Genomic DNA, 144,179 nt, shown 5'->3' with positions numbered 1-144,179 from the left:
GTAGCTGTATGTTAACATTAGTTACTAAGAAAAAATCATTTGCTGGCTAGATAATGAGCTAACAAAGACAAAAACACACTTTTTAGGTTAAATGAGCTCAATATGCTGTCATGCTGTGATATGGGAGATAATGGGGTAAATATAGGCTTTTTGGACTCACAATGAAAACGTTTGATTACAAAACACTTTGATTACGCTGCACGAGCTGTTTAGGCATAAAATGTTCATCAAATTTATCTAATTTGGCCACCTCATAAACCCAACCACTCAAAGAGATACTTCTCTTCTTTGTAGGATTTTTACATAAAAACATGAAGTCCATGAAACATTCCACTATCCATCTCTGTCCCAGATGCTGATGATAGAGGTCTAAGGTTTCCTCCTTCCCACCACCTATGCATCCCTCCCACACCATCCATTCTTCTCTCACCCTGCAGACAGACATCTGATTGGTGGTCAGCGTGCCGGTCTTGTCAGAGCAGATGACAGAGGTGCAACCAAGAGTCTCCACAGAGGGCAAACTGCGGACGATGGCATTCTTCTTGGCCATGCGGCGCGTTCCCAAGGCCAGGCAGGTGGTGATGACTGCAGGCAGACCTGTAGAGAAACCGAGGAAAAGAGGGAGAGAAAGATAGATATAGGGGGAGAAGGAGAAAGATGGTGAAAAGAAATCCACAACAACAATCCCCACTTTTCCATCTATAATAATGAACTCCACTGACAAAACTACTATCCTTTGTAGAAGTCCCTATATCTATCTTGAAATATCCTTACGATGAGAAAGTCAATACTGCAGGATTTTTCAACCAACTTTTCTTGGGGTTTGAATGCATTAGAGCAGCAAAAATGTAAAGCATGTGGCTACACTTGTACAGCTCTCCAGCTTACCCTCAGGGATAGCAGCTACTGCCAGAGCCACTGCGATCTTGAAGTAGTAGACAGCCCCGCGAATCCAGGAGCCTCCGTGGACAGGATCATTGAAATGGCCAATGTTGATGATCCACACAGCGATGCAGATCAGTGAAATAACCTTGAATTAGATAACATTTTATTATAATATTAATAGCACTCAAGTAATGATAATTGAAATCAACATTTAAAGCACTTTGTTATAAATGAAAATAGCTGACAGGCAAGAAAAGCAGGGGACAAATGTATGACAGAGTATAATGTCACTTTAGATAGATTAAAATTCATTCATACCTAAGGGGAAACTGCATTTTCATGGCAGCACAGTCAAAAAAAAAAAGTGTCACCTTGGATAGTTGTTCTCCAAACTCATCCAGCTTCTGCTGCAGCGGTGTGCGCTCCTGCTCTGTTGCTGCCATCTCATCTCGGATCTTGCCAATCTCTGTGTTGACGCCTGTGGCCACCACCACACCAACAGCCTTGCCAGCTGCAATGTTGGTGCCCTGTGGTACAGAAGTGGAGGGCAGACGGTAGAATACAGGACATCTATGCATTAAGCTTCTGGATATAGGGGTAAAACTACTTAAGCAGCTATTTTCAGGGCTGTGTCAAGAGCACACAGAGAGGAGAATCAACATGCAATAAGAGGCAACACATCACCTGTATCATTTCTAAACAAATTTAGGAAACAATGGAAACAGACACAGCATTAACATTCACTGTCACTGTTAAAATCTAATTTCCCATATTCGGCTGGTAGGCTGGAAGACTAGTGGCACAGAAGATGTAATTTCTTATGTAATCAAAATGAGCACAAATGCACTTGCAACAAATGAAATTACCAAATTGATAACAGAATGCTGAGGATATTTTCAGCTGTGAAAAGTGTCTCCAATTTTTGTTTACCCTCCACAAAGGTATGCACTTTTATTGCATGTTTTATTGCATGCTGGAGAGAGAGATAAATATTAAAAGGCGGTATGACTCTAAAATAGAAAAGGGGATGGGAAGAGAAGTGGGATGACAGAAGAAGAGACATTAAGAAGAGGATGACATAGCAGAACACTGTGGCCTTTACAGTCAGACACTCAGAAACGATGAGAAGAGGCAGGGATAACAAGGGAAGAATAATATTGAATCGCCTCAAATGGTCCTCTGAGTCACTCACAGAGAAGAGCATGTTCTTCTTGTCCTGGTTGACGGCACGGGGGTCAGGCACTGGGTCAGTGTGTTTGATCACAGAGACCGACTCTCCTGCAGAAATAAGAAAGAAAAAAAGATAACATATGAGAGAGGGAAACAGTAGGAGAGGCGTCCTTACTCTGTCTTTACATAAGAGTGGTAGTGGTCATGGTTGGTTGACACTTAGGGCAGATGTGTGTGAAAAAGACTTTGCAGCTGACCGAGCAAGCCTGCCAATTACCAAATACTGCACCGCCGCTGACTTTCAAACCCCATGGCCGATGGTGTGCCTGCACTGCGTGTGTGTGTGTGTGTGTCTGTGTGTGTGTAATCAGCTGTGCGAGGTCTCCACTGGTCTGATGGAGTAAGGCAGGCAGTCTTTGACAGACTGTATGGCCATGAATGGGGAAGAGAAGAGAGGAGAAAAACAGCTGAAACACTAAAATATCCCTTGGAATTTGCTACCAATTAAGGCAGTGGAGCAAGACGAGATTTAAGGACTAGATTCACATAAACCACTTCTTTCTGCATTATCCACCCTTCGAAAACTCTCTCCCTCCTAATCTTCTATCCCTCAATCTACCTCTCTGCCTAATTATCCATCCATCCATCCATCTCTCCTTCCATCCATCTCACTCTCTGTTCTTTTTGTTTTTGTATTGACTGAACAGTAATGACTACTGTGTATAATGAGGGATTGTGCATCAAACAGAGCCAGGGAAATTATCTGCTTATTCTCATCCTACGGTGTCAGGGTCGATCAAAAGAGGCAAGTCGGCCCTAGAGCTATTAATTGGCACGATGCAAACACAGGCGGGTTGAGAAACAATGTAAGAGTAATATGTCTCTGTAGATGTAGAAATGTATAATGTAATGCGTGTAAGGAAGGTATTGTATAAACATACAAAATATAAAATCAGGTATAATGGGTGGAGGCACAGACGGACAAGACAGAAACATGGACACAGGCAAACATAGGCAGACAAACAGGCTCTAAACAAACCAGAAATGGTTTTACCTGTAAGAATTGATTGGTCTACCCTTAGTGTGGTTGACTTGATAGACGACAACCGGATGTCTGCGGGCACTTTATCACCAACTGTGGACAAAAACAACACAACGGAGGAGACACTTAAGTACCTTTTGAACACTGAAAAAAAGTTTGTAAATTGAACAGATTACAGATGGGTGAATACCTTCTATAATTGGTTAGACCTACCATGAAGATTTACAAAACACAAGTGACTATGGGTAAAAGTGGTAATACTCAAATTTGATGAGATATGCAGGCATGTAAATGTTCAAGATTCAATACTTTATTGCTATACCAACTTAAGCTAGTTGTTAGGAATTTGTCTCAGTGTGCTCATAATAGAACAAAATTAACAACAAGGACCTCAAGCATAATATAACATAAAAGACACATGATAAAATACATGACAAAAACACATTAACCCCTCCCACCCCACAAATAAATTTTAAAAAGAGTTAAATGTCAGATCTATGTCAAAAAATACAGTTCTCAAAATTGTAGCATCCTATCACGAAATGAGTAAACACTGTAAGATAAGGCATGCGCAAGAAGTCACCACACACACACACACACACACACACCCTTACTTACCACTTGCAACCAGAAACAGTTGCAATGTTAATCCAACTCATGCTTCTTCAGAGTAATAAAATAATCAAACTCAACGTATTTGTTGGAGAGCAGCTGAACACGAGCCATGCATCAAAAAATTATGAATGTTCCACTCAGCTCCTGCACAGGACGGAAATAGATTGCTGCTCATTCTTTCCACTAACTAAGAAGGCTTTAGTAATGTCCAGTAAAACAAATGTACAATGTAAATATCCCCCACATTTCCAAACAAGTCTTTGCTGTGCAGAAAACAAAAAAGCACGAAGGCCTATTAAAGCCACTGACATTTATTAGCTTAGTTAGAGAGGGTATCAAACTGTAGGCTTCCTTTCACATGCAGTTTGAGGCCAGTCTGGGAAGATAGAAAGAACTGATAACAAGCTTTCAGCTGAGAAGATTGATTGGAAAAAATGAAGTATTTTAGAGCTAGGCCTAGCTCTGCTTTCAGATGATATTTTACCTTTTCAGTTTTCATTATGTATACCACTATGGGACAGGACGGGAAACACAAACAAACAAAATCTCAACAACAGGAATCAAAAAAATATTATCCCCTTATTTACAGTCTTACGAATGAATTTAAGTCTCAAAATTGTTTTAGAAATTATATTAAGAAATTGGCCCAACTATGGGTCCCCAGAGCAGCCAAATTTGGTGGCTGACTTTTCATGAACTGCTATAGAGGAAGACGCAATGGAAAATGCAAATCTTGTGCCAAAGTGAAATATTACTTTCAGCTTACAGCAGCAGACGTCACACAGCTTGAAAGGGTGAAGGTAAAAGCAATATAAAGCAATGAACCGGAGGCTCTGAAGAGATCCCTCTGTGGAGAGGGGAGAGTGGTGACAGACATGTAAACCAACCCTTAGGCCTCTGCAGTGCCCTTCTGAGTGGAGAGGAAGAGGGGGGAAGGAGGAGAGGAGAGAAGGGGAAGAGGGATTAGATGAGACCTGCGAAACGCAAGTCCAAAAATGGGAAAACTATTTTGATCAGTTGTACAACATGAGCTGCCGGATTGTGTGGGGGGTGGTGGTGTTAAAAACTTCAGTTTCAAGGCAGGAGAATCCCCACCACGTCACATGGATTGGAAACAGAGTATGCGTCCTTGTCGTAATCACTGTTCATTCATTCCCACCATTCTCATGAGTTTATAATTATAATGGCTTGCAGCCATTACCGCAGAGGCCGAAGTGAGGAAATTCCACTTGAGAAATGGGTAATCAAAACCACTACCAATCACTGCACTGCTTCACAACTTGCTTACATCTAAACTATACCAATAAGACAGTTCAATGTTATTACAGTAAGTAACACGTGGTAATGCTGATAGGCAGGGTTCATGTTAAGTGATAATGCTCCTGGAGTGTACCAGCTGCAATACCAAATTTGGTCCTCTACTTGACTAGAGGCTGTCAAAACCACTTTATCATCACCTGCCTGCCTTCAAACTATTTCAACCTTAACAGACAGGAGACAGTTAAGAAGATGAACAAGGATGAGGCAGGACACAAAGGAAGAGAGGAAGAACAGAAAAAGAGAAAAGTCACCGGTCCGGACATATTAAAGATTCAAAGCCCGATGGGAATCAACCTATAAAAAGCCACTGTGAAAAGAAAAAATCTAACCCTCAAGTAATAGTGGAACATATTCCCAGTATACACCTAGGGGTGGTAAAGAGGGTCACAGAGAGTAGACTAACCTACTTTCACTGACAATGAGAGCAGGGTGGCAATAAGAACAGACTCATTAGGAGAGCTACTCATCATTAAGGCCAGGTTCATCATAAAGGAGCGACCATTAACTTGTATAAAACACCTACTCTCAAATAAAACCTGCTTCACTTTGTAGCAGAGAAATGCCTTTCAATTTATTTCCTGATCAAAAACAAGCTCAGGTATGTTGAATCTTCATTTCCACTGGCAAATCGTGTTTATTGTCATGACAAACCCACTTCTCCTGTGGATGAAGAACCTATTAGGTTTCAAAGACGGGAATCCAGCATCGGCCAAGAATAACTCAGTAGATACAGACGTTCCCTATCCCAGTAAAGTAGGTGGTCATTAGTGATACTGCTGTCACACAACTCCACCTTTGATGCTGCTCTGGCTTTGATAGCCCTCACTGTCTCTTTCCACTGTAGAGAAAGGCCTGCCATCAGCCTATTAAAAGTGAAGAGGAGTGAGATTAACGCTATCGGCCTATTTTATAATGCAATAACACAGTGCCTGTGAAACTTGTACTGTCGCTACAAACCACTATTTTGCAGGCAAAGAAAACATTTACTTTGCAATTACCTAGAGCAGTATGCTGCAGTTACTCAAAATTTGCAGCTGTTTGAGCTCATAGTGACATTATCTTCTTTTCCATCAGACATTCTCTTTTTAGCTCTCCGTCATCTTTCTGGGAAAGATTGAACAGCCTCCAGGATAAGGACCTTTTCTTCTCCCTTGTGAACAAAGGATTTTATCTTCGTTATCCGTTCCCTTGAGTGAGGGACAAATGTCAGGCTGCGTACATTTGAGTGATAACTCTCCATCAGCTTGTAAAGGCCAAGCCGTACCCTTTACGCACCCTATCCAGGGTCTGTTTCCCCACCCCACACCCCCTTACCTAACCAGGATATGAATCCCCACCCCACCCAATATCCACTTCATTGCCAACATCTGCGTAATTCATTGTACAAGTCTCAACTCTATTACTTTGTGATGAATCTCATGAAATGCAAATTGCAGAAGACAACTTGACCTCTATAACAAAGCTTGAGCATCACAACATGAAGCAGCACACACTGCATGTTAAAGTTAGGACCCGGGCAAAAGTACAGATAGTCCTACACAGCACCCATCTATTCTACATGGGGGGTCCAATGAAACTTCAGAGGCCTAAGGGGAGATGTTTATTTTCTCTCCCAGGGACTCCCTGGTGTGCTAGCACGTAGGCTTACACCCCCCTGGGTCCTTTCACGCAGTCCTCCAGTCCTCAAGGGACTCTCCCACTGTTCTCATGAATGGAAAGATCACAGAACCAAACCACAGCTTACACAAACACACTGTGTACTCCATATCATTTCTGTGTGTAGTGGAACAATCCCTTATGCTTTTAATGTGAAAAACTGGGTGAACAGGGTTTTAAAAAACAAATAAATAAATAAATAAATAAATAAATAGATAAATAAATAAAAGGAGGAACAAGTGTGAGAAAAGATGTGATTGAGAGGCGGAGGAAAAAGAGTGAGAAACAAGGACAAGAGGAGAAGACAGGCAGCAGAACATAGGCAGAGACGGATGGCTTGGGTGAGGACAAAAGACAGACTATCCTACACTCTTTAAACAGAAGAGAGGAAAGAGCGGCCATCTGGAGCACAAATTATTTATCGGATTGAATCTGTACCCTTTCTAAACGTTACATCCTGTCTTGCACTCTCCTCCCCTAGGACACCACAAAATGAACAGTGAACATTTGCCCTCATACTGTAGTAAAGATAAAGCCACAAGCCAGGAGGGGTTGAAGTGGTCAGCCGCACACACATTACACAACCGGGCTACATACATCCAGCAAGAGTGAACCAGAGGGAGAGAAGGCAAGTGAGAAAGAAAGGCCATGCTTGTTTATTTGATTCTTTATGCACAGGATGTTGTTGCTACAAGGGTCAAGGCCATCACTGTGGCAACAGAGAAAGTAACTCTTGCCCAGCAAGGAGCTGCAAGCTAAAACAAAGGAGAGGAGGGAGGGAGGGAGGGAGGGAGAGAGAGAGAGAGAGAGAGAGAGAGAGAGAGAGAGAGAGAGAGAGAGAGAGAGAGAGAGAGAGAGAGAGAGAGAGAGAGAGAGAGAGAGAGAGAGAGAGAGAGAGAGAGAGAGAGAGAGAGAGAGAGAGAGAGAGAGAGAGAGAGAGAGAGAGAGAGAGTGCATTGAATGTGTAAGGAGTGAGAGAGCAGAGGATGGTCACTGCTGCCTTATGCCGCTTTTCCACCGCATGGTACCGGCTCAAGTCGACTCTACTCGCCTTTTTTGGTTTTCCATTGGGCAAGTACCAGGTACCAGGTACCATATTACCTGGTACCTGGTAGACTATCTGCAGTGGAAAACCGTGGTACTACCAAAAGCGAGTAGAGTCGAGGCGAGGCGAGTTGAGCCGGTACCATGCGGTGGAAAAGCGGCTTTACCAGAGAGCTGGCAGGAGATAAAAGCTCTACGTTTTCTGAAATCTCACAAACTCTTGTTTGTGTGTGAATGGCTCAACTGAGGGACAATGAGTGACTGAGGGAGTACAAAATTAAGTCAGAAATTGAGTGTGTAATGAGAGAAAACCAGGGAAAATAAGAAACCTACCAATGAAATGGTGATGTGCCAAAAACAAAGTGCAATTTATCTAAAACTGAAAAATGACATCCTTGGCTTCACAGTGCCTGGAGGCCGTCCCTGACTTCACAAGCTGCTCATTTAGTGCTCTAGGGCAAACCAGTGGGTTTGGGAATTGTTTGGATTTTATCGATTTCAATTTATTGATTAGATTTTTTTTTTTTCCTATAAAGTTTTTAACAGTAGGCTATATTGTAGATTAGTAGGCTTGCAACAGAAATACCTGTAACTATTGGGCAAATACAGTGGATAATACTGATGATAATTCATGATACGTAAAATAAATAAATAATGCAATGATTACATAATAAATATGATGTCAATACTGCAATCTGCCTAATTTATAAAGGGGACTTAACTATGGAGAAGCAATGTTGACCCATAACAAAACGTGGTGACAGTAGTCACTGACATTTTCACATTTCTAGGTGAACTAAATGAGTTTATACATCCTGCGGGGGATGTGGAGGAGGAAGAGCCTGTAAATTGTAGCTGCTCAGCTATCTGGTAAAAATATATAGTGGTAGAATATATTCAGTCAAAGTTATTTACTTGCAAGCAGGAGGAGAAAAGGTACAGGATTTTTCACTCTGAGCTTCTTGTAAAGGCTGTCACATGAAGTTAAGCACATTCAGTACACAGTGTTGGGACTGAGAGACCATAAAATTAAAAACATTCTCTCACATTACATGCTGAAACAAATACTCCATCATGTTTGATGTGTTATCTCCCTAGCAGAAAATTGTTTTCCTACACTGCAGCGTTTCTCCTCACCCTCAAAAAGTTAAGTGAATTTCATTCCATGTAGCTTTGAAAAAACAGAAACGCATTAATCTAAGATACCTTATCATCACTTTCTACACAATGCAAGTGATGATGCAACTCAAGTTAAGCAATACAATCCCAGGTTAGAGAGCTACAATAATGCAACTAAACCCCGCCTGATGAAGCCATACGATTGTTTGAATTAATACCAAGAACAAAGTGAATTATTGTAAAATCTATCCAGTGGTTTCAAGCAATTTCTGAATGCTCTCTAGGGTTTCTGGCCCTTGGTGTAGACAGTATCATTCCACTTTATATCAAAGAGTTCACCACCACTCAAGTGTTTATAGCGCCCCAGAGGGTCACTAAGCAGCACTCACAGCTCCACTTTCCTTGCTCCTTATTCTACCGGTCATCAAACTGACCCTGAGGTCAAAGTCTGACGGAGGCTCTGAGATAGGACAATGTTTCCCCCCCATTTTTAAGGTGGAAGAATCTCTGAAACAGCATGTGGACCATGCAACATTTAAACTCTATAATAACATCAATACAAATCAGGGGTTGAAAAACAGGTCAATTTTCCACTGGCAATCTGGGCCAAAGGTTTTTCAAAGTTACCGGCCCGAACACTGACACTACTGACCTGTTGGTGTATCAGTATGTTCTGCGGCCGCCGCTTTCAGACAAGTCTAAACTGTAATTCAGACCTATCAAAAACAACTGAATAATGACAACACTACTGTTATGATTATGAAGATTATTGTTAAAGAGTTTTGGGCACTGCTGTTTTGCTGTGGGTCAAACCCTGTACATCTATCCAACTACTGTCTCTTAAACAGAGGTGCCTCGCTAGGAAATCATGAGTAAAGACTGCTATTCATGATAGCAGCACACTATTAGCCTATCAAATGCACGTATTTAAAGCTGAGTGCATGTTCATCATTGATAACTATTACAGTTCACTGAAAAGTTCCATATAAATCAGCTTTATATGACACTAATATTATGCATAATCAATACCTTGGGTTCAAAAAGGAAGTAATTTCTGTCTTAAAATGCACACAATCATAACAGATTCATAAAATCTATATGCGAGCCAATTTTGTTACATAAGACTTGACAGAATTCATCAATGAACTCTCACTTCACCCTATGCTGTTCTACTCAGTCACCTGCATATACAGGAAATTGCCTACATAAATACCTCGTCTTTCGCAACATCGTGCCCTCACCATGGCCATCGTTGTGGGTGTGAGACTGAAACTTTCTCTGTCTGTTCCTTTCCTATTCTCTGTTCTCTCTCACCTCTTCCTCCCATGTCTCTCATTGCTTTGTTCCCCTGGCACCTGGCTGAAGCTGCTTGTCTGTATGGAGCCATTGTAAACATGTTCACAGAACGATGCATCATTAATGTTAGTATGTTGTGCAAACGGTCGTCAGCATTCTACATGCTTGATCACAAAGAGGAAAGTGTTTCCCTGATGTCATTCTGTCATATCATTTCAAAAACCAACAACAAAATATAATTTTTATTTATAAATTTTTGTTTACTGGCCATCAGGCCACTATCAATACTTACTGACCTGGAGCTTTGAGAAAACACTGCCGGGCAATGTGAAGCCCTGCAAACGAAATTCTTTAAGGTAGGGCGCAGCTCACTAAGCTGGGTGGCCCATCCTGTCTATTCAATAGTGGCAGGAAAAACTGAGGCAGGGTACTCTGGCAAAGTGTAAAGCACAATGTACTAACACTGTAACACAAAAGTGCATTATTTATAAGCCATAACCTTTGAGGAAATTGTGTATGGGACAGAAAATGTGCACCAATTGAACAAAAAAGTTGGTAAATGTCTTAGATCGATGCAGGTTGTACCCTTGTCTCACTTTCTCTTTTCTCTCTTCCACCTGTCACTATGACATCTGTCCTGAGGCCAACTACTTCTTTGAATTCACTTAAGCACCCGTCAAGGCCACTGATTAGAGCTCTCAAATTGTACCGGCAGCTACTTTTTGGGCGAAAAAAAGTTTAAAAGCATTAGCCAAATTTTTCAACATACCATACTGATACTGCATTGTCAGTTGTGCCTATTTGTGAATATTCTTGCTATTGCCTCACTTCCTTGCGCATGTGCACCATCAAAGTCGCTTCATTCCCCTCAAAGAACTCAATGCATTGGCTGTGTATGCGCTAATCAATGGTCTACAGCTAAACAGTAAAGTTAGCAAAAAACTGCTGGCTTGAAAGCCCATATGCTAGAAAAGCAAAACAATCCATTGGCTATCAAGGCAGACGGGTCCAAGCAGGTCAGTTTGTCCTCGAGTCGTGCTGAAATGAAGTATTGGGTGACTGAGCTTGTTTGATGAGAGGGTGTGCTGGTTTGGTTGAGCTTGTTGATGAGAGAGTGTGCTGGTTTGGTTGAGCTTGTTGATGAGAGGGTGTGCTGGTTTGGTTTGGTTTAGCTAAATTGCGTAACACCTGACAAGTGAAGTCTGCATCACATTTTTCTGTTTGCTATAGAGCTGTGCGTGTTATTCAGGGAGGGAGGGAGAGAGAGTGAGAGACAGAGGGAGACAGAGAGTGAATGTAAATACAGAGACTGTGTGTCTAACAAGAGAGATAAGAGACACAGAAGGGCAGAGAGCTATAAAATGAAGGAGTGGAGTGTGTGTTCTAAGATAGATGAGATGGGTTCTATATAGTACCAGTGCACAAAATACACGAATGACAGTCAGCTTATCTTCAGCTCATAACAGGTATGGAACAGGTATCCATAGATTAAACAGTAATGTGTACCTATGTTTCTTTTCCTTCTTCAAAACTGAGTAGCCTACATGAATCCATAAATGGTCTCATTTGTCTGATCTCATTTTAAGTATACAGCTGTGAAACTGCAAACGTTGAGAAAAAGGGCATAATGAGAAAATTGCTTGGTGTATTTCTAAGTTCATTACCTAACACTTGTGAGGATCAGGTAGACTGGCTATGTTTATCATCTCTGTATCTGTATATAATAGAACAGTCCAAAACTAAGAACTCTGACATTAATCTGTTTTGACTGATAGTGTCTTATTTGAATAGTACAACAGATGTCTATGTCATGTGCTCCCTTACCACAAACCCTTTGCCTACAGAAAGCGGCAGTGTGGCAGCTACATACAACAGGCCTTCGAATTAAGATTCAATATAGTAGAGCATCAGAATGTGCCCACGTCCACCAAATCAACCTCTCGTGACAAAAAAAAATTATCTGAGAGAGCATTCCCCAGAAAAACTCCACTTGCCACTGATGCAAAAGGAGGCAGGTGTGTCACTTGGGACTCTGACTGGCAAGACCGACAAAAACAAAACGTGGTCGAAATAGGCTGCAGCGAAACACAGTGTTCAAGTAACGCAGCCAAAACACAGCATGAGCTGTGACAAGTAAACAAACAGTCTAGGGAAAATGATGCTTCATGAAAGCATCCTTGTAAGCCTATGAGAGAGGAGGGGTGGGTGTCTTCAGGAGAGTTTCAGACAGCAGTTCTTAGGTCTGACTCACTCCTCACAGGGGAGGAAGGTATGCGCATGTGGTGGTGGTGGTGGGGAGGCATGCTAAATCACACTGTATACACAAAGAGAGGAATGAAACATGCATATCATCAACACAGAGGCAGACACACACACAGACCCATATTAATGCACACACCCCGCACACAGAGCTCCACTAACCACTTGACAAGGATTCCTCTGCAGGAGCATCTGAGCTTATGATGGCAACATTATCACAGCTCTAAATCTAAAAGTACTCTGAGGACGTAAACCAGATGCCTGCTGCGACATGACACTTCACAACTTCGCATTACACTCATACATCATCGACCCTCTTCATGCTTCAACTTTGCACTGCTGGTATATTGGTGGGTTTCTCCACCTGTGCGTACACACTCATGAATTTGCATGCATGCACGAGCACACACAAACTCCAACGCAAATAGCTCTTCGGGTGAGTAAACTTAATTTACTATGGCAGCTCTTGTAGATTCTGTTCAATTCATTTGATGACAGATCTGTGCAACTTAAACCCATACATCAACTCTATCTCCACTATTTATGTGCATACAGTGGCCAGTACTGCAGACAATGAATCACGTGGCTGTGATTCAGTATATAAAGCATGCAGACAGGCTCAATAGGTTCAGTTACTGTTCAACTGAAATGTTCCAATGGGCTTGATAGTTGGTGCCAGACGTAACTGCATCACAAAAACAGTTGCTCTCTTAGGATTATTGCACACTACAGCGTCTTTATCACAAATGGCAAAATAAGACAGTGATGAGAGGGGTCAGAAGAGAATAGCAAGACTAACATGCGGACCACAAGTATGCAAATAAATGCTCACTATAACAGTGATGTGCAGAGAGGCATCTGAGAACACAGAACTGGTCAAACATTGAAGCGGATGGGCTACAGAAGCAGAAGATCATGCCGAGATCCACTCCTGTCAGATGAGAACAAGAAGATGAGGCTACAGCGGGCACGTGGTCACCAAGACTGGACAACTGCGGAGTGAAAAACGCCTTCAATCATCTCAAGATGGTGTCAGAAACATGTCAGAGACTTTAGTTTACCCCAATGTCCTACACAGGACCTAGATCTCAACCCTATGGAGAATCTTTGGGATGAGGTGGAACACAAAGGTTTCAGCATGAATGAGCCTGCAGGAACTGAGTGATGCCATCGAGTCAGCATGGACCAAGACCTCTGTGGAACATTTCCAGCACCTCGCGGAATAAATGCCTTGAACAATTCAGGCTGTTCTGGAGGCAAAAGGGGCTCCAACCCATTACCAGGTGAACCTAATAAATTGGCCGCTGAGCGCAATACTCTGGAAGGCTTTAGAACCAGAGAGACCGGGATTAATCCACAACCCTTTCTTTTAGCTTCCGACATGGGTATAAATAGAGACTAAGAACCCTGTTTTGTGACCCTACTCCTCTGACCTTGCCTTTGGGAAGAACTAAGTCTTTTCTGGGAAGCTGGATAATTAAGACAGGGTGAAAGAAAGAATGAGTGAAAGAGAGAAACAAAGCGTGAAAGAAAAGAGTGAAAGAAGGAAAGAATGAAAGAAAGAGTGAAAAGGAGAAAGAGTTAAGAAAAAGTAGAGTAAAGAGTAAATGAAAGAATGAAGAGACCCACGGAGAAAGACAAAGACAGAGAGATAAGAAAACACTGAGGCTAGACGGATAAGAGGAGTGAAGAGCAGTGACGCAAAAGGCAAAACATATGTGGCCAATTCAAATTGAGGTTACCAGAGAAGGGGAGATGTGCAGGAACACAGCGGGTAATTCAGGAATTCTCTGCTGATATTTGGGGCCACTGAACTCTTGTTTCATTTTCCAATTCTGTGTCAGACCTTTACCCTATAATATCAACAACTAGACCTACCCATTTTCACCCACACCTATCTCACTCAGGGACTTTATCAGGAACACAAAAAAGCGAGAAAGCTGTGTGTCCAAAATAAACTGATGTCCTAAAAAAAAAAACACAAAAAAAAACTGCATCCCTGCTCACCATCAGCATCACTCAGACAACAGATATATTATATCTAGCAGCCCTCTTGATTCACATCTCCCTCTCCCCTAGCCTGGCGTAATGGCTTCACTCACTTGGTACTGACATTATTGTAGATTAGACAGGAGGGATGAGCGGCACTGGGTTCAGGTGTGTGTGTGTGTGTGTGTGTGTGTGTGTGTGTGTGTGTGTGTGTGTGTAGGGACTGTGTAAAGAGTACATCACGATAACCGCTGATGACTGTGTTTACGGAAATGATGACCAATGTTAGCAGTGCATTCTGAGTACGTCTATTACCGAAAGCACCTGTCCCACTCAACAGGCAGGTGTGTTTGACAACAGCTCCGTCCTGGCTCGAGTCCAACAACCTCAGCTTGTTGTGCCACCTAACCTCATGCTTACAGAAACTATTACAGTCACTTCTGCACTGAAACAAAGAAAGACTGGAGCAGGGATGCACAATGCAAGTAAAAAATATTCAATACATGCATAAATATTAATCCAATCATATGTCTACAACTAGTCTCAAGTGAAAGGTATTTTGTGGTGTCTGCTGTCCACTACAATACAATTATTAAAAATCTACAATTCTCTCCCATCACTGTAAAAAATGAATGTGACTTCAACCTTGCTAGGACTTGTGTCATCTTGTTTTTCAACACCAACACTACCGCCATTCAACAATGTCACTTTCACTGTTACTTTATCAAAACTGAAGTCACTCCAATAAATACTCCCACTTCACATGAACACAGCAAAAATTACAGCCACATTCACAAAGGGAGCGGAGCCAGTCATAGTACAGTGTGACATGGGAGGAGAAAACACTAACAGACAATTCAATCTTCATGATTTTGACTGTCAAATCGGTAATGTATGTTTCAATCGAGACCGCCAAATCTTGCACAGCTGGCCAGGTCTCCCCGATTCCAATCAGATAATCATTACCACTCCCGGTTGTTATGATAGCCACTACAGAATGAGACACGAGTGACAAAATGTAATGGGGAAAGAGAATGGGGAGAGACAGTGAGAGAAAATGAAGAGAAAGGAAGAAAGAGGAGAGAAGGGAAAGGGGCACAGAGAGAGCAAAAATAGAGCACTTCACCGGAGTCAACATATGCAGTTGGTAAAGATGATAAGATCATCTGACTCGCCATCTTTTTTCCAAATCAGTTGGTTGAATAACACGTAGTCCAATAACATCTCAATAACATATTCCCCAATTTTGTTTCGGTTATAATTTTTTGAGAGATTGTAATTACTATTTGCTTATCATGAATTTAGACAACATAGTTACAGTGGAGAGAGACAGAAAGGACAAGGCAGGGAGAGGGGATGACATGCAGCGAAGGGAACGGGCCGATTCGACCCATGTTGCTGTGATAAGGACTTAGCCATAATGGTACGCGCTCTACTGGTTGATCCACCGGAGAACCGCCACACACAGACATTTAACCCATGTCTAATTCTTAGCCTAGGGCTAATGATTCACACAGCATTCTTCTTAGCCCAGGGCTTACATATCTGAAGGTACATGCAACCTGTTTGCATGAACGGCATGCGACTGGGTTACCGCTATGTGCCCCTCCACAGCCTACTAACTTGCAACAATTATTTTACCACCATTGTGGCGTTATGCAAAAACTATTGAAGGATATTGGTTAGAGAGAGAAACAGAGAGCATAGATTTTGAAAATTAAACGGAGGCTTATTTATCTTTTCAACCAGAGGCAAGCCTCCGAGATGCTGTTGTTTGTGTCTCTGATTACACTTTTTTATTGCGACAGGTCCCGTCCAGTCTAGGACGCCCGTGTTGGATTTTTCCATCCATACACAATCCATACAGTCCATACATGTCCATACATACATAACTCCATCTCTGCCTGCAACCAGTTAGGTCTCTTTGAGAGGTTTTATTTTCATTTCTTTTTTTTTTTTCCTTCCTTCTTTTTGCTTTTGACTGCTGTCACAATAGTATAATGTTCCATGGTAATAAAAACCATGATAAAAACACTTGAGCCCAGGAATGCCACGAAGCATTGCTTAGCAACATTGTGAAGAAGTTATTTGATTGGACAACACACAAGTGACACAAAGTCTTCTAACCCTTTTCAAACAGCCAACAGATAACCCTGTTTTTAAACGATTTTCTGGGGATAACCCTGAAAGTCGGAGATAACCTTGCTCCAGAGCAGGGTCAGCTGCCCGGGGCTAAAGTCGGGGTTATCCCACTTTGCAATTTGCCTGTGTGAAACGTTTGTTAGCCCAGGGCTAAAAGACAAGTTAGCCCGGGGCTAAGGAAGCCCTAGGCCCTGTGAAAAGCCCCAAGGAGCCAACAGGAACAAACCAAACCAAAACTCTGCTTGGTATAGGCTTAGATGGCACTGTGTTAAACAAGAAACTTTTCCATCTAAATAGAAAAAATAATATCAATGCAAACCTGTATGCAGATTATCTGAAGCATGGAAGCTTTGAACTCCTTTACATTTTTTAAATACAAAGTTCAAGGAAAGTGGCAAGGAAGGTAAAGAGTCCAGACAGTTGTCTAAAAAGTATGAGTTTTCTTCCCTTTGAGCTTCTTTTGAATGGGACTTCTACCTTTGAATTTATTGTCTGAGGGCACCCCTAACATTTTTCAATCAGGCATCTTACCAGCCACCTCCACGATGTCCCCAGGCACAATGTCCCTGGCCTTGATCCTCTGGACACTCTTCCTATCCTGGCGGTACACCTTCCCCATCTCTGGCTCGTACTCCTTAAGTGCTTCAATGGCATTTTCTGCATTTCGCTCCTGAACAGTAGAAATAAGATAAAAGGTTAAAAACAAGTACATCCCAAAGAAATGTCAAACCTTAAGCAGGGCTGGCTGAAAAGGAAGATAGAAACAAAGCGCATAGTGCCTACACTGACATGCTCTTGCAGTTACAGCAGTTACAGTAATTCAAACTAGACTGATGGAGTTAACATTGCCTGAACTTTACATATACATAGTGGGGAATAAAGAGGTTGGCTAAGTGCACATGACCAATAGTTAGACAGTTGACAGTTGAAAAGGATACCTCTGCACTGGGGCACGTTGTAAATGGCTAAGAAAAACCCTGAGAAAATGGGGGGAAAAAAGCTTTTCCCTTGGTAACATGGTTTCCATGTCAGATGTGACGAAACAATAGACGTCAGGGTCATTCTACCCTGGGACTTTTCTTTACCCTCAGCATGACATCTGAATGTGCCATCAGATAAGACCAAAATGGCATTTTTCTTTCCCTCTCTCCAAACTTTCCTCCTCTCCTTGCCTTTTCATTTCCACCCCAATCATCCTCCACTTGCACTTTACTGTATTACAGCTGACTTTTCCTAGTCTGATTGATTGTCCTCAGAAGGAACAAGGCACAACCCCGGGACAGCGTGACCTTTTAGAACGGATGGCAACATGGACACAAAGGCATTAAAAATGGCTGCCAGGCAAGGTGAGAGTTACAAGGTTGGAGGAAGGTAGCAAAGGCTTGTAAAACCTTCAGTTGCCTTGAATTCAGAAGGCAATTCTAATTTAAATAAAAAATTGGTTGGCCTATATCAAGAAAGAGGCAGCAGCTAGAGCCTCCTCCACCTCTACACCATCCACACAGGCTTTGTTTGCATAAACAATGGCAAACAGCCTGCCAGTGAACAGCTCCCCATTTACACAAACCTCAGCAGGGCCTAGAGTGAGCATAAAATTTACAAGACAATCCAGCAGAGCCGTAAAGCATTTCACAGAACAACGCACTGTACCAACTAGAGGCATTTTCTCTGACAAAGTCAACTGTGTGAAAGATTGTTCACAAAATTAGAGCTGTGAATGTGGTTGGTGTGAATTACAATGATGGGGATTCCTTTTCAATGGGGGTTTATTAGACATTTACCCTTAGGAACACTTGCACATGCAGAAAAACACTTAAAACCATAGCTAGAAAAATAGCCTTACTCAAGACCTAAAGCCCCAGCCATGACCTTTCAAGCCCCATCCCCAGGGAGGAATTATTTCATCTGCAGATGTTAACCAGAAATCATGTTTCATTGGTTTCCCGCTTGTTTCATACATATTTTGAAATTTGTTCAGGACAAGTAAGTGGGAACACATGTATAATTAGCAAATGCACAAGTGTGGCACAAGCAAGAAACCGGTTAAACATAATTTCTGATAAGGGATGCACATTTAAATTATTTTCTTTATTTACTTTGACTTACATAAACTATAAAAAAAATAAAAAAAACACACTCACGCAAATAGGCGGGAGACAACCAACAGAAAAGATATAACAATATATGAATATAAAATACCTAGAGTAGTAGGGCCACCCTTTGCCTTTAGAAAAGCTTAAACTCTCCTGGAAATGCTGTCGTACAAGTCCTGAACTGCCTCATGTTGCTTTAAAAACCTCAGTTAAAAAGTGGTGATTTTCAGATCTCTTGTAAAGCTGACATACAGTGTTAATGGGGATTCAACTTCATATGACTCGCCTGGGTAGTTGCCTTTGAAATTGTGCTTTTGTTACTTCAAAGTTGGGTGTCCCTTTTCATGTTGGGTTCCATGTGTACATACATCTTGTCACATGCCTCTTCAGGCATTTCCTTTTGCCTTATTCAGTTACTTCCTCTGTGCAGGTATTTTTAACCAGTCCAGACATGTGAAAAAGTAATGGCTCCCTCTTGGGAGCAATTTAAACACAGCAACCTTCCCCCAAAAAGATCAGCGTTACTTGAGGGATGCGTTGATGAGTTCAGTTATACAAAAAGCCTGATCATTTGTTGATTAGCTTGATGAAGTTAAGCGTTAACCTAACATTCATTTTATCACAAATCTAAATATTTATTCCAAATCAACAACTTTGGCGACTCCTTTCCCTTTACCTCTAAAGTAAACGACAATCGAGCAAAATGCTAAAGGATCATCAAAGGATCGACAGTCTCATATCTGACACAAAGACAAAATATTACCATGAGGATCTGGTACAGAGGGGTTCTCCAAAGCTATGAAGTCTCCAAGACAAACACAGACATGTCCATCAAACTCAGCTATGGGGTGGCAGAGGTATCCCCCTTGGAATAGAAAACTTGTAGTAGTCTCAGCCAAGAAATTTTATTTGTAAAAGATTCCAACCATGTTAATTATTCCCACTAAGCTTTATTGGTTGCTATGCCAACTCTTATGAAAACCAGGGTGCTTGTTTTCTTCTTCTTTTCCTGTGTTTTTTAGTCTTATTTATACTACTTTGGTGAAAACTTTTCAGGCAGCACACATTCGTTGGTAACCAATAATTAGAAGCCATGTCCCTTGAGGACATTTTTCACTGAGATTATTGGTACTTCAATGCTGCCGATTTCAGTGCTGCTGATTTGTACCAGGCCAAATCACCACCGTACCCATAATCACAGTAAAGCACTCAACTCACAATATCTATTTTTGACATAATACATTGACATTGCAATAAATGTACTGGGTCTATCCAGCCAACTGGCTTTTAAGTGCAGTCCATAATATTGTAAAACTTAAGAAAGCTCCTCCTGAAGCCCCATCACTACTCTCTCCATCATTTCTGTGCAGCTACTGCTATAGCCAAATATGTTGCTATGAGACAGTTCAACACTATTTACTGAACTGCTTTGTTGGGCTCATAAATCTAGCACTGTCATCCACAAGGCCGGTGTAAGGAGTCACTATGCCCAGCTATCATGACCCACTCCAGGGTAACCTGCTCCTTCCCAGATTGTTCTGAAAATGATTTGAAAGGATGCCAGGCAGAAAAGATGGTAATTAGTTTCCAAGACTGTTCCTGCCTGCCTATAATTAAGGTGTACAATGACAAATCAATAACACTTCTCAAAGGAACTGACACATGAAACCCTCAGGGCAAGCCAGGACTCGGCAGACACTCTGAAGCATAAAGGCATAGAAAACACCTCTACACCAACGCGATTTCAGAAAATTGCATTTGTTTTCCCCTTTTTCACCTGAAGGACCATGGAGGGAGTCCTGCTCAGTGAAAAAGGTGAAAGTTAGGGTTTCCCAGGCCAGCTAGGCTAATGAATGGAGACCAAAATATACCCAGGGAGGAGAAAGTGGAGCAGGCAAGGGTTCCACTGTGACTGAGAAAAGGAAGACAGGAATATATGAGATTGGTCTCTCTCTGCCCTGAGGGTCCAATGGGATATGTGATCTATCCTTAGCCTGGATGGGGAATGCTATGTAGAACTTGCGTCTTTCATAATAAAATCTATAAATATAAGCCTTTCTATCCATTTTTTCTTTCCTCGGCATGACTCAATTTTCACAAACCATCTCGTAAATTTACTAACACGCAACTGGTGCAAACTCTGAAACTGGAAAGAAAAACTCTGCAGAGAAACCAATATTATTTTCTCTCTATAATAGTTTCTAGTATAATCTAAAAAAAAAAAAATCTTGAGCTGCTCCTTCAGGTTGTTTCTGTCCCTGTTATTGATGAATAAGTCTGTTATGAGGAACAGCTGGGGAGGGCTGGGTCAGGTACCTAAGCTCCAAAGCTCATTATCCATTCAGCATCAAAGTGACACACCTGCCCTGATACAGCTGTCCATCTACTGCTACTCCAAGTCTGTTTAGTAGATTTGGACTGAGCCTCCCAAGTAGCTCTATGACGAGCAGTTTAACAGAGAAAAGAAAATAAACTGTACTAAATCACCAAAGCTGTAACCTCAGAGTACAAAGACTAAAATGGAAAAGGCCAAAGTCCAAGATGGAATTTAGATAAGACTTTGCTTCACTCCTAACAAACAGCTATCTAATGGAGCACTTGCACGTAAATCACAAGTCAGTTGTGTTGAGTACTTTAAAGACAATGTAAACACTCGTGTCCAACTCCTGGTTATTCCACTGACCTATATTGCTGGAAAATTACACAGCCTATTACTTAGTCACAGTAAGCCATGACAAAGCAATTATCCAGTCATTTCATTTGTCCAGTAAATAATTAAGATAGAGACAATTCCCATTGTACCATAAAAAGAATGTGGAAGAGAATAAATTGGCAGAGTTCTAAGCTTGGACCTATTTTTGGCTGTCTTTTTGTTTGTGGCATTTCTCTTCATTTTCTCTTCTCAGAACGTCTGTGGATCTGCTAGGGCAGGCAAACATTTCACTGGCAAAGTTGTCATGGGGATTCCTCCCAAGCCCCCTTTCTTGCATCCAATCCCTGCCTATTTACGTCAGGGGAACTAGTTCAGTGTCCAATCATAAGCCAGTATTCGTCAATGACTTGATTGACCCAGAAATAACCTACACTACACTACTGTGAGAGTAGCTCCACTGCCAGGTGTCAATTTTAAATTGGCAAATTTAACCATTTGTCTCCATTTGCAAGAAAAATGTTTATGCTGAGTATTCAGGAACAAGTATATGAACATTTGTTTCAAGAAAAAGCCTGATATTAACTAAAGATAGTATGTAGGTAGAGGTTAGAAAGAAGTGAGTGTTTACCTGCCAGACTCCTACAATGGCATTTGCTATGAGAATAAGTAGGATAACAAAAGGCTCCACAAAGGCCGTGACGGTTTCCTCTCCCTCCTCAAACCAGGCCAGCACCTACACGCAAAAGGGAAAAAAGAAATTAACAATAATCAAAAGCATTGGAAATAACAATTAATACTTCTTTGTGAGATAAGGCTCAGTGAAGTCCTGGGATCAAGCCAAAGAACAACCCCAATATGTATTCATCTTCTGTTCTTTTAACAGTTAGGCTTGGCTTTACAGGCTTGTCTTGTCTCGTCTTTGAAATTGCGCTGCTCGATTTCCATGGAACCGGTCATTCTAGCTACTGAACTAGGAGGCACCGGCTTTAACAACCACAGTTAAAAATCCACTGCATTATGTAATAAGATAATATCAATTTGGTGTAGCCAACCATTTAAAGCCATCATGATCATGACGCATGGAGCAAATGGGAGGTTGAAATGTCAAAGACTATTTTAAGATGCTTGTCCATTTACTGGCATCGGACAACTAGTTCTGCAAGTGTGGAGTTTGCCTCCATCTCCAAAGGTTCAATGAAACTCAATGAATTGATTAACTGTACTTATTACTCCACTGGCAAATGTAGTTCCTTAAGTTTCTCTGTCATGCTAGTGTTAGGGTACAAGTTTCTGATAACTCTGTATTTGAGATAAAGTGTGACAGAATGCAAGCAATTGCAAATTTTTTAAAAAGTAATTTAATCCCGCACACTGTCTACACTTGCATCAGGTAAATCTTTGCCTGATGATGGTTCTGTGACCAAAACGTCGTAATAAAGCATCATGCAAGTGTAGACAGTGTGCAGGATTATATTTATTTTTCAGTAGCTGTCTCTTGGGTTTTTGTCCTACGCACCTGTCACTAAAAGACTTAGATATGCAAAAGTTCTTTTTTTCTTTAAACTCAGATTTTTGCGGGTTAGGGTTAGGAAGTGAGGAAGTGTCACTGACATTTTGGCACTCAGTGGAATGCATCTCGGCCAATCATATTACTTGTTTGGCACTACCTGTTGTATAGCCTAATGCAACATAATTCCTGTTTTTTCCCCCAGGTGATATTCAGGTTGTTCTTTGGCATGACAATAGCTAAAAAGCCAGGTGAAACTGGGATGTATGATTTGGTTATCTGGCCATCACCACACAAACAAAATGTTCAACCTCAACCAATGCTTAATAAATAGGGTGTGATATACAGAAGCATAACCTGTTATAGAATCAAAATATGTTGCATAATTCTTGAGGTTTGAGGTTAAATTACCTCAAAGGCTTTGTTTCATGGTAAATAATCATTTTTGATCAAAAATGAGCAATATCACAGTTGCCACTGTGACTCCAAAACAGAAAATGAAGAGTTGTAAAATAAACGCCTCTCCCTTAATTTGACAGACAGAGCTCTCAAAATAAGAACAGACAGTATGTGACAGCTAAGGAGGAGATTGACACTTCTCTTCCTCCTACAGGCAGGCATCAGCATCATTCACTTTCAGTCCTGGTCAGTACTTTGTGTGGCTTTAATGAAATATGGCAGATGATATTACATGACAGTTATTTGAGCTTTGAGAAGGCCTGAATGACAGCTCGTCAATCCTAATGTTGTTTAATGGGCATAACAATTACAAGAATCTGAGAACAGTTTAATAATTCATATTAAAATCAAGCCCACTTCAGCCAATATTACAGTGACTGAGCCAACTGTTTTAGAAAATAGTGTCAGAGAGACTGAGAGTAGTAGCCGCTTTCTACTCATTTGGACTCTATGCCAGAAGGAGTGAAGTGTGTCAAACCAAATGCCAAATGCCCCCCCCCCCCCCCCCCCCCCCCCCCTCCTCCTCCTCCTCCTCCTCCTCCTCCTCGACCCATTTACGCCTGGCCAATCCAATTGTAAATGTATATCAAACAATGTTGCTCACATTGCAGTTCTGGAGCAGACTGAATATAAAGTCTGACATTTACAAATGTTTGCACTTTAAGTTGTAGTCACAATGTTGTTAGTTTAAGTTGTCAATAATGTAATGAAAATGTGTGCTTGTGCGATTGAGAGCGCTCTGCGTTCTACAACTACTGATTACAAGTACTCTAAGCTTTGTAACCATAGCCGGCTGTCATCACTATGCCCTGGTTACTGGTGATATTCTCAGCCAATGGGCCAACAGCCAAAGCCAGAGGAGTGGAAATAGGGTCGTAGAATGGTGAACTCGACACTCTTGTCATCACCAGTCTGCCACCTCCACTGACGCTGGTCACTCAGTGATGACATGAACGCAGGCATCACAAATTATGTCTTGGTGTTGTCGGAATCACACACACGAATGGGACTCCGAAATGTCCTGAGATGAGCATGTGAATACTGGACATCAATGTAGGGGTAAGGAGACTCTAACGGCTGACTAATAGTGACATGTTAACACCGTGAAATTCAATCATCAGAGAGACATATGGCCTTCTCAGATGTCTGTCAGTTTCACTTTTTACTAGACAAACACAGAGCATGCTGCTCATTCCAATAGCATACCGTGGGATCATCAAACATGTAAAAGTGACATCATTATTTCTTCCTGGATTAACTGCATGTCCGTGTTATTTTTAATCACTACAGACTTCATGACTACTGGTCTGTTAACATCGTCTACATGAAACAACGCAGACTCAAAGAGGCTGCAATGACTTACGTTTTGCTTCAAGAGTGAAAGCACGTATGCACTGACATCAAATAAAACCTCAAGACAGAATCATAAGAAAATGTTCCATTTCAGATATCATCTGGGTTGTGTCACCAGACAGATTCTGGGCGTCTTTCTTCTCCTCTTTGAACAGCATTTGTGATCAGCTGTGATCTGCACTGGATCAATCAGAGAAGGTACTATATACACTTTCTAGGCCGACAGAGCTATACTGAGAAAATAGAAGGCCTAATGAACTCATCACTGAGGGGGTGAAATGAAATGTGGTGGTGGAGATGTACACAGTCCATGTTCAACTGGCAGAAAGCCAAGTTTTATTGGTTTTTTTCACCAACAGTGAGTATTCCTCCTCTGACGAAATGGTCTACAGACAAGTAGGCTCTTATATTTGTGATGTCTGTGTGGATTACTCTGTCTGTCTACTCTAGCTGTAAAATATCCAATCTTCACTTGAACATTTGGACTATTGAACGCACCACCTTATACGAGGTGAACAACTGTTCACTAAGCTTTAATAATGATAATATAATAAAGGAAGTATTGCACTTGATGCACACAAACGTTACATAAAAGTCAAACAAGGGTTAGGCTACCTGGAGAAGAAATTAGGTAAGAGATATTCTATTTGTTTCACTAAGTCCGCAGTATCTGGTACATATCTCTTGAATGAACACTGAATAATCCACCTGTGCAGCTAAAAAAGGAGTTGCATTATACTTACAAAAGATATGCAGGCAGCGAGTAAAAGGATCCTCACAAGCAAATCTTCAAACTGTTCGATCACCAGTTCCCAAAGAGATTTACCTTAAAAACAAAGAGTTTCATTAAAAACACGAGCATGTCCATGATTCATTTAATGGTGACCTCTAAATTTATACAGGTGACTTATTCATTGAGGAGGGAGGCATTCATCCACTTACCCTCCTCAGCTGGCAATTCTGCAGTTCATCCCAAAGGCACCACAGACAAAGGAGAGATGGACAGGCTGTTAGATGTCAAAATTTGATATACAATATCATGCTGTTGTAACTTAGATAAAGCAATATTACAAAGGTATATGGGATACGAAACGTTGATCTTGCCGTTTACCAATTGATTCACAGTTTACAGAAGTGACACTTGAAAGTATTTCGACATATAGATCGTGACGTCAAAAACCTTTTTTTTTTAGTAAATCAGCATGTCGCCCGTTTCACAGACAAGAAGCCATGGCCCATGAATGACGTTGAGAATATGCTCATTTAACACAATTATGTCGTTTCTTACCGTTAGGTCCATATCTTTCCCGTTGTTTCTTCACTTGGTCTAAACCCAGACCTGTACTTTCATTTACGTTAAAAAAGCTGTAAACTTCTTCAACCGTCTTTGTGTGTGCGTTGTCCATGGTGAAGGGCCACTTGAGGAGGACACCACTTCTTTTCGTCCTAACGTTACTCTTCCAACCTTAACCTGTCACGGTTCTTTCTTCCTTTGGCTTCACTCTGGGATAATAGCTTAGAAATTTTACAAGAACCGGACACACTTTTCTGGCTGTTACCGGCTAACACTGAATGGCACGGCGGACAGGTGACTGGCAAGAGCGGATGATTTAGCGGCTTGTAAGCTAACAGCTAGCTAACGAGCTAACTAAATGCAAGCTAGCTAACTGTGGGGATAACTCGTCGCTTTGGCTCCGCTCGAATTCGCCGGTTGCGCTCCGCTAGCTTTCCCACGAAACCTTCAGCGAATAATTCATACCACCATCGCAGTCACAGGTGTTTTCTTCTCAAACAGCGAAATCCTGAGGAAAATGATCCGAGTAGATTATTTAAACATGTGGTTAAGTTGCAGCTCGGCTCCCTTCGCCCGCTCTGCCTGTGTGTGTTGCGGAATCACCAGTGTCTTCATCAGCACCAATCGCATTTGTCCGCTGCACCTCTCGCGTGCGTCGAATGCGGTGCTCGGTGTCCGCATGTGGAATCCGCTCATTGGTTGGAAAGTCCGGAAATACTATTCTCTCCTCGACTGGTCTCCGGTCCTGTGTGTCATCATCGTATATCTATGATCTTTACAGTGAACATTAACATTTTAGGCATTAGCTGATGCGCCGTCAACAGCGACTTATAATGACTGCAATTGACTGCAGAAGAATAAGATTACATTTCTCGATCACCACAATTACAAGCGTCGTGATCAGCTCTCATGCTGCCTACCCTGTGCTACCTCATATTGACACAATAGCCTACGTGTATAATGTGCACACACTACATAGCCTACAGAACATTGTTTTGTTTCACATTATAGTCTAGTGGAGTCTAATCTAGTGTATTTCATGGTGTCCTGTTGGTAGAAGATATATATATATATAGTTTTCTATTCTGTTGTTTATTCCTACACCTATTCATTTCTACTTCGTGCAGTGTCACTCTCAGATATGCCATTCACTGTGAATGCAGTAAGTGTTTTCGTTCACAAATCAGGTTTTATTTGAGGTGCGCCCGTCCTTGCCTATGCTCAAGATGGATAGGCTGCATGTTATTGTGATAAACCCCCTTGAATGTATAGAGATCAGCAAAAGACAAATGATAAATCAATAATAGGCCTAATATCGGTGCCATTCTGGTGTCACCTGACAATGGATTAACTGCAATCTAGTTGTAGGACTAGTCGATTGGGGTCTATCTATTTAGACATACTGTATTTGTTAAATTTTGTGTAAATTGCCAGTGTTGGGTTGATTTGCTTAAGGGTGCTGGTGTAGTACTAATACAGGCTTCAGGGGAACTTTATCAAAAGTGCCACTTGGTACCTTTGTATTCATGAGCTATAGGACATCTCAGACTCTTAAGTAAACCATTTTTGGTGAGTGAAAAAGTCCCAACAGTAAATAATGTTAGGTTACTTCCACTTAACCTTGACTCTGTAGTTGAGGGGGATACAATTTTAGATTTGTATTAACAAATCCCTTCCATCCCCTAATAAATTCTTCCGGCCTAGTGTCTAGCAATTATCATGTACATAATCTACATCAGTTTTAATACAGAGCTGATATACAGTGTTTTCCGGTGTTATTGGAGTTGTCAGCGAAGAACCCCATGCCCTGTTAGACTGACAGAGTGACGGTGCTAGTGATATAACACAGCTGACCTTATCACCCATTCTCTGGCCTTTTATCATTGTCTCAGAAAACATTTATCTGCTAAAGTAGTCTGAATGATTAGAGTCAGGTTGTGTAGGCTACTGCCCAGTGTCGCTTATGAGGCCAGAGACATTTAAAGTACACAAGAAAAAGGTTGCTTCTACACATAGGAAGTAGTCAAAAATATTTTATTGATTGGGGCAGAGGTTTGAGTTTAGGCTATAATTCTCGATCACCTCCAGGGGAACAAAGAGAATGACCTTAACCAGTAAAACTCCACTACAGAAGGTGGGCCAGCTACTGTATGGGATGGCTCCTGTCCTTTGCAGCCTATCCATTGTCTATCAGAAAGACAGAAGTTATTTTCAGAGACTTTGATTAATGTGTGCTGCCATACTCAGACACTCTGGCTCAGTGATAAGGGAAGAGAAAAGTCTGTACAGCTATTAGTGACTGTCCGGGACCACTATTGGGAAAGCCTGAGAGAAACCTTTGTCTGCAACTATTTAAACACACACAACACTGTGAGATAAGACTGAAGAAGTGTAATGGCCTAGAGTGTCTGTGCTAAATGTACCAATCTGCTGTACATCTTGGAAAATTGCTTCAAAAGATTTTTCACTGAGGCTAAATAATAAACTTCTTATCAGTGCTGGGGAAACTACTCTGAAACTGTAACAAACTGTATCAAACTATACTGTCTATACTGTAATATAACATGTTATATTACAGTTGCATACTGTAAAAATAAGGTAGTTTGTCAAAATAACACTACAAAGTTCAACAACATCCAGAGATGGGCAAAGATATATCAAAATGTATCTTGTTACAAAATACAAAATACCCCTCAAATAAATGTATCAAAATAAAATACAAAATACTGGAGCCAGGAAACACAACTTCACAGAAGATGAACTTGATTACGGAAATACTGTGAGTAGTGTGGGCTTACAAAATCAGTGTGTGTGAGTGTGGTTGTGTTCGGAACCGCATACTAACGTACTGCCTACTACATACTCAATGAGTATGTACTGCATACTGCCTACTAAATGATTGAAATTATGAAATTAAGTATGCCATTACCAGCAGACTGTTCATACTGAAGTATACAGCCAAGTATCCCAGAATGCATTTTGCACCAGCCGGCAGCAATAGCGGGGATTTTAAAGCAGGTTAAAAGCTGTTGTAATTTTGACTCTACGACTGTTAATACGGTATGTCACTTTATTAAGTTTTAATATTTTTTCAGGCGAGAAAGTAACCATGTAGATTTCCAATATGTGGTCAGTTTATCCAAATAACGCCTGTTTGTAAATCTGCTGCGACGTTTTCGGAGATTTGGGACCAAGACCGTTTGCCTCGCAGTCCGCCATTCCGCAGTCTGAAGAGACGCAATGCATTTTGGGGCGGTTGAGTATGTCCAGTAAGCTCACGCCGCATACTCAGAAATTCTTGCTATTCTAGTATACATCCGGGCATTTCTCGCGTACACAAAATTCACATACTATGCAGTTGGAACGCACTACATACTCAATTTCACGTCATACTTAGTATGAATAGTACGTTAGTATGCGGTTCCGAACACACCATTGTATTGTTCTTCATTTTAAGATGTATTTACATGATTTTTTAAAATGTTTTATGAATCATGGAGAAAGTATTTTGAGTATTTTGAAAATACAAAATTACTCCACTCTAAAGTATCTTGTTACAAATTACATTTGATTTTTTTCAGCCCTGTCAAATACCAATTACAAAATACTCAAAAGTAATTGAAATACGTATTTCAAATACAAGTAACAGAAATACTGCCCATCTCTGACAACATCCATACTTCAATGTGAAAAATTTGGATTAGTAATGCCATATAATTATAATACAAATACTTGTAACTATAAGAACATACCACCCTAGAGTTACACTGTATATATCTATGTATGCTGTGGCTACTGTTATAGGTTGGAAACCAAACTCATAGCACAAAAAGACCACATGACTGGTTGCACATACCCAACAGACTGCATGCATTGAATCTGAGACTTATGTCAGTTGTTATGCTGCAATAAATAAGAAACATGCAAAAAATAAATTAAGATATTAGCAACTTCTAAATATAAGCATATATAAAATTGTTTTGGCAAATTTTGAGCAACCTGAAGTGCTTGTTGTTTCAATAGCAAGTGGAAGTGTGTCAGTGTCTGGCTTTATTGTGCATGTTTTCTTTGTAATTGCCTGAGAGCCTTTTGTACAATTCAGTTGCTGTGCGCCTACACCCAAATGTCTGGGCTATTTGAAGAAGAGAACTCAAGAAAACCCATCCCCTGAAATGTCAGTGATATACAGTGAAAATGCATGAACAAAACACCACACAATATCCATTTTAACAAGGCTAGCATACATGACAGAGGCAATTGAGTTGCACATACAGGGAATTAGTCTGTAAGTTGAGTGGAGAAGATGAGGCAAGATGCAAGGTAGAGACAGAAGAGAGGCAATATCAAAGCTGTATTGATAAATTGATGCACAGATTTCGTTCCAACATTTATTGCAACGTAAACATAAGCAAACATGTCACAGTTACAAAAATACATATGTAACTTATATTAAGCCGTGTTACTGGATTTTTGGTAACACTTAAATGAAAATGTTGCTTGTAGTTAACTTAAATTACATGGCGAAAAGTTGATTGAAGTTTAGTTAAACTGCCACTGGTGCAAAATGTATCTTAACTACAGGGTTTTTTTTTTCTGTGGTCTACTCTTTTACCACTATTTATTATTTTTTCTTTTTTATTTCATGATGTGTACCTTTTAAACTCAATATTAGTGTGATGCTCATGTATTTCAGATGACTTGTCAGCTGCCATGTGAGTAGGCATACTTAATAAACTTAAACGTACTCCAACACTGTCCATGATACATAGGATCTTTCCTATCCACTGTAATTCTATGGACATTCCCTGATGTAAATGCAGCGTGATCAATTTCCAAAATAAGTAGTACTGCATAAGTACTGCATAAAATGACAACAGACGGATCCATTTTTGAGAACAAAATGGTATTTGACTCTTTCAGGCTGAATAGACACTTTACAGTCCATTCTCATTTCACGCAGTGCTGAAAGCTGCACTCAATATCTCAGTTAGCAGAAGATGAGACAGTTTTCACTAGGCAGATTCACTGTGCAGCCACACTTCCTACACAGGTTAAACTCAATTGGTTTTTCCCTTGAAACCCTGCAAAACTTTTTAAATTCTACAAATTCTGAGGCTCAGTGGTTCGCACTGTCGCCACTGTCACAGCAAGAAGGTCCTGGGTTTGAATCTCGGCCCTGGTCCTTTCTGTGTGGAGTTTGCATGTTCTCTCTGTGTTTGTGTGGGTTTCCTCTGGGGGCTCTGGTTTCCTCCCACACAAACCATGCAGGTCAGGTGAACTGTATGATGTAATATGTATATATGATGTAATATATGATGTATGTAGTATGTTACGGATGTAGTATGTTGTATAAATGTAGTATATGATGTAATATGATGTATATGTAGTGTGTATTTATAATGTATGGTACATAGTGAGGTATGTTAAGCCCTTTGAGACATGCTTGTAATAAAGGACTATATAAATAAACATGACTAGACTAGACCTGAATTCAATCATTATCCCGTGATGAAGAATTCTTGGTTGATAGACCCAGATAATACCTAATCATGCTTGTTTTTAAGAGTAGCTGCCATTATATACACAGTAGCAATGGAATTCATGGTTGCATATGCTATTGTTGATAGTTTTGTTTTGAGTCTGGGACCTTGGTGGAGATATTAAGAGCGGTATTACCCCCTGAGAGGCAGTGGGAAAAGACCTCCTCTCCTTAAGCTCTTTTGTCATAGCTCCATCTATGCTGGAGAGACAAGAGAACAAAGGTTAAACAGGAATATTTTCTCCTTTTCAATTTCCTTCATACATCTCTCCTTTGATTAATATTATTATCACTACATTGTTCCTCCATTCATTTTTTTCACAGTTGGCAAAAATATGTAATGTTTGTTTTATCCACATCAACAACTTGTACAACTCAACCCAGTGGGGCAACAGCTTCAACAGCCGTGGGTTTCTTTGCAGACAATGAGGAATTTGAATTTGAATGAATACGTTTTGGCAGATGTGGAGGCTAGAGGATTCACCGGTGCAGAGGCAGGAAGTTTCAATCTGGTCTGATCCGGGTTCTGCTGTGGCTGTTTGCTTATAAGCAAACTCTGTGGTCAGCTCATACCATGTAGGATCCAGCAGGTTACAAGTGGGTGTCAAGTTTTACAGTGAGGTTTGGATCTGTTTTAATAGCCTCTTTAGTGGCACACTCAGAGTCCGATTGCAGTCAGATTGGCGGTGTCCATTTTCTTAAAAAAGAGAACAGAAAGCTGCACACTCGTCACCTGCTCCAATGATGCCATTTATTTTAAACCAGTGTTTCGGTATGCGGTGTATTGGGTGTGTATTGGGTGTGCGCCCTGCTACTTCACAAACATGCTCATTTTCTCTCTATCAGAGGCTGAAATGAGACACCTCAGGGCATTGAGGATAATCATAACGCTGCCTCTCTGTACCACTGACTCCTGGGAGAAGATTAACTTTTCTGCTGGTTTAGACTGCAGACTGGGTTAGGCTTATCTTTACGTAATGAAGACAGGATTAACATGTTACGTAAGGTTTTCTTCTAGTCATCATCATAATATATAACTTAAGAGAAAATAAGTAATTTCCTTCCACTGAGTTAAGGGTCTTTTTTACTATTAGAAGTTCCAGTGATTTGTTCCTTATTCTCTGGGCTTCTTCTTGGACACCTGAGCAGAACAACATTTAAAACTAAACCTATTCAATGTGGAAGAAACCAGCAGTGTCTTTATACAGTATCTGACATACAATTTACAAGTACCACTGGATGGATGGCAGGGAGAGTTCACCCAGAGCAATCTTTATTATAGTTCAGCTATCATAAATGAACAAACACTTCTGCCCTTTTATACACAGCTCAGATAACATCTCTGGGACCACTTCTGTCTTCGCTCTCACGTGGGCTCTGGTCCCATTCCCCAGGCTTCACCACTTACTGAAGAGACAAGGGACATACATAGGAGTGTTAATGTCAATCAGGTGCTATGAAATGTTTTTTTCACCAGAGTAAATTTCTCTCTTGAAGCTGTTTTCTTCAAGAACTACCATGCTCTTATGCGTACTATTTCATTCCGCAGTCTCAGTCTAAAGTCTAACGAGTCAAATTCAGACTGACCGCTATCGTAACTTTGCTATGAAAACCATTTGCATTTATTGTAAAAATGAGCACATCCCTTGTGTGATATATGATTGTGGCAACTGGAGCCCTTTTCCCATAGTATGTCTATGTTTGGCATTGGGTTCTCAGCAGAGAAATAGCTGACCACCTTATAAGGTGCTATGAAAAAGTGGAGGAGTGAATTTGAGACCATCCCAGGATGAGAAAGTCAAAGGTCTGACCCCCCGGCAACCAGTATCCCTGCTTATTGTAGTGTCCTTGAGCAAGACATAAACACTTAGAGCTGAACCTCTTTGCCACTGTGCTCTGACTCTGGTGTGTAAGTGCCTACATGCATGAGTTACATGAATGTTTGTGTCTCACAAGGAAATGCAAAGTAATAAATCCATCATTACATTGTGTGCAATATGGTGATTGGTTGCTGTATATTACGAATATAGGAGGATTCCATTATATGGTATAAAAATGATACAGAAAAACCTATGCTGGGCCCCATGTCTTTGATTTCTATACCTCACACCCATGTTTACGGTCATGTCTGCCTGCCTATACTGTAAACAGTACAGATAAAGTCTGGAGCATGGTGATTTGAGCAAGGCTGAGGGCAAGTATACACCAAGGCTAAAGACAGTGGCGGGTCATTGTTTATTGAGTAATAGACTGGCTATTACATGCTGTATATTATAGCCTACCCTATATGGAAATTATAAAGTCTGAAAGGCACATTGACTTTTGGCCCTGGCTCTATTTACAGTCTTGAAGCAGGGAATATCAGGGAAAATGTGACAACTAGTTGTGTTCACACGTGGGAAAAATCTCATTCATGCTCCCACTGACAAATAGACCTATAAAATATTTTCTCCTGAATAATTAGGCTAACTGAATGAACTTTACCAGGACAGGAAGGTCATTTTAGATGAAAACATACAGTATAACCTAAACTTGCTGCCATTAAAGCTTGTAAAAACACAATTTTGTAGAAGTCCAGTTTTATCTCGTTGAGTTTTGAACACACACCAAACAGTGACAGGATGACTTTCCTTCTCTATTGATGTGCTTTTGCTGCCCTCGAGTGGACAAAATATGCAGGTTGTTCTTATTAACTGTAATGTAAATTCTCTGTAAACTAATTCCTTTGTTATAATTTGTGTATTTGCAAAGCAACACACCTTTTCCTCATATTTCTGGAGTTTATTCTTCTTCCACCCAAACAATAGGCTAATTACTTTGTAGACAGAGATGCAGTGGAGGGTAAACCCGCCTAAACTCAATTTACACGCCTTTGTATTTGCAGAATGGGGTTTACACTCCTTTTTAGTCTCTTTAGGACTTTTTAGGTTATATGAGGATTGGATCTTTTAAGGAGGGAAAACATAAATGAATGCTTTTCCGACAATATAATTGATTTTTGTTTTAGTGGTTGTTTGCTGTATGATTATCAATGACTGGAAATCATAATTTACACACTTTTTAATTTACCAATACATCAGTGTTCATAGATTAAGATATCAACTTAATTTAGTAACAGCCAAAACAACAGGAATACAATCAGGTATCTTAAAAATATCTTTGGTGTCCTGTAACTCTTTTTATTTTTTGTAATTTTTTTGTATTGTCTTTTTTTTTTTTTTTGCCTATCATGTAGAATGTTCTGTGGGGGAGGGTTTAGGGGGCACAGCTGACCAATCCCAGCGTTACTAATATGACGTAGGCGGAAAAGCCCAACCGAACGAGTCGCGCGATATTTGCATCATGGGGTCAGAGTTGAGCGTGGCCATGTGTATGTATGTTGCCTCAAGTGCAACCTCTTTAGCTTTACAGAGAGAGATATTTTGTTACGTGGGGATTTGTGAATAGACTAACTGAGAAATTGGATAAAAACACCGGCTTTGCGTGTTTAGTAGATTTTGTGTTTTATTCCTGAAAGTCGTTGGAGGCTTCTGTTTTTTTTCTAGTTTGAAGTGAACAGTCTGTGCTGGTTCGTGTTAGCCGTACTAGTTCAGCTGAGCAGCCAGACAGTTTGCATCTTTCAGTGGAAGATCTTCCTGTGTCGGGATGAAGTGTTGCACCATGATGTCTTAGCGAGAAATGCTCAAAATCCGCCCGCTGCTGAGTGCCTTAGCTAACCCGCGACTGTTGAGTTTGGAAAGAAACGGTAAGCGAACTGGACACGGAAGGAGAATTATTGTTGATAAATATGACTGATTGAATCTGTCTGGTTGAGTCTGCCTTCCTTCCTGCGCCGCCTTGTATCCAGATTTCTAATTAGGCTACATCTTGTTTATTACTTGCACATTGTTGACAAGAAGTGGCTCCCCTGCAGCCCTCTAATCATAATGAGCTGTTCAGATAATGAAACAATAATGAAATAATTCAAAATGTATTGAAAACATTTGTCAAAGTCATATTTAAGCGTACTCTAATTAGGGGAGCAAGGGCATAATAATACGAATGATAATAATGATAATATTTAAGTTTATTTGTTAGAGTTACAAAGTTAGAGTTACAAAGTGCTTCACATAAAACTGAAAAAGAAGAATAGTAAATATAAAATCAGTAGACAGAATAAAACATGAGAAAACAAAGCTTGACATGAATTAAATATAAGTGCAATGAGAAATAAACCAATTGGGGAATAAAACACAATCAAGAAAAAACTGTGACTGTCCAGCTAACAAATAAAGGGTGGATCAGGGCAGAAGGCAATGAGTTGGCATAATTATCACTGAATGTTTTGTGTGCTTTTCAGGTTGGCTTTGTAAGCCTCTTTGCACGATGAGCGAAGGCTCTGGAGAAATGCAGACAACCAAGCTGCCGAAAAGAGTCAACGAGGAAAACTTAGACTCGTCTGAGAGGCCGCAGGTCACGAAAAGACTAAAATCAGATGGAGAACACACTGAAGATGAAAAGAAATATCCCAAAAAGAAGGTGGTCCTCCTCATGGCATACTCTGGAAAGGGATACTATGGTATGCAGGTATGTAGCCAGTTTTCATCTTTCAGAATGAATGCACCTCCTCTTCCCGGCTAATTTTGACTGTAATAAAGTGTTTTCTGTGTTTCAGAGAAATCCTGGAACCTCTCAGTTTAGAACCATTGAAGATGAGCTCGTCACTGCACTTATTAAATCTGGTTGCATCCCTGAAAATCACGGAGATGATATGAAGAAGATGTCGTTCCAAAGATGTGCCAGAACAGATAAGGTATGCATTTGCACAGTTAATACAAAAGAAATTCACTTATTCCACCATATTCTTGGTCAGTGAGCGCCTGTGGAAGAATGAAAAAAACTGAAATGTTTGCAATTCCAGAAATTTGGCACAATCACATTGCATTGGCACATTTTTGCTTGTATTTGTTAGACTAGTCAGTTTAGATGTTTAATGTGTAGCTTAATTATTGCATATTGTTAATTTCTTGTGTAACAACTGTAATGTAATACTGTCTATGTTATCTGTTGTCATATCTCAATATGACACACTGTCTTGCTGTGTGTTTTAAACATGTTCTGTATTTTTTTATGTGGTTAGGGTGTGTCTGCAGCCGGCCAAGTGGTGTCTCTAAAGCTGTGGTTGATTGACAACATCATTGAAAAGATCAATGAGCAAATGCCACCACAGATCAGAGTGCTTGGTGAGACATTTCTTCCAGATATTTTGCAGAATTTGCTGAATAATACTTTCAACCCTGAGATTTTTTGGGGGGTGGGATGCATGTTAGAAGACAGAATTTAGCCTAAACCCCCAGTTTCCTTAATGTGGGGTTTTAGATGTCGATGCTTCCACAAAAAAACTGTTTTTTCTTTTGTCCTGCCAGGTCTTAAACGAGTGACCCAGGGCTTCAACTCCAAAAACAACTGTGATGCTCGCACTTACTCCTACATGCTTCCAACGGTGGCTTTTTCCCCAAAGGACTACGATACCCAGAATTCAGCTGCCTTCCGCGTGGAGCCAGAGACACTTCAGAGGGTGAACCGTCTTTTTTCCCTCTACAAGGGCACCCATAACTTCCACAACTTCACCTCTCAGAAGGCTCCACAGGACCCCAGTGCCCGCCGCTACATCACCGAAATGACCTGCGGGGAGCCGTTTACCCGCAGCGACGCCGAGTTCGCCGTGATCACCGTGCGAGGCCAGAGCTTTATGCTGCACCAGATCCGCAAGATGATCGGCCTGGTGATCGCTGTGATCAAGGGCTACGCGAGGGAGGAGGTGATGGAGCGGAGCTGGGGACACGACAAGGTGGACGTGCCCAAAGCTCCCGGACTGGGGCTGGTGCTGGAGCGGGTGCACTTTGACAGGTACAACAAACGCTTCGGCGGGGACGGCCTCCACGAGCGCCTGGAGTGGGACCAGGAGGAGGAGGCGATCAAGGCCTTCAAGGACGCTCACATCTACCCCAGCATCGTGGAGACGGAGTGTCAGGAAGGCTCCATGGTCAGCTGGATGGCCACGCTTCCTATTCATGACTTTGAGGCCAGCGCTGCGGGAACACGGGAAAATAAGGACCAGAAACAGGTGGGTGGGAATTCATAAGTCCCATGAAAAGGTAGCAGAAAAATCGGTTCCCAGTGGCTCAGAGAACATAAAATAGAAAAGGTGGAAAATCGTAAAATGCACAAAACAAGTAGTTTATTTGCTATAAATAGTGCTAACAAATACAAGCACTTCAAAGCAATAAACGAACACAAATATAGGCTGATGACAGCTGAGTAGCGGCTAAACCAAGTCTATATTTGTATTCATTTCTTGCTTTGAAGTGCTTGTTTCCCATGGTTTCCCACCTTTTCTATTTTTTGGGAATTCATAAGTAACACTGTGAATTTGAAACACTGACATTTTACATCAAAATCGATTGTTTTATATGTACTTATTCATGTTTTCCTCTTTTTTTCCAGGACAATGAAGATGAGGGTAATGAATCGGATTAGGTCGCCCTGCCTGATGAAAAGAGTGACATCTTTTTCTCACCAAAACATTCTCTCTCTTGACGAGAACGAGCTTTCTTCTTTTCATTTGGGTCTGGAAGTCTGTCTTCCAAGAATGACATTATTTTTTTGGAGTAAAGTGGGATTACATTTTGGTTCTCTTCTACAAATACTATTAAAAACAACAAAATGATAAAGCGTCTCTGTCCTTTGTTTTACCCTGACTGTGTTGTTGCTAATTGTCTCTTAATGTGTATGTTAAGTACGCCCTGCAACAAATGTGGATGTGTATTTCTGGTTTATTTAATGATGACGACTTTCTGTTTATCAGTACTAGGAGCGTGTTAAAGTAGCTTTACATGTTTTCCATATAAAAACAGGATGCAATTTTTGAACAACTAAGGAATTAATGTAAAGCACTGAATAGTCCCACATTTTTAATTAATTATGATTTAAACAAATTAATCTTGAAACATACAAATAATGACTTAACTGACCAATCCCACAAACGTTTTTGAAACAAATTAAATTTTCCCAAACACAGGTTTTGATGCTGCAATGCTTTGTGCCATAATCCAAGGTGAGCATTCATACAGAAATCTAATTCATGATGTACTAACCCACAAAGGGTGACTATAGTCTGCATAGTAGAATCAATTTATGGGGCAAAATCACCCAGTCAGTTTGCTTTGGTCAGTCGTAGCCTAACATGGAAACATGACAGTTCAGCCTTCTATATCTCAGCTGCTTTGACTCAAGTCTAAATGGCATGGGAAATGAAATTCATACCTGTGTAACAAGATGGTTTGGTGAAGACACAGGGCGTTTTTACTACATTATTCACATAAGTAATTTTTAGATTAAGGTTTCTTTAAACCTATTTTTAGGATGTTCTACATTTCTATAACACTGAATACCATAATGACAAAATTTGATTATAGGCCAACTAATGTTCCAACAAAGCTCGAGGTTTATTTGGTGTAAAATTTGTGATGTAAAGGTGTTATAACTAGTTGTGGTAAATGCTGGCCATTCCTGGGCAAGTCACCAGGTAGTTAACTGCTTATTCATCCGCCGATCGCTAGGAGGCGAAATAACAGCTGACTGTTTGGGACTAATGCCGCATTCAAGTCATGTCGGATGTACCGTAAATACGAGTTGTCAAATGGGAAACCCCATTTACGTCAGCAACCTAGTGGTAATTACAAGTAGGTCCTACAATTTGTGTGATTTTTCGTGGTCTCCGACATCTCCCATTTGGCATCACGAATTGCTTAAGTGTGTCAATATAGAACCTCCTTGGTGTCAACACTGGTGGCAAACACTGCAGCGAATCCGCCAATGTCAGCAGTCCAGGACAATAAAAATAAAACTTTTAAGTTATTTATACGCGTATACAACCAACTTTACGTGCGAAAAGCGAGTAATGTCTGTTGTACTTTGTTTATGGTTGGTTTAAATCCATAAATAAAACAATATTTTGGATGCGAACGCTTCCAAGTTGTAGCCACGAGATGTCATCCGGTTCCTCCGCTTCTTCCGACAGGACCTGAATGCGGCATCATTCAGAAAACATGGCGCCGGCCAAGAAGCGCAACGTGAGTTCGGCAAAAGCATCAGAAGACAGTGTAAAAACAGCGAAACTGGACTTAAACAGCAAAGTTGAACGGATCACTAAAAGCAGAAAACACGCCAATGACGTGTTTGACATCCTCGAGTGCCTCCAGGTATAATAATACACACAATTACACTCCTCTCTGTTTGTGCCCGACACATGAATGCGTGTTGGTTAGCTTTATCGTTACCGAGCCGACTGTCTACTTCAGATACCTAAACACTGTTTTGCAATGCGTGTATGTTTAGTCAGTGCATTCTCCATGTCCATTCACAGTCGGAGAAAGAGAAGGACGTCGTCAGTGCTGTCAATGCGTGCAGTAAACTGTTCTGCACCTTATTGGAGAGGAGAGAGCTGTTCGTGGGGAAACTGCCCGGAGAGGAGGAGATGTTGAGTGGTGAGTGTGACCAGCTATATGGACTGAAGAGCTGATGGTCCTTTCTCCTGAATAAAGAGGTTGATGCGTGAAAGTTCATTTTATCAAACATGTTACAGGCCAACACACCCAGTTCATGAAATTTGTAATAGACATTGATGCAATGCAAAATGACACTTAAAGGTTTTGGCGTGAATGACAGTATCTTGAACTGCATATGAACACTAATAGGTAGCTGTTCACATATGGGTTACCTACACAAAAGACAAGACTGTGGTTACAAGCTCCCCTTATGGCTCCAAAGCATATCTTCAGTCTGTCTGTCTGTCTGTCTGTGTGTTTGTCTGTTGCAGGAGAGCACAGTGCTGAGGAGAAGTATTGCATGTTCATGCGTCACCGTTACCACAGTTGCGTGGAGATGCTGCTGGAGCACCTCAGCCATGAATCTCACCAGGTCAAGGTGAGCAGACTGAATGGAAATTGCACCCACACACACACACACACACAGACAGGCACTTGACGAAGACCCCCGCTGCTCTAAATGTTGTTAGATGTTTAAAAGGTGTGTTGAGACAGTCAAGTACACAGGCTCTATATCTATTAATTGTGTACATTTAGCCACGCACCCAATAAAGAGTAAGATATCAGAAGGTTTGCACAGATGAACAACAGGCGTGATGAGGTACACTGGTACACACTTAGGCAATGTGCATTAGCAGTATTGGTAGTATAGTTTTGTATTATTTGTCCTTGTTTATCTGTGGGCTCCCAAAGAAAGCTGCAGGCTGCTTCAGTATTAACACTGAGAGGTATGAAATGAGGTGTAGATCCTTTATGTAGCTATTATGAAAGATTAGTGGTTCCTATCGTTTATAATGCCATGACACACTGGCTCAGAACCACTGTTGCAGATCAACTTTCAGTTACCTTTTCTGTGTTGTGTTTTTTTAAAATTGTGGTTATCCATGAATTATCCTGTGTGTTGGAGGAAGTGTCCTATAAGAAGTGTGGCTGGTTTGATAATGCTGACTGCTCCAACACAGGAGAGCGCTCTGTGCTGCCTGATGAAGTTTGCAGCCGGGGAAGGACAGCACCCCCTGGAGGACTTGGACTGGAGTGAACACTACAGCTTCCCAAGGGAACTCATTCAGGTAGGATTATGTGTCATGTAGCCAGTAGTGGTAGGACTAAAATGATTAATAGTAACCTTTATCTATCGCTGTGTATGAATTAAATAACTTTACCATGTTGTAAGCCAAGACAAGGAATAAAATCAAATGTAAAAAGACTTAAAAAAAACAACAGACTTGTATTTTATCAGCTGGCTCCCTGTCAGTGACCCACTGGCTAAGCTGTTTCAGTATCACAACTGTTGTAGTAGCACAGGTTTCTGATGCTGTTGCCACTGCCCTCTGATAATTATGTGTTATTCCATGGCCAGGCAGTGGTGGACAGGCTGCTGTGTAAGACCACGGACGCCTCCCTGCTGATCTCCAGGTTCCAGGAGTTCCTCGAGATGGAGGACGTTCGCTATTATGTCATGAGCTCCATCCGTGAGAGTGTGGGCAAGGTCCTGGACAAAACCAAAGGGGTAGGAGAGCTTTACTCAGGCAGCGGGACTCAGCGGGAATTTGAAAATTTGTTTTACAGGACTGGAAATGTTTTGGAAAATTGTAAAATATCTTTAAACCTTTGTTAAAGTCAATGCATTAAAAAGTAGCCTAAAATGGCCTGGTTGGTTGCTGTGAGTCTGAAACAAAACAAGTTTTCAATGTCATAGCATTTGTAAATTGAATTGCTTATTTAGTGTTTCACCTGCAACCTGTAGCTGTTCTGTTCTTGGTCATTGTTTGATCATCACATTTAAGATTGTGCTTTGCAAACTTAGTAAATAATACTCAGTATGCTGAATGCTGTTGAATTCCTTGTCCCTCTCAGGCGGTGGTGCCCATATACCAGAACAACGTGTTCACCCTCCTGTCCAACATCAACATGCCGAGCCAGGAGTCGGAGCTCACCAACTTTCTGGTCAAACAGGAAGGTTAGACCTGCCTTCCATTTTGAGGTTGCACTTGTTTTAAAATGGCATTTAAAATGTCATTATAAATACGTCATCAGTCTCTCCTGAAAGATGATATTGAACAGTCACTTTCTTTGTTCCCAACCTGAATGAGCTCCCATGGGAAGTTGTAGTGTTGTCGTTTTTGGTGCATCATTCAACCTTTTTAAAAATCTTTTTTTCCCCCAGCTAAGCACGAAGACTGGAAAGCAGCTAAATTGAATGTAAGTACAACCTTTTTAATCAGTCCTTCACATTTTTACATGTAACTAAAAAGTTTAATGATCAAGGTTTTAATGTTCTGCCTCATCCCAGGAACACAAACGTGCCTTTGAGAGGATGTGGCTTGGCTTTCTCAAGTATAAGGTATTAGAAAAAGTTCATTGCACAAACAAACTTGAATATTTTCAAAATGTGTTTTTTAACACTTCTTTAATATGTATGCAATTTCTTTTCTATACATCTACCACACTGTGTTGCCAAGAATGTGCTCTGTCTCATTCATTTCTCGTCTCTCTGCTGTAGTTGCCAAGCAACATGTACAAAAAGATCTTGGTGATCCTCCATGATTCCATCTTGCCCCACATGAGCAAACCCACGCTGATGATTGACTTCTTGACCGCTGCCTATGAAGTTGGTAAGTTGATGGGATTTGTGCCAGTGGTTCAGTGGTGACAGCGATTGTGTTGAGCAGATTACTGAAAGAATATAATGTGGGCTGATGCTGACGACCCTGTGATCGACCACAGTGATGAGGTCGTATGTGGTCTCTGGGGTTAAATGTTTAGAAAATTCATGCTACAGCAGCATTTTGTCACATCTGTGTTTTCTGTATCTTGCTGTACAGGCGGAGCAATTAGCCTTCTGGCCCTCAATGGCCTGTTTGTCCTCATCCATCAACACAACCTGTGAGTATCTCATGTTGAGAACAAGGTAGAGCAAACAGAGAGAGATCGAGTTGGAGAATGTTGTGATGTATACAATTATTTGGATAATGTTTAAGACGAAGTCGGCTAGATATCTTTTCTGTAATTTTCACCACTAATTGAAACTAAACTACCAAGAGGAAAAAGTGGGTCCACTATGACATATCACCACACACAAAATGTAATAATGTAACTTCTTAGACCCAACAGTTTTTCTAAAATGCAACAGCATGCAACTCTGTCAGTCCTCCCTCAGATTGTGTCAGATGTTTATGTGAATCTGGAAGCAAGACAAGGAAAGCAGTCAGGGTTGTTGAGTTGGAGGAGATTGATGGACAAGGGAAAAAAGATAATACAAATTTGAGAGGCTTTGCCATGTTATGCCATGTTTTTATTTTTAGTGTGGGGGGAACATTTGAGCACATTACACTGAATAATTAATTAGGCTATACACACAGTATATCAACATTATTTAAATAGCCTAAAGGTTGGTGGCAGATGTGTTGATGATGAAAACAAAGCTGTATGAGATTTGATTGTTGCAGGCCTCTCCAACCTGAACATAGCTATGGATATCATAACTTACATACAAAATAAATGCTTTTAATGGACAATTAATTTCTAGACGTGATATAACTGCTCAACCTGCCAAAGTTCCTTCCTGGATCGTTAAAGCGCAACAGAGGAATGAAAGATATTTTCCAGTAACAATGCTCATTGTGTGTTTGTGTTTACTATATGCCTTGTTTCGGTGTCTGTGTGTGTGTGTGTGTGTGTGTGTGCGTGCGTGCAGAGATTACCCTGATTTCTACAAGAAGTTGTACAATCTGCTGGAGCCTTCTGTTTTCCATGTGAAGTACAGAGCACGCTTTTTCCACCTAGCCAACCTCTTCCTTAGCTCCAGGTAAGATATTTTATCCTTTACTAACAGTTTTTACTAGCCAAGTATACAGTACATTCATAGTTGAATTTTTCATAGTTGACTAAGTACCTTAGTTGCGCCCATTCACAACTGAGTTTCCCATTCTAACCACAGTCTTTGACTGCTGGCGACTGATGAGCCCCACTGAAGCCAGAGGGGGCTAAGTGCCTTGCTGAAGGGCACCTCGACAGTAGTTGTTGGGGGAAGGGAGAATTTTACTCACTTATTTTCCCTGCCCAGATTTCACCAGTTGAACTGGGGATTCAAGCTGACAATGTTTGGGACATTTGAGCCTGCTGTCAGTATTTAGCTACCATCAGCTGTGGTAATGACCATAAAAACTATCTTATCTCTGTCTCAGTATCTGTACATGAGTAAAAGTGTGTGCATGTGTGTGTTTGTGTGCCTCCAGCCACTTGCCAGTGTACCTAGTGGCTGCATTTGCCAAACGCCTGGCCCGCCTGGCTCTCACAGCCCCCCCTGCACCCCTCCTCCTGGTACTGCCCTTCATCTACAACCTGATCCGTCGCCACCCGTCCTCCAGAGTCCTCATTCACAAGCCCAGCACAGAAGATGGTGGGTGTCAGTGTGACTCAATTCATGGTGTGAATTTGTCAGAATTTGTAATTTCACCAGGTTGTAACTTTACAAAGTTTCAGGGTTTTTGGATGCCCAGCTGTAATTAATTTCTAATAATATGGGCTGACATTATGTTTGTGGCACACTGCCCCGCTCTAGTGGCAGGATACTGTCTCTATATAAGCTGTTACAAGCTGTTTGTCTGTTATGCTAACCATGGCTAAGTTTAGCTGACCGATGTGCTGAGAAATTATGAATCAAAGACTTGGATTTGGTCTGCTTATATCTTGTCTTCTGTATTCTGTTCTCTGAATAGATGCACAGAGAGCAGAGTTATCTAACAGCGCATAGGGGAGAGATAACATGACCCATCAGCTCTATTTATGATGATAATCTGGTCTTTTTGCAACAGCCTTGCTAACACACATCAGTAATTGGTCAACATGGCCTGTTTTGATGTGCCATAGCAAAATTATTAGCCTTAAAGTATAAGGCTGGTGTTTTTTAATGCATTGCTTACCGTCAACAAATCCTATGAAAATAACGAAATCGACAATGCGTTTGCTCTACTCCCGTTACTTTCTGACTTCCCACGTACCGTTTTTAGCCGTCAACCCGGAAGTCATTGGCTCCAATTGTAAGCTAAAAACCTTGAAATACAGCTCACAAAGACATAGTTTCAATTTTAAAAATCGCTAACTGTTACCACGAAAAGTCAGGCTGTTGTAGTTATTACCAAATCAAATTCAAATGGGAACAAATTCTTCATTACGCCGGGGACTATTTTCGGTGCTACGGAACTACTTTCCTGAGATTGCAAACGTGTTTACAGCCGGCTTATTAAGTTGTTTGAGGAAAAAGTCGGCTGGCCCGGTGCATCGCGATGATGAAATAGAAAGAGTTCTATGGCTGCTGGGACATGGCTTCATTGGACACCGGCTACATGGACGAGACTTGTTGGCAAAACAAAATCATTGCTGATTTTGTTATTTTCATAGGATTTGTTGACGGTAAGACGTGCATTAAAAAACACCAGCCTTATCCTTTAATGGTAATAATCTATAGCTAACAAGCTTTAAAGTGTAACCCACACAGATCCCCAGCCATTACTGTGTTTCACTTTTAGCTGTGTTGCGTTTTGCACCATGTTTCTAGTGATGTTGTTATAGAAGTCATGCTACATGGTCATGAGTAATTTCTGCAGGTCCTGTCATAAGTATACTACTCCTAACTGACTTGTGTTGTCAGTGTTGAACAGTTTGAGACTTGATTGCATTTGTTTTGGAAATGGGGTTTGAGGCATATCGTTGTTTTGATTTTAATTTGTCATTCATCTTCATCATCATCAGCCTGCTGTTTCCTATAAGTCTTGCATAATATGCCTTTAATATTCATCTAATAATATTTCTAGAATATATAACCTGTATAATATGCCCCATTATCAAAACCAATGCACCTATCGTACGCCTTGTAATAAATGGTTATTTTTAAACAATATATAGATATATAGATAATATATTTTGTGTTTATGATGACAGAGCCTTTTGAAGACCCCTATCTAATGGATGAAGAGGATCCTGCTCAGTGCCGTGCCTTAGAGAGCAGCCTGTGGGAAATTAAGGTGTGTGTATGTGATGCTTGGGATACACATAATCATCAACACTGTTGACTGCATGTGAGCTATGACTTGCTCCAGTCACTGTCTTTCTCATGTTGTTTGGAAAGTGAGATGAATATCACATAATACTAGGAGTACTGGCAGTGTAAACCTAACTTAAATAGATTTAACTTTGCCATTTTGTTTTTCTCTTCTCCCCCAGACCCTGCAGAAGCATTACCACCCAGACGTGGCCAAAGCTGCCATGTTGATCAACACACCCCTGTCAGAGCGAGAGGATGACATCAGCGAATTACTTGAGATAACAAGTTATGAGGTGATGTGGCGCTGTCAAACCTTAGTTACTCTACCACTTAAAGCAGTGATAGATAGGAAATGCTTTCAGTCAATATATAAAGAAATCTTTCCCTTTTGAACAACTATTTTTTAATTATACTTTTGTTTTTCATTGCCCACTTTGTCCCACTAACAAATCTCCAACCCTGAGAAAGATAATTTTACACATCACTAATGCTTCAAAATTTGTTGTCACCTTTACTCCTTACACAGTTTTTGTGTTGTGGCTTCTATTCTTTGTTGTTGATGTATAACTGTGACAAGGCTCGGCGTCTGAGGGCAGGATGGACACTGGAGAGTTAGTCTAAATCTCGCCCGCAGTTTATTCAGCACCAATTAACCACAGAACAGAACATAAATTAGGCATCACCGGTGCACAAGTCTCTGTTCAACCCTTCCAGGTTTGAGTCAACACTCATTAAATAAATGTTCCCCTTGTGGGGTTGAGTTCCTCCGTTTGCAGCCTTTTCAGGCCAGATGTGCAGGCATGTTTCCCTCGATCAGTCCATCAGCTCTTTCACGGTAGACCAGCGATTTCCCCCGTCCCACCTCCCGACCGGACTCGATCCTTGCCATGCTTGCCACAGTATCATTGTAATGTTTTATTTTTCCATGTGCTTTGACACTAACCGGTTTCTTTGTCCAATTCTGTAATGTGTTGCATAGTGTAGTTTAACATTACAAATGTTTGTTTTTTGCTTGCCATAATACTCATTAAAACATGCAATAGTTGATCAGAGTAATATGAATATATAATTAATGTTAATTTGGTTTATGTCCTTATCCCCAGCTGATGGAGAGAGACCTGAAGCAGACTCAGACCAAAGGTGTTCCGCTGGAGTTTGAAACTGCCACACAGTTACTGAAGGGAGTGGGAGGTGTGCTGGGACAACACTTCTGTCTGGAGTAGAGCCACAAACTAAAGACCGGGGGCTGTATTCATAGTGTCTTAGAAAACTTGTTGGGGACCAGTTTACCTAACGGGGTGTATATAGCCATTTGGCACGAGCAGGGATCCTAGATACATTTGTTCTGAGATCATTTGTATAAACTGCCCTGTAAGACCAACATAAAGCTAAATTCAGATACAATTGATGGAAATGGTGTCAACAATATTTTTCTCCTTTACCTTTTCTGCCTTTCATTTGTGACACGCTATTGTATATCAATAAAACCTTGTATAAAACATATTTTTGTAATGTCTTAAAGAAAAAAAAAAGTATATCGCCAGACATATATATTTGGTTATCAGAGATTTAAGATCCCAAATATGGAAATCAGAATTGCAGCCAAAAATCTCATATTGGTTGGGCCCTACTGGCCATGCAGCAGCAATAGTTAGTGTTTCCTATGCATTCAATCAGTGGTGATGGGCCACTGCAGCAAGAACACTACCACCTCTAGAGAAAAGATTAATCTTCAGTGTTGTTTTTTATAAGCATCCAACTAAGAAAGTAGTTCCCGCAAGAAAACAATTACAAAAGGAAAGTAATCTCAAGCTCTAGGGCAATCAATTGTTGTATGGTCACCTTTTTCTTTATTTCCTTTAAAATGATACATTTTGACCTATGGTTTACATCCTGTGACATTTTTGTCAGTAGTAGTCATATAAGCAGGATATGATTTGAGACAGAAATGCAATTGAGCAAATTTCTAAGGAAAAATGATCCCAATACAATTTGATTGCAAATTATTTGCAACCAACCTTTAGTGGGTAATTTTGAGAAACTACAGTTGTTTCATTTGAACAAATTAACCACTGCCTACAGCATTGACGTAGTTGTGATTGCAGCAGTTAACACCATTAAAATGGATTACAATAGCTTTAGCTACAATTGCTTTTGTTACAATTAATGTTTTTTTATACAGATTTTTTTTTGATAGCTAACAGTGGACCAAGAATGATGAGAACTGAACTCAGAAGCAGACTCAAAATGCGGATTATAACTAGACCAAGAATAATACCCAGAACAAGTGCTAAACCTGAATTCAGACATAAAGCCATGCCCCTCAGGGGCGACACCCTGATCCTGGTTAGCTGTCACCCAACCTCTTCCTGCCTCTTCCTGCCTCTTCGATGCCTCACTCATGTGAGGCTGGAAGCTGTGGGAGGAAGGGCTGCCGCTGCTGAAGTTATGGGAGATTGGGTGGGATTTGAGGGAGTGTGGGTGGAGAAGGGGGTAGATTAAGAAATAGTCTGATTAAGAAATAGTTAATTCAAAAACTATTTCAAAGTTAAATTAAATTCAAAAGTTAATTCAAAAGGCTTGTTCAATGTCAAACTAGGTTTAGGAGGAGAATGGTGCAGGCCAGGAGTTAATTATGTGCCATTGAAGCCCACTAACTTCAACCAGAGAGGGGGCAATTAATCACTGAAATCAGTTGGTATCTGCATACTCGTGGGCCTTGACAGCACACGGTGTAGGCTGAATCCATTGCAAGCAGTTGCAAATGGGTGATAGTATTAAAAAAGCTTCAGGTTACACTTTAAGAATAAACAAAGGCTGCATCTATTTCATATGTATGTCATTGATATACTATATACCATTGTTGTGTGTCTTCTTGCATATTGTGTTCCAAAATTAAAAATGAATATGGGATTTTGTTTTGACATGTACACAAAGTTCCTCATTTTATCAAAGTCAAACAAGTTTACAAATGTATATTAAGATGGGAATTTAATAGAAATTTAAAAATAGAAGTGCTTTTGTGTGGACACTACCAGCAGGTTTTAGCAAGACCCGGCACCCCCAGCCTTAGACCCTAATGCACACAAGGAAAAACTCCCAAGTAGAGTTGCTGAGTACCGGTCGTTAGGATATATCTAGGTGGTTGTAGGTGGTTGCTAGGGTGTTCTAAGGTGTTTCTAGGTGGTTGCTAGGGTGTTTCTAGGTGGTTGCTAGGGCGTACTAGGTGGTTGCTAGGGTGCTTCTAGGTGGTTGCTAGTGTGTACTAGGTGGTTGCTAGGGTGTTTCTAGGTGGTTGCTAGGGTGTTTCAAGTTGGTTGCTACGGTGTACTAGGTCGTTGCTAGGTTGTACAAGGTGGTTGCTAGGGTGTTTCTAGGTGGTTCCTAGGGAGTTCTAGTGGTTGCTAGGGTGTTTCTAGGTGGTTGCTTCTGTGTACTAGGTGATTGCTAGGGTGTTTCTAGGTGGTTGCTAGGGTGTTTAAAGTTGGTTGCTAGGATATTCTAGGTGGTTGCTAGGTTGTACTAGGTGGCTGCTAGGGTGTTTCTAGGTGGTTGCTAGGGTGTTCCTAGGTGGTTGCTAGGGTGTTTCTAGGTGGTTGCTAGGGTGTAATATGTGGTTGCTAGGGCCTTTGTAGTGGTTGCTAGGGTGTAGTAGGTGGTTGCTAGGGTGTACTAGGTGGTTGCTAGGGTGCTTCTAGGTGGTTGCTATGGTGTTTCAAGGTGGTTGCTAGGGTGTACTAGGTGGTTGCTAGGGTGTTTCTAGGTGGTTGCTAGGGATTTCTAGGTGGTTGCTAGGGTGTACTAGGTGGTTGCTAGGGTGTTTCTAGGTGGTTGCTAGGGTGTTCTAAGTGGTTGCTAAGGGTGTACTAGGTGGTTGGTAGGGTGCTTCTAGGTGGTTACGAGGGTGCTTCTAGGTGGTTGCTAGGGTGTTTCTAGATGGTTGCTATGTTGTACTAGATGGTTGCTAGGGTGTTTCTAGGTGGTTGCTAGGGTGTTCAAGGTGGTTGCTAGGTTGTACTAGGTGGTTGCTAGGGAGTTCTAGGTGGTTGCTAGGGTCTTTGTAGGTGGTTGCTAGGATGTTCTAGGTGGTTGCTAAGGGCCCATCCCAATGATGAAGCGCATTCAAGGCTTCCTTGCTTTCTGTTTTCTTTTGTCTATTGGGTTACCCCTTTGCCAGAAGAACATCACTCTATTCAGACAGGGGTCACTTCTCTGCAATCTCTTGCAATCTGTCTGCAAGGCCATTGGTCTGGCCTATGCTCTGGCAGCAGTGGTGTCCCCTGCTGGAAGTGATCATGCTCTTTTGTCTAATCAGCCCTCTGTCCAATACAAATGCACATAGCCTTAGCCACTTGGGCTTCTGTACAGTGAAAGGCTGGAATCTCCAATACCTCCCTGTCCTCTTTTTGGTTTCAAATGTCCTGTTCTAGAAAATGAGACAAGGCATATGCACTCTGGTTAGCACATCCTGGCCTATATTTTATCTCAAACTGGAAGCTGGCAAGATATGCTGCCCACCTTTGCTCTATGCTGCCCAGCTTGGGTATACATATTCAGCAAATATCTCTGTTACAGCCCATGTTAAGGCCAAAAATTACATTTTATGAACTGCAGCAACAGCATAACTACTGGATATGAAGGATGGCAGTTTTTGCCTTGTACTTGACCTAAAGGCACGAAGTTGTCTTTTTGCATGTTGCATTTAGCGGACATTCTCCAGGCGGTTGCGGAGAAGAAATGGTTCATATCCATTGATCTGAGGGATGCCTATTTTCATGTGTGTGGCCCCTAAACAGACAGTTCCTATGCTTTGAAGGTTTCAAGGTGCTTTCAAGGTCAGGCCTACCAATTCAGGGATAGGCTAGACTTTGACCTGGCTGGGCCTCATGGTAAATTTGAAGTACCCTCACACCTAGCCAGAGGGCATTGTTCATAGACGTAAACATCAGCTTGCAAATAAGCAGGGCCAACCTCTCAGCACAACGTGTGGAGAGTATTCTGAAAGTTACCCACTTTCAGTTGGACCTTTTTCTGAATGTGACGCGCAAACTGTTGGCTGCTTCGTGGTCATCCGAACTTATAGATCTGGTCGAACAGCCTGAACCTGCACTGCAGGCAGGACAAACACAAGAAGGTAAAAGTAAGTTGCTCAGTGACCATATAGAAGGGAAGAGTATCTGATACAGCCTCCCAACGGGAGGGGATGCAGGGAGGGGGTCACCACCAATGCATCTCTTATGAGGTAGGGAGTCATATGGCAACACAGGCCAGTGAGTGGGATTTGAACACATCAATGTCCTGGAGTTATGCATAGTGCATCTTGAGCTACAACATTTCTTTCTTTTCATTACACTTATTTGCCTGTGAATCATTATGGGTTGGTAGGCTATTGAATATTTCACGTCGCCCAAGATTGCTTAAATCTCTGCCATTTAACTAGACAATTTACTAAAATAAATGCACGCTTGTGCTTGCATGCACAGTATGGTAACAGTAGAAATTCATGTATAGTACTGTCAAAATTGGCAATTGGCTGAATTTGGCCATTTGGAAGCTTTTACTCAGGTAACTGACACACTGTTGTACTACTGTGTCACAATAACATAACTAGAATGTGACCACCTTATGAAAGCTTATGAAAGCTATTTTTTCATGACTGTACCACGTATAGCTGTTATTGAGTTCTTGTTCTGGCTTTGTAAATGTGTTTAGAGATGTGGGCGTCCTCATGCCTCAGTTGGCTTAGGTGAGTACCATGTATCCAAGACATGCTGTTTGAATCTGACTTGGGACCTGAGTCATGTCAACCCACCCTCTCCCCCATATTTCCTGCCAATCTCTACTGTTAACTATCAAAGCAGAGATGGCAACAACAAATCCAAATCTCATGCAAAGTGTTGCTAAGGAATGTTTTGTTCATGATACCTGTGAACCTATAACCTTGTTGCTGTTTCTTTGCAAGAGACGTCACTTGTGAATGTCCTTTGTGAATCTTGCTGATTTGTCTTATAGCCATCTTTAATTTTATTTTTTGATTATAAACACTGCCATGCCATGACCAACTTAAAAAGAAATAAAGGCTTTTGGAGAATAACAATATACTTTTCAGCTTTGTCAGTAGTTATTTATTCCTAATTTTATATGGGAAAGACATAGATTAGGTTGCCATGACTACCCATCCTGAATCTATTATAAGAGGACAAGTATCTAAGTATTTAATTATTGAGACAATCTTATTGTCTTGGCTTGATTTTAGCATTTTTGTTTAAGTTTGGCTAACAAAAAAATTCTCAATACCTAGGTATCAAGTGGTAGCTTTTCTTGTTCATTATGCCTTTCCAAAAGGTTTGTCTATTTTTAACCTTTCTGATTTAAGTGTTCTTTTTATATGTTCTTGGCAAATTAAACCAAAACCATTTTAGAATTCAATGCATCTCACAGAATGGTTTCAGTATCATCATAGCCTTTATCCTTTCCTGGCTCACGCCCTGCAAGTGAACAGGTATTTTTAGTGTCTAAATCTGATCAGGAAACATGAACACAGTCAGCCTGTGCCAGGCCAGAGCCTATTCTTAGATGTCACCCAGTCATACCTGGCTCCCATGTGGCCCAAGTGGCTGGCTAAAGCTGAGTCTGACATAGTCACTATCTGTTATCAGGACTAGAAACACCTAGTAGTTTAGTGTAGTTTAGCTAAAGTTGCAACAATTGGCTCAAAAGCTATTATGGCAGATTCTGATGGTGATGCAAGACAGGTAGCGTGGACAGTCTATAACAGAGAAAAGGGTGATCTTATAGTAAAGTTTTCATTTATTGGAATTTAGAACATTTAGTATGCAGTTGCATATCCATTTGACATTAGTCAACATTTTAATAAAATTAGCTCCAGCACTGCAGTTTATCTTCTGATGCCAAAATGTGTCAGAGCTAAGAGGATCCAGCCATGATTGATTTAGATCTTGCAACACCATCGTGAGGTCACTTGTCTGCTCATGATTACAGCTGAGAGGTTCGTCCCTGCCAGACTTGCCATTTTTGTCTTTGCTATTTTTTCCATCATCTCTTCATATTATGTTCTCTCGTTAAGTGTGCCATATGGTCACACAGCAGGCAGCCGTGGGTACAAGAACGCTGTGAGAGAAATTTCTGAATCACAACTGACTTCTGTTACAAAAGAGCAAGTCTTATCAGGGAAATGCATAGCCATGGCCATAGCCACAGACAGAGAGAGAAACAGACAGACACACACACACACACACACAAAACATATTTTGAGCCATGGAAACTACAGAATCGGTGATGATATCTCAGGAGGTGTTTAGGAGATGTTACACATTCACTCATGCACAGAAACATCGACCTACCACTCTATGGAATACGTGCAGAGATCAGCACTTTTGGCTTTGAGTTTTATCATATGTACCTTTTGCTATTATTACTGAGGATTACAAGGCCAGCACATGGCACTAGACTCTGCCAGCACTGGGAAGGTGAGAGTCTTGTGAAACAGAGGATCATAGACAAGAGGATGAGAGAAACTGAAGAAAGACATCAGTTGAATGGGTAAGAATAGAGGAATTCACTCCTCCCAAATGTATTAAGTAATCTATTTTATACTGACAGTATATTTGACTGTGATTAGACTACTGCAAAAATAAATATGACAAAGATGTTTTAATGAGCAATGTTGCATGAAGTGAAATACCAAACAATCAAGTGAGAAAGTTAGAAAAGGCTAAATATGGACAACAAACAGATGATTTTAAATGCCAAAACACAAATGATGTGGAAAGAGTTGTGGATGTATCAGCATTATATATATAATAATTAGTGCATGTAATCTTAGAAATCAGTCTTAGAAAAGTTAGAAAAGAATCTTCACCAACAATTCAAAACATAAACTTCAAACCAAAAAGTTCAAACCAAGTTAACAAGCATCTTTATTATTATCTATAATTTATCACATCAGGGCAAAGCACACTAGTGATCAAAATAATTTACTTTGTCAGGAGGTTAAAAGTATACTGACACTTGTGGTGACTATGGTAACACGAGCTGATATAATGTACTCCATGCTGTGCCAGTCAAAAAGAGGTGAAAGATAACGATCACACTCACTGAACCAGAGATCACAAGTCAAAATGAAAAAAGATCAAATGTTTTGGAGCAAAAACCTCATTTGTTTACCCTCATCATCTTTAGGCTGAGACAAATGTAAATAAATATGCTCTCATGCATAACAAGAATTGAGTGATGCAAATTTTTTCCTGTCTTTGATTAGCCGACTACAATTGAGCCAGCTACAATCCGAAAAAATTAAAATTTCATAATACATGATTTGGAAAAAAAACTTCTTCTGTGACTACAAACAGCTCATGTTTTCTAATCATGGAAAATAAAACAATGCCTTCCTCAAGCCAAATTGGTCTCTAATAACTGAGACTCTTCCACCATGGACATTGCTCATGTCGTGAAAAGTTAATATTCACAAAAACCGGTAGACGCTGGGAGCAGAATCATAAAATCATGCGCATAATTTTTGTAAAACTGATCATATGCCAAACATTTATTTTGTGTTTGTGATAATGCAAAGACAGCCTTCCTCAACTCCATGTGTACATGTGGCATCTAAAATTATCTGTTGTTGTCTCTTTAAAGCAAAGTGGTAGCCTAATCCGTGTTGCCTGGACAATTTTTGAGTAATATTATTTACACAATGCAACAGTTAAGAGTTGTTGGTTGAGAATCAAGCTGAGTGCAAGGAAGGGCCGTGTTGACTATCAGGGGTCACAGCAGAAGGAATAAACAGCTTCTTCAGGGACACACAACATAATGGTTCTATCCACCTTTTAGTTTGGTAAATTAGCATGCAGATAGCAAATGAGAAACCCCATTCTGCCCTGGATGATGACGTAGGCACGGCTCTCTCCTCTCACTTTGAATAAATCTGTGAGAGGGACACTTTGGCAGCACTGGAGGTTCACAGAGGGCTTGGCGGAATGGGACATTTCTGCATAAATCCACAGGACACCTGAGCTCTGTGTGTTGTTGTTGTTGTCGTGTCTATCTTCCTCCTCCACAGTCCCCTGCAAGGAAATAGAAGCTGTCCAAGGTGAGTCAGTGAGATGAAGCTGTTTGAGGAGGGTGAAAGAGAGAGACAGGGCAAGAGAGAGCTGTTTAATTCTACAGCATTTCTATTTCTGCTGAGGAAACAAGTATGAAAAACAGTTTTATCTTTCTCTTTCTTTGTCTCTCTCTCATTTTACCAATGACTATAGTGTTCATTTTTGATATTGGATAGTTGACAGCATGCAAAAAGGGAAATAATGAAATATTCTGATCGAAATCAACTCACAGGGGCCATAGAAAGTAGTGCGTAGTTATTAGCACAACTCATCTGATACACTGGTTACCTTTAAACATGCATTTTGACTATCTCTATAATAAAAAATCATAGTTCAAGTGATTTTGTTCTACGAGTATTCATTGTTTATTGCAAAAACACTTTTATTCTTGTTGAGGTGACTTGCATCAGTCCAGAAGTAGGAAACACTGATGACAATGTAATCAGTTGTCTCAGTATTTACTCTGATGCACTGTCATTGTCCAATCTCTAATACTGCTGAGGCACAAGCAGCATTAACCTTTTTAACCCTTTATGTGTTAAAGCGGCCTATGCAGTAGTTATAGGGGATAAGCCATCTTCTTGTGTGCATGTGCGTGTGCGTGTGTGTGTGTGTGAAAAAGTGCAGGAGAACATAGATGGGGATTTAGCACTGACTGATAAAAGCTGATGTTGTTCTACAGGCTCCTCCTGTCATTGTATTGCTGTGTTGCAGTAATCCTCTCTTATGTAACTGAGTGGAGAGTGGTCCCTCTCTCTCTCTCTCTCTCTCTCTCTCTCTCTCTCTCTCTCTCTCACACACACACACACACATGCACACACACACACACACACACGCACACACACACTCACACAAACACACACATCAATCATCTACAAACACACAGACTAACCAATGCAGGAGGCATCAATGTTAAGTTGGGACAGTGAAATGAAACTATGTGGCTGATTTTGCAGTAAAGGATTGGTTATGTACTCTATACAGAATTGAAAGTAAAAAGGGAGTTAACAGATTATTTGATGACAGAAGATGAAGCAATTGTACAGTAAGTGCTCATAGTGCTCTTTACTAGATTCATTGGTGTTGTACTGCTGTACATGCTGAATATAGTCTGTGTATTGTTTATTTGTTTGTTTGCTAACAACACTACCCTATTATGCACATGTCCATGTGTTTATGTGTTTGTATAAGTGAAACTTTTTTGTGTGCTACATTAAATTATGCTTGGTTCAGTTCTATGTAGTATAGATCACTGTTTTCCATGAGGAGGACAATTAGTGTACTGAACTTTAAAACTTTAAAAATAACTTCTCAGAACATACACAATATACAGACATACAGATATACTAAACTCTACTTGCCTGTTTAGCACTACTGTACTATTGATGATAAATGAATATTCTTTGTACTCTGGAATGTTTTTTTTTCTACTTAGTCTTGTCATTGTTAAACCCCTACAATCCCTGTTATTGGTTGCTTGTAATGATGGTGATACATGCTTTTAAGCTTATTCTGCTGTTGCACTTAATGTGTGTTGCTCTGGGTGACAGCTAAAAACCTAAAAAGAAAAAAAGGGTACAACAGTGTCAAAAATATTGACAAAGCACTTAGTATGAATTCTGTGTATAGTGTATGCATGTTTGCATGTGCATGCACGTGTCTGTATGGATTATTATGTATGGTTTCATACATTCAATTGGATGTTTCTGTTGTGTGTATGCATGTCTGTGTGGTTGTGTCATGTGGTGTGTGCTTTGTATGTATGTATCTATAAATATATAGTTTCAGTGCATGTAACTTGTGTTTGTGTGTGTGTGTGTGTGTGTGTGTGTGTGTGTGTGTGTGTATATATATACTTGCCTTTGTGTTTTTATGAGTGTATGTTTGTATGAGTGTGGTTTCAGTGTGTGTAATCTATGGCTGTGTGTGTTTTGCAGGTGATAATGCGGAGTCACATGTCCAGTGCTAACATAGAGGAGCTGCTAAAGCAGTCTCAGATGGAGCTACTGTGGATCCAGAGACAGCTGGCCATGATCTCTGCCAGAAACACACACCACCACCTGCACACCAAGGGCAAGGTACTCTGGTACCAAATAGGTCTACTACTACTACTAATACTAATACTACTACTACTACTACTACGAATAATAATAATTATAAGAAGAAGAATCCTGTGGTATTCTCTGATGGGAAATTTGTCTTTCACAGAAAAGTGTTGCTGCTCAAGTGATACTTATGGTTCATGGTGGGGGATCTGGGTGCTTGGGCACCTGCCCCTTTTCCCTTAATTGAAGAAAATGCCCCTTCCAATATAAATTTCTTATTTTATTTTAGGCATTTTCCGAATAGTTAATAAAATGTAGCGATATGAGCAAAACTATTTGAGCAAATGCAAAACACAAATGAGATTGTTTGCACAGTGCATTGCCCCCTTCTCTGTCCTTCTCACATGTGGAGGCCCCCCGCCCCGCCCCGCCCCGCCCCGCCCCGCCCCGCCCCGCCCGACAGGGCTGCGCTATCAACACAATCACAGAGCAAGAGGCAACGTGCCAGGGAGACCTACTAGAACCTCCTTGAGACCTACTGTGATAGGTACCAATTAGTTTAATAAATATTGTTGCAGCCATTAGTAAAACTTGGTGATACATCACATATCCTGCAATTATTTCTTAGCATGTAGGCTAGGCTGTCAATGAATCAATGTAGCTAATTGAAACTTGGACCGAATTGACTATTGCTAGCTAGCTTGATGCTGCTGCTAATAGTGACTTTCTTAGCTCAGTAGCCCAGATTCTCTTTTGCTAAGATTATTTTTTCATTTTACATATTATATAGTAGTGAGTGGCTGCAAGACGCCCTCGAAAGCAAGAAGAGCGAAAGTAAAAGAGAAAGTAAAGCAGAAGCTAGAGGGACAGGCAGACTGGGGAGTCAGACGGTGGCAGGGCAAGCTAACTTACCTTCATATTCATCATGCAAGGAAAACAATAGATTTAGTGATCTTAAAATCTATCCAATGAAGATTTTTACATTTTATTTAGAGTCTTCAGCTTGTACTATTATGATAGAAATATAATAAGATAATAGAGGATTAATCACTAAGATATATATACAGTTTATATATGTATATATATATATATATATATATATATATATATATATATATATATATATATATACATTTATTTTTTTATTTTTTTATTTTTTTATTTAATATTTAGCACAGGCAGACAGAAATGCAGAGATGAGGGGAGAAAGAAGAGGACAGTGAGACAGAAAGACGAGATGGAAGCAAATATAACAGATGAGTAAAGGGATATAGCAACACTGCATTGCTGCACTCCTAAAACACAGAGATTATTCCACAGACTGTTTGACACTGTAGATGCCCCTTTTTCATTTGAGCACCTGCCCCTGAAGAACTCTCTGCACGTCCCTGACCCATACAGTATCTATGTGCTGAGAATAGCGCCACCAGGAACTGAATTTGAATTTTATACATCAGAATTCTTACTTAATAACTTGAAGTTGTATTTAAAGTTTTGAAATTGAATTTGATTACATTGAATTTGTATTTCGTAATTTAAAATCAAATTATTTTCCTAAAGTATCCCCTCAGATATGATAGCATGTAAGATTAGAGTGAGCTAACTTGTGGCTTAAAATGCAATAGGAGTGAGCAATTATGTATTTTTTTAAAAAATTTTTTTATCATGTTTAGGTTATAAACCATATACAAAGTGAGTCATCTTTGTCATCAAAGTTTACTGGGGCCTGAGCTTCATCTGATGAATCATAATGCAGCTGGACAGAATGCAGCAGAGTTCATATAATTTAGAATGTCAGTGTCATAAACGAGCGATTTACCTGAACACACACGCAGACTCACAGTTGTCCTCTCTGATCGGTGTTCACCTGCAAATTGAGAAAGAAAACTCACATTGCATTTATTTGGAGAAACATCAACAACAATATTCGCTGTTCAGAAAGGCAAACATGGAGAGTGATTTCCATCCTGGTAAGCCACATGTATTTTTAATTTTATTTCTTAACATAAAAAGACAGAGGATTTTGCTGAACAGACAAACAGACAGACAGTCAAGATAGACTAGTTGTTTGTGTTGAAGGATTTACATTTGTGTCTAGTACTTCCTTAGTTTGATTTGCATTGTAAATTCACAGTTAGATTTGTTGTTGAAACAAAACTATGATGAAAGGCATAGGATGAAGCTATGATGAAGCATGTTGACCTTGAATTAAGCTACATCAGGTGGCCTCATGGTTATTTGTTTCATTAAGATGTTGCCATTGCATTTCTTTCAGCATCCATGCAAATGGTCGCTCAACTCAATGCCCTTAATGACGATCGCCATGAAAACATCAACTACATTTTTGCAAAAGTCCTGAAGGAGGAGGAATACCTTTATGCTGAAGCCTCTAGTTTCTCTGGAGTGACTGCTGAGCTTGACTGTGCCCTGTCACCCTATCAATATATGGAAGCCAATAGTCAGCACAGCTTCATCAGCATGCAAACTTCTCTTGGATATGGACAAAGGAGACCTTCCTCCCACAAAGAAAGAGTCTCCTCTCATGACCGAGGACACAGCATTAGGTAATGCTGGAGCATCCATCCACCCATCCCACCTTGTGGCTCAATCCAACCTGCTCCGCCTTGTTGAGACTCCATCCCATGAGGCTCCAGTGACTGATGACTTCAAAATCATTGAGAGATTGAGGCTGCTTCAGCACTCCCCCATTGGTTTTGACGATGACTACCACCTGGAGGCAGTTGGAAAGAGATACCTCTATGCTCCCTCATGTGACACATCTGGATTTGTGGCTGACTGCTGCTCACCCTGTGGATCCACTCTGGGCTGCCTGGATGAGTGGGAGCCACTGGTCAAATCTCACTTTGACTTGGAGAAGGAGGGATTTGGTGAGGAGCTCCTCTACACTTCATCACATCTCTCTAGATTTGTAGTTGACTGCTCCCCACAGCATGGACCATCTCTGGACCATCTTGATAAGTGGGAACCATTAGTCAGCACTGATTCTCAACTGATGCAGTTCCTCTCTCTCCTCCTGGAGGAGGAACTTGGTGAAAATCACATGAATGCTTCCTCATCAGCGAGTTCTACATTTATGGCTGCCTGCGCTCCACACCATGGCCCTACCCAAGATCATCTTGATGAATGGGAGCCAATCGTCAAAGCTGATTCTAAACTGATGCTGTTCCTCCAGGACTTGGAGGAGGACGAACAATGTCCTTTTATCATCAAGACGGAAACGAGGAAACATTGAGGCTGCTGCTGAACGCTCTGTCACCGTCCTGCATCAACCTGAGTGTTGCGAGGGAACAAAACTCACTGTTCTCTCTGCTGGACGTGACAATATCACCACCTCAGAGGAGGCTTGCCCCATCTCTCTTGCTGAAAACACCCTGATTAGGATTGACTAACCTGCTTCAGGAGTCAGAGGCTCCAGCCATCCAGGTTGAGGTCAAGGCTCCACCAAGCCTAATCCAGGAGGTTGAAACTATGAAGGCGGCAGACAACAAGGCAGCAGCCATCCTGAACCAGGAGTATATCAGTGTATCAAGTGCAGTCCATGAGGCCAATGACAACCAGGCTGACCACCCTCCACCAATTCAGGAGGCCGAAGCGTCATGTTCATCCACTCTTCTCCATGTGTGTGAGGCTGTTGTTCACATCAAGGCATCTAGCAGTTTGTTCCATGAGACCAAGGACACCAAGGATCTGTCCTGTCTGACCCTGGAAAAGACACTTCCACCCGTCCAACTAGTCGAACCTACAGGACCTCAGAGTTCCAGTGCCAAAGACAGCCTGTCAACAAAACCAAAGAAGAAGAAGCGTGGCTTCTTTTCTTGGCTATCCCGCATATTCCGGAGGAAGAACAAGAAATCTGCTGATGAAGTTGCAGTTTCAGTCTTCATGCTTGTTTTCACAGTTCAATCAATTCAGATAACGTAAAATCGTATTGTATCTAGTGCAAAATCATTTTGTAACCAAAACTATAAATTAAAATGTCACTTTTATTTCTTCTTAGGCTGACAACATGGCTACAACAGCAGAGACGCCACTCCAACAGACCTGCCAAACAGAAGGAGATGAGCCAAAGTCCTGCTTGAACACCCTCTCACCTGCAGTCCACTTCTGAACTCCTGTCATCGTCCTATCCACTTTACAGAATTGAACAACTGAATCATTTTATTTGAATACATTTATTTGCACACTACTATTATAGTGTCTTTGCGCATTTCTTCAAAACACACCTTTATTCCTGCAGTTATGGGTAACCTGTAGCCTAAAGCAGTGAAAGTGTAATGGAATTAGTAAATATATGTTGGCCATTAACATTTTCTTTACCTCTATTACAATATAATCAATATTTATTCTAAATGTGGCTGTTTTTTCACTGAGAGACCATTTTGCTTTAAATATGTCACTTGTTTTCTGTAAAAAAAAAAACCCAACTATGGCTCACAATAATAATAATGCTCAGCTGAATGATATTTTACAAATAAATGTAGTTTCATTAAAATGGTACTCAGCTCATCTAATTCAAATGAGGCACTGCTGTTTGGAGGCTCTTCAGGTAGTGTGTCAGTTCAAATGCTGCAAACTTTTAGTTCAGCTGTAGTGTGTTGACTGAAGTTGGTCTGAAACAGCCTGTAAGACACAGATGTATTTTTGAAAATGGGCATTGGGCAAGACATTGTTAAAATTTGTTAAAATCACATTTTAGTAACATCTTTATTAAATATCTTTGGTCTATATATGAAGGCCTATATACATAGAGAAAAATTTGAATTCCCATGAAAGGGCCCCTTAATTACTAGCATTCATGGGAAGAATTTTAAATGTGTGTTACTGGTTATGCCCAAATGTGACAGAATTCTTATTGTAGGCCATTTTAACATCCATGTTTGCTGTCCAGCCCAGACAGCAAATTTTATGAATGTTATTGAATCTTTTAATCTTTTTTTTTTTTAATCTGTGCACATACCTACACATATTAAGGGACACACACTTGATCTAGTACTGTCTACTGGCCTCACCCGTTGTAATGTTGAGATTTTTGTGTTTTCTGACCACAAAGCCGTTGTTTTCAATCCTCTTTTACCCCACCCCATCCCTAACCACCATGCACCTGTCTGCTCTCATGTTTTTAACTCTACTAGAAAGTTTTCTGAGGCTTTTATGGCAGCTGGCCTGCCATTAACTGCTGCAGATTTGCTGTCCAATAGTGAGGAGCTAGTTTCCCTTTTTAATAGTAAAATCGGCTACAATTCTTTACCTGTGGAGTTCCTCAAGGCTCAATCTTCTTTAAATTAACATTAATTTAACCAAAATGATTCAATACTTTCAATGACCTTTATCCTTATAGATAAATACACCAATACTGACCAATACTGATGTAAATATCTTAATAAATAATATAAATGTCAGGTTAATGAGCAGTAATGATAGTAAATTAGCATCCTCTTAGAAGAGTTAATGTGCAACCACAGGTTATTACAAAACTAACATTTTGGTTCAAACAGACCTTTGTCAAAGTTATAAATTAGTGTCCTTTAAATTGACACTTGACCTTATAATAATTTGTAATTATTATAGCTTACATGGATATAACCCAAATTCCAAATAAGAGAAAATGCTCAGTGGATTGTGTTCACTCTTAGCGTGCATTATGCTGCTGATTTATGCTATTTCTTTGCTTTTATCTGCATTTATCTTTGCTGAAACATCCAATCTTATTAGTGACATAATTTGTTGGCCCAAATTACCTTGAAAGTAATAGAAAATGTAAAAGTACAATCACTCTGTGCCACATAGGCTAATATTTTGGGCCACTGCTGCAACCTTTCAGTCAAAGTTACCAGCTGAAGCTGAAAGTCTGTGGCTTTTAGTTTTCATGTAGTCATTGCTCTTGAAGCCAATTACAAACATGGCCAGAAGAGGACAGCATAGTTCTGAATACATATTTCAGTGTTTAAAATCCACCAACAGGGCCATGACGTGGGCCAAAGGTGTGGCTTCATTAAGTTGTTAAATGACACTTTGCCCTCAGTCATTTGCATATTTAAAGGGGATGGTTGCATATTTCTGTCCAATCCAGTTTCCATCTATTCCTGAAACTCAGTCTCACAGGGCTTCATGTCATGCCTGAAAACCAAATCACTCAGAGAGTAATGTGTCTACAGTAAGGATGGGAGCAGACAGAGAGAGAAAGTGTTGCTAGGCAACAGAGTGGAAGAGAGCGTATTCCGCTCTCTCCTCTCACGCACACTTAGTGTCTCTTTCTTTCTGTCCTCTCCTCTCCCCTGTGCCTCCCTCCATCCCAAAGTGTTACACAGAGAACGGCTATTGACAGAATACACCCCGAGTGCCTGCTGCTGATGTAACCTCACTAAACCACCTCTGATTTGATTTGAGTCCTCTGATTAGGGATTTAGGAGAGGTGAAGAGAGCAAAGCAATGCTTGTACGCTAGGAGGTCTGTCCAGGAACAGGTCAGAGATTTGATAAGTTCCTCTTATTAATACGAAGGAGAAACAAATGAGTGAAAAGCATTTGTGGTTCAGTGAAAGAGACAGATCAAGGGTTGTACATGAACATGAGATGGAGAGATGTATGGATCATTGCCTCTTTATGAGTAAAACCAGGCTGAACAAGGAGAAGTGATGGAGTTGAGAATGCATTTGACCCATTGCTTTCAGATCATGCGTCCCTCTCTGTGTTTAAGAGAGGGAGAGATGGGGGAGAGAGCGCTGCTCTGCTCCTTTCTGCCCTGCCCTGATCTGTTCTGCTCAGGAAATACATTCAGAGGGGGAAAAAAAACGTTCATCCATGATGCAATCATTTACACATCATTGCTCAAGAGATTTACACAGTGCATTCAAATGAACACTGACACGCATGTCTGTTTTTTCATGTGTGAAGTTTTTTTTTTTTGAGTCAACTGAATAGCGTGTGCACGTGTCTGTGTCTGAGAGAAGGAGAGAGAGATAGAGAGAGGGGAGGGGGGGAAGGGGGAGGGACTGGAGGAAGGAGCAGAGAGCGCGAGAGAAAGCGTGAACATGAGAATGGGATTGAGGGAGAGTGTGTGTGAGAGTGTCATGAAGGCACTCTAGCTGTCTCTCTCTGCTCTCACTCTGTTATGGTGAGACCTCCAGCCAGCTACAGCTGCATACAGACTAGGCAAGCTATTAAGCCTGCAGCTTGGAAACGCTCATTCCACACACACGCACACACACACACACACACACACACACACACACACACACGCACACACACACACACACCCGTACAACGTCATACACATGTACACACACGGATGTGTCACCTCTGTCTCCACTGCCAGCTTGTGATGTGACGGAAAGGGAAGAGAGTCATTTTGGGACAAAGGGGGTACTGCCTTTAAGGTAGGGACATTGTCGTCATCTGCATCACTTACAATATACATGTCTGTATATCAGCGCTGCTGCCCCAGTCCCCCTTTTAAGACTGTTATACACTGTTGACATGTTTTATCTCAAAACAGAACAATGAGGATTCTACCGATTTGTATCAAAAACGCTCACACACATAACAGACTGGATGCTAGCTGCTGTGACTCTCAGTGCTTTAATCTGTTCAGGCAAAAAATAAGAAAACACGTATTCCCTCTGTCAGAAGCACTGACTGTGAGTGTGTGTGTGTGTGTGTGTGTGTGTGTGTATGTTGGTGGTAGTGCATTATTTCCCTCCTAAGGAGCTGACACCGACTACATTTACAGCAATCTGTCTGGTAATCTGACTAAATCCCACTCCAAATGAAACTGTTATTCATAAAAACACTTCAGTCAGAGACGAGTAGCTTGATCAGCCTGAGAAGATTGAAATTTTGTTGTTTTTTTTGAAAACCTGTTAAATGGTATAAATAGTATAATACAGCCCAATAGCTGTATGTCCAAGGCTGAACGGATCAGACAACACTGATGCATGTATTTCATTCACACACCAGATGGCGATATGACAATTTGGTTAAATGATTCCCAGCCAACAGAAGATTATCCTGGGGTATCCTGGTGGCTCAGTTGGCTAAGGCACATGCCATGTAACCACAATGTCCTTAGTTGAAATCTAGCCTGGGACCCTTGTCACATGCTGCCCCCCCTCACCCATCCTCGCGTGTCCCTCCACCATAAACACAGCAGAAGTGCTATAAAAATGATCCTTGAAAATGACCCTCAGTGGAACAGGTGCTGTACAGGTCTGTTCAAATAATTTAATGAATGATGCTGGTTTTAAGTGCACAATTGAAACAATATAGACACATACAATATGTTTGTGATATGGTAATTTGTTACTGCCGTTTGGCTGCAGAATACCATTCACCCTCCAGTGCACAGTTGTCAGCATCACCAATATCCAATTAGATGATTACATGCTGCAACATGTAAATAGCTACCCACATGAACTCCTTCGCTTGTAAACAGTTACCCCAGCGCCCAGTTCTTCATCAGGTTTAAACAGATTATCTATTCCCTGTGTACCCATCAGCAGTGTTATCAACAATGTTGTGTACTTCAGACGTGTGTGAGTGTGTGTGTGTGTGTGTGTGTGTGTGCTTGTGTACACTTGGGTGTGCCTGCATACACCCCACCTCAGCTAAATCTCAGTGCAACATGGAAACTTGCTCACAAGATTTTTAGTCTTAAACATATTTGTACATGTTGATCTTCATTTCAATAAAAGATAATGCTAGAATTTTTTTAATCTAATTTGCAAAAATTTATAAAATTGCCAACAATGTTATTTCTGCCAAGGGGAGAAATGTTTCAATAGCTGGTGTTGCCCTCATTGGACTAAATAACTTTGCATGGAAAATGTCCTTGTGTATCTTACTATATTGTTGAAGAATCCCTACCTGTTCGTAGGGCTGCTCCTGTGGTCTTACTCCTCTTATGAAATGGATACATTATTGTGTGTCTCAGAGGATTATGTGAAGGGTGGAGTAGTGATTCCTTCAGCAGAAAGGCTCGGGTTCAAGCCCCTCTGACATCAAGCATCCGCCCTGCTAAAGTCTCCTGACTAGATCCTGCAGTGCTTTTCTATAGCTTTGACCTCCCTATGGTGGGTGGCAAAAAGATTTTTTTGTTTCAGTGTTATTTGTCACATAACCTTAGCTTTCTCAATAGTGCTAAAAGGAAGAGCAAATGCCCAATAACAAAGAAAATTTCTTAAAGATTATACATATGTTCTTACTGTGGCCAGTCTAGGCTAAGTAGTCTACTGTCTTCTATTTCATTGTTTTTTTCTCTGAATTCAGTCAGTTGTAGTGGACCATCACATAAGAGTAAATTATTCCACCACCACTAAAATAAAACAATAAAAAAAATACAATTCTGGCAAATTTCTCACTATATTGCAAATAAAAGATAGGGCAATATTTAAAATCAGTCCAACTCAACTAAACCAAAATGACAGTCCCCTGTCCAGGGCATCAAAATATTACAGGGAAAATAAACATTATGTTGGATTTTTTAATCCATGCACATCTGGAGCCACCTAGCAAAGCCTCTGGATAGCTTGGGTTAGCAACACGTGGCTATCAAATTAACGCTACTGTAAGGAACCATGGATGGCTCTGTGCCTGTGCTGTTGCTATTCAGGACTGGAAGGGGCTCGGCAGGGCAGGGGACACAGACTGTGCCGTGTGGGGGTTGCCTGGAACATTTTCCACATGGCTGCCATTGCTGGCACCAACGGGACTTGGAAGTCAGTTTCCATAAGAGCCTGGCTTTAGGCTAGCAATTGCCTTTGGGGTTTCCTAAATGCTGTCTCAGCCTTGTCTTGCTCCCAGTCAGAGCTTCTTCTGCAGCCTTAGTAATCCTCTCCCTGTGACTGACCCCCTGGGATGGACTCTAACTAATGCCTGCGTACACCGCTGTAAGCAAGATTGACAGTAGACTTATTTCCTTCTCTCATCACTTGTTTTAATAAAGTGCTTGCCTCCTCCCTGTCTGGATTTATAGATTTCACATGAGGTATAGAGGCATTTCTGGGAGGGAGCAACGTGTGAGATATTAGTAATAGATATAGACAAGCCCTCAGAAATGATCATTGTTTTTATTGTGTGTGTGTTTGTGTAGGTTTACTGCATGGACATGTTTCTGCTAGTATTTAATTTAAGACTGAGAAAGCCCCACCATGACAAATATGTCAGAAAAGAGAGAAAAAACTAATAGCAAGCAAACACACAGAGGAGAATCCCATAAGGTGTGTTGATAGAAGTCTCAAGGTGACTGCTGTGGGGGCCTCTCTCTTTCTCTCTCTCTCTCTCTCTCTCTCTCTCTCTCTCTCTCTCTCTCTCTCTCTCTCTCTCTCTCTTTTCTGAGAATGCCTAGTATGCAGTTTTTCTCATCTTAATCATAGCTGTACAACTAATTAACACCTCTATTCATGTCTTATCATTCCACCACACGCAACAATCTACTCACTCATATTTACATTTTAGGCACTTATCTGATGCTCATCCAGACTGACTTACAGTGACGGGGTTGGGCCACTTTGGCCGTTGCGAGCATTGAACCTGTCATCTCTCACTCAGAGAGAAGTCTGTCTAACCAACCTGACACCTATATTTAGAGTTAATGGGTGCAGTATTTCATATGCATTGAGATCCTCAGCACTGACTACAAACCTTTAATTTGCTATGGAGCACAGTTAGCAAGATACACTTATTGGTTCTGTGCAACTGGTTGTGTTGCTACTGTATGTTCGTAAGATGAGACGGCCGCGGGAAAATGAGACTCAGAGGGAATTCTTCACAAGCGAGCTTCCTTGAATGAGCCAAGGACGTAGATAGAATCATGTATAGTCTGTTGGTGACATTTTTAAAATTTTTTATAGAGTGTAAATTTGATTTGTTGGTTTTCTGGTCTAAATGATGAGGTTTTTACACTGGTGTCCATATGGTCTAATGTCTTGCTCTAATTAGGCTGACTCGCTGTGTATGTCTGTCTGTCTGTCTGTTTGGAAAGTCCACAATACTGGTTGGCAGGGCTGTCTGTCTATCTGTCTGTTGGAAGGTCGACCACATATAGCTGGTGGGTCTATCTGCAGGCCCGTCTGCTTGGCAGGTCACTATATTAGCAGGTGGATCTGGCTGTCTTTCTGTCTGCTTGGCAAGTCCACCATACTGGCTGGTAGGTTGGTCTGTTTGGCTAGCTGACATCTTGCCTGAATCATTGGTTTTTGATTTGTTTTGAGGAGGGTGGCGTACAGTCTGAGGGTCTGGTTGTGTGTATGTGTGTGCGAGTGCACTTTTGTGCATGACAAGATACTAATTGGTCTGACAATATGCTAATTGATAAGAGTAACTGCTGTTAGAACCATCTGTTGACTAGTCTGTCAGGGGTTAATTTATATTACAATATATATAAGTGCTTGAAGGGAACAATGAGCTGAGATTCTTTCAAAAACTCCTCTTCCTTAATTTTCCTCCAAATGGAAAAAAGGCGATGTGCAAATTTTGGAGTGAAAGCAGAGATAGAGGGGAGAAAAGTGGACAGGCTTTCAGAGAGATGCAGTACAGCTTGCTTTTGTCTCGGGTGATAATGTTTTCCTTTTATAGCTCTGGTTATATTAGAGTGGCTGGGCTGGCTAAGTGCGGCGCTTAGGGAGGCAAATGGGAAGACTACACCCCACTTGGGATTTCACATTGTAGCTTCCCAAAATGTCCCTCTTTCACACCTTTGTAATACACAGACAAGATAGATTGGAACAGAGCATCAAATCCGCTCACAGACCAACTTTTAGGGAAGAGCTGTTTCTGTTGTTATATTATGAGTGTGGTGGTTGCACTCTTTTGGAGCATCAGTGTGCTCATCATCACACATGCACAAACAAAAGTCAACAATATCACACACACACGCACACACACACACACACACACACACACACACACACACACACACGCTTGTCCTTAAGGAAAACCTATGGGAGTCCATTGGAGGGTGTCTAATTTCAGAGGGCAGGGGTAGAGTCTACATCCATCTTACCTTAGATCAACTTCATCCTTACCTTGGCCAAAAAATGGCCCAATAGCTCCAGTCCTAGTGTTACTTATTGCTGTACTTTGCTGAAACCTTTGGGATAGGCTCTGATAAATTGCAAGATCGAAGTACAAGACTGACAGCAGAAGAGTTTTATTCCAAAACAAGATAACTGTGATCTAAAAAAAAAGTGGCATCTACTATTACAAATTGATGTCTGGCATAAAAATCACTATGGAATATAATATAAGTAGCTATTCGCAGACCTCAAGACAAGCTTCTAGCCTGCCTAAAAAAAGATGTATTAGTTCCCATGGGGGGTTTAAGCATCAGAGTCAAAATCCTGTTTCAAAGGACATTCTGCCCCGTCAAGAAGAAATTTGAGGGCAAACACTGACGGGCAGTATATCTGTCAAATCCTACCGAGGCTCAAGACCTGTTGCAGTCAAAGCTTCATCTCCAGCTTTTGTAATCCTTTCCCTGTGACCGACCCCTTGGGATGGACTCTAACTAATGCCTGAGTACACCGCTGTAAGCAAGATTGGCAGTAGACTTATTTCCTTCCCTCATCACTTGTAGTAAATAAAGTGCTTGTTTCCTCCCTATGTGGAATTTTTAGATTGTACATGGTACAAGAACTAATAATAATGATACCATGATGGTCTGATGGTGGTTAAAAAAGAGAAACTTAGTTAATTTAGTGCATCTTTTCTCATCCTCTTGCAGCCAAGACATGAGGTTTCATCCCAGCAAGCTACAGGCCACAACCGATTTCGACTGCTGGAGGAGAGAAACCGAGCCCTGAAACTTGAAGTGACCACCCTTCGCCAAGAGAAACAGCAGTATAGGACACTGGTGAACCTCCCTCTCTGCTCTCTATTTCTGTCTTTTACTGGTGTCTCTCTCTCTCTCTCACCTCCCCAGCTTTGTCTTTTTCTCTCTAGTACACACACACACACATACAAAATCTCTCTCTTTCACCCCCCTTCTGTTTATGCAATGTCTGAAACCATTGGTTTTCCCTGAAAATAGCAGACTAAATGAGATCAGCGGTTTTGAACACAATTTACTCATTTCCTGATAACTATTGTTTTTACTTGGGGGAGTAGAAAGCATTAAAGTCCTTTTTATCATGTTGCTTATGCATTTAGCTAGATCATCAACTACCTCTGAAGAATGTGAGAGAAATTATGCATTGCACTATGTTCCCTATTGAAGGGTGTAGCTGTGTATGGGAGGGTGGCTTGCATGGCCCTATGCACATATGCTCCCTCGGCCTGGGCTTGACATTGTGGATTATGCAGACATGTGGGCATGTGTCATGTGGTGTAAAATAGATCAGGAGGGGTGTGTGGTTTTGTGTGTGTGTGTGTGTATGTGTGTGTGTGTGTGTGTGTTTCTGTGTGCACTGTATGTGCATGCATGCGTTTGCGTATTTAGCAGAGTTGGAGTTGTCCTTTGGAGGCCCCCCCAGGTGGTCTCGGATGGCAAGGCGTGCGAGCCGTTGTCTTGGCAACACGCCCATTTGCAGGAGTGTGGACAGACTGGCAGAGGGGAACTGACAGAGCATAATGGCTGCGTCTGTTGCGAGCCTCACTGGCTTGAAATTAGTCTCAGTAAAAAAAGAGCAAAGCTTGCATGCTTTGCATGCTTGCAAGGAACTGCATTCATAAACCTTTTATTGGCAGCTTTTCAATCCGATGTGGCTCTCAGGTCAAAATAGCATGTCTTCCCGGCTGACTTGGAGTCACCACTCAATTCTACAGGGCTGTGATTGAGAGCATGGTCACCTTCTTCACCTCAGTATAGTCCGGAAACTCCACTGCATGCAAGAGTAAATAGTTTGAAAGGGGTGTATAGACAGCATCCAAAATCATAGGCTATGATCTCCCCTCTGTTGCCTCCATCTATGAGATCTGAATACAATGCAAAGGAAAGAAGGTTCTCCCGGACCACACCCACTCTGCCACCTCTCTTTTCCAACTTCTCTCACTGAGAAGCAGCATGATGTGTAGAGCCACGTATCAGCACCTTTAACCTTGGTTAGGTTAGCTGAGAAATCACTTATAACACAAATGTTTATAGTTTTTGTAAATTATTTTGTAAATATTTGTAATCAGTTTGTAATCATTGTTTTTATTACAGAATGCACTAGCACTTTTCTATTGGGAGTGTGTAATTTATGGTAACCTGCAGTGTAGGGTGTGGTGAGTTCAAATGGACTAATAGATGCACTATTAACTGTTTATTTTTCGACTCTATACTCTAACTTTTGATAATTTAGAGGCGAGAGGTCAAACTCACAGAAGTCAGCAAGTCAGAAGTGTTGTTGGTGTCGTTGTGGACCTGTTTGATGGTGCCCAAAACTTCACCAGGTCTGCTGTCTCCTTTATGCCTCCTAACTAAGAGACACAGTTTATTTATTTGGATTGTTCCATTGATTTAATTTTCTGCTCATTGACACTGCTAATTATTTAACTACAGTATTACATACAGTTGCTATTGTTACTCCTTATTTATTCTCATGTTTTGCTTTGGCAACAAATACTGTTGTGTTTCATGCCAATAAAGCTCATTTGAATTTGAATTTGACACAGACAGCCAAACACAGGAGCAAGCCAGCAATATTAATTATTTGACTGTATCTGTGTGTTACCCTGTGAAACTGTATGTGTGTACAGAGCACACACACACACAAATGTGCGGTTACGTGCATGCGTCTGTCTGTGTGACCTGGCAGCTTCGGCCTGCAGCAGCAGCCTCTTAGCAGTTTGTATGTTGTTGTCACTGTGACTAAAGAGGGCGTCCATATTGGTCAGTGTGCCAGCTCTCTCCCTGATGTCCTCCATCAGGTCCTGGAGCTCAGTGGGAGAGGTGGGCATCTTCACAGCCAACACCTTGTTCACGGCTCCCTCGATCAAAGACACATCTGTCCTGCTGTCTGTCACCATAGCCAACATAGTCAGCCACTGAACATAATAATTACATAATTGTCATAATCAGTGTAGTGTGTGTGTGTGTAGATTAAGTGTGTAGCTGTGTACTCACTTGTGAGGAAGTCTCCAATAAGTGTAACTGCATGTGATTGTGTGTGTGTGTGTGTGTGTGTGTGTGTATGTTTATGTGTTTTTATATGTGGGTTACTGTTGGAGGTAGTCCAGCTCGTGTGCCTGGCAGCACTTGTCATTTCACTGTCACCACTGACAGCTTCACTCTCATAGTGTGCATCATGGTCATTCATGCAAAGACAGCCTCAGCTCTGGATCACTAAGACTACGAGAAGCTCAGTCATGAGAGTTGGTCCACTCTTGCACATTTGCTCATGCAGATATATACAAACCATGAGAGAGGACAGAGAGAAGGGTAGACGAAGTGGGGAAAAATCACATTACAACACTGACTTCACAGCCTGAGTAGCAAATCCATCAACTTTCACATCTTCATTTAGCATTCGGCATGGAGAGATGTCTTCATTCTTTTTTATTTCTGCCATTATTAAATGAAGAGAAAGACGTGGCCAGAAAACAACCTATATCTTATTTGATAATTATGAAATTCACAGCTGACCTGAAGGCAGAGGGTGATGGTCAAAAGATGCCTTGTAATAGCTCCAGACAAAATACACAGATAAAAGGCATAAAGACATATGCCGGCACACACACACACACACACACCCACACACACCCACACACCCCCACGCACACACACACACACACACACCAGATGGCTAATTAGCTAGCTAGTTAGTTATGGTTTGAATGGATCTCTTCACCAGCAAAGCCTAATTTCTTGGCTGTCAAGCAACACCTAAGGCAGCTAACATTAGCAATCAGACAACCAAATGTTACAGTTTTTAACTTAACAGCCAATTGCTACTTCATATCACTACATTTTCAATTACACTTACACAACCATCATATTTTATCTGATACCATGACACTGTGTCTGTACAGCTTCCCTCTCTGTTTGCAGCAGCTAACTTCAGACAGTGAAGCCAGTCAGCCAGTGCATGAAAGGGAGGCAGGAGCAAAGCAAACAAGCACCAATAGAAATGTATTTCTGTTCTGAAAACAACACCGTTTCAATGTGAGTGAGTAAACCCTTTGTGGAGCGGATGAAACTAGTTCACATGAACGCATATGGAAATTACTATCAAATTGGTGATAGGGACAATTTTAGGTCATCAGAAGAATTGCGTTCTGAAAGAATTGCGTTGGGTGATGGATTTCACCTATAGCTCTTACGCCTCTGCTTTTTGGAATATATAGACAGAAATAATTGATAGCCATCTCTTTTGTCCTCAGACTGAGAAAGACTGTCACAGAAAGTTTGTTCTGGTTTTTTTTTTTGGCCAGTTTTGATGGGCAATGGTGCCAGTATAGGAAAATGTTGTTGGGAAAGACTTTAATATTTTTTTTGAGCAGGTGTCCTCACTCTATTGCTTGTTAGATAGTTAAATTAGGTAGCTAACAATGATTGTTGGCTAAATGCCTAAAATGTAAATATAAGGTGCTAACATTTACCTCAGACCGTACATTGCGCTGTTGTATTTAAAGCCCCTACATATGGAATATTTACCTCAATATATAATTTTCAGATCAATTTTGATAGCATAGCATAATGGCTGTGGAAATGAGACCATTGCCATGAAAATTGGTTTATTCTGTATAGCTTTCTATGTGTAAACTCTATCTCTTCCTGGGTATGATTCCCCGAGAATTGTGCAGTATTGATGGCACAAAGGAAGAGCCTCAACCAAAACAGGAGGGGGACTGCCTCACTCTACTTCGAAGCCGAATAAATACATAGACAAGTACAGATGCTGTACAGTCCTCTGGTGCCTAGCTAGGTGTGCATCAACTGGTGCTGTAGTTGAAATTACTACAGTCCTGGAATAATGAATATGAATAAATTAACCAATGTATTGTCAAGAAGAAGAGATCCACTCTATACTGCTAGGCTCTGGTAGGCTACCTGTCTTTCAGTATCATAGCAGCCTGTTAGCCAAAATGTTTCGTTAGCATTGCCCAAACAAAATAAATTCCACAACTATTACACAAAAAAACTGCTCTGTTAGCTCAATCTAGTTGTCAGTTAGCCACTGCTTTTGAAAAGCTATACCTAACACCAGCTGAGCTAACCGGGCTGACTGACCCGAATTTGGCTCCTGATGAATACGTCTTGTGCCGTGGGAAAAATAACTCACCTCCTTACACAAGTTTGTTCCAGTTCCATTATTCAACTTTATGGCAGTTTCACATCAGCTCATCTGTATACATATTTGTTTTCTTTCTATGCAGTCTGCAGGGAAGCAGGGTGGGGTGGGGGCACGTTGTTTTTGTGACAGCTGACGTAACATACTACCACTAAGGGACACAAGGGGTCGCCAAAGTCATCAAGTTTCAGTTTCAGCATTGGGGAGTCACTTTTGGGAGGCTGAATTTCATGGGACACTGGGGTTAGATTCCCAGAGGGGTCACTGTCTGTACTCTGACCCTTCTGTATCCATGACATCTGTTCTTTCACTACCTAAATTGAGAGAAAATACTCAAGGAAGGTGGACCGCTTACTCTCCTCGATCAACATAAACAAAGAAAAAACGAAAAGCCTTGGACTGGTTGCCTGGAAACCCTCTGTGATGGACAGTTGTAGGAAGGTACCCAAGGTGAGGAATGACCTTCTCTGCACTGTGTTGCTGCTGCTAAAAGGCCACAGCTGTCTCCCTGGACACCATCCCTATGGCAACGATTGAGCACTGCTGGCAACTGGCCCATTCAATGATAGTCCTGATGATGATATGGGCCGTACCAATGGAAAGAGGAATAACAACTAATTAATAATCCATAATTGCAGTGTTGTGTCAGTCGTCCTAATAATCTCCACTCTCATTCCCTGTAATCAAAGATGTAGAGACAAAACAGGGTTAATAATAGTCCATTGTACTGTAAGACAATTCAATTGAAAACATTACCACCACCCCCAGGAGATTCCGGAAATTCACATTGTTTTGGCTCACAAGGCGGTATCCTCAAATGATATTAGACAGGGTGTGTTTAGGCTGAGGTCTCTTTTCTTTCCCTAATTGAATTGAGCTCAGACAGTGTTCTTTCAGATGGCTCAAGTTGTCTCTATAACTGCATTATCTTTTTTTTCCCCCAGCCCATCCCTGGTCTTTTCTGTATTGCTGAAGGTAAACCACTGAAAGCTAAAGTAAAGCACCATACCCTTTCCCCTTTGGATAAAATGTCTAGAAATGACCAAACGATACTCTCCTCTTTTTCTCTTTGCTGTTATTGAAATGGGGCTTATAGCCAAACGGTGTGCCAGGTTCAATTGCGCTTATAAAACACGAACAAAGCTATGAAACAGCTGGGTTAAGCATTGCAGTTTTTGCTTGCTCACAAGCGACATCCACCCCGCCTCTTGTCTGTCTTTCTTAGCCTTTTCTGGTTCTCCCCTGCTCTTTTTTTCTCCTTTTAAGTCTCCTCTCCTCTCCTCCGACTCACTCTTTCCCCCCTAAATTCCTAGCCTTCTCCCCTCTATCACTTCTTCCCCTCCCCTCTCCGTCTTTACCCTTGTCCTGTCTTCTGTCTTCATCCTTCTTCTCTACCCTCTCCTATTTTCTCTCCTAACCTCCTTAGTGCCCACACCCAGCCCTTGCCCAGCCAGAAGGGTTGAGTGAGGCCACTGGGCTGGGCTGGGCAGCTTTATGCCTGCAGTAATCCAAACAGATTTGATGTATATCAGGGAAGGCCAAGCCAGCCCCTAATCAAATCACAGACATTTTCTGAGAGCTCATTCCAGACACACACATTTTGAGATGAGTTATGTTTTCTTCCTGCCAGTGAGTCTGTCATATTTAAAGGGTAACAGTGGTGTAATGTTAGTTTTTCCTATTGCCATTATTGCCCATAAAATGTCTGAACCCAGCTCTGTATTTGTCACAGTCAGAAGCTCCTACTGTCTGTTCTACTGCAGGTTTGCTTCCATTGTTTCAAAAATACCTTAAAAACAGAGACGTACTGCTGCCTTGACTAACATAATACATCATGTCGAACAACATGTATATTGCAGTTTTTCCTAACATGACTTTATCACACAGCTAATTATCTTGTTTAATGGGATCTATTTTCACTTTTTTCATTACTGCGCGCTGTTACTTATGATGGCAGTGAAAAGGCAAAATTAAACTTAAGGCAGAGTGGGAGGCAAATACATGCAATGATCAGATTGGAAATACTTGTGATACAATTGCATCTGCAATGATTGTGGCCTCATAAAGTCATTTATAGTTATAACATATATAACATGTGTTATATATGTTTTTAGATTTAAAGATGTCCTGAATTTAGACATCTTTTTAAACTACATTTTGTTGGCAAGGGCTCATTATCAGCACAACCACAATCAGTGAAGTATTGTACTTCTGCTGCTTTCTTGGCAACTGTTTCTTCCAGTCTTCTTCTTTGAGTTGGCTACGGAAATAACCCCAGAGAGAGAGAGAGAGAAAAAAAATACACAGTGAATACCAGAATTACTTCCATCTGGGAGAGAGAGAGAGAGAGAGGGGGGGGAGAGAGAGAGAGAGAGAGAGAAAGAAAGAGAGAATCGCATCAATGCCTTGCAATGCCTTGATTTCAGAACATACATTGGTTCAGCAACAATGTCCAGAATAAATGGGTTGTCCATCTTACTGAGCCCTGAATCACATTACTCTATTGAAACTGAAGGGAGAAATAATTTCTGTCACATCAGAGGAAAAATGTTTCTAAAAATATGACACCGTCAAAATGTAGGGCCCTCCTGGATTAATTGAAAATCCCTCTAACCGGATTAAATCATTTTAGGTCCTAACAGTGGTACACCCACACTCACACAGACAGATACACAGGCATGCACACACACGAGCCCACACACACAAGCTGATGTCGATATGATATAATTACTCATTATGACAAGGCAGTGTAGGCAGCGTGATAGCGAATATTTTCTGTGTTTTAGCTAAAGGCTAAAAGCTGTGAAGCTGTGAAGATTACAGTTGGAACAGACCAAAAACCTTAGTAAAGGGTAGAAACTGGCCCTTGACTTCATGTCTGACAAGCGCACTTCCCACAAAAAACTCTGTAAACTCCACATAAAAGCACCTCAGACATTATAAGATTAATATCTTTGCAGGTCATCAGTAAGCCTATGAAAGAGGCCTAGAATTAGAGAAATTAGAGAAAGCTTTTACCAATGCATGTTTTCTTGTATTATCGCCTCCTTCTTCCACTGAAGTAGTCCTTAAATACTGTCATGATCCAATCTTTGCCCACGCCTTCATTTTGGGTTAAATTGCATTACATCTGCCCAATATTTTGTATCATATATAACTCAGACTTCATATTTAGGTTTGGAGTCATGGGTTTTGAAAAATTGCAGCTTTCACTTGTGGTTTCTCTATTCAAACTTATTGGGCTGTTGATCTCATTTGGACTGATCCGCTTTAGGAGGGGATGCTGTCACCTTGCATTGGCCAGTTTCTCTGTGATGATAGGTTAACACCCACCTAAGTAGTGTGGCCCATTATCAGTAGCCCAATAAGGGACCATATAGGGATTTCTCTTGAAGAATTTTTGATCTGGCCTCAGAAAGAGAAGTCAGCGGGCCTCTTCTTTCTACAACAACAACAACAACAAAATGTGGTGAATTAATCTAGCAATGGAACAAGTAGTAATGTAAAGGTGGTCTATCACCTGTTAAAAAGTGTTTTTGTGGCGCCTCACTAAACCATACCACACTCTTTACTATCAAACTGTATATTTGCAATAGGGCTGCACAATTAATCACAAGTCAATCGAAATTGCAATATAGAATTCTGTTATTTCCAAATAATGCTACAATCAGGGGGAAATGTGTTTTAAACAGCCCACTAAACAATTATTTCTGGTGCTGTGCAGAATTCCCTGGCCTACAGAGCAATTTGTACTTAATCTTTAATTATATTAACACTGAGTAAAATCTTAGCATTAGCATCTCAATTTGTGTCACCTTTGCTGAAAAACCAAATTATGTAGAAAAAGATATTTACACATATATCACAATTCATATTGCAATCATAATATCAAGGAATTTCTCTATGATATTATTTATGACTATTGTTCTGCTATAATTTAAATGTCCCAACATGCACTTCCCTGCATTGTGTCTCAGGGTCTGAACTAATCCATGATCTTCCCTACAGTGCTATGCATTTTAATTGAATAAACAGCTTGGAAACCTGCATTACCAGTTCTGTAACACGTAGAACCATGTCTCTTCCCCACTGAGTTGTGCTTTTTAATTAATTAAACAAGAGGCCAACTAATCAGTTCTGTACTGAACAGTGCCACAAGCTTCCAAACGGAACCATATAGACCTGGTAGAGAAAACAGTTAAGAAATTAATCTCAGCAGCTCTGTAATATGCTATATTTGTCGGCAGTACTCCCTACTGCACTATGCATTTTATTTAAAGAAACTGCTTAGAAGCCAGTAGAGAAAGGTTTGTAAGATGCTGGACTGTGCTACAGCAATAGCAACGTGCATTTTAATTGGCTACAACTGCAATAATGTTTTTCTCAGCTGACTTTATTCAGTTACTCTTCTCCGGTCCCTCTCTCTCTCTCTCTCTCTCTCTCTCCCTTTCTCTCTCTCTCTCTCTCTCTCTCTCTCTCTCTCTTTCTCTCTCTCTCTCTCGCTCTCTCTCCCACACACACAGACACACACACACACATACACACATAAACAGTCCCCTATATTTAAATTGACAGCTTTATGTGGTACGGCTCTGATCAATCAAACAAACACTGTGTACCCAGCGCCACCCACAGAATGCACTGTTATCATGTTAGTATTGTGTGTACATGTGTGCAGGTGTGTGTTTGTGCATGCATGTGTGTGTTTGTGTGAGTGCAGATGTGTGTGTATGTGTGTGTGTGTGTGTGTGTGTGAGTGATAAAGAGAGAGCAGCATCAATCAAGACCCTGTACAATTAGATACATGGCAAGAGGAGGAGAGCAGGGGAGCGGAGGAGGGGAGAGAGCAAAGGGAAAAGAGGGAGGGTCTATCCGGCAGTAGCCAGCATCTTGCAGGCTTCTGTCATTTGAATCAATCTGGCAGGCAGGCAGGAAGGCAGTCGAGCTCTGAAACTGGAGTCCAGACCGTGGCTGTGTAGGGCTGCTCTCCAGTGGACCGTCCTCACCTCTTATTTGAAGCCCAGCCTCCAAGATGTCTATTTCCTATCTGTGACGATACCTCTACCTCTGCTGCTGATGGAGCTGATGTTTGTAGCGGTGGAGCTGCTGGCTGACTAATTCAGCAGTGTGGATTTCCGCAGCTCGCTGCACACGCGTAGAGCGTGAGAGGGAAAGGGGGAAATTGAGCAGAGGGAGAGAAAGAGCGCGGAAGAGAGAAGGAGAAAATGATGGAGGAAGGGTGTTAAGGAGGAGGGTGTTAGGGGGTGGGGAGAGAGAGTGAGAGAGAGAGAGAAAGCAGAACAGGGAAGAGAGAGTTTGTGTGTGTAGAGGGGGCGGAGGGAAGAGAGTGAAGGAGGGAGAGAGAGAGGGAGAGAGAGAGAGAGAGAGACACGCAGGCCCTGGAGCTGCCACTGATGCTGCTGCTGCAGCCGCTTGACAATTCCCCGCCCAGAGAAAGCAGGAAAGAAGGGAGGAGAACAGAGGAAGAGAGGAAGGAGGAGTAAGCGGCACCTCAGTCAAGATGCTCCTATGCTAACCAGCAGACACGGTAAATACTGATCCTTTATCACCGCTCTGCTTCCTCTAACTGCTGCTGCATCTCTCTCTCTCTCTCTCTCTCTCTCTCTCTCTCTCTCTCTCTGTCCCTCTGTCTTTCTCTCTGGGCGCCTCCTCTTGCCTGTGAGTTTGATGCGTGTGAGCCTGCATGCCTGTGAGCGTGTATGTGTTTGATTTAGCTGTGTTCAGTCCTGTGTAGTGTGTGGGGCTAGCATAGCCGAGCAGCTGGGGAAGCCTGTCTGTGCCGCTGCACTAAGAAGAGGCAGACAGACACAGAGGTGGAAAGGAGAAGAGAGGAGGAATAGTACATTGTGTCTCTTCTGGGATTTAATGAGGGGCAAGCAGCATCCCGCTTCTCTGTTTCACGTCGATTGTAGCAGAGACACCTGTTTGGAGGGGATGTGTGGGTGTGTGTGTGGTGGAGGGTGTGTGTGGTGGAGGGTGGGGTGGGGGGGGTGGGGGGGGTTGCGGTGTAGGGGCTTATTGGGTGTAACGGTGTGTATGTGGATTGGGCAGGTTAGCATGTGCGTGTGTGTGTGTGTGTTATGTTTGTGGGTTTTTTGGGGGATGTGGGTGTAGGACAGTACTGCCGTTTGACTGTTTTTAAGGCTGTTCTCAAATTCCGAATATAATCTTTACCTAGTACATGTGCACATGCAGGCATTATAACTTATAATGTAACATGGAAACACAGTGCACACATACATGCTCATGTAGACACATACACACAGACATGTGACGATTGGTTTTGTGTGTGTTTGTGTGTATGTGTGTGTGTGTGCGCACATGTGTATGTTTGTGTGTGCTTATATGTACACTGTGTGTATCTGTGTGTCTGTGTGTGTGTGTGTATGTGTTTGCCTTGTCGCCGTCTGCTTTGGTAACCTGAGCTTTTCCTGGTTCCTGCCTGGCTGAGGGGTTTCCATGGAGATGAATATTAACCCACTCCTGGGTGATTGACACTTGCTCTCCACCAGTCATTGATCCTCCTGAGGCCAAGTCTACATTCTGTCTCTGAATGTGTGTGTGTGTGTGTGTGTGTATAGCAAGATGGAATATGTGTTTGTGTTGCTATTTGTTTTGCTCATGTGATTATATTCTTGAACTATGTACTGTAAAATCAGTTTATAATACAAGTCATTACTAAAATCATTTGTGGAAACTCACTGCACAACAGCATACTACTCCACTCACACACCACTTATTCTGTGCTGTCATCTTGGAAATCTTAGAAATCCTACCTGGAAGACTGGAAGTGAATCAAAATCAGAGAAAACCAACGTGGGCTTCCTTTATGTCAGTGCTTGGGCAGAGCTCTGTGTTAAAGGAAAAATCCAGCCCAAAACACTTTACCAACTCTGGAACACAGATTACATGCTGTGGACACAAATTATGTCAATATTATGTTCATCCACCACAAAAGGATTATGTGACAATGGATTATGTGACAATCACACCTATACAGACATATCTACACTATATAAACATCAAAAGAGATGTGATATATGAGAACAGTTTAGTTACATTATAACTGCATAGCTATTACAGTATACTCTTACTGCAAGCAAATACTCCACCAATATATTGACAAAAGACACCGACTGCTTACAGTAATGCAGTAATGCAGCAGACCTACATTAGTACGTTTAACCAGCTAACCAAGCTATCACTTGTTAAATTGAGCTAAACACACAGTTTTGCCATAATTTGAAATAGCTGTGACCCAATGTTTGACTACTAAAAAAATGCCAGCTGTCTTTCAGAAGTTGGCTAATTTGGAACTTAAGTGGTCCAACATAATAATAAAGACGCCCAGTGCAGACTGCTGCTAATAAGCGATAGTGAAACCTGCCATTCCAAAAGAAAAACTGCCACATCTTCCTCTCTCCTCACTCCCTTCTCATCAGTCCCTTCTCGTCTTGGAGTGTTTTTCATCTTGGAAAGGCAATGTTGAGCTTCAGTCTAGTTCTGGCTCAGAGACAGTCGCTTTCTTTTTTAGCACGCTTGCCTTCCTCTGAGTGACTAATCTGTTTCTTTTTCCTTGGAAAGACTGATTTTTTTAGTGACTATCACTGCTCATGCTAACTACCCAGTTCTTCCTCGATTTATTCCTTAACAAACTGCTTCTGTAGCTGCTTCTGTAAATGTAAAATGCATCACTTCCTGTGTGGCAGAGGATTTCCCTGGGAAAGACCGACCTGACAGCAGGTGTTCAGAACAGCAAATGTAAAAGCTTTCATGAACTGGCTACAGGTTGAATCATGCTATCAGTCAGAGATAGAGAGTAGCAAAATGGAAATTTCACATTTATTTATATGAAAAAGTTGCAGATTATTATGTTAAGGTTAGGATTAAGGTTGTAGGGTTAGGTTTAAGCAACTAAAACTTTAGTTAAGGTTAGGCAACTAAAACAATTATGTTAAGGTTAGGGTTAGGTTTTGGTCATGGTGAAATAAGGAAAACTTTCACAACAAATGAGAACTTCACTCACAGTAGAAAACCTCTGTGTGTCTCCTCCATGTTCTTTTGTGGTAGGAAAACATTTCTTTCACTTTTTGTGCATGGAACACACATTTGCATTTTAAGACATCATGCTTATTTCACAAAATGTCTGGAGACCAGGCTCCTTGATGAGATGAATGGCTGTTGTGTTTCACCAGGCGAGGGTTTTCTTTTCATTTATCAGAAAAGTTTAAGGAAGAAAAGACAAACTACAGGAATTGCTGTACTGCCAATCACCCAGTTAGGCTTGTGTTTTCTTGAGACATTACATGTTTGAAATAAGCCTATGTGTATGCATGCATGCGTGTGTGTGTGTGTGTGTGTGTACGTGCATGCATGTGTGTGTAGGTTTATGTATAAAGGGACATATGCCTGCACCTTGAATATGCCTGAATGTGTGCCTTTGTGGGTGGGTGAGAGACCAAAGGAGAAAGTGAGCGGAGATGGCAGAGGAGAGAAAAAGAAGCGGTGCACGGCTCTAACTCTCATTTTGCAGCATTTTGCTTGGTATGGCTGGCGTCACTCTCCCTCTTTCTCTCTCTCGCTCTCTGTGTGTGCGTCTGTCTCTGCCATCTTTTGTCTCTCCCTTTCCCCTCTCTCCACCATGTGAAGGTAGAAAAGATGAGAATAAATCTTATATACACTCTTAATCTTTCCCCTCCTTCTCCTCCACCCCCTCCTTTCTCCTCTTTTCCTTCTTCCTCCACTTCCTCATCTCCATGCGGCAGACTGGTAGGCTGTGCCAGCTGACATCAGTTGGATGCCAGGGGGTGAGAGGGAGAGAGAGGGAGAGAGAGAGAGGGAGGGAGGAAAGAATCGAGAAAGATAGGGGAAATGAAACTTGTGTTTTGAGTCTCATGGTTGATTTCCTTGCTCTTCTCTTGAGATTATCAGTGAGTCTCCCAGCCAAAAGACAGCCTCCTTGACTAATCAAAATGTTCCTTGGGACACACAGGCACTGCAAAATCCCAGAATAGTAACAGATACATAGGGGTGTGTGAGCACACATGCATAAACACATACACATGTACAAACATGTGCAGACATAGACACAGTGAGCCTGAACAAGCACACATACAGACATAGAGAGTTGTGCATCTACAAACCTATCTGTACTTAACATGCACACACATTTCCACACACACTCTGCATTACATGCGTTCATGCACACTCCCCCGCATTTTCGTTGTATTATAAGCGAACACAGTGCGTATCCATGCGTACTTGCACATACTCTACATCCACATCATATTGATTCTGTTTGCTTCCATGCCAAACATAATCATGTGTTTTTGCCTGTCTCTCTCTCTCTACACACACACATAGATAGATAGATAGATAGATAGATAGATGATAGATAGATAGATAGATAAATAGATAGATAGATATTTGTGCATGCAGCGGCTTCTGCACTGGCTGTACATGAAAATGTGTGTGTATGTGTGTGTGTGTGTGGATGAACATGTATGGCGCGTATGAGTATGTAGGTGGTGATGTTTGTATTAGTCTTGTCTATTTGTGTTTTTGAGCGAGTGTTTTTGTGCATTATACACACACACACACACACACACACACACACACCGTGTATCTCTGATGTATTTTGTACTTTTCATTCATCCTGAATGTTTGAATAACAGATAAATTGGACAGCCTTTGCTTACAATGCTTGTATGCAGGCTTACAATCAGACAAGACAAAAGGGCATCAGATATGTTGGATGTGAGCGACAGTTCAATATGTGTGTGAGGCTGCTACTTTTTACCGCCCTGGCACTCCATACCTGAAAAGGAACAGTTTCTATAGCAACCCCACCATCCCCCACCCCCTCCCCCTTACGTGTGTGCACGTGTCTGCATGCACATGTGTGCATGAGCGCACATGTTTGCATGTACATGTGTGCATACGCGTGTGTATGTGTGCGCGCGCGTGTGTATTTGTGTGTGTGTAACCGTGTGTGTGTGTGTGTTTGAGTGAATGCTGTATTGACTGCTAGCAAACACGCCATAAGTGTTGATGTCATTAAGCCAGTGGGGAAGCAGAGAGGAAAAGAGTAAAGGAACATTTCCTCCTCACATTTCCTGGCAGCTTTTCAAGATACACAGAAGTTAAAGCAAAGACACTGAGCACTGCAGAAGGAGAAAGAGAAAGAGGGAGGGTGGGGCAAAGAAAGAGTGTGAGAGAGGAGGAGGAGAGAAGGGAACGTCAGTAGTAGGTGGGTGTGTGACTTGCGGTGCTGTCTTGATGTCTCCAATACAAATTCATTCTAGTTAAAAATGATATGAGTAGTGCTAAATTTATCTTACCGTGCAGGTGATGCTCTTGCTCATTTTGTGGCAACAACATGAAATCACATACACCTTAGTGGGGTATTTGAGCACTGATTCACCTCAACTGTTTTGACCTTACCTTGGGCACAACTGATTCACCCAGCATCAGTGTTTTTACTCTGATAGTTGGTTCATTAGATATTTGGTTGTAGTGTTTTTTTATTTGAATTCTTATGAAAAAAAATATAGGTTTTCTAAGTAAAATAACTTTATTACTTAGAAACTATATTTTCAGACTATCTCTCACTGAGGTGTTAAAAATCTGAACGCTACAAACTCGTCCCAGCTGCATCCGATCTTGGTCAGTAGTTTATATTCTGGTTTTGGTGGTCAAGTGCCGACTAACCCCCATGTTAAAACTAAGTGTAATATTGCTTTAAGACAAGAGTGGAGAGTCGTCTGGATGACATCACTTGGAGGACAATGTCAGACTAAAAACCTCTGTGACTCCAAGTTATACAACACTGTTTACAGTTCTGGCCTTATGTGTGAGGCAGTGTATAAATTACAGCTAGAAGTGTCCTTTCAAACATTTCCTTTTGTGGCCTGTTTGGTGGTGTGTTATGTTTTAATCTCAACATGGCACTGCCCAGGCTGGGTGAGCCGTAGCCAAGGAACATGTTGGCACAGATAAAAGGCCTGTTACTTCCACACCGCTACCTTGTCTCCCACTATCCCCCTGTCATCCCCCATGCTGTCTTCTCCCTCTTTTTTCCCTTTCTCTCCCCCTTTCTCTCCCTCTCCTCTCCTAGGCTCTTTTCTCTCTCTATCACACTTATCTCCTCCTTGTCTCTCAGTGTTTCCTCTCTCCCTCTTTCCACCTCCTCCAAACTTCTTGAGTCCTTTCTCTCACCTAAATCTTACCTGTCCTGTGCTTCTGTCTTTCTCTCTCTCTCTCTCTCTCTCTCTCTCTCTCTCTCTCTCTCTCTCTCTCTCTCTATCTATCTCTCGCTTTCTCTCTACGTTTTCGTACTCGTCCCTGCTTCTGTCTGTTTTCTCTTTTTCCATCCCCAATGTTCTGTGTCTGGCAGGGCCTGAATCATTAAACACGGGACAGAGCCTTAGGTGGGCTGAACACCAAGGACAGCCATGTGGATGGAGGGATGGAGGGAGGGAGAGAGTGGGATGGAGGGAAGGAGGGAGAGAGGGATGGAGGGAGAGAGGAATACACCACATCCGACAGCCCAGCCTGTTCAGATACAGCTGACATGACAGGACCTGTGCACCTGTAACTGTCACCTATCGCTCCCTGCCACTGAGCTCTGCTCACTTGAGACCTAAAGACTCAGTCATATGTATCAGCTGAGGTTACTGTTGTGCAGCGCTATAGAAGCCAGTATAGAATTCCTCTTTGAACTCGTACCGTAACGTACCGCATTGCATGTTTTGCACAAAGCATTTATCATGGTAGCAGTCTACATTCTTTTTTTTTTCATCTTGCACTGCAGTTGCATTGTTGCTCCGCTAACGTAGCATAGATGCAGAGTCGGGGACTTTATAATGGTTACTGCTGTATAATCCTCTATCCACCAAATACCTTGATTTTCACACCTGTCATGTTTCCCCTATTTTTCTTTTTAACCACTGGATTGGTCTATGTATATCTATAGATACTATGTAAGATACAATAGTATGTTTTGATATCTGGGTCTACATTGTAATCACCATAGAAACAGCTGGTAAGGAAACCTCTGCCAGTGTATTTCTAGCATACTGTACATTTTAGCAACTGTGCAATGGGGTCAGATGTAAATTATTTAACACTTGTGCAGTATGTTTTGCTGGAGATTGGGGTCATGTGAGTGTGTATGTGTGAGTAGTGTGTGTGTGTGTGTGTGTGTGTGTGTGTGTGTGTGTGAACATACACGCACCCATGTGTGGGTGAAAGTGTGTGGGTATCTGGCTGTGTGTTGTATATGAAGACATGTGTATAGTGTGTGGGTGTTTTCTGTCTGTGTGTGTGGCTGCATGGGTGTGCTTGCGCATTTATGTGCATGTGTGTGTGTATGTGTGTGTGTGTGTGTGCATGTAGATGCACGTGTAGTCTACGCAATGGAGGTCCATCCAAGCATGGGTAATCCCTAACCAGCTCTTGGGCTCCTAATTAGCATGGCACTGATCTTCCTCAGAACTTTGTATTTTCCAGCCCTCTGATATTCTCTCGTGTGACTAGCGGGAACAATAGGTCCTGCTCATGTCAAATGTGTTATGTCATCAATGTGACTGGAAGCTCTGCTGCCCACGTCATGGGAGCCCTGTTTCACTCTCACTGCCTGCTCCGACAGTATGTACAACACCCCGTGCCACTAACACACACACACACACACTCACACACACACACACACACACACACACGCACACACGCACACATACACTCTCCCCTACCCTAACAGTCCCCTTGGGGCATGTGTAGTCTCAAGAGAGGCCAGCGTTTTTCCCCAGGGCCTTTAGCCCTTCATATATAGTACAGCTGGAGCACTTCTATCACATAAAGTACACAGTCAAATGTAATATGCACACATGGATGCTTGATCTCTCTCTCTATCTCTCTTTCTCTCTCTCTCTCACACACACGCATGCACACACACAAACACACAGACTCACACGCTCAGACTCTTATATAGTATATATGACTCTGTGGCACATGTGTATACATCACACACACACACACACACGCAAACGCCCATTATAGAAACGAAGGCGGCAGAGCTTAGATGAGTAACAGAGGAAGAGGAGGAGGAGGTCGAAGAGGAGGTGAATAAAGATGTGTATTACGTGGAGGAGAAGTTAATCTCTCCTGACGGTAGCGCTGGCCTCTCCCTGCCTCTCCTCGCTTCTCCTCTGTCTCCTCTCCTATCTCCTCCGTAAAACTCTGGATTGTCTCCTGCTATGCAGAGACAGGCAAGGGGGTTCACACAGGAGAACACACACACACACACACACACGCACTACACACTTAGACGCAAGCGCAGGATTTGCAGGAACCAGGGCCTTTACACAAAACACTGGCTGTTTGATAGTTTGCTCAAGAGAGGAGGCGAGCAAGAATGTAAAGTATATATCCCCCAAGGCTCTTTATTTGTGCACTGATAAACAAGTCTTGGAACACTTTATTCTTGTATGTCGACTGATAAAATCTTCAGTGTGCGCTTTTGCAAAGATAAAAAGGCTCTTTTTTCCACAGTGATGCTTTTGCTGTAGAGAGATTTTGGATGTGCATGAAATTTCCCCTGTCACATTGACCTGACATAGAGTATTTGGGCTTGAAACATTGGTAATTTTAAAAGTCTGTGTAGCTGACTGTGTAGGCTGGATTTCTATTCAAGCTTCAGTTGATCCATGTTGTTAAATGTGCAGAAGTGAGTCACTTCTTCCCTATTCAGAGCTTTATTTACCTTTATTTACTTAGCCATTAGCAATTACTAACAATGAGGGAGAAGGGGGGGTACCTTTAAATTATTAGGGTACCACAAAGTCATGAGAACTTCTAATTTTAACTAGACAGAGAGTGTATGCGTTTATTATGTGTGTTAATTTTTGCCACATGAATAATTTTTCAGGGATTTTGAATCCTTAGGGTTCAGATTAGGGTTCTGGAACACTGTGGATGCACAAGAGCTTAAGGCTAATGTATGCCTGGAGTCGCTAGTTATGCAACTCACGCATGCACACACAAACACACACACACACACACACACACACACACACACACACACACACACAGAAACACACACATACTCACACACACAGGCATGAACACAATCCAGCTCACACTTCACTATATCAGCATTACTGCCATCTGTGTCCACAGTCCACGCTTTAACTCAGTGCTGCGTTATAAATGGCCCACAGGCCTTATGGCTATGACATAAATGTACACACACACATGCATGCACTCACACCCACACACACACACACACACATACACACACATATACACACATACACACACTACCAACAAAACTAGATTAGCTTCATATTCATCTTTTATGAATGAGGCACCTGTAGAGACACACCAGAGCGATAGGCGAGAAGAACAATGTTAAAGACCATTATCTGCTGATGATGCTTTGAAACTGACACACAAAGGGGAATATATTAATACTTTATTGATGAATTATCTATCACTGACATTACGGTAACACTTAACATGAACTGCGGTTTACAGCAAGCTGATGCAAAGATGGTTAACACAAAAGGGTTGTGCTTATAGCAAACAACATACAATGCCTGAAACGGCAAAGTGCAAATCTGAAGGAATGTTTTTTTTTTTTTCAAATAATAATAGCAATTGCCAGGGGGCTTTTATTTTGAAAACAGAACTCAATAATGTGACATGCTATTACACCCAACACAAATAAGATTGCATTAACACTACATTAAAGCTGATTTAATCACTGTTCATGAATGTACCATGCAGCTATTGCAAAGCACTTGTTTAGGTGTTATTAATATGTTATAAACCAGAGGTCATGTACAGTATTACCAACATAACCAACTATTGATCTCAAAATGCACTGACACAGTCTGACAAGGAAGCTGAAGCTCAGCTGAAGATCAGTTGGGATTCAAACTAAGCCCTTCAAAGGACAAACTGTGGGTTATACTGTATATACTTTTTAATGCTGCAATGAAGACCTTGCTAAAGCTATGTAATACATTTCTAAAACTCCCTCACTTTCATCAGCAATTTTTAAGCGGGAATTCACAATGTCAGGGCTATGGGCTACTTACTCTGCCCTAAATTAAGACAACCATTGGAAGTGCGTCTTATTAGAGTGCATTATGTAGTTGTGAATGGGTTTCCAATCGCAGACTGTGAAGGCAGAGTCTGTAATCGTTTGTCCAGTCTAAATATTGGGATTCAGCCAACATTTGTCCTGATCTACAGTAGTCTGAGAGGCTCAGCTGGAGACAGGCAGGCAGTTGAGGAGCTGTCCAGGGTCCTGACTGCTCCAGACCTCAGATGGTGCTGAATAGACAGCTGCTGTTGTGGCAGCTATTAGTGAAAGGACAGGAGTCACGACTGTGACTCTATTTGCCCTTTCTCCAACCATATAAGTGGAGTACAGTCTTTGATACGGCTACGCATACACATATGGATGTTACGTATACACTCACACACACACAAATCACAGTACACCATGATGTAAAGTGGAGTGATTCAGTTAGAGAAAGGACGAGAGAGGAAAGAAAACCATACTTAAAACATATAATGGAGTTGAGAGAATTATGTAGGAATATTGATACTTCAAATATCACAATAGTTTGAGATTCCAGAGGACTTAAATGAGACTGAGGAGAATATGTGGTGGGAATAGTGGAAGGGAAATCTTGTGTAACATCTCCAGCTCTATACTGTAGAGTGAAGTCTGCCTTCGATCGTGGATAGAACTGCTGAAACAACCCCACTGGACTGTACTTAATATAACTTACAAAGGAGAATAGGGAGGCGGTGATGTTTTAACGTCAGGAGGAGACTGGGTGGGTGGGGGCTTTGCATAAAGTGAGCTATACTGTGGGGAAAGTAAATGAGTAGAATATGAGAATCTCTTCTCACAAATGTTTGTCATGAGCTCCAGTTTAAGATTCAGAAAAAAACGACAGTACAGTGGAATTGAGTATGGCACAAAATCAGCATGTTGCACAACTGGTTATATTTATTTCTATGCACTCCATGATGGTCGGCGAGAATTATGTAGTGAAATGAAGAATGTCTTTCATGCACCAATTTACATGCGTGGAAACATAGTACGTCTCTGGTTATCTGTGACCTGCCAGTTTTCCAGTCCAAGATAGCAGTGCAGCCAGTGTCTCCCCACCCACAGTTCAGTGGAACAAAGTGTTTCCACCATGACATCTGATTAATGACAATCCTCCTGGGAGTTGAGGGGGAACAGCAGGAATTCTCTACCCACATGAATTTCATTTGGATTCAGCAGTAGCCATCACAGAAGTCTCCCCCATGCTTTCATCCTTCATCTATCCTCCATTAGAACCGCAGCAGCTGTTAGCTTATTCTCACTCAAAGGTTATATTGTAAGAGATTAATAAAAACATTGTAACCCAAAACCTGTATCTCTCAATTAACCAATTCCAAGATTCTGTCCATGTGCCTTCTGCTGGTTTACGAGAGGCAACATTTGAGTTTTTCAAATAATTGCCCTATGTAAGAGCAATTCTAAAATGTCTCCAAATTGTTGTTTACATGCAATATAACCAGTAAAAAGTGAGAGTTTGCATAACTCATTCTGTCAAGTAACTTTACATTAGATTGAACAAAGCCAGGTATGCTCTCTAGTGGAGAGGACTAATAAGGAGGGAAACAATTTATAAATCTGCCCATTCATATTCAAGTGTCAGTAAATTGAATTGTGTAAATATAATGCAATCATTTGCCATTCAAACAGTTGCCGTTCTGCTAAACTCCTCACCATCAAGTGATCAGAAGTCAATGGGGGGAAATGATTGGAACAAAATGAATCTTTCCATATACTGACTCCTTGTCAGCCAAATCAAACTTACCAGATTCCTCTCGCTTGAATGAGTCTGGTTTGGACCGGAGTAGATAGAGTCCACATGACAGAAAGCATGAGGCTGCAGCTTTTCACAGACATTGATGCTGATGCAGTGACGCATGATATTACAAAAATGCCAGAGGCGTTGCCTAAATCTAGTATGTCGTGATTGTGTTATTCATGGTACAACTGGGCCCCTGCTGGGTTTGGAGCTGAGTAGTCATAGTCAGATGGAACAAATAACTTGGTGTGGCAATGACGTCAGCATAGTCGGATCGATACTGTGCATTGTGATGGCAAAACAGCAACTAATGAAGGTTACTACAACATATAAGTCAGTTGAGTATTTGGAGCAGAACTGCTTAGATTGTAAACACATTTCTGAGAAGTAGGACAATAAAGTATTACCGTATTGTAACCCATCCTAACTGGTTAAGGAAGAGGTTTTTTTTATACCAGGCGTATTCAGCCGTGTGCCATGGAGGGCCAAGTGTATGCAGGTGTTCGTTCCAACCAAACACTACAGCAGGTGATTTCACTGATTAGCACAGCTTCAACCAGAGAGGAGGAACTAATGAGTGAAATCACCTGCTGTAGTGTTTGGTTGGAATGAGAAACTGCATACACTCCACGGTTGAATACCCCTGTTTCATACCTTTCTTTTCTAACTTTACAAAGACACTAAAAGAGGAAAAGAAATACAAATTACTTTAGACTAGGATTTCTTAAACTACATGTTGGCATCCAAAATAGGTCATAAGCCTTCATCTGTTTGGTCTCCACATGGTTTTGATAACCCTTGGTCCCAGAGTGAGACTACCTATCCCCTACCTCACAAGACTCATCAACAACCATACATCATAGTTTTCACTCTTCTCACTTTCCCCTTCTTTTACCCCAGACTACTGATATTACTACTGCATTCCAGAATCCCTTCTTCATAGGATTTGCACTAAATCTGGCCTGACTACCCTGTTTACATTTCATTGTAGATTGTATATGCTACTACTTTCACAATTATTGAAAATGTATTTTTATCTCCCTGCTGTTTTGATATACTATATGTATGTAAATTGGTGTGTAATTTCAGTCTGTAAATGACTGCAAAGCACTAATAAAAAGCTACTACAAATTCCCATTTGCATCGTGGGTAGAAAAGTTTAAGTTCCCAATCCCTATGTTGTTTAAATTAGGTCTCTCTGGTTTACGTATTGATACTGGCTGAGGAGATTCCGATCACACCGTGTCCTGCTGTGGAGTGTTTGTTGAAGCATTAGCATCTCATTGTTCTGGGCTTTGCTACATTTACTCGGGTTTGCTCTCAAATGCTACTTGATACGCGGGCTGATAAAGCTCAGTCCTAACCCCTGTCCTCTTTATAAGATGATCAGAAACACTTGTCAGATGGTAACTAAAAAAGACATTTTTGAAGTAAATCCGCCTGAGGTGCACAGAGGGTGGGGGCTAAAACAGAAGACAAAGGAACGTTCACTGTTAAAAGCCATGGCACGGAGACAAACAGTGCACAAAAACAATGTAATCAGGGAATCCTCTTGTCATAATGTTCAACACATGTAGTTAGTTAGTTACTTCGTTTTTTTATCCTTTCGGAAATTCTCTTTGTGTCTGTGGCAACTGTCAGACAAATACAACCACAACAGAAAGGACATTACAAATAAAGACAGACATTTAACAACAAAGTGCTCCACATCAACATCACCAACAATCAAGAATTAAGTACAACAAAATGCAAGTGACACACACCTCATATCATCAGGATTTGTTTAACAGAGCTATACTGGAAGGTATAAAGGATCTCTGGGCATGGGAAGCCCGCAAAGGCAGTACCCTGTACCGCCGTCCTGATGGTAACAACTCATATTCACCATAGAGAGGGTGTGATACATCACTGAGGATTGCCCGCCCTTTCCCCGCCACTCGGGACTCACAAAGCAGTGTCATACTATGTTGTTGCTGACCCGCAATCTTGCTAGATATATTAACAATCTTATTGAGTTTGTTCTTGTTAACTACAGACAGTGAGAAATACCAGGCAATAAAACAGAAAGTTAGAATACTCTCCACAAATGAATGATAAAAGAGAACCATTATATGTCTGCCCACTCCACAACACATGGTTATATTGGGCTCCACTCTTCAGGCTGCTGCACAGATGTATAGAGAAAATAATCAAACAGACGCACATCCACCTGATGATGTGGTGCCACTGATAAAACTGTAAGGATAAACCAACATAAGTGATACAGCTTGTACCAACAAACCAACATAACTGATTAAGATTGTGATTGGTTCAAGCCTTGCTTCAGCTTACAGCCACTGTAGTGCACATTGCTGTTTTCTCCCTGAAAGTTTCATCAAGTTTATCCAGTTGCACAAGAGTTTCAATTTACATTTACTTCAAAACCATATGAGAAATCACTGCTATTGTAAGATGATTACTTTGCTTATACAGACAAAGATACTAACTGATACTAGTCAAACAATGGTATTTATTATCCTGATACAGACAATGATATGAAGTGAAACATAGAGGTCACACAGTAGACTGTGGGACTGTGTAAGTGCTGGTTTACTGAGCGGCTGGCCACAGCGGACAGAGCAGATTCAGGGCCAGAAGCTAAATTAGTGGGTTTGGGGGGGGGGGGAATGATAATGATGGTGGTGATGGAAGGGGGAAGCGCATACATAAGTGTGTGTGTGTGTGTGTCTGTGTGTGTGTGTGTGTGTGTGTGTGTGTGAGGATAGGAGAGGAAAGAAGAAAGAAGTTGTCAGAGTGAATTAGTCATTAGTGGTTAGAGGTCTCTCCCCCTAGCCTGTCCACTCTCCCTGCACGCACATATGGATCTCAGATCTCACAAGCACACACAGATCCTAGACAGACCCACTTACATCACCGCCCCCCTCCAAAACACACACACACACATGCACACACACACACACGCCACGCTTTCACTCAAGCGTGGTTCTGCACAGATGTCCTTGGAGCCCTATTAATCCCTTATTTAGTTGCTTTTTCCTTAAGAGGAGGCCTCATTATCCTATCCGTTATATTTTGGAACCAGACTATTTTTTTGTTTATTTGTGCATATCGAAGTGTTAAATTGGCACAGAGGAGTGTGTGTGTCCCCTGGCTGTGCAGTATGGGGCTGTGTTTACAGGATGTTACAGAGTGTAAAGCAGAGCTGTGAATGTGTGATTCACTGGAGGTGGGAGGAGGCGGAGAAGGAGACGTCACTCCTAAAGCCCATAAAAGAGAAGCTCAGTCAAGCTTTAAAAAGGTCACTCTTGGTTCTTTCTTTCTTTCTTTCTTTCTTTCTTTCTTTCTTTCTTTCTTTCTTTCTTTCATAATTGAACTTCAACCTCTCGCAAACTCAGATTTTTTTTGACTCCCTTCTCTCTCATCTCCTATCTCTCTTCATCAATCCCCTTCTTCCCCCCCATTACATTTCTTCACCTCCCTCACTCTTTCATTCCAATTATCTTTACATGCCTCGCCCCGCTTCCCATCCTCGTGGTGTTAACTGTAAGGCCGTGTCCTGTCCTGGGGTATCAGGGCAGATGAAGGCTGTAGCTGCCATCTAATGATGTGCCGTGTCTTCAGAATTTAGCGGTCAAAGCCAGAGGAGGGGGAGCGTTCCTGATTGCTAATGGCTGCTACTTTAGCTAGGTGTGGTTCACTGCACCGCACTACAGTCTGCAGAGACGTGATGTAGCGACAGTATTATACAATAAGAGCAGCAAGTGGACTCTTACTGTCTTACTGTCTGATATCTGTCTTCTGTCTGTCTGTCTGTCTGTCTGTATGATTGCGTCTCTCTGAACGTGTTACTCTTGCTTTCTCTCTGTCTGCACATGAAGACAGTGGCATACCTGACCTCTCTCTCTCTCTCTCTCTCTCTCTCTCTCTCTGTCTCTCTGTCTCTCTTCCTCAATCTTTCTCACTCTCTCTCAGACACACGCATACACATAGACACCACATGACTCTCAGTGTGTAAGTCTAGGGTTTATCGAGTTTCTCCATTTGTGCTGATAATTTGATGGTAAAGCTTTGCCCTGCCACAAATACACTTTTGTTGTGCAGAAGCTGGCATACAAAGCTGGAACTTCTCATTTGCTTGAGTGTAGTGTAGCAATAATACTCAACATTCCATCTTTATTGTGAGTATTAGTGTACTTTATTGTGATGTGACCAGGTACAGCGTGCAGCTGAGTGGTGTCGAGCAGCTGTGCTTTATGGGAATTATCAGCAGAGTTGGACCACATCTTTGGCCAATCAGATTGCTTGGCTGGAACCAAAGTTATTGTAGCTAATAAATAAGATCACAATACACAAGAAACGTTTCAAAGCAATATAGGTGGATAATAATGCCACCAGTTACAATCAATAGTATTTTTTCATTACGCTTTGTTTCCTGTAACTCATTATGTTTTTATTAAGTCTTTATTCATGCAGGGAAAGATTTCTGGAGCACACATACTGTTTTTCTGCATCAACCTGCTTCACATGCATAGTAATATACATACATGACAGCTGCCAGGTGCTTTGTTACTCATTCATTTCCCCTGCCTGTCTGGGAACTCAAACCAGTGAGTTCCTGGTTCATGAACTCACAAGTCCAAATCTCCAAACACTTTTCAAAGCTGCATCCCCACCAAAGGCAATATTGTCCATCTACAGTCTCACTGTTTCCCCATGTATCTGGACCTTTATTGTAGCGGTTTTCAATCTTTCTCTCAGGAACCTGCATTTTCAAAATAATTTATCTTCAAAACCAAAGCTAATTTTGCAGGTTATATGCTAATACAACCTAATTAAATCATGTTTTTGAGACTATTAATAAACTACTTTGCTTTGGGAGGCAATATTTTATTATCAAAAACACCTGTTGAACAAAATCCCCTTCAGGTCTTGAAGCCACCATTTCTTCTCAATAATTTGCGAACCCAATTTGATCTTACACCTACCAGGCTTCAAATAAACCCTGTGACACCAGACTGCTTTTTGTTTAAAGCCAAAGTTGAAGTGAGCCAATGCCAGATGTATGTTATAGATTAGTGATTAGATTTCTGTGAATAGCGTCCAGAGATGTACAGCATGACAGAGGGAAAACTGAGAAAACTGGAATATAAGGCTACTTTATGCACACACTGTTTGGATGCTGAGCATGTCAATTAACAGCGAGAACTCTGTGCACCAGCATGGAGTGGTGTTACGTGCCAGGATATGACCAGTCGCAGAGTGCAGAGAAATCACTCTTGAATACTTAGAGCTATGATAGGAGGGAAGCATTGCCCTAGTTTGAGTCTGGCGTAATTATGTAATGCTTGAGTACCTGCAGCACTAGCAGCACGACAACTTCTGAATGTGAATCTAGGCAGAGGAGAATGGAGGAAGGAAATTCATACCTCTTTTTAATTCAGTCACTCGATACACAACCTCATTTCATCTTGAGTTAGCTAGTTTTCTAACAGACTGTGCAGCTCTCATTGGTCATCATGACTCCTCAGTCATTTGCTGATTTATCCTTGAATTGACATGTTGGACTGCCACTCCCTTGCTCCATCCTTCCCTCTCCTCAGTTCATTCCTGTCCCTGTGAATATGTTTTTTTCTCCCTCTCATCCCTCTCTTTCCCACCTCCTATTCCTCTTTCCAACCATCCCTCCATCCTCGCTTCCTTCCTTCGACCCCCCCGTTCCTCTCTCTCCTCGTCCCTTTCTTCCTCCTTTGCCCCCTTCATCTCTCTCCCTCCATTCCTAATGCTACACACCAAATGGAGGGTGACAGTATGCAGCTGTGGGTTTTGTCCTCCAGACAGCATCTTAGAGAAAAGCTTAGCCACACAAATACACACAAATACACACACACACACACACGCGCGTGCGCGCAGACAGAGGGAGGGATCGGCACTAACCTGAGTCTTTCATCTGTCGCTTATATAACAGTTTTAAGATGGAGTTACGCAGTGTGGCTTGCATACATGATGCATTCAGGCACATAAGGCTTTACAACGGGGAAGAGGATAATATTAATATATTGTAATATAAGGACATACTAACTTTCTCTTTTTCACACTCTCTCTGTCTCTCTCTCTCTCCCCATCCCCCATCCCTGCCACTCTTTCTTTACTTTCCACAGAAAACAAAGCTCCATGCTGCCTTGCAAGAGAAAAATCGTCTCAACTTTGAGTTGATCAACCACAACCTGAAGGCATCCAAGTATGACCAGGTATGACACTCACACACACGCAGGGCACAAGCATGTATTGCAAGGACATACACACAATGATCAATGGTCAATGTAAGACATACTTTATTTTGCGGTAACAGTGATGTAGGGCCTAGATCTAACCTAAACTATGTCTTATATATGGCTTATCATCAGTCTTATGTTGGAATCTGTGATCCACCTCCTATAAATCAATACACTAATTGCCTTATTGGGTATTGTAATCATAAGCATTAAGTAAAGAGTTTATTGTGTATCATGTGTGCTTGAGATATTGTTTCTTGGCTTATATTCAATTCCTACACAATACACAATTCATATGTCAGCACAGAGGATGCATACATGTGGCATTATTATTGTAAGTCGCTTTGGACAAAAACGTCTGCTAAATAACATAATGTAATGTAATATAATGCATTAATGCATGTAGCATTAATGTGTCTTAAATACATGTTGTATTAATGTAGAATGTGTACATTATGTATACAGTGTACAGTATACTATGGTGTTGTTTGGCATGACCTTAAAAGACTGTCTAACACTTACACCATTACTCCTCTCCTTCCTCTCTTTGTATGAGCGCTGCCTGTCTGTCTTTACCGGCCCAGCCAGCCTGATTCTCCCACTCCAGCATACACACGTGCATGCATACACACACAGACACAGACGGAGAGACAGTGACCGTCTGTGATGGTAGGCGATTAGCTACTCTGGTGCTAATAGTCACTTTCACGGGGGCCAGATTTGACACGTGTCCAGGGACACAGCTCGGAGCTTTTGCTCCACGCCACGCTACACCATGCCACACAAAAAGATGCCATCTGTCCTCCGACAAGGTGGGCACAGAGATGAAAAGAAAGTGGGGCAAAACTGTGCCCAGTCACATCAGATATATGAACAAATGCGGTTGGCTTGTATGGGCAACTGTGGCAAAGATACAGGCAAAGTATTGGACACTGCACAGAGAGACAATGACAGAATGGAAGAGAGTGAACTTAAGAGACAGAGACAGAGAGAGAGAGAAAGGGAGATACAGAGAACAAGGAGGTGGTGGAGTGATTAGAGAAACTGATCACAGAATAGTTAGTTTTGCTGGCTCTGGATTGTCAGTGTTAGAGAGAATGTAGTGACTCTGCAAATAACAGTGAAGGAGCGGACACTTCCCCCTCCCTCCCCTTCCCTCCCCCTCCCTCCCCCTCTGCCACATCAGAGGTGCTTCTCTCCATAGTGGATGTAAGATAGCTCTCAAAGATGTCTCTACTACTTTCCCTGCTCTGTCTCCTAATCAGCTTTGCAACTGTCTCGGCTAAAAAAAAACCTCTGAGGGAAGTGAACTGCCCATTCTCTTTAATGAAGAAAAAAAAAAACAACAGAAGGAAATTAATGAGTCTTGTTATATGGCAGATGGAAAGTTACAGAGACACACTGGTCAATGCTGGGTGAAAAAGTGGCTGGAATCTTCAGGGGTGATATAGAGGCAGTCGTGTGTGTGTGTGTGTGTGTGTTTGTGTATGTGTGTGTGTATGTGTGTGTGTTGGTGTATGTGTATGTACCTGTATGTACACATGTGATATTAGCCATGGTGTCTGATACTAGTCTGCTTTGCTCTACGAAAAGTGGTCACTGAACTCAGAAAGGCCCTTAATTGACCTTTATGTATGGGCCAACATGGAAACATGGATTAAATGTGGACAGGGGCTCAAGTCATGTCTATACAGCAGACATTATGCAACATGTCCCACATCATGTACTTTTAGATGGGGCTGGACCTCTGACGGTGCAGCTCCAATCATAAATTCCACAGCACAGGGATTCACAATATGAATGAACTCATTTCCTCTGCAGCAGTCCAATTTAGCGCGCTCTGAGTTACCTTAAGCAAGCTTATCTGTCACGTTAATTAATAAGAAGATTGGTGTGTGGCTGAGGAATGGTTTTGATAGATCCTGTGAGGCCTCTTTTTCATATGGCCAACTCCAGAGGAACCAGCGTACCTCAAGGCCACTGATTGATGAAGAAATGAGAGGCAGAACACTCAAGTCAGCAGCTCTCTCTCATAAAGGCTAGATGGAAATGTGCTGATTAATTTCTCTCCAGACTGTGAACTCCCAATCAACCCTCCAACCAAAAAAAAAAAAAAGAAACAGCCTCTATTCATAAAATTACAAAATAGTGCAAGAACAAAGCTCATAAAATTTTTATGCATGTTTTGCACCGGAAAAAACTACAAAAGAAGTGGGTAAATTCTGCAACTCTGCAAGGAATAGAAAAGGGGAATGGACGTGTTTCACCCTGATTTTGCTCTGGTTTGCCTTTGTCTCTCTATCTTTCATCTCCATGTTGCTAACCGTCCTCTTTCTCTCCCTCTGTCTCGCTCTTTCTCTCATTCTTTCTCTTCTCTTTCTCTTGCACCCTGCATCCTTCTCTGCATTCCCTATGCAGGTGCGATCAGACTATGACCAACTGAGACAGACGTTTGTTGTCGTGAGCCAGGAGAGAGACGTGGCCCAACAGGAAAGGAGTCAACTCCAAGACAAAGTGGAGAACCTGGAACAAGTTCTGAAGGTGAGATTTTACCCTCCATCCTTACATTTATCTATGCTTCCACCCCACTTTCCACTCACTCAATACAAACATTACTTCAAACTTTTCTTTTTTTTTCCCCCACCTATCCACTTCTCCCATTCCCCCATTTCTTCCTCTGTTTATAACTACAACCTTCCCTCTGTGCATTTATCATTTCATTCCTACATCATATATCCATTCCAGAAGGATAAAATAGTATTTGTTTTTTTTTAATGTAAAGTTTATTGAGGTTTCAGTTTTTGAACAATCGTACATACAGTAGGATGTATACCGTATCCAGGATATGGAACATTAAACCAGCGAAAAGAAAAGAAAGTAAATAAAATAAAAAGGAGAAAAGCGGAAAAAAACTATAAATAAATAAAAGGGAAAAATAAAATGTCTCCAACAGACTGGTATGTCTCTGAGCCCCAGCCTATATAACCAAGCTGGCATCCAGTAGAACTGATTAGATATTTTAAACTGAATAAGTCTTATTTTTATATGCTTTGACAGTTTCCTTAAGTGTTACAGATCCTGTCCCATTCTTTCTCACTAAATGACAACTTTATCTCTTTCTCCTAAATCATCTTCAGTGCTGTGGAAGTTTTAGTGGCCTGGCAAAAGATCTTGGGGTAATAGAGACAGGCCGCATGGCCAGCTCCAACTATCTTAATGATGTCAGAGAGCAATTCAAAATGTTCATGGAGAAGCCAGAACCCCTGAGTGCCTCAAGTGTAAGTATTGCTACATACTAGACCTGGGAAGACTAAACTCTTGGACTAGCTCATCAAAGGATTTCAGTAAACTTGATTCCTCTATCCACCCACAATTTCCACAGAAAGGGAGCTACATTAATGCACAGCTTCAGGCCATTCACTTGAATCGAAGTTTAGATAGGGATTCCTATTATAAATCTGGGATAATTTCTTCCATGTATCCTGTAAGTTGGATATGACTGGATGGGATCTCATGTGTGGTGACATTTAGACATTAGACATTAAAGGGGGGGTATCCTAGGATGTGGCAATTCTTAGTATTTATGGTGATTTTGGTACTTGGAGATGTGAAGTAATTACAGTAAAAAAACTGAATCATGTTACTTTGCCGTTTCCCCACAGTCACCAACTATAAAACACGCCCCCTTGTACAAGCCAGTCAGATTTTGCTCCAGTTTCTATGTAGATGCTGGACTGTCTGAAATTGACCAATCAGCGCTAAGAGGAGGGCGGGCCTTCTAGAATGGCCAGCCAATCAGAGCAGTAGCTCATTAGCATAAGAAGCTGCTTATGTAAAACAACCTATTTCCTTGTAGGTGTGAAACAACACTGGGAAGTGAGTAGCTAAAGCTATAACTAAACCATTTTTACTGAAAAAAACTTAACAGATGTATTTTATAGACACCAGGCAATTATATAAAATTGCTGAAAAAGCAAAAGATACCCCTCCTTTAAACGGGCGAAGAGGGTGGCACATATCACATCAAGCAACCGCTGGGCGATATGTCTCAGGGTGAAAACATGAGGATAAAACAGTAGCTTAGGGAGACCACTGGAAGTTGGAGTTTGTCCATGTACGATCAATATACTTCAATCAAAATACTTGAAATACTTCACTGGAATATGAACAGGGAGAGATCGATGGAGATAACTCATCTTTGGTGCAGTTCATTTTAAGAACATTCATCTTGCCCCACCATGATAATAAAATAGTATTTGTAAATAGCTTTTATGGTTTGCTTCGTGCGACTAGATGGTTTGGGTATGCCACACAGGACAGTGCAAATACTAACAGATAGTGTAGACAATCACATGAAAGTATTTAGAAGTCAGTTCAGTGAAATTTTCTGTGATATCTGAGAATATCTGACTTGTCCTGAGGTGGTAAACCCCACCCATGTCACACTCTCTACAGGATAAAGCAAATGCTAAGAATTATTTGCAAATACAGTCGGAGTCAGAACCCTTTGTCCTCATTTCCCGTCCAGTCATCACGTCCCTATCTGTCCAGCTTTTCTCACTATCCCAGCATCTCTCCCACCCTCGCTCATTCCCGCCATCCTCACTCCCATTCATCAGAATTGGAATACTTTTCAAACAGACTTTTCACTGCTGCGTTTGGAAACATTCCCATCCCCATTTAATGTGTTTGTTTTCTAAGAAAAGTTTAGAAGAAAGTGATGTAACTCATGAGGTGAAGTGTCATCGGTTTCATAGAGGGACTCTTTTTCATTATGTTCTGGTCTGCCAATAGTAATCAGACACAGTCTCATTGCACTGTGAAAAGCACTCTCATTACAAATCCTTGCCTCCCTGCGTCTCCTATCGATTGTCTGTTTGTAGGGATATTTGAGAGAGAAATGTACCCATCTGAGAAAAATTGACCCACTCCCTAATACAGAAAAGAAAGGTTTGTCACTTTCTCATTGTGTATTGATTATGTGGACAGGGAGACTATGTGTTACAGAAAATTACAGAGGGGGGTGGGTGGAGAACGCAGAGAGAGAGAGGAAGCAGAACATGAAAAACAAACAACAGGAAAAAAAGAAACAGACTTTTGAACTGTTCAAATAGGGTTCTTCATTTGAAGCTTCTAAAATATGGTAATAGTCAATCTTAGTTAAAAGTGATGTAACTAGATGCTCATTGTCACATTTCTTCTCTACAGACATATCTAATCTCAATGAGCCTTCCTAGCATCCAGTGTGCAGGGCAATCAACCACAGGTCATCCACAAATTACAAATATAGAGTTGTCCTAGAATGAAGTGGCTTGTCACAACTGACAATGAAGGTGACAATGATAATGACAACAACGATGATTATAATGATGATGATGAGAATAGCAACACAATTGGCTATGAACTTCACCTGTCCCAAAATTCCATTTACACCGCTGTCTGTCTTTACAGTGTACCACACAAACATACCTTTTTCATCACTTTATGGAACATTTCCCCCGTACTCTACCTCCCCAATAGTAGATAGCTTGTATAAGGAAGTTTGCTGGTTTGAATCCCCTGAATCTGGTTGGGGAAAGTGAGTTAAGTAACACCCCACTTCCCTTAATCGTCAAGGTGTCCTTGAGCAAGGCACTCAAAATCTAGCTGCTCCAGTGGAGCTGCACAGTGGCGGACAGTAAGGGAGCTTTCACACTGCCGTTTTAGTCTGAATCCGGGTACGGTTTGTGTCAAAAGTTGGTAATTTGAAAGCTTTTTTCGAACTCAGGTGCGGACCAAAGAACCGCACCCTCGCTTCTGCGCTTCTGCTGCGCTTCTGCTGCGCTTCTGCTGTGATGTGATGGAAAATAAATCTGTAAAGTCTGGCCAGTAGTGGGCTGTAGTGATGATGAGCTCACCTAACAGACGGGCGTGAATGATGCACTGCAAGTATAGCAACAAATACACAGACAGGCAGTAGATATCTACTGCCTGTCTTCTCAAAAACCTTGTGCAAGCAGAACGCCTTCTGCACATATGCAGCACGACTGCATGTGAGGCACACAGGCGCAAGTGTCGCCTGTGTGAATGTTGTGCACATTTTGGTAGTGACACCAAATAAGAATTTTTACTGACAAAGTGCATCAGACGGACTCACATTGATGATGAATCGTACCGCAGTATTATAACAGTGTGGAACCACACCAGTGATGCCAGGGGGCTTGGGAACAATCGAACTCGGGTTCAGACTCAAGCAAACATACCAGGTGTGAAAACGACCTATAATGCTTGTATTGGGCAGTGCTCAGGTGTGAATGTCTGTCCCTTGTTGAATATGAAAACAGGGTGTTGCTGAAAAAGAAGGTGTGCTCGGCAAATCTTCCCTGAATATACAAGGGTTAAAAAAAAAGTTTTCAGTAAGGCTCCAGTGACAGCCTCTCACCCAGCCCAGTCTTCTGAGTCCTCTGCAGCTTAAAGCTCCTCCCTGATTATGCAAAGCAGTGACTGCCTGCTCAGGACACCTCGAAGCCACTCCGGGAGGTAAAGAGGCTTTTCTTCTCTCTGAGGGAGAGAGAACACAGAGAGAAAATGATGAATGTCAGAGCTTTCTAAGCTGCCTTTTCTTCTTAAGCCCTGAGAAACATCTTATGGCCTTAACTCTGTTTCTGCAAGATGTGGCAGCTGGTCTTAACTCTGTGGACGGATACTATATAGTCATGACTCGCCTAATTTGGCAAGGGGTAGATTTTGGGTTCAGTGTGGGTGACCATGTGTGACGGCTTGCAGGAATCAATGAGTGGAATTGAGTCTGCAGCAGTTTGGAGTGCAGGTTAGACATGATATACACTAAGAATGATAGATATACTGTAACTAGCTCATAGAGTATAACACTCTTCTTACTACCTTTACTCAACAGTTACCCTACAGGCTTTGACACCACTTGGGTAGTTAAAAAGGGAACTGTTTAAACCAAGTCTCAAACTCATTTTATATTGTTTTGAAGTGTGTGACCATGGTTTAATTGGTGTAATCTGAGAGGCGGCAGAATACATACTCTGCGACTTTCTTCTGAATGTTGGTTTTGTAATTTTAGAGCTGGTGGAACCGCACTTTTGCTTTGACCATATTTTGATAATCCTGTAAGTACAGATGGAAATTGTACAGGCGCATTAGCTTGTGGCTAGTAGAGAATAGCGCAAACTCGTCCTCACAAGTCCGACTTTGTAGTCCAGGAGAAGAAGAGGAAGCAGAAAAATGTCTACACTGTAAGTGGTACTTGACTTTCCACTTTAACCTCCTTGATGCACATACACATATGCATTTCTTCAGACAGGGCCAGTGCCTTGATCAAGGGCACTTTGGTAGTGTGGTAGCCATCCCACAGCAGGGAAAACACCCTCCTGTCAGTGCCAGGCGATTGCAACAGCAACCTTTTGATTACTGGTCGGACTCTCCAAGTCTAAGCAAATCTGCCACCCTCAATAGAGTCTATTGGAGATTGTGGCTAAATAGTTCTACTGGGATACTGTCCAAAACTTTTAAATTCCATTCTTGATCATAACCACATCCTGTCTCTCTCTCTCTCTCTCTCTCTCTCTCTCTCTCTCTCTCTCTCTCTCTCTCACTCTCTCTCTCTCTCCGCAGCATATGCACGAGGCTGCAGAGCTGAAGCAGCAGCTGCAGATAGAGCATGAACAAGCCTTGGTGGCCCTTCACACCAAGCAGAAGGAGATCAATCAACTGCAAAGGGTACGACCACATAGATAAAAGCAAAGATAAAAATAGGTAATTTAAAGGATAATACCCATGTTTCTGACATATGAGCCCTGTGTCATTCTTCCCTTGATAGGAGCATTCATGCCACGGCTCCTCATCTTTTTGTTCGGTAGCCATTTTGTGCTGAATCACTGTCATAAACTACAAGTGTACGTGAAAATGTAAAGACCCTGAATACCCACAAAAATCATCACATTTTGTTGAGCATTGCAGTTTCAAGTCAGTGCTTTTCATAATGTTTGATTGTCTGGTGAAAAGCACTACACTGGAAATCTAGGTGTTGATAAATTTATACACCTTGGGAGCAGCTTTCAATGTGCAGACATTACTTTTGTTCTGTATTTTGTTTTCTGTCTGGCACATTTTTAGGATTGGTATGTGTGTTTGTTTTTACTCTGCTTAGAAAGTAGTTAAATACATGCAAGAGCTCGAGGGACTCTTGGACTTAAATTACAAGTGATTTTGATACTTCGGTGGCTGATGAAGTGTCTGAGATGTTAAATCAGCAACCAAGGTATTTAAAATATTGGAGACATTTTCATATTTAATCAAGTCTGACCTGGATTGGTGTCAAAAAAGTGGAATGCTTGCAAGATCAAAATGAAGTCATAAGATTGCTCATCATGACCTAAAGTCGCCCCTATGATCATTATACTCAAAACGTCAAGAGAGGGCAGTTTTGGGTCAGTGGCATGTTTAACTAAAGTGACCACAGAGACTACAGCCCATATCTAAAACTCAATCATTTAAATCTAAATTCAATACAATACAGATTGTATTAAATTCTAATTGGACAATCACCTGGATTTAAACAATTTGTTAGCTGTGTCGTTGTAGTGTTGCACCATTATTAATTCTTCATTGTTTATAGATAAAAGCTTTGCAAAAAGCCCAATCAAAATCCTCTTAGGCAAATGACTGATATGTAAATATTCTTAAAATACCCACTGGATTAGAATACACAGGCTCTGATATGGATATCAGTCGGAGTATTGTGAGGTGGGATGGGATGGGATGGGATGGGATGAGGTGGGATGGGTGGGGGGCTAAAAGGGCTGCGCAGTCACTGTTTCCCAGCCCTCCAGAGAGATGTGAGGAGGCCTTTCTGTCTGTCTGTCTGTCTGTCTGTCTGTCTGTCTGTCTGTCTGGCTGTCTGTCTGTCTGTCTGGCTGTCTGTCTGTCTGTACCTGCATCTGTGTATCTTTGCATTGGTGTTTGTGTTCTGTTAGAAAATAAAGCCACTATCCAGAAAACATCACATCTAGAGGTTAACAACTGGAAAAAGACAAATTATTATGGATTACATATAGAAAAATTGATAGCAGCACTAGCCTTCCTTGCTAATAATTTGCTAGCGTTGACAGCAAAACTTTCTCATCTTTACATTGTACACATACTGACATAAAATGATTGTTTAGCATAGATGTAACAACAATCAGAAACTCCTTTCCATGGAGTTATTTTTCGGAGTGTCTATGAGCAGAGAATGAGAGCGTACCATTACTCCTAAAAAGAGGCTTGCACTGCAGAGGGGAACAGTCAATACCAAAAGTATCAGGTTGCATATTTGAGTACACAAAAAGAGCCATTTTCATCCAGCTGTCCCACTACTTTTACCACAGGCTACTATGCAGACACTGACACACCCCAAAATAAATCACTTTCTGTTCATCAGCACTGTGCCATCACAGCTAGGCGTCTCTTCGAGTACCGGTGCTCTGATCAACCAGTGAGCCTCTGCCAGGCTATTGGGTTGACAGTATGTCAGCTACATGCTATCTATTCTGCCTCATGGACTCTGATCACTGTGTCAGCTGTCACTGTGTGTTTCTGTGTGTTCTCCGCAGGCTCAGGTTCAAGCTGAGCAAGAGCATGAGGGAGCAGTACACCTGTTAGAGGTACGATGCACAAACACTGATCTTCACTAAGCCTCACCCAGTGTTACGTTAATGAAATATATTTCTAGCTCTGTTTTGAGCTGAAAAAAATAGTTAAGAAAAAGAAAATCCTATATGTTAGGTGTAGTAGGCCTATCAGATTGATGTGAGGTGGAAATAGCGTCTTACCAAGAAATTAAAACACCACACCCCCCTTGATAACAATGTCCGTTTTCTGTTAAAATAAATATAATTTGAATATAAATATTATATGTACACAGGAACGCATGCTTATGTAAACACATTTAGAAGATAATTAAATCATAACAGTCTACAAATTTTGTTATTATAATACAAAATGTAAAGGCGCATCTTCCTCCGCTGCCCACATCAGATTATGTTAACATCAACCTTATTTTCATATTTTGACTTTAGGCTACTCTTACTTTTAGCTCAGCATAATGTTACAAGAACATAAGAAAGTAATCTTTGTTTTCTTTACTGCTTGATAATTGCCTATTCATTTCGAAATGACTGGCGTATGACAAATCACAGTTGGAGGATTTTCTAAAAACAAATATATATTTAAATACTGTCATGTTTCTTCATTATTATTATTATTTAAAGCCTTATCTCAAATTGTTGTCTCTCAGGATGCTCTCAAAGAATTTCAAGCTATCTTGAATTCATCGGCAAGCTAAAAGAGCTAGCTACATTCAACATAAGATAGTTGGCTTTTTTGACTGATAAAGTGATTTTCTCATCACAGTGCTTCCTCAGAAATCAAATAGCTATGCCAGGCTCTTAAAATATCATAACAGATTCTTGTTTCTAAATGTCAAAAAATTACATAAACTTGCCTCAAAACCATCTCTTTGGAATACATCCCAACACTGAAATGATTTGGATGTTATTCAAAGATTTGCAGGACTGTTACCAGAGAGGGGCGGAGGGGGGGTTTCTAGGCTCTATTCATAGTTTACCCACCTTTTTATTTATCATTACATCACTGATTAAATAAAGTAGGGTTTAACTGACCCTGATTGTGATCAACCCGGTTCACTCATAGGTCCATTGCATCGATACAAAGTCACAGGTCAGAGTTTCATGTCTCTGATTTAAAGGTTTCGGAGAGATTTTCCTGCTCAGAAATACTGATTGTATTGTCTCAGGCCATAGGGAGAATACATAGGAATAATATAGTTAATAATACAGTGTAGAATTTGTGGTATTCCCCTTTAAGGTTAGCATCAGATTATGGGAAGTTGCATCTTCACTCACAAGTGTGTACAAGAGACCTGATAATCCCAGACATCTGCATCCAGTCTGACCTTGAATACTGTGTAAATATCCCTGTGATCAAATCACTGACCTGCTGTGTTTCATCACTGTCTTCAAGATGCTTGTCACTGGTTCATCCACTCCGAATTATTTTCTCATTTCACTCTAAATCCTTTTGTCATGAAAATAGAGTGTAGTCTCGTTTAAGCCTAGTTCAAGCAGGGTCACGGTATTATCCATCCCCACCACTTTAATACGATTTTGTTGAGCAAGCAGCCGGAGTTTGGTTCAGACAAACACAGAGGGCATTTGCAAGGGAGTTTGGTCAGGAAAAACCGCAACTCCACTGTCCAAAAGTCTCTCCTCTCCTTACAAATCCAGTGAATCAATTTAAAGCCTCTTCCGCACGCCTGTGTCTCTGCACTAATGGGCAAACACAGATCACTTAAACAGAAAGATCAACACAGCCTCGCTGTCTAACTGTCTGCAGGGTCAAACAGACACAGGATGAAGAAGCTCTGCGTCCTTCCATGAAACCATAGTCTAGCCTCCAACTCCATAATCATTTAGCGCTTGTTAAGCCTTTTTTCAGTTGACTTGTTTCACACACATGTATTTGTTCTTTCTGCTTGTGTTCCCATTGTTTACGTTGTGTATTTGTGTTAATTCTGTATATTTCTTTGCACCGATCAATGTGTTATTGTCTTGTATTACTCACCTTTGCATTCATTACAATGGTATTTAATGGTATTTGGTTTTATTTATGTTTTTGTCATTTTTCTTCAAAATTATTTTTATCTGTTTTCCCCCCTTTTTTGTCTGAACAGAACAATAAGGACAGAATGTTTCAGGTATTTATTTTCCTCCCTGAATTACAGTACTTTCATCTCCCTTCAATTGCCTGTGTAAATTCCCAATGAATCACTTAAGCTCCAAAGGCGTTTAGTGGGTATTTCATGCTAATTAGGCAATCATACTTATGTACACTGAATGAGATTGAATTAAATCAGATATCCCTATAATTTTGGCTCCATACTGTACTGTACACGCTATATCACCCCATAGATCTTAGATCTCCCTTGACTTCAGATCCCATTACTGATGTACTTTTGTATTACACACATCACATGCACAACACACACACACACACACCCATGCATGCATGCACACACAAGCACACACACACACACACACACACACACACACACACACACACACACACACACACACACACACACACATGCACATATTCGCACACAATCCTTTTGTCCAGCTTTCCTAAAGCCATCAGAACTCAGTAATGGCTCCCTGATGGCTATTCATTCATCCCCAATCACGATATCTACTCCCATCTTTCTGCTGAGTCCTCAGACTCAGTAAGTGTACTATAGTTTCATCACAGAGCAAGGGTAAGAGTAGCTCCGCCTGTGGCTACATACCCCGGTGGAGCCTCCTTATCTACTGTAAAGCAGGCTATGGTGCTGACGCCTCCATCTGTAACTTGCATATGTATATATATATATTTATATATGTATATATATATCAAAGTAAGGTTGAGGTTTTATATATATACTGTATATAAATATATATAACCTCAATGCTTGTTCACTCAAGTCAAGTTGTTAAGAGCTGTTCTGATAATGTCTTTAATGTATGTAACTTTTATAAGCCTCTTAACTCTTTGCAGTGCTCAGGCTTTGTTATCAAAGTTTAGCAGTGTTACAGTATGTAGCAGCAGCTGCAGCAGTGCAGAGGACTTTTCACTTCCATATGCTTTGATTAGACTGCAGTGGGTTTGATGTAACAAGCAGCTCCAAGCTAGAAAATGGCTCTTTCGGGAACCTCTTCTAATTGGTTCTGCTTTTGATCGGCATAAACAGATAAGACACTGGCTATTCTTCAGAGGACTCTATAGAATTACACATGATGAACTACATCCCATACCAATTGAAGGCTTTACATGTGAAGTGTGTGTTCTTGCCACTGATCTCTCCCTCTCTCTCTCTTTCTTTTTCTCTTTCCCTCCTGCTCTCTCTTTTTGTCACTTGCTCTCCATTCCCTCCTCTCCCCCATCACCATCCCTATACTGCTCTATCCCTTGTCTATAAAAGGTCAAGGTTCGCGACCTGGAGCAGAAATGCAGGTCACAGAGTGAACAGTTCCACCAGCTGTCGAAAGAGCTGCTGAATTTCCATCTGCAATCAGATACTGTGGACATCCTTAACACTAATTCCTACTCCAAATCCCAGATTCGCCTCTCACCAGAGAAGAAACTCTCACAAATCCTCAACGGACTTGCAAACCAGCCAGAGACAGGTGGGTCAGCAGTTCTACTTCGTATCCCTATTGTAGTCAGTTTTGAGTAATAATACAATGAAACTAGTGGGTACATAGTTTCATTTTGTACATTTTTTAGCATTCATTCATTATTTTACAATGATAGTTTAACACAAAAGTAAGGGAACAACTAAGCAAATCCAGTTATCTCTCCACTCAAAACAGCCACCATACAAACCTTGCTGCGTTTAGAGTGGCATCAGTTGGGAATGTGTTGTTGAAAGGAGACATCATTGTGGCATCAGTGGCATAATGGGTAGAGCATGGTACCAACACCACCAGGGTTACAGGTTAGACTACCAGTGAGGTCCACCCATACTAAAAATATATGCACTCAGGGTACTGCAAGACAATTTGGATAAAAGCATCCAGCAAATTGCATGTGATCAAAAGGCTTCTGATCAGAATGAAATGAGAGTCAGGGTGTTCTAATCCCCAGACAGCTCACATCACGACTAGATCAGCTCATTCTTGACCGGGGATGGATACCAGTGGTGGGAATACTGCTTATTCATGATCAATATCTCCTCTAATTGATCACAGGCCTGATGTATGACATCTGTTAATGTGGGTTAACACATTAGCATTCTAACCCCATATAGTGTAACCCGCAGAGCCAGCAAATACAGCCAAATCAGCAATGTAGATTTATACGGTATGGCAAAGAGCAAAGGTCTGTGAAGTGCTGGAGCTGGAGCCCCTGTTTTATCTTTCTCTCCACTAGAAAGAGAGGGGAGACGTTGTGCTGCTGTGCTAATACTGCATGATTATACTCACTCTCAAACCACAAGAAACCAAATGATAGATCCCTGCTGCTGTTACCTTAGTTTGATTTCCTTAAAGGACTCAGCTGGTTCCACACTTTTTTAGACTGCAATTTTCTATTTTCTGCAGTTTTCTAGTGTGTTTTGTCTCTGAGGACCACAGTGGTGCACAGTAGCAGTGGAGAAGTGCACTGCAGATGTAAGGCTGTGGTGGGGGTGGAATTGCTAGCCTGGTTGAGCCTTTGCCATAGCGTGTTTGCTGTATACTTCCTTCAACAGGAGATCAATAGCTGTGCAATGAGCAGCGAATGGGAGCAGAAGGAATGACAGGTGCTCTTTATTTGCTATGGAAATCAATGTTTCCCAGGCGATGAGAGTGTGGCAAACGTGCCGCCACTGATCTCCAAGTTCTTGCCCTGCCCACCGCAGACCGGAGACAGAGATAGACCAGAGCTGCTGTCCGTCAAATCCAGCACCGTGATAACGGACCGCCCCAACAGCCCTCGACAGGTGACCCCCTCAGAGGTGGGTCTGGGTGACACCCATTAGCTAAACTTCATCAAATGTGTTTATATATAGGTGTATGCAAAATATCTATATGTGCATCACAATATCATCCCTGTACACCCCTCTCTGTTTTCTCATAGTTTAACCTTTTAATCTAAGTCATAATGCTGAAAGTGTTTCATGTATGGACAGCACAGATGAAAACAAGTTTGAGGTGAAAGCCAAACAGATAACACCCGGGTGTATCAACATGCAGAGAAAATATGCATCTATTTATGAGAACAAACCACCAAGTTTTGATGCAAAATGCTGCTCACGACCAGGTCACTGATTTGGCTTTTCATATTTTTAAACTTAATGGGGATTTCTGTAGCTGCAGCCTACACTTTGCTTATTCTTGGGCTGAGCCTTAATTATGAATGGTGCATGTGAATGTGAATAACTAACTTTGGCCCTTGATTCCCATGTCTATCTACAGATGGAGGATGAGGCCAGCCCATCGCCCAGGTCCAAGCCTCGCTACACAGGCCAGGTCCGCCTTTGCACTGCCCGCTACAGGTGAATGAGACCAGCTTTCTGGGACACGGGAAGGGGGTTGGTGCATACTCCTGTAGCCATCATAGAAATACCACTTTTTATATGTTTTCTGCACTGTTTCTGCACAGTTGCTTCACCCCCAAGAAGACAATTAAAGTTAGCAGTACTAATGCAGGGAACATGAAGGGTAAAGGGATTTCTACAACAGCTTGTTTTTCAATTTATTCAGAATCAGATTTGAGGGAGTAAGGCTGTATTCTGTATTTGTTATTTTGATACATAGTACATAAGTCTTGATTTAATGTTAATACATCACGTGCTACCCTCTTGTAAAGGAAATGTCATGTGCAAGTGTGTTAGAGGGTGTTAAAAATGTACAGTAAAGAAAAAACCTGTATATTTTGAGCAATGAATAACATGAACAAATGACTGAAGAAACTAATATCATGATAACCACAAATGAACTGCACATGGACAATTAAATTACTTCTCCTTCCAGTTATAACCCCTATGATGGACCAAACGAGCACCCTGAAGCAGAACTCCCCCTTGTGGCTGGAAAGTATCTGTATGTGTACGGCAACATGGATGATGATGGCTTCTATGAAGGTGAGAAGCAGAATAAGTTTGAAGCTTGTGGATGAAGTTCCCATTGAGTGTTGAGTTGAGATAAATTGGGAGATGACATGTAAAGCTAATTTTAGATCAACATCAAGGGGCACTCCTTCATCCGCATAACTTGAAAATTGGTTTCCCACCAAAATCAATCTTAAATGGTAACTTGACTGGTACTTAACATGGCAAAAGTATAAAACACTGCAATGCATAGATCAAATATCATAATGTCCTTTCTACCCATTCAAGTTATGTGATTTTGATGTTACTCCAGTCTGTGGGAGGTAAGGATGCCCTACTGCTGTAGCAGAGAATGCAGCAGTCGCAACAAGCCTGTGCATCATCGTATATTAATAATCTCACAACAACGAGAGAGGTTCAGAAGTGTCTATTGAATCACGATTATCCCCCAGGGAATTTGTGTCATTTACATTATTCTTGATGGCATGTAGGCCTACATCCCGCCCCCACAGCCTGTTAAAATGGACATAGCTATGGAATGTTGAATGTTGAATATATTGTCAATTGTCCATAAAGTGTCTTCTGCCGTCCCTTGTTGTCTTTGTACTGTAACATGTGTGTCAGTATGAATTTGAATCTTTGTAAGAAGTCAATATGTCTCTGCACCAATGTCACCAAGAAAGATTCCTGTACACTTTTTGTAACCGGTGATTGAAGTGATTCTTATTCTAATCTCTTTAGAATTACGGAGGCTTCTCCATCGGAGGCTCTCCTAATCCCCCTAGCTAGAAATCCTCCCCAGCCAGCGCAGCCCACCACAGTAGTACTCAGCTGCTGTGATTCACTAGCTGTGGGCGGTGAGATTGCCTGGCATCCTGGAGGAGCCTTGTGTTTACCACTGGGGAGGCAGACTGGGGCCTCAGACCAAGCTGTTGTCAAGATGGGACCTTAGTCCCTTTTAGCTTGATGACTAATCCAACAGGGCTCAGCTTAATCATCAACACACACAAACACACACACGCACACGCACACACACACACACACACACACACACACACACACACACACACACATATGCAGAAACACACACATGGTCTTAAGGTCTCTAAGGCCTCTGAGAAAAAAAAAATTGAAGGACAGAATGATGGGCAGAGAGGTCTTTGAAGACAAACTTTTTGCCTTTGGGAGAAAACTACAGTGCAAATCTAAGCTGTCTTTTTTTTTTTACTTGCATTGACTGCAGTGTCTAAATGCCCAGTGCTGTTCCTGGAAATTTTCAAAAGCAGCGACACCAAAGTCCCAGTTCTTAGAAATGTTCAAGAGGAGTAGCTTCACAGTCCTGTGTTTACTGGAGAGAATATAAAAGATACTGTAGCATCAAAGATACCAGGAGTAAATCTTACGTTTTAGGAAATACTGCATTATGTGTACATATCCCCCACCTCTCACTCGCTCACTCACAATCACTCACTCACTCACTCACTCACACCCTGCAACGAGAATAGCTCTCACCGATCATCATGTGTATTCAAGTCATTATTTTCCTTTCTTCTCTCTCCTCTAAGGAGTGCAGGCTACTTTTAGCAGTTGTTAACATTTGCAGGAGGCATCATTAGATGGAGGCCCCGTTGTGCCTTCCTATGGAGACAGCTGGTCAATGGTAGTATCTTCTGCAGCAGGCTGCTTGCTCTCCAACATGGAATATGTCACTACTGTATGTGTGATTGTGTCTGACACATCTCACACTTTAATAAGAGCCAATATTCAGCATCAGAAACAGTGAATTAGTGAGAGAGACAGTGATAGAAAACAATTATTCATCGATCTCCTCTGTCTCATTTTGGCTCTAACATAAATATTTGTGTGAACGAGTAGTTTGATTGACCTGATTTGAAATTGACGAAGATTCACCATAGATTAAAACATTTTGCAATAAAAGAAGTCCATTATGAGACTAAGGTGCATGGACATAAATATTCTCATGTGGAGCCGTGGAGAAAATAGATATTTCTCCTTTAGGGATCAATTAAGTATTACATTATTATTATAAGCCAACAAAAATACAACATAAATTTTAAGATATCGCTGTCAATCTAAAATTATGTGGTCTGGATGGGACTCCGCAAGCAGAGGATGAATGTGTACCCTGCTAGCATGATTTTAGTCCTGCCTCACCAGGACTAAGTGGATTCAGAGGATTAAGTATGGCTTGTAATGTGAAAATTTAAGATAGAGTATGTCAATCAATGTTATTTAGATACAACTTTGCATTCATTCATGAATTCATTGTCTTTACCCACTTATTCCTATTCAGGGTCACAGGGGGCTGGAGCCTATCCCAGCATTAATTGGGCAGAAGGCAGGGAAACACCCTGGACAGGCTGCCAGTCTGCCACAGGACTAACAGAGATAGAAAGACAATCACTCACACTCACATTCATACCTATCGGCAATCTAGAGTCTCCAATCCACCTGACTTGCATGTCAGGAGGGAGGAAACCAGAACACCTGGAGAAACCCAGATGAACACAGGGAGAACATGCAAACTCCTCACAGAAAAGGCCAGGAATCAAACCCTGGTTCTTCTTGCTGTGAGGTGACAGTGCTGCTAACCACTGAGCCTTGGCGCCGCCCTTAAAACTTTTCAATTGATTGCTATTCACAATAAAAGTTAAGGAAGAATGGGGCAATAGGTTGAGTTATTTACTCTCTACCCCTGCCTCTCTATTTCTTTCTGTGTCTCAGGGGAGCTGCTGGATGGCCAGCGAGGACTTGTCCCTTCCAACTTTGTGGAGTTTGTCCAGGACAAGGAAAAACCAGCGATTCAGGCTGGGGAGGGAGGGGAAGACCTGTGCCAACTGGACCATACACCCCTAAGCCTGATGGGCGTGGATGGAGGGGCCTCCCAGGACGGCCTCCTGGGCTCAGCCAACACCTTGGGACCCTGTAGCAATGGGACAGGGGGGCCCCTGGACCCTGAGGACCTCGCCGAAGATGTTGTGCCTTATCCCCGGAAGATCAACTTGATCAAGCAGCTGGCACGGAGCGTCATTGTGGCCTGGGAGCCTCCACTGGTGCCCTTGGGTTGGGGTAACATCTCTGGCTACAATGTGCTAGTAGACGGGGAGCCTCGTGCCAGCGTACCCTATGGTGGCCGGACCAAGTGTCTGCTGGAAAAGCTGGACCTGGACGGTTGTGTTCATCGCGTCTCAGTGCAGAGCGTTACCGACCGGGGCTTGTCAGACGAGCTGCGCTGCACCTTGCTGGTGGGAGCCAACGTGGTGGTGGCACCATGCGGTCTGCGCGTGGATGACATCCAGCGTGACACTGCCGAGCTCTCCTGGTTGCCTAGCAACAGTAACTATGGGCACACAGTGTTCCTGGACGGGGCAGAGCATGCGGCGGTGAAGCCGGGAAGGTATAGGCTACGCTTTCTCAACCTGAAGGCCATGACAGTATACAAGGTGACGGTGGTGGCGCGGCCGCACCAGGTGCCATGGCAACTGCCTCTGGAGCAGAGAGAGAAGAAAGAAACTGGTGTGGAGTTCTGCACTCAGGCTGCAGGTCAGCAAGGCTCATTTTGACTTCCTATTTATCTCAGAGATACAGTTTCACATTAATACTCACTACTAACATTGCCACAGTCTGTGGACTTTGTCAGCATGCAAATGTAGTTGTGTGGAAGTCTCACTTTTCACATGTTTGCCTTTTACATGTTTTGAAATAGTATTAATGTAGGGCAAATAGAAGTTGGAGGACTACAATTGTTATCATTGTATGTTTATTTCAGTGCACTATACTGTCTCCTTTAATATAGAGCGTAATAGCATGTAAAGGATTAGGTTATAGTACTGTGCTGTGGCAACTCTTACAGTAGCCACAGCCAAGGAAGAGTAGACACTGCCTTACCCTGCCATTGTTGTCTATTGTATTTTGTCTAGGTCCAACTCCATATTGCAGAACAGGTCAGAATGAAACACCAGTCCTGGGCTGGGTTTTTCCATAAGTTTTACCACTAAATTATCTTCTTCTATTGAAAACCAATGGGCAGAGATGATATTAGTGTTATGATACTTTTGGGAAACACCTGTAGTCATGAAACTGAGAATGAGTGGGACATAAATTATGTTTGGCATGAGCAACTAATGATGAGATCTGGGCAAAATAGCATTTGATTAGGGTTCTAGCATTAAAAAAATAGAAATTCTTCATCTACAAGTGATTGCCGTGTTGGGTCTATTCAAATGTCTAGTAAATTAAGCACACTTTAATATATGAAACCAATTTCAAATACAATTTTGCCCAAGTTTGCTCACTGCACAGTGCACACCACTAATTAGATTATAACAAAGCACCACAAGATATGATCAGTTATTATTTTGATGAGTCATTTCCTCAGCCTATAGGCTAGCCTGGAATAATAGATGCTATATAAAGGAATGCCACTGAAGGAACTTTTGCCTAATCTCCTCCACTGCTCACTGAAATGACCACATTGTATCAGTGTGCATTTGCTTCTGCCCGAATGCAGCCATCCTAGTTGTGCATGTTTTATCCAGTGACCCAGGAGAGTGGGAGACAAAAAATAGGCTGCACTCAGTCGATAGTCTCCTGCACGCAGACAAAACAGTCTTTCTCTCAGGTGGCCCAGGGCCCTATATAGTTTCATTTCGCCTTGAATTTTGTCTGCTCTCATGAAGAGTAATCTGAGATTATGGTACTAAACTATGATACTACCTAGAGTGAATGATGATATGAGTTCAGAAAATATTACACTACAGTATTACACAAGACGATTCCATATCACAACTCAATTTGATTGCATATAGAATGGATGATACAGTGTGACTGCAGTGCTATATTAAAAGCAATGATTTAATAGCTAAGTGACATTTCACTAAATATATGACAGCACACAACGTCTCATGAATGTGCCTCGCTACCGCCATCCCATCAAGTATCCGCATGGGTTGTGTGTATCTATACAAACTATGCACAAGGTGTTCTATCATCCTGTCACACAATTAAATAACTGTTGCAGCACTGAAAAATTTTTAGCTCAGTTTGTTGTATCCTGAATGCCCCCCTGCCCCCCCACCCCCTTGTGTGTGGGCATAGTTGTGCATGGTTGCGTGTGTGTGCATTTGTGCATTTGATGAATGCTTCACACCCTTCCCTCTTGTTTGTATGTTAGTGCTACTGAACCAGCCATCCATGTCACTAGGAATCTTACATAAAAATGTCTTCTTACGCCTGTTCTCCTACCTACCAGGCCCTCCCCATCCTCCCCAGGAGGTTCAGGTGCTCTGTGGCCAGGCTCCAGGGGTCCTACAGGTCCGCTGGAAGCCCCCCCTCCTCTCTCCCACAGGGACATCCAATGGGGCAAATGTCATTGGCTACGCAGTCTGCACTAAAGGACAGAGGGTGAGTTAGCAAGCATTAGCATTCCCAGCCGGAACCATATCCTTAATTTACATTTCACCCTACTTTATTAAAAGAAGGCAAGGTGAGCGATTTAGTCCTGGACAAGAGTACCACTCACGATTAGAGGGCAAATGAAAGTGTTCATCTCAGGGTCAATGACTGTGCATTAGTGCATGAGTTTACATAACATAGAGGGACAGGTTTGTGGAGAGTGCACTGACATATGGAGATGTAATGTGTATGGGTGCCATATTTCAAAGCCCTACACAGCAGTGCACAGGTACAACAGTATGTAAAACAGTGAGTGAATTGTTTTACCTGTGTTTTATGTAGATGATAGATGAGAGAGGATACATCACAGAGGGAGTTTTAATAGTCAAGTGTCTGCCTTTGAACGTGGCATTATGTCATCTCATCTGTGCCCTCAACATACACCGCAGTGCCACCTACCTATGATTCAGTGTCAGTGCAGGTATCTCAATCAGTGATCTGTGAAAGCTGTAGTAAAGTCTCTCACTCCCTCTGGTGAGCACCACAATATATCAACACACCATGTCTTGAAATGAATAACCATATGTTGTTTTCTGTGACAGTTAAATTAAACAATGACGATGTGTTTTGACTTCAATAAAACCATCACTTAAGCACATGGGCCCAGCAGCATATATAGACACCAACCTGCGTTTTAAGGCTAAAAGTAAAGAAATATATATATATATATAAATACAAATACGTGAAATTGACAAAAACAGAGGAAAGGAGGGAGTTTAACACCCCCACACCCTAAAGTTAGTGAATAGCAATATCATTCACATAACACAATTCACACATGTGGCAATGCATCAGCAAGGACATTACCCCTGCCACAGACATACCTGACTTTGACACCTTAGGCTTCTTCCAATAATAAACTCCACTGCATTAACCTTTTGTTTGTGTTCTGCATCTAGTACGAAAAACACTAGAGGGTTGTGATCGGTATAACCGATTAAGGGAACTCCACAAAAGCTGATATACACCTCAAAATGGAAATGGTTTAGAGCTAAGAATACTTCTCAGTGGTAGGGTACCCTCTGATATTGATTGAAGTTTTTAGAAAAGTACCAAATGGGGTGGTCTACACCTATAGAACCATATTGGAGGTGACTGGCCTTCATTCCATAATTTCCAGCATCTACTGCAAGTTTAAACACCTGATCATGACTAGGCACTGCAAGGACAGGAGCGACTTTAACAGGGCTTTAATCTGCTCAAAGGCAAACTGACAACTACCAGATCAAATGAAACAAACTTTTGTTCAATTCAAGAAATTAGTGAGAAACAGTGGAAAAAATCTTGCAAAACCTCTATAGTACCTAACCATCCCCACAAAACAGCACAGTTCTGTTCTGTAGGTGGGAACAGAGAATGCTAGAAGAGCCTCTACTTTTGAGTGAACAGGACAAACTTCGACCCACATTTTGTGTGACAGTGGCTTGACCAAATTCACATTTTGCAGTGTTCAGTGTAAGATTTGCAGCTACAAAGCCAGTCAAATCGAGCTCCCTTTTGCTGAAAATGCTGAGGCCAAGAATCTGAATAGACCAGGTCATGCAGATACAGCTGGCCTCACAACCTAGTAACCCAGACAGGGCAACGTTAACGAGTTTCTGATATGTAGCAAGCATGTTACCCATGCCATAGTGTCACAAGTGCGATGGTCATGTTGCTTCTGATGGCGGCAATGATAGCTAGATAGATTTGTGTTGTTGTTGTTGTTGAAGATGATTATGCTGCTGCTGTTGATGATATTGTCTTTTTTTTTTTATATCCAGATAGCGGAGGTGTTGTACCCACTGGCAGACTATGTTACCGTGGAGCTGACAAGGATTCAGTGCCTGGAGGCCAGGGAAGTCATCGTCAGAACGCTATCAGCACAGGGAGAATCCCAGGACTCCCAAGTCGCCGTCATTCCAAACAACCTGCTGGTGCCTCTACCCCCCCTTCCGCTGCCCCCACCCCTACACCCCCACACAGGCCCCCCTCCACACCCCCATGCTCAGCCCCATCTCCAGTCCCCTCACCTCGCCCACCCCAAGCCCCAGCTGCCCGCTCCACCCCAGGCACATGGACAACCGCTTCCGCTCCATCCTCCACACCCTCAGCCCCATCCCCGACTCACCCATCCAGGAGGACCGCCCCAGCCCCAGCTCCGGCCCCCACATCCTCAGCCCCAGCCCTTACATCTCCAGCCTCATCCGCAGCACCAAGGCCCCAGGCCGCAGCACCGACTGCCTCTGCTACCCCACCCCCAACCCCACCCCATACCTCTGAGACCAGTAAGTGCCAGAGACCTGGATGCCAAAGAGCAGGCGGCCCACCACGGAGGAGCCATTCCACCTGGCCAGCCTGGCTGGGACCCCAACCGCTCTCCGTCCGCCCAGCCCCCAGTGCCCATGCAAGGCCACACCCTGGAGGCCCCTCCCTCTGCCAACCCCCGCTCACCCTCGCCCCAGAGGATTCTCCCGCAGCCCCGAGGCACACTTATCCCAGACACCGTGGCCAAGGCCATCGCCAGGGAGGCAGCACAGAGGGTGGCGGCAGAAAGTGGCAAGGTATAACAAGAATGGAAAAAAAGCTACATTGCAGCAATCAGTAACACCACATTTGTATTATAAAAATGAATTAGACAGTCGCAAAAGGAAAAAAAAAATTGCCATAGCTGGTGGCAATCATTGACTTGACCATTAGTGAATGTTCACCAGATTGTTGGATTTGTAACCTGCCAAACACCTAGCTGTGAATTCAAGTTCATGCCACCTTAATAAAAAACATTTATAATATAGAGAAAAATTATGTACAGTCTCTGTATCACACATATTTTAAATTTAAACTCAATTTAAATAAAGGGGCAGTAAGGGCATGTAGCATTCTGTTGATGAATTACAATATATTACACCACAAAGACACATCACAGTTTGTTGGCCAGACAAATATAAATGTAAAGATCAAGTTATCATCAAAATAATGAAAATACAGTAACCAATAATGGTGAGGTCCCACTGTTTCTCTGTCCCTCCCTCTGACCCTCTTTCTCTGTCTTTCCCCGACTTTTCATGCATGTTTTCAGGGGGACAGGAGGCAGGGTGTGTACGGAGAGCAGGGTCAGTCATTCCACCAGCATCACTCTGATGAGGAAGAGGAAGACGAGGAAGGGTATGCTCGTGGCCGTAGGAGAGGAGCCTCAGTTGACGAGTTCCTCAGAGGCTCTGAGCTGGGGAGGCCGGTAAGAACAACATGATAAATGATGGATCATTTACCTTTCTCTGAGCTGCATCCCCGAATGTATTTTGTTCGCAATAATCCTCATTGTTCACTGGTTTACAGTAGACTAATACTAATAGGATTTTGAGAACTGAGCACTGCGCAAAACATGACAACTCTTTTGGTTGATACGCCGCAATTTTAGAATCTATGTAAACACGTAGTAACCTGTTTTGGGTGTCCATGTGTGCTTGTGTGTATGTGTGCATGCGCATATGTATGTATATGTTTGGTGTGTGTGGTGCATGTATGTATGTATGTGGATATGTACAATTGCATGTGTGTGTGTGTGTGTGTATATGTGTGTGTGTGTGTGTGTGTGTGTGTGTATGTGTGTGTGTGTGTGACTGCAAACAGCCTCACTATAGTCACAGTGAGGATTATCACAGTGAGAGCAGCAGGGGCTCTGATCTGTCTGACATCATGGAGGAGGATGAGGAGGAGCTGTACTCCGAGATGCAGCTGGAAGAGGGGCGGCGACGCAACTCACACAACACACTCAAGGTGCGGTTCTCAGCCCTTATTCCTTATTGGCTGATGGGTTAACATCAGCCAATAGCCAGCTAAATATACAGTAGACTATCAGTGTGAACTACACACTCATTTTGTGGTTGTGTGTTACTGTTATTGTCCAGTTATGTTAGATAATTTGGACTATGTTTTAAAAAAACAAGGTAGTCAAAAAGTTAGTTATTTGACTTTTTTGCACTGTTTTGAAAAGTGCTATATAAAATATGATGATTATGATGATAATGATGATGATTATTATTATCATTAGTAGTAGTAGTAGTAGTAGTAGTGTTGTTGTTGTTATTAAGTGTAATATAGCTTCGAAATCTGTGGCAATGTAGAAGCCACAATGAACGACCCTCCACACTGTAGAGTGGTATTGACTTTGCTCATCAATGTGTCTGGCAAAGTCTTAAATTATTGCAATTTTTTATTCAAATATGCTCTCAATATTTGCTTACAGTTCGAATTGGAATACTACAATTTTTCCTGTGTGCTTGTGTGTGTGTGTGTGTGTGTGTGAGTGTGTGTGTGTGTGTGTGTGTGTGTTTGAGTTTGTGCGTTTCAGTGTGTGTGTATGTGTCTGTATGTGTGTCTGCATGAGCGCTGCATGAGTTTGTGCACATACAGTATGTACATTTACGTGTCAGTGTGCAATACATGAATGTTTGTGTATTTTTCTGTGTTTGTGTGTGTGTGTGTTTCAGACAAACACCCCTGGTGGAGGTCGACATGACCGGGAGTCAGGAAGAAGAATTCCCCATGGTGGTTCCCAACCCCAGAGACGACCTCTCATGGTCCCTTCCATTGGTCAGTATGGGCACACAACTAGAGAGAGAGAGGCAGGGGAAATTCTGGAAGTTGTGTGTATACTTTTGATGTTCTCTGTGCCTTAGCGGTCTGTGTTGCTTTGTTAAAACCTCCATGAGCTTCCCTGTGTCTCCAGATCACTTCTGTGTCTTTGAACCATGCTCATGCCCTTCACATTACCTGAACGTAAGTTAGAGCTTGCGGACATTAACATAATGCAACAAGCTGACATTGTCCTAGACTAATGTGCACAGTAGCACCAATGTACATCACACAGAGACATAATAATGAACACTCATACTGATAAATAATCCATGGATAATTTTTCCACAGTGCTTCTCCATAGTTGCTTTTACTTTGTATGTTCATCATTACTTAGTATAGCATACCTAAGCATGGCCTCGGAGTTACTGCAATAGGAAGCTTCAGATGGCAAGAGGAAGCTTTAGTTTACCTTTTGGGTGGGGATGGGTGAGCTTTGCGTTGTAACCCCGTCGCCCTCTGATTGGTGTTTCCTGTAGAGATAACAACTGAGAGTAACAGTGAGGGAAACCTCTCCCCCATCAACGAGGATGTTTACTATGGCAGAGTAGCTCGGCACAGGACGTGGTCATCCCGCAGGCACATGGGCGGCACAGGCGCCAGGTCTCCCTATGGTACGTGCTGCTGCCTGCAGTCTCTTTGGGCCTCTCCCCCCTCCACCACAGCACAGCAACAAAAATGCCACTGGCAACTGGCAAATGGCAAGAAGTAGCTGTGGACACCTGCGAGTGCCTATTTTTTTTTCTTAAATAATAATATTTATTATTATGCTTACAGTTGCACAGCATGACTCACTGCACTGCACTGAAATGGTGGACCCACTGGGGAACCATACCTGGGCTCCAAGATGGCCATTCCCACAGTTGCGGATGATGAGATAACTGATTGATTGATTGACTGCTCAGAGAATGCCTCCCTCACTGCACTGAACTCCAGATGCCTGCTAAACCCCTTCCCTTTGTGGTACAACCACACCTACCACCACCACTACACTTTTACTGGGGGCATTGATGCATGAACGGGGAAGAAAGTTAAGGGGTAGACATTAAAGAGTGACTGCACTGTCACTGCTATTTTGTCTCATGTTTCTTTGGGCATTTGAGTTTCTTTGGACATTTGAGTTTGAACTTTAGTTTAGCAACTGTTGACAATGCAGTTGCCCCTAACATCTCAGTCCTAACAACATTTAATGGAATAATGCAATAACTAAAACTAGGTATGCACATGTGCATCGTAAATAATTTTCCAAATTATCTTACATTCACATTAATGAGCAAAACAATTATGTTTTCTTAGGCATAAAAATATTATAATATGGCCTATTTTCAAGGGACCTACAAAAAAACAATAGCAACAAGTGATAGCTGATAGATCAAAGCCATGCAACAACTGTAATTTAATGTACCATTATTATAACAAAATTGACCTTTCAAAATAGGATTTTTTTTTTCAATTATTTTCTAGCATTCTAGCATTTTGGAGTATTTTCTGGAAAGAAACATTTTTGTATTTCTCTGAATCAAGAGTATTTGCTAGCTGTAACAGAGTTAACCATCAAATGGAACTCCCATTAAAGACTCTTACATTCAATTTCTTTTGAATCTGTTGTGCAGCACAATCATTAGTTATTCAACCTTCTCAACATAAGACTTACCCAGGTCCGTCAGTTTCCATACAGCCTACCACAGCTACAGTCCATTCATCTCTTCCTTTGCCGGGGTACTTGGCAGCAGCAGCCTGTTCCTCCATTGGTTGCACCTCCACTTGCTCACCTGTATCCACATGGACCCACAGCACAGTCAGATCCATCTCATATGGGGCTTCTCTCTCAGCAGCCACTGTATGGGGCACCCAAATCTAGCATTCCTGACTTCCTCCTTCCTGACTGGGATCCGAAAGGGATTTTGCAAACCTCAAACTAGCATTAGATAATCTTCTTAATCCTTACCCACAACTTGGTGAGAAGTATAAGTATCATGTCCTCCTTGAGCATCTAAAGCTCTTTCCTGTCTTGCCGCCACCATCCAACGTCTTAAACTGGTGTGATGCCAGCTGAAATTCTCTCAGGCCAAGGCACTAACTTCAGAGGGGCAAATTGAGAGCTCCAGGAGACTTAACAGGCACTGGAAACTGAGCATCAGGAGAAGCTCAACAGTTATCAAATTACCTTCAAGTTCAATCTACCCGATTCCTCTCACTTCGAAGTAGCACAGGAGAGAGAAATAAGGTCAGTCAAGAGTGCTGTAGCCCCAGTCAGTGCCTGAGGATGTTTTACACATTGTTATAGTTGAGGTTGAAGGCATCCTTAATTCTAAACTGCTGGGTTACACATCCTCTGGTATAGCCAATCCAGATCCAATAACTCCAAACCTTCTCCTGATGGGGCGGTGGGATTCATCTCTACCATAATTGACTTCTATCCCTGAGTCCAAACCTCCAAGCTCTGACAAACCTGCTCTGGCCTAGATTATTATTATTATTATTATTATTATTATTATTTGCCCACTCTCCAGTCCCACGATAAGTGGCAAAGGTCCAGATGGACGAGCGAGAGTAGCAGAGGTGTGACTTTAAGGCAAGACAGAGTCGAGGCCAGTGACCCGCCTTATAACATTACCTGCTCTGCCCAGAGGCATGACATGAAGAAGTATTTTAAGATGCACACTCACTGTGCTCCTGTGGAGGCGGCAGTTGAGTATTCTCAGATGGCATGCACTGTATTTAAATCACCACCAGATGGAGCCATTCCAACCCCATGCTAACACTAACCTCCCTACTTCCCATTCAATCAACCCAATCGGTAGCAGATGCATTGCTCAGGCTCTGGCTTCAACATCACTCATTCCAAACAGTTGTGGTGTGGCACAATGGATTCAAGACTCTTTAATGGGAGTTCCCTTTTATGTTCAACTTTGTTACAACTGGCAAATACTCTTGAGTCAGAGAAATACTAATTAACAGTATAAATGTAAATGGTACCTTACCTATATTCCATTTAATAAATAACGAAAATTTCATCAATAGTCTAATGTAACCCTTCTGAAATAGGCCAACTGCATCCTGCAGCTGCAAATCAAGTTAAATAAGCTAAATGTAGTGGTTATGTCATATTTCCAATATGACATAACCACCAAAAATGGCGACCAAAAAATGAGTCTGTTTTATCATCTCTTTTAAAGCTTTATCAACACATCACTGCATGTGTAGCCTGGTAAATTCAACTTTGACAACACAAGCATAATAAAATATATTGCAGGGAGAGAGTCTTAATAAGCCTATCAAAAATAAACAATAGCTGACTGACCATATTGGTTTTCTTGCGAACACTTTAAGTACTGCAATCTTACCACAAAATATACCTATTCAAGACAAGACATGCTGTGATGGCACAATTCAAGTCAGTTTTCCAAAAGTAATAGTTTTTAAAATACTGATAGCAATTAATTTAATTTCAAAAACTTGATATAGTGATTACCCTAGGAAGAAATATTCAAATATTGATTATTCATGAATTCTCCTGAATAAAATCGAACTTTTGGCCATTTTATTAGCCTTAGTTTGTAGAAATGTAGTGAAGTTTAGAGTAACTAGCATCTTGTGTTATACAAGGGGTGGCGATAGATCAAGAATTACACTTATTGAAGAATTACACTGACTTAGTTACATTTTCATTTTGATATGAAGTGAAAATAGACATAGACTTATGTATACATACATACAACTACTATATGCTCTTGATATTAGAGACAATAGCTGTAGCTTTTATTTAGGCTTTTGGTAGCATGCATGTCAGAGTCTTGTGTGTTGCTGGTGTTGCTGAATGTGTCATTCTGTGTTTTCACCTCCATGTATCACTTCTATGTAATACACCATGTTTGTCTTGCCCCTCATTTGTCACTCACTTATAAATGCATATTGAAACATAAGTACGTACGAATAATTATAAATAAATGTAGTGTGTGCTGAATGATTAAATGACAAAGTAAGAGATTGACAACAGATTTATGCCTGCATGCTGACAGACAGAAGTATGGTTGGATATCAAAATCCAATCCATCATGCGATACTGCATGATCAAATCGATATAACTTGTAAAAGGCAAAAATGTTCCTTTCATTAATTTCATACTCCACAAAGGCATGCCTAACATGCGTCACTATGTACACGTATGGGATTACATATTGTAGAAGTGGTATATATATGCTGCATTGGCTTTTGTCATTAGTTTAAATGATTTCCACCGTGTGAGGAGCAGAAGATTAGAGTCACTAAACTCTCTGCTCCATTTTATATCTAATTGTGACCAAACGCCATGAACCCAGGCACATTTAACTTTACAGGAGACCGAGTTTACATCAGAAAAAAAATATCAAAATGCACTTGTATGATTCAATAATTAATAATTGGTTGACCTCTATTATGTAATGAAATTATACATTTAAATTAAAATTAATACATTTAAAACCTTGAATGCAAGGATCAAATATACATGCAAAAACAAAAAACTGTCTCCCACAATGTGCCTGTTTTCCATGTTGGGTCACATTTATTGCTTGTTCTGTTCTGTGATGCAGGATGATGGGATTTTTTGTCTCCCTTATGTTAAAGATGGCTACAGGGATCGGGAACGCCGCTCCCCTCCGTACTATGATGAGTCGGAGCCTGAGGAATCCTTCCGGATCTTTGTGGCGCTCTTTGACTACGATCCTCTCTCCATGTCCCCCAACCCAGATGCAGCTGATGAGGAGCTGCCCTTCAAAGAGGGACAGATCATTAGGGTGGGTGCTTCGAATGAGACATAGTCAAATACGATGAGGTGCTGCCTTTATTTGGCTCTGAATGTGAAGCCACACTGTGGAACACCCTGCCAAAGAATATTAGAGAGGCAGGCTCTGTAAGCATTTTCAAATGACTGCTAAAAACCTATGGCTTAGCTTTTATAGCCTTCATTTTAACTGTTTAAATTGATTTTCTATTTTACTTGATTTGATTCTTTTAATGCAATGCATTTTGCTTGTTCTTTTATATGAATTTTATCTTTTTATCTGTCTTTTATCTGCCTTCTATTGATATAAAGCACATTGAGCTGCTATGTTCTATATGAAATAAAGGTTATTATTATTATTACTAGTTTTTAGCCCCATTTGGGCCTTCTTACACAAATTTGAACCTTTCTCAGAACGATCAGTAATTTCAACATTACTGTATGGCTTAAATGGTTATTTTGGCATAAAATAATTAGAGAAATCTTTTAATGTGTCTTCATTCAACACTAACGGCTATCATAAAAGTCACTCAGCCTGAATCTATCTTACATTAGTACTGCAGGCGTACCCTATGGGTGGCTAATCAGCACAAGAGAAGTGCAGTATTGTAAAAAGTGGGAGTTCTAAGATAGCAACATATACATAACTCTCTCACTCCCTTGTGTTCCAGGTGTATGGTGATAAAGACACAGATGGGTTTTACAGAGGGGAGGTGAGGGGCAGGATGGGGTTGATCCCCTGTAACATGGTGTCAGAGATAAGGGCCGAGGATGAGGAGACCATGGACCAGCTCATCAAACAGGGCTTCCTACCGCTCAACACGCCCGTGGACAGAATAGGTAACACACAAGTTTGCTCATGCTCATACACACACACACACACACACACACACACACACTCATGCACGCACACACAAATGCCTCTCTGGGAGTCTATCCATAATACATCAATACATCACATTTTTTGTCAGAGTAGATTGAAAAGACCACACAAAATATTGGACACAAACAATGTAAAGAAGCAATACTCACCTTTGAGACTGGCAACTAGGAAGACTATGGTGGGGAGAGGGGTTGTTTATGGAATGTGAACTAAATAAACAAATAAATATTGTACATCCTAACATTGGGATAATTGTTTTTCTTTTGAAATACTAACTGAATTTCTATCAATAATTCAAGTGTAATAACCTGAAATGTCAAAATTAAAATCATGCTTTGGTTTAAAAGTCTGCAAACAAGGGATTGCAAGTAGCCATCCCTTTGATTTTTTCAAGGATTGTGAACCAGAAAGGTTCAGATCAAACGTTGTAGACAGCTTGTTAAAATGCCTTCCCTTATCCCTTCCAGAGCAGAACAGACGAGGCCTCCGTCGAGATCAGGCCTCGAGGAGGATGGTGGCCCTGTACGACTACGACCCGAGAGAGAGCTCCCCGAACGTTGATGTTGAGGTACCACAAACTGCTGCAGACACGCTCCCATACACACAAGAGCTGGCAGACCCGAGGAAGTATTGGAGGGTACTAAAAGGGGAAAAAAATCCAGTCTAACACCAGTTGTTTTTACTTATGTTGACGATTGTTGGCCTTATGGTGATCACTGACTTATTTTACCTACTTTTTTATTTACCACACATTGATCGAAGGAAAGAGAATACCCGCAAATTGAATCTTCCTCTCAATTAGCTTTTGCAATGTTTCAACCGGCTGTGGGTCTTTGTCAGACAACATGATCGACCCACATCTAATAAAGTAAAAAAAACAGTAAAACTATTGGGAGCAAGATTCAGCATGTAAGTATTCCTTTTCTTTATTGAATTTCGTTTTTTAACCTGCATCTGAGAAAATCTGAGATTTTTTTGCATCTCAAGTTACCACACTCTCTCACAGTCACAATCATAATCACACCGACTGGCAAACTATTTTACAAGGGGTTGTATTGACAGTAAAGGTGCAGGTCTGGGATATGTTTCGCCTTACAGTAAAGATCACAAAAACGAGTTGAAGCCCCATTTGCACAATCCACATCTCAAAGCTTTAAAATCCTTGTCTTCTCTTTATCTACATGTCCTCCTTTGTGACTGGTATAGATTTAATAAGGGGAATCAATATGGAAAATTGTCTTTTACCTGGATTCACCTCAGCAGTGCACTTCACGAAAAGAGCAGGCGTCCCTACTATTTTGTACATTCAGTGTATATTCCTTTCTTTTTCTCTGTCTCCTGATAGGCTGAGCTGACCTTCTGTGCTGGTGACATCATGGCTGTGTTTGGAGATATTGATGAAGACGGGTTTTATTATGTGAGTGCCACTTGTCCACCATGTTAGCTTCTTTATTTCCACAGAAAATAGAGAGAGAGAAGATACACTGAGATAGATTATTTTCCATTTGAACTGTATTATTTATTGTTGAACTGTTGACTATTGATAATCATTATATGGTAGAGTGTCAACCCAGCACACACACACACACACACGCACACGCACGCACACGCACACACACACACACACACACACACACACACACACACACACACACACACACACACGCTGCATCTTAATGCTTTGGCAATAGTGTTCTAAACTTTCATGCCAATAAAGCCAATTGAATTGTGAAAAAAATTGATTATTTTCAGCCACTTGTCAGAAATGGCCTCAACTCTCTTATTTGAACAACCACATTGTTTCCTCACCTCACCTCACCTCACCTCCTCCCTCCATTATCCTTTCTTTTCCTTTCCTCTCCATCCCTGTCCTCTCCTCTCCTCTCTTCAGGGTGAAATCAACGGCCACCGTGGTCTGGTCCCCTCCAACTTCCTGGAAGAAGTGCCTGATGACGTGGAGGTGTACCTGACAGACACTCCGTCCCACTACCCCCAGGAAGAGCCTGCCAACCGGCCCCCCGCCAACTCTGCCGCCACCGTCACAGAGGGCAAACGGGTACATCATCATCGCCGCTCTCAGCGCTAGGCCCTGTGTTCATCCATCCTTCGTCCTCTCTCTTGATTTCCGTCTCTCGCTTCCTCCACTTGCCGTCTATGTGCTGTTCAGTGTGTGTGTTTGTCCATGTGGTGACAGTGGTGACTCTTTACAAACTAACAACCCCCCCCCGCCCCCCCCCCCCTCACCCTTTGGAAAAGGGGAAAAAAATCCAGTCAAACACCTTTCTGAGTCTCAGAGAAAGGAAGAAGCAAAGCCTGATATGGACAGAGAGAGAATAGACCTTGGGAGCTCTGCGGGTGATTTATGCATGCAGCACTGGCAAAGGAGGGTGAAGATTTGAAAAAGGCTAAACTCATTCCTTACACAAGATAATTTGGTACCTCTTTGCACTAAAACACAAAATCAAATTCTGGTTATTGTGTATAATAAGTGCTTTATTAACACATACCAGTTGTTTCCCCATGACACTGAAAGAAAATATTTGCCTAACAAAAAAACAACTTTAAAAGGTTAATAAGAGAGAAAAGCATGCCTTTTTCAAAAGTAAACTTGATACGTTTTATAATAACTTTCTTGGCTCAACTGCTGTATTTCCTTAAAGAGGCTTTGTTTCTTTTTGTATACTGCACACACATCAAACAATCTATTTTTCAGGCCTGTTGACAGTGGATACAGATATACCATGTTTGATCTGAGCTAGTAAGAGAAAACTAACCGCTACACTGAGACGTCCATACTGTATTGTTACAATGGAAAAATAAAAGAAAAAATTGGATATAAAAAAAAATATTTTGCGCTCTGTGTCCATGTGTGTTGGTGTTGTTGTTGATGTTGTTGTTGTTTTTATTTTCAGTTTTCATAGTGGTGTGGGTTTTTACTGACGATGATGATGCTGCCACATCTGATTTCTTTTTTTTCCTCACCTGCTTGGCAAAACAAAACAAACAAACAGAAGAAGATTGTTCATTTCACACCATAAATGGCTCTGTCTGCCTTGTACAGTAAGTCAGCAACTTGAGATACCAAACTGAATGTTCTAATGCACACAGCTTGTGGTCACACCCGTGAGATTTAAACGCCGGTAAACATTATGGAAGCACTCGTCAAGTGTTTCTGTAACGCTTTGCTTTGGCGGCGAGATGTCAGATCAGCGAAATTACCACTGATTTCTTCTAGTTTGAGCATTACCAAAACGTTTAGACCTGTTACAAATTATATATCTGTTTACAAATGTCGATTTTGTAAGGCATATTTCTAATGTTTTCCTGGCAAATGCTGTCATTATCATTCTGTTTGAATAGCATCCATTTGGCACCCACAAGCTTTATAGTTTTTATATAACATTAACAATTTGGACTTAGATCTAAGCAATTTAAAATTAGCCCTCATTTCTAATTACCCATGCTAAATTGGAAAACACCATGATATCAAAGACAAAAATATAGTGATACTGAAGGTGTACATATATATATATTTGTGTATGCAGCTAATGCATTAGATGAGACGCCTGGTATCTACAGTTGTGTCCCTGGGTGTTGTATATGATTGTATTGTATGTTCCCTCATGGCCTACTGGTGGTGGACCTCTCTGGCTCTGTGGCGTGCTAATGTCGTGCTCACCATTTGATGGCTTTTTCCTAAGTGTTTCTTCTATATATATATATATATGTGTGTGTGTGTGTGTGTGTGTGAGAGAGAGAGAGAGGGGGAGAGGGGGAGAGGAAACACATATCTCTTGTGACGCCTTTCCAGAAACATTACTTTCTAATACAGACTCATTACAAATTGTGTAAGTGTGTCAACACAAGCAGTAAAAAATAACAGCAAATCCACCGATTTTGGCGGTCCAATGTATGAAAAATTGCAATTATCAGTTATATTCACACTAATACAATCAACCACACTCACAAAAAACAAGAATCATTTGCTGTAGTTTATGGTTGATTTTTAATTAATAAATAGCCTACAAATTCTTTTGGATGTGGGCGTTCCAACGAGTAAAACACAAGAATGCTTTCAAAATGAAGCAGCAAAATACCGTTCTTCTGCTAAAAAAGTATCAAATGGACTATTATAACTGAAATGTTGTGATAATGTGTTCAGTTGCAGCTATTTAAACATATATGTTGAAAGGAGGTGTTTTAATCACTTTTTGGGTTCAACTGTTGGCCCTGTGTATTTTTCAAGACAATCAATCGTCATGGTGGCAAAAACTAGGAAAATAAGGCCCATGTTGAAAATAACTGGAATTATCCTTTAATAAATGAGATTACATTTAATAGTAGCCTACTTATCAATTTAATCTAGAAAATACAATGTTTTAGAGTCTATATTGTAGCTGAAAAGCAATTAATTGCATATCTCAACTAGGAAATTCAAACACACAATCAATAAGACATCATTGGTAACACTTTACAATAAGGGTACATTAATTAATTTAACTGTTAATTTATTAACAGTTAACTAATGTGTCTGGTAATCATTTAATAATGGTGTTCATGTTAACTAAGGTATTAATTTATACATTATTTAATAGTCATCTTTATAAACTATTAAATAATGTATAAATGAATACCTTAGTTAACATGAACACCATTAGTAAATTACACATTAGTTAACTGTTAATTAAGGGTTAGTTAATGCTTATTAAGCATTAACTAACCCTTATTAAGCATTAACTAACCCTTAACTTAACGTGTACCCTTATTGTAAAGTGTTACCACATCATTGCATTAGTGCATATTTTGCTCATTATGTGTGTTCAGTAAATGGCCACTTCAGATGTGTGAGGATTGGATAAATGATAATGAATCAATTCTGATAGATACATGGAGAGCTCAAACTCTGAGGGCTACTCAGAGTTTTTGTTTAGAGGAGGATATGCAGTTCCAAAACTTTCACCATACTGTCTTTTCTAGTGAAAGATGGTAGTCCTTAGTGGGGTTTTTGTTTGTTTTAAGCCTTGATGAAAAAACACAGCGAGATTAAAAGACAGAGAGAGGCCTAGTCTGCAGTATGAGAGCGCTGCTTGCTTTATAATACCCCGCCCCATGCCTCCACACCTCCCCATGGCTTCTCTCCTCAGGTTACCACAGAAACCACTGACACCATTGACAACGATGCCGCGCCCGTCCGAGCGCCGTCCCCCATCGTGCGGCCCCTCCTCCCAGGTACCATGAGGCCCCTCAGCCCTACGAGGGGCCCCCATGTTCCGCTGGACCCACGGGATCCCCAAGACCTGGCAGCCAAGAAGAAGAAAGGACTACTGTCCAAGGGGAAGAAACTGCTGAAGAGACTCTCCCCCGTGAAATAAAAACAAAACACACATGTACAATACGTGCACATGCTGGGCTCTGTATATTGCATACATGCAATCAACTCTGATCCAACAACACATGGCAGAGAGGATGTGAGCTTTGTCTTCTGGACCGTGTGAGCCTATTTGAATATAATCAGTGATACAATTATTCATGTTCAGTGATGAATACAAATCGACTTAATTATGTACAGTGCAGCGTGCCAAAATCAAGAGAGAGGTCAGCTCACACAAATACAATTAACTGTGATGTATTTTAAATCAAGGGATGATAAAAAAAAAAAAAAAACTAGGATTTTCATGACATGTATTTTACTCTTTTCTTTATCATTTAGTTGAATAAACTTTACTGGTGCATTTATTTCAAGCAGGGTAGCCATGGAAAACACATCTGGATACATCAAAGTTTTCAATAGACTTTACTCAGCAAAAAAAAACATTCACATTGTGGAGTATTGATGTCAATACGAGGAGACATAGACCATACTCCTAAGAAAATCTGAAATAGACTACACTGTTATTGAGGCATTCTGTTAAGTAATGCTGGCTGCTAACACAAAGGCTTTATTCAGTGCAATATCATAGAAAGGTGGTAGCATACGGGCGTTTAAACCACAAGAGGGAGGAAGAGAAACATTTCTGCTTTTACCTGTGGTTCAGCAGAGAGGGGTTGCTGTGATGAAAGGAATTCAAACAGAATTGCAGATTGGCGACAGGGCATTAAAGCAAATAGAACATGAGCAACATCAGGCAAGCTTAGCCGTCTCAGTGGCCTTTATGAAAACAATATGAGCATGACATTCCTCATTTTTCTACATGACAAGGTTGATTTACACCGGTTTTATTTTTTGCTGAGAATCGCTTGTGTATTGTCATCTTCTGAAGATAAAATAATAACAGAAATGTTTATTGTCCCAGCTGTCAAACTGTCATGAAACGCCTAGTTCAAGACAACATTTTGTGTCTGTCTTCCTATTGCACAAAGGTGGGTGTTTTGTCTGATGATTGGTAAAGACATGTTTTGTGTGCCTGTGTGTGTGTGTGTGTGTGCGTGTGTGTGTGTGTGTGTGTTTGTGTGTGTGTGTATGTAAGGCAGTATGTGTGTGATGCATTCATGTTTGTACATCTTTTTTTCTGAAAAAGAGGCCATGTAGTTATTGGTCTTGTGATCTAGTGATGTGCTGCTACCTCCATCGCCTGTGTACTGTTTAGTTTTGTTGTCTCATGTTGATATAGAGGGCCATATTGAAACCTCATAGAAATTACAAGTCAAGACATCAAGGTGTGCATTGTCCTCTGGTTTGGTCACATCCACCTGAGGTCTCATAACTGTAGAAAGAAATACTAACTTTTACTTGAGTACATTTTTCGCATCTGCTTTTTACGTACACATACGCTCAACATGACTCGTCACGTAAGGACTATACCATACACAAATGTAACATGTCGCACACATTATATACAGTTAAAAGGGAATCTGGCACAGAGCAGATTTTACATTATTCCTATGATCTTGGACAATTTAACAATTCATGAAATGAGCAGGTCTACTCAAAGCTAGAATCCGGAGAGCTAAGGCTTTAATCAGTGATGTCAACGTTCCGTAGCTGCTCCATTTACTTTGTTGACTCGCTGAATGTTTTATATATTTGTTTGAGCTTTCACAACCAAATGAACTTATTTGCATAATGCCACTAAAAGATCTGCACCAGAAAATGTATCTAGATCACCAGAAACGACTTAATACCCTGCAGATTGTCACAGTGACTGTCTACTAAATCAGTCTCTCATTCATCGTCAGTGGAGAAGTTCCAGAAAATGTCTATTGATTACATTATAGATTAGTCTTGTATGGGGTGAGATTTTTGCCACCAGACAACTGGATTTCAGTTTTGAATGTGTATGTGATCAGTGAAGTTGAATGTTGGCATTTCAATGTGACTTTTTAAAAATTACACTTGTCTTTACTTGTTTAAAATTCAGTTTTTCAATATTCCTTTTCAATTTAATTGAAAAACACAATCACTGTTATATGTAGTACACATATGTAAACTCTACTCAACCTTTCAAAGCTGATTTCAAATTCAGCTCTTGAAAAGCTTTCAGATTGTGGCACATCTGGGTACTTAGGAAAGGCAGCAGCTTGCAGATAAAATCAAACTGGCTACAGAAACCCTGAGATGCAAGAGAGAAAACAAAAGAAAACATTTCAGGATTCTCTTGGTGGATCCAAACATCTAAGCTTGCTTTATCTAATGTTTTTTTTCTCATGTGATGAAATATATTGACTTACCAACAGGTGAAAAAAAAATCACCAGGATCCTTTTTCTAAGTTCTACCAAAGTTTTTTTTTTTTTTTTCAATTAAAGTGCTTTTCAATTAAATTGAAACTGAATTTCAAACAAGTAAATACAAGTTAAATTTTTCAAAATTCAGACTGAAATTGCCAACCTTCAATTTCACTAATCACAAACTAATTCAGAACACGTCATTCAAATTCAGTTGTCTGGTGGCACAAATCTCTCCCCACAGTCCTGTCTCTCTCTTTTCTTGGCTTTGGAGGAGACAGTTGTCGTGTTAATTGTACAATATTATAGGAATTCTGTGCTAAGGTGGACGTTCACTTTTAAAAGCAGATACCAACTGGGACTCTCGGAGGAGGGACCTGCACACTGTAGGCCTACCTACACTTTCTGTGCTGTGGTGGTGACTAAAAGAAGTGCTCAAGGACTCAGCCATTCTTACTAACTGGGGTGAGAGAGTATGTACCGTAGCCTTGATAATAAAACAAACCTCTATTTCCTCTGATTGGTTTTAAAAGCTCCATTTTAGCCTAGTCCAATTGTCTCTTATGTATAGTAGACTTGCACTTGAAAGATGAGCCAGATATGAGTTAAGTGTGTATCTGACATAAAAGAAACAGGGTTCCTCCTCAGATTATTTCTTATTTATTTATTGATACACTGAAATGCAATGATACAGCGATGGTTTGCCAAAATGGAATGTATGAAAAGTTCAGCTGGCAATAGGTTTACATTCTATTATTTTGTTCCAAAGCTGTTTATGCATATAGGTCCTGCATCAATTCGTTGCAAAGTTTAAATAATATGGTGTTATACAGTCCCAATACCAAATCATTCAATTGTGAATGGGTGTAGTGTCTCTTAACGCTGTAGCTCTTTTGTACTTTGATCCATTTGTAGGTAATTTATAAATGTTTCTACTTGATTTTAAGACAGCCTTTTTTTAGTGCACTGAGATTTCCTCTCCCTGTAAAAGAGTGCAAGCATTCTCCATAGTGTCCTTTGAAATCAGATGTATCAGTCCACCGTATGTGCTTGCTCTGTGAATCAAAGATAAAAAAAAAAAGAGAAATCATTGGACAATATTTATGGTGATTAATTCTGTGTGGGTGTGCATGTGCAAAAAAATACAAATTTTATAACCAAATTAAATTTGATATTTTTTAGAAAATCGCTGTTTACATTCATTTGTGTATGTTATGACTTGTAATTTTCATCGCAGGGAGCGGATTGCATTTAGGCCTGTAGTATCAAACACATCAGGAAATCTTAAACCTTTTGAGCCTCAGACCCAAATGAGAAATATAGTGTCTCATCCTGACTCATTAAGTGATAATATAACGCTCTGGTCATCTGGGGACCCATCATATAGATATTTGATCTCTTTGTTCTGCCCTGACACAGGAAACAAGGACATACAGAATTAAAATCACAGGCTGGCCTAGTGGTTAAAGAGACCAACCTTCAACTGACTTCAACTGTCCTTTTGAAGTGTCCTTGAACTAATTACTGAATCGGGGCGTTGTTCTGAAGTTGGCCCTGCACTGTGACCTCCCTGGAGGTGTTCATGTAAAAAGAAAATTTCCCTGCAGCGATCATTAAAGTATCACATTCTCTTTGTTATTATTTAAAGCAATATAATTGATGTATAATTAATGTCACAATTTAATTGAAGTCTGGTTGTAGGAGGGAGCAATATGGCCTAAATTTCATATCTCAATTCCATATTCTGGACAATAATGATCGCAATCACAGTTTAAAAATAGTTATAGGTTATCTTACATTGTCACAGTACGTGCCAGACATTTGCACGTTGACAGTGGGCTAATGCTATTATGATAAATGAAAGATATAATGAAATAAAGTGCAGTAGCTGAACCCCTGCAGGTAGATACATCTGCTGATATACGCGGAGACATCATCAATGACTTAACCTGTATGGGGAGACTGGGTGATTCAGGTCTTTCAATATCAGGCATCGCCACCGAGGTGACCAACACAGCTGAACTACTTTTCATTGCGGCTTCTGTTCGTGGGCTTCAGCTGGTTTTTCTGTTTGTACGAAACAGTGCTGCTCACAGACATCTGCAGAGGAACTGGCTGATCTTCCTCTCAAAGCCCTCTACAGTAGACAGAAGGACGTCATAGACGAATAGGGGCCATAGGATCGGTAAATCCACGCTGGTAAATCCAGGCCTTAAACTTACCTGGCAGCCTTGATTTGTCCACCTTATGGGTGCAGACAGTCAAAGGTCTTCCCTTGATTTCTGACAGGTTTCCCTGTGATGGATGAAATCGGAGTAGCTTGTAGAGAGAAATGAAACTTGTGAGCCATCTGTCCACTCTTCAGCAACAGGGACTTGAAATTTGCTGGCAATTACAGAGCGCAATCAGTAAGACTTTGCTGTAGTGTTTACTGTAGTGCGGCCCTGAAATGAAATAAGTCAAACTTTTAGAAGCTACAGTGGTCACCTGCTTTCAGTCGTAATTTGGCAACCATCATTAACAACATACATGTCAACTACTTGCCATTTCAAAAGTTGATTGATAGCAGGTCTACTGTTAATTTGATCTAATCATGGCTGCACATTGTAACCAGGTGCAACAAGTGTTTTTTTTAAATAGTAAAGCCCTGCAACACTGCTGTTTTAGAATATTCTCTGTGGCACTTCACGCTGATTAAATAATGACAAATGACAGTGACAATGACCCTATGTCCAAATTCATATCAAGACATGACTCATGTGGCTACCAAGTTATATTGCTATTTTAGTTACTGCCAAACAAATTATTTTGTTATTTTAATTTCACATTTTCTCTAGCAGTAGGGGTAGGCTTTCACTCAGCCTACAGCATCCCAACCAATAATTTCCAATCTCACCATCAAACGCAGTAACAAAAGACTGAAGGGATGGTGACAGTTCATAAACCACAGGACTGAATATCTGTGAGATTTACATTTCCTAGTAACGAGGCGTGGGACAGACACTGCCTCAGAGGAACAAGAGCAAGAATTTGTAGTGCTATATGAGATCTGCAATCTAACAGATGCCCCAGGTTGTCCCCAACCATGGTGTCTCTCATCTATGACTTAATTACTCCCTCCGACTGGAAGGAGCCCTGAAAAAATAATACACTCAGTTGTGTCTTGGTGTGCTGGGGCGCACACAGAAGGAAGATTATTTGTGATCCCAAACTGGCAAAGTCTGGCATCAAACACTGAAATAATAGATTAATGAGATCAACGTATTTGACACTTTTCAGATCCACTAAAGCTACATTTTCTCTGATGCTATTCATGTTGTGTCATTTCACAATGAGGTCAGTGTTTGGATAAGAAATGATATAAGCTTAAATAACACATTTGAAGTGAATAACTTATTAATCAGTAATTGAGCCTAACAGCTACAGACTGTAAGGTAAGGCTTTCAATAAGAGCTTTTAGCTGTACTGTATTTTATAAATTTATTACTGTAGTGAACCCATAGGCATAGCAGGTTCTGCAGACATAAATGTAACCTATTTCCTCACTTACTCAGGAGTGAGGAGAGAGCTGCTGCTGCTATAAACAGCTTTAGCAGCTTTATCAATCATATCAGAGTGATGTGTATATCGTGAGATTCCTTCCCTCAAATAGACTTTACAAACAGCAGTGGTCATGCCCTGATTATTGTAGACAGCCAAGATAGTATGCAAATTTGTACTGGAGTACACATTTACAATTAAGTTACAAATTTATCCCGCCCAGGGCCCTTGGTAGCCCGAGGTGCCTTGCAGGGCCTGTTGGTAATTGTTTTTTCTATCTCTCTCAGCCCTGAAATTGAACTGGAGCTCAGAGGCCTCGACATGGAGCTTTAGAATCTTTACCTCCACAGCCTTGGCAGCCTGGGTCTGAGCCTGAGTCTGGGCCTGGGTCTGAGCCTGGGTCTGAGTCTGTGCCTCCGTTTGAGCCTGGGATTGGTGTGGGCCAATCCTTGGCCCATGCCTTGGACCTGGAGCCTGAGTCTGGGCCTGATTCTGGGCCTTTGCCTGGGGCTGAGTCTGGGCCTTGGCCCAGTCCTTGGCCTGGGCCTGAGTCTGGGCCTTGGCCCGGGGCTGAGCCTGAGTCTGAGCCTGGGCCTGAGTCTGGGCCTGATTCTGGGCCTTGGCCTGGGGCTGAGTCTGGGCCTTGGCCCAGTCCTTGGCCTGGGCCTGAGTCTGGGCCTTGGCCTGGGGCTGAGCCTGAATCTGGTCTGAGCCTGGGTCTGAGTCTGGGTTTTGGCCTTGGCCTGAGTCTGGGCCTTAGCCTGAGGCTGAATCTGGGTCTGAGTCTGGGTCTTGGCCTTGGCCTGAGTCTGGGCCTTAGCCTGAGGCCCACTTTGGCCGAGGCCAATCCTTGGCCCAGGTCTCGGACCGGGCCTGGGGCGCAGCCTGGAGGTTAAGGTACTGCTCTCGGTGGAGCATTTCTTTTAACTCTTCAGTTTGACAGTGAACAGCCCCCTTTTCCACCTCAAAGGCCTGGATCTTGATGGCCAGCTGCTCTGTATCATTTTGTGCGCTCTGCAGCTGGAGCTCAGAGGTCTTGACATGGAGCTTTAGAATCTTAACAAGTCATTTAGTTCACTATTGAGTCCTAAAAATCTTAATTTTCTTAAAATAAGTGAAAAAAATCAGCCAATGGCATTAGATAATTTCACTTGTTTCCAATGCAAATCAATTTGTTTCAAGAATTTTGTAGAATCAAGTGTCATTTTCTTGATAGTAGTGCAGTGATCTGCCTTATTCTGCCGTGTTTCAAGATATTGACACTAATTTCTAGAAAATTCCTGAAAGAAGTGAAACTGCATTGGAATGATCTCACTCCCACTGGCAGAATTTTTTGCTTGGTTTAAGAAAAATAAGATTTGAAGGTTGAATATGAGACTAAATGACTTGTTAAGATGGACTTTTTTTGCAGTGCAGTACTCCCCTTTTCTCTGTTGCTCCATTTGTTCTGCAGCACCAGACTCACAGCCCACTGAGTCCACACCAGCTACAAGTGGGCAGGGTCAAATTAAATGGGAAGCAAGCGGGACACAACAGATAAATGGGAAGTCAGTGTCTTCGGTGAATTATTCAGTGACTTTGCAATACAAAATATCTTGACATTCATCTTTTTCATATTGTTCACTGAAATCTTGTCCATATCGGAAAACTATATCACCGAGTCACATCTGGGTGCCAGGCCTGTCCCTGTTTTCATGCTGTTACACCAAAAGCCTCAGGAGGGCAGCAGTGGTTTTTAGATGGGTTGATATATGAAACCTGTAGTTTGGCAATGAGGACAGAGGACGGGAAGGACTGTGTGTAACGGCAAACCTGGCTCTCACGTCTCTCATGTCTCTCATGTCTCTCATGTCTCTCATATGAGGGTTTCAGGTACATTGGCTAAACCTTTATCAATTGTCTGACTAAAGATTTTTGACATCATTACCTCCACCATAAGCACACACACACACACACACACACACACACACACACACACACACACATCACATCATCACATGTACACTGTCCATAGGGCTGAACCTGAAAAACAATCCCTTGGTCCCTTTTTCACACACACACACCTGCACATGCATATTTGTCTGAAGTGTTTGTCCTGTTGCAGAGGTGGATCCGAAAAGAAGGAAAAGAACGCCTTAAAGACCGAGGAGCACAGTGAGGAAATACTGCAGCGGTTCAGCAGGTTATGCTGAAATACACATTCTCTTGTCAGGGAGGTAAGAAAGAGAGGAGATTGAGCCCGTAAATCAATGCATCTTGGTTTTGTTGCCTCTAATATTTCTGCCCACTTCTCTACTCTCCTCTTTTCACCCTGCTCCCTCCCTCCGTCTCTTAGCACCTCTGCTCTCTTCTCCACCTCTCCTCCCCATCCACCCCCCTCCTCTCTTTTTTCCTCTTCTTCTGTCCTCTCCTGCCCTTATTTTCTCCCGCTATCCACCAGATCTATATAGAGCTGTAAGTCTCCGGAGTCCCTGAGGGCCAATGGATGCTTAAAATTCTTGCCTGTTGTAACCTCTCTATCACTGCCTTTCGTCCTGCCCGCCACTCCACCAGAGGGGGCATGAGGAGGCATCCATCTTCTGCTGGCCTTTCTGAATATTTTACAGAACCTGAAAGTGCCAGTTAAACTCCCAGCCTCAGCTTGACCCTCACGCCCCAGTATCACAGCAGGGATCTCCTCAGATCAGTCCAGAACAGGTAGAATATTTTACTTGACTTTGATATACAGAGACATCTTTTGTCATCAGATAAGTTTGAGATTTCTTTTGAAGTCTGTGGGCACTAACCGCTTTTACATTTTGGGCCTCTTGACTAAGTCCCTAGTTGTGTGTTAAAGAGGTTTTTGGGGGGTGGCACATTTGTGAATGCGCACACATGCATGGCGCTGTGAAGCTCGATGGGTACAGCACAGCATTAAGACTGATAGGGTTACTAGTTTGATTCCCTCTGAAGCCATTCAAAAATGTATATACTCATGGTACTATAAGGTGCTTTGGATAAAATACTTCAACAAATGAAGTATGCTGTATTATGTTATGTATATCTTACTATGCGTACATACAGTGGCAAAAAATAAATTCTGATGAGATGATGAGAAATACTCTACTGATACAAACATCCACTGAAGCACTGGCAAGGAAATCTGACCTGATGCTGTGACATGACCTGGTGTTGTATAAGTCCCACATAATCCCTCTGTCAGCCCAGGTAAGAGAAATTCTCAACAAAAAGCTAGATCACATCGAATACCCTTCCTGTGTGTCCATCCATCCGCTCCTACATAAATGTGTTTCCCAGCAGGCGGTTGGAGGCAAGCCTCTCACCTGTCCATCATGGCACTCTGAGGGCAGGTTGTCGGTGTGAGGATATTCCACCTGGCCGGTAGCTCATTCTAGGCATCCCGCAGGGTGGAAAACTGATGTTTATGGCGGCCATGCTCCAAGAAGCACATTCATTCGTCATCAACAGTGGAACATTGGCTGACATCAGCAAACGGAAGAAGCTAGGGCTCAGTCCTGGCCTTGGTGATTCATCTTCGTCTCAGGCTGCTTGGAGCGGGAGACGTCCACAGGGCATCACTTCCCTGCACCGCTGGAGAGACCTCAGAGCCAGCACCACCAGTGCAGAAACGACTGGCTGGCTGGCTGGCTGGCTGTCTCCCTATCTGGCTGCTGTGCTGAGTGTTATTACACAGGTATAAAGACTGCTTTATGTTCAGGGACTGGACTCCAGGTCAGAGAAATTCAGAATCAGTTTACAATAATGCTGGCTCAGAGGGCTTCATAAACGCTTTTATAGTGCCTGTTGTCTTGGGTGTTCTTGAAACAGTTCTGTATACATTATTAGCCAATCTATTCACAAGATCCCCTGCCAATTGGATGCAACACTGATAGGATGAAATCGAGCCAGGTTGATCTAATCCTCATTCTTGCTGGTTTGATGGATAGGTGGAAGTCCATTTTA

General features: G+C 41.5%; 4 protein-coding genes across 4 annotated transcripts in view; 3 read left to right on the top strand and 1 right to left on the bottom strand.

Annotated features, from left to right (window-relative positions):
• The window catches only part of atp2a2b (ATPase sarcoplasmic/endoplasmic reticulum Ca2+ transporting 2b), a 40,362-nt gene extending 13,852 nt beyond the window's left edge, over nucleotides 1-26,510 (bottom strand). Inside the window, exons 1-10 of the mRNA XM_071905173.2 lie at nucleotides 25,891-26,510; nucleotides 25,545-25,562; nucleotides 25,346-25,428; nucleotides 21,912-22,016; nucleotides 17,069-17,207; nucleotides 3,110-3,190; nucleotides 2,078-2,163; nucleotides 1,257-1,412; nucleotides 889-1,030; nucleotides 431-597 (exon numbers count right to left, since the gene is read on the bottom strand). Coding sequence (XP_071761274.1) covers nucleotides 431-597; nucleotides 889-1,030; nucleotides 1,257-1,412; nucleotides 2,078-2,163; nucleotides 3,110-3,190; nucleotides 17,069-17,207; nucleotides 21,912-22,016; nucleotides 25,346-25,428; nucleotides 25,545-25,562; nucleotides 25,891-26,008 — 1,095 coding nt within the window. The 5' untranslated portion in view covers nucleotides 26,009-26,510. The remainder of the gene's footprint in view (nucleotides 1-430; nucleotides 598-888; nucleotides 1,031-1,256; nucleotides 1,413-2,077; nucleotides 2,164-3,109; nucleotides 3,191-17,068; nucleotides 17,208-21,911; nucleotides 22,017-25,345; nucleotides 25,429-25,544; nucleotides 25,563-25,890) is intronic.
• Nucleotides 26,511-34,665: 8,155 nt separating this feature from the next.
• pus1 (pseudouridine synthase 1) lies at nucleotides 34,666-38,138 on the top strand. Its single transcript, XM_071905172.2, has 6 exons — nucleotides 34,666-35,180; nucleotides 35,775-36,001; nucleotides 36,090-36,227; nucleotides 36,555-36,657; nucleotides 36,841-37,541; nucleotides 37,922-38,138. Exons 1-6 carry the CDS (start codon nucleotides 35,114-35,116, stop codon nucleotides 37,952-37,954), a joined length of 1,269 nt encoding a protein of 422 aa, XP_071761273.2. The 5' UTR covers nucleotides 34,666-35,113; the 3' UTR covers nucleotides 37,955-38,138.
• Nucleotides 38,139-39,525: 1,387 nt separating this feature from the next.
• Nucleotides 39,526-47,554, top strand: noc4l (nucleolar complex associated 4 homolog). The gene is made up of 15 exons (XM_071905170.2): nucleotides 39,526-39,678; nucleotides 39,843-39,963; nucleotides 40,296-40,402; nucleotides 40,986-41,093; nucleotides 41,384-41,533; nucleotides 41,881-41,983; nucleotides 42,191-42,225; nucleotides 42,317-42,367; nucleotides 42,527-42,638; nucleotides 42,849-42,909; nucleotides 43,721-43,831; nucleotides 44,262-44,425; nucleotides 45,967-46,049; nucleotides 46,249-46,362; nucleotides 47,173-47,554. The coding sequence occupies exons 1-15, from the start codon at nucleotides 39,526-39,528 to the stop codon at nucleotides 47,290-47,292; spliced, it is 1,593 nt and encodes a 530-aa protein (XP_071761271.2). The 3' UTR covers nucleotides 47,293-47,554.
• Nucleotides 47,555-57,137: 9,583 nt separating this feature from the next.
• Nucleotides 57,138-134,385, top strand: rimbp2a (RIMS binding protein 2a). The gene is given in 24 exon segments (XM_071905171.2): nucleotides 57,138-57,272; nucleotides 69,978-70,106; nucleotides 97,529-97,618; nucleotides 100,061-100,183; nucleotides 105,266-105,370; nucleotides 107,245-107,295; nucleotides 110,667-110,871; nucleotides 112,024-112,181; nucleotides 112,642-112,721; nucleotides 113,200-113,309; nucleotides 116,022-116,840; nucleotides 117,218-117,241; nucleotides 118,549-118,700; nucleotides 120,515-121,348; nucleotides 121,810-121,965; nucleotides 122,361-122,507; nucleotides 123,221-123,323; nucleotides 123,845-123,979; nucleotides 127,974-128,143; nucleotides 128,802-128,970; nucleotides 129,481-129,581; nucleotides 130,359-130,430; nucleotides 130,905-131,069; nucleotides 134,158-134,385. Coding segments are annotated over 24 exon segments (4,461 nt in total).
• Nucleotides 134,386-144,179: the final 9,794 nt, after the last annotated feature.

The sequence above is a fragment of the Centroberyx gerrardi genome, chromosome 2 (assembly GCF_048128805.1).
Source record: "Centroberyx gerrardi isolate f3 chromosome 2, fCenGer3.hap1.cur.20231027, whole genome shotgun sequence".
NCBI lineage: Eukaryota > Metazoa > Chordata > Actinopteri > Beryciformes > Berycidae > Centroberyx > Centroberyx gerrardi.
The sequence above is the reverse complement of the archived record's forward strand: the minus strand, read 5'-3'. Positions and strand labels throughout refer to the sequence as shown.

Bases quoted from the DNA above. Each gene is read 5' to 3' on its own strand.
- pus1 (XM_071905172.2), top strand. From the start codon at position 35,114: ATGCTCAAAATCCGCCCGCTGCTGAGTGCCTTAGCTAACCCGCGACTG. The intron at 35,181-35,774 runs GTAAGCGAACTG...TGTGCTTTTCAG, and splicing joins GTTGAGTTTGGAAAGAAACG to GTTGGCTTTGTAAGCCTCTT. The intron at 36,658-36,840 runs GTGAGACATTTC...TTGTCCTGCCAG, and splicing joins ACCACAGATCAGAGTGCTTG to GTCTTAAACGAGTGACCCAG.
- noc4l (XM_071905170.2), top strand. From the start codon at position 39,526: ATGGCGCCGGCCAAGAAGCGCAACGTGAGTTCGGCAAAAGCATCAGAA. The intron at 41,984-42,190 runs GTTAGACCTGCC...TTTTTCCCCCAG, and splicing joins CTTTCTGGTCAAACAGGAAG to CTAAGCACGAAGACTGGAAA. The intron at 44,426-45,966 runs GTGGGTGTCAGT...TTATGATGACAG, and splicing joins CAAGCCCAGCACAGAAGATG to AGCCTTTTGAAGACCCCTAT.